The sequence below is a fragment of the Pseudophryne corroboree genome (assembly GCF_028390025.1).
Source record: "Pseudophryne corroboree isolate aPseCor3 chromosome 7 unlocalized genomic scaffold, aPseCor3.hap2 SUPER_7_unloc_5, whole genome shotgun sequence".
Lineage (NCBI taxonomy): Eukaryota > Metazoa > Chordata > Amphibia > Anura > Myobatrachidae > Pseudophryne > Pseudophryne corroboree.
This window is the reverse complement of record NW_026967614.1, coordinates 260,601-379,641: the sequence shown is the minus strand read 5'-3', so window position 1 is coordinate 379,641 and position 119,041 is coordinate 260,601. Positions and strand designations below refer to the sequence as shown.

Here is a 119,041-nt window from a genome sequence, read left to right as displayed (position 1 = left end):
CAATATTCTTTCAATTTTCTCAAGGCTATCAGCCTCCCATCCGCAGCCCTTGGATGGGGGGGACAGCCTCGGGCTTCACCCCTGGCCCTTGGGTGGCTGGGGGGGGACCCCTTGATTGAAGGGGTCCCCACTCCCCCAGGGTACCCCGGCCAGGGGTGACTAGTTGGATATTTAATGCCACGGCCGCAGGGCACTGTATAAAAGTGACCCCCGGCTGTGGCATTATCTGTCCAGCTAGTGGAGCCCGATGCTGGTGTAAAAATAATGGGGGACCCTACTCTTTGTCCCCCGTATTTTTTGCACCAGCACCAGGCGCAGAGCCCGGAGCTGGTTTTTTAAAAATACGGGGGATCCCCTGTCCGTTTTTCCCCCGGTTTTTTAGAACCAGGACCGGCTCGAAGAGCCCGAGGCTGGTTATGCTTTGGAGGGGGGACCCCACGCAATTTTTCTTTTCCGGGTTTTTCACATTCCATTTAAAAAAAATAATAATAATAATAATCTTTTAAAAAATATATAAATAATACTTGTGCCTCCAAAAAAGACAAACCAAGTACCTAATCCCTTCTAATATAAATAGATATGCTATTACCCCAAAAAAAACATGTTTTAAATTTTTTTTATTAGATTCCGCCTGCAAAGTGTGGCGGATTGAAAATGACGAATTTACTTTTTAAAAGCACTGTTGTCGAATTGACAAACTTCAATTGAATATACTTTTGTTGAATTGCCGCATTTGTACCATTGCAGAAAAGTCGAATTTGTCAAATGTCGAATTTTAAAAAGTCGAATTTTGAAAGGATGCAAGAATAGGCCCCGCCCCCTTCACATCAGCCGTCCCCTTCTACCCCTGTACCTTGCTCTCTCCTGTCTGTGCTCTCTCCCGTCTGTAGGACTAGGCCCCGCCCCCTTCTTACCCTCCAGTGACTGCTCTCTCTCACCCATGTAGTAGATAACATATTTATAAGTTGTTATATATTGGAATTCCTCAATATGCTGCCACTTGGCAAAGGAGATGATATTGTGCAAAATAACCGCTCCACACTGGAGCCTTACGTGTAGCTTGCACCAGTTGTTATATGGGGGACCCCTACATCTTTTGTCCCACGTATTTTTGGAACCTGGACCGTTCTAAGAGCCCGGTGCTGGTTGTCTAAATACGGGGAACCCCTGTCCAATTTTTCCCCCAGTATTTAAATAACCAGGACCGGCTCAAAGAGCCCGAGGCTGGTTATACTAAGGAGGGGGAACCTCACGCATTTTTTTTAACCCATTCAGACCCTTCTCCTTTAAGTTAATGGAAGCCCTGGACAACAAAATTGCATTCATGTCCTCCTCCCTCACCCTTCCCAGTCCCAAACACTCATTTTTTTTTCTTTAAAAATGTATAATATATAACAAGAACAATGAGCAGGCAGGCAGCGGGCATTGGCGGCATCGGACTGAGATAGAAATTAGTGGTGGAGGGCTGGGTCAGTTGATTGTGGGAGAGTTTGTAAGCCATTGGCGGTGGCAGCGGGTATCGGCTCAGAGGCAGTAGCGGGCATTGGCTAAGGGTCATCGGCAGGATTCGGCGGAAATTATGGCTGTAGTGCCTCACTAGCCACTGACCTCACCGCACGCCACTGTGGGACAGATGTAACATGCAGAGAGGGGTAGATTTGGGAGGGGGAATGTCCTAGCATAACTGTTAATTGCAGTGTAATACTGTAATTCAGCTGTGCAGCATTTGTGGCTAAATGTCAAAGAAGACAGTATTTACCCTGCATGCAAAACAATAAATGTATTTGAACATACCTCCCAACTATACCAATTTTTGCAGGACAGTCACTTTTTTTGGGAATGTCCAGCTAACCCAAACAACCCCCCCCCCCCTGTGGGGGCCGCAGTGTCCCATAGTCATGGGGAAGGGGGGGGGTGGAAGGCTCCCTGTAGCTTATGGTGTAGGGTACCTGGCCTTCTTTGATGTAATCAGAGTTAGATTTGATTCAGTGATTTTATAAAAACAGATAGGAAGCACAATTTAGCAGTGGGTTGCAGAGAAAAAGAAATATGCTGGCAAAAAAAATCCAATTGAGTGATTAAACAGCTCTTCATTTTCTGGCTTTATTTTTATGCTAACAAATTTGTTCTCTGAAAAGTGTCCACAAAGCCAAGTCTCTGATTAACACCTTTGTAGGGATGGTTTTTCACCTATTACTAAATTAAACTTGCTTCATTGGAAAGGCAGCAAGATGCATCCTCATTTCAATTTCTACTGAAATAATACAGGTTGACACCAGGAAACATTAACGCCACTGCATCCTTGCTGCTTTCTCATGTGGAAGTTTGTTTAATGTGAAAACAAGGTGATATCTAATTAGCACACAGGTAAGGAATTAAGAAAATCTTTATTTAATGGTGAAGATGTTTCTCACAAAATTGTTGCCCCAATGCATCATTGAAATTCAAGCTGGAAAGATGATTTTAATATATCACTTGTACATTTTGTATTGCTCTTCTGGTGACAATGTAGTTTGTTTTTGTCAATTACCATTTTAATAATAGGGTAAAGAAAATTAAGTGGATTTTTGAAAGAAAACAATACTGTCAATATACTATTAAAACAAATTAAGATGGTAAAAGTTATTGTACTTTAAGTAAAAATAAAAGAGCTAAAATATCAATCCCAGTTTTGGATTACTTTAATAAAAAAAAAATGCATATAGCAAAGGATAGTTTCAATCTGCCTACCTCTGGGTTATGGGCCCAGCATGCTTCCATTGCAGTACTCTGCTGCACATGTAAGTGCAAGAGATCCTGAAGCACTCACTCATCATGGGAAAGTACCAATGTGTTTCTTCGTTGGTTGTTGGAAGAAACATCTTACAAAAACTCTCCAGATTATTGACTTATTAAAGTTTTTCTAGGAAACGTTTTAGATGAATGCTTATTAGCCTTTGTCAGTATGGACTTTTGCAAAGTGTCTCTGTGGCGCAATCAGTTAGTGTGCACGGCTATTAGCTAAAAGGTTGGTGGTTCAATCCCACCCAGGGACGTAATTGACCTTGTTATCAGATTTTGGTGATCTTTAAGTAGACAAGTCAAAATTTCAAACCCCCTGTTATGGTGTAGGGTACCTGGCCTTCTCTGATGTAATCAGAGTTAGATTTGATTCAGTGATTTTATAAAAACAGCTAGGAAGCACAATTTAGCAGTGGGTTGCAGAGAAAAAGAAATATGCTGGCAAAAAAAAATCCAATTGAGTGATTAAACAGCTCTTAATTTTCTTGCTTTATTTTTATGCTAACAAATTTGTTCTCTGAAAAGTGTCCACAAAGCCAAGTCTCTGATTAACACCTTTGTAAGGATGGTTTTTCACCTATTACTAAATTAAACTTGCTTCATTGGAAAGGCAGCAAGATGCATCCTCATTTCAATGTCTACTGAAATAATACAGGTTGACACCAGGAAACATTAACGCCACTGCATCCTTGCTGCTTTCTCATGTGGAAGTCTGTTTAATGTGAAAACAAGGTGATATCTAATTAGCACACAGGTAAGGAATTAAGAAAATCTTTATTTAAGGGTGAAAATGTTTCTCACAAAATCGTTGCCCCAATGCATCATTGAAATTCAAGCTGGAAAGATGATTTTAATATATCACTTGTACATTTTGTATTGCTCTTCTGGTGACAATGTAGTTTGTTTTTGTCAATTACCATTTTAATAATAGGGTAAAGAAAATTAAGTGGATTTTTGAAAGAAAACAATACTGTCAATATACTATTAAAACAAATTAAGATGGTAAAAGTTATTGTACTTTAAGTAAAAATAAAAGAGCTAAAATATCAATCCCAGTTTTGGATTACTTTAATTAAAAAAAATGCATATAGCAGAGGATAGTTTCAATCTGCCTACCTCTGGGTTATAAGCCCAGCATGCTTCCATTGCAGTACTCTGCTGTACATGTTAGTGCAAGAGATCCTGAAGCACTCACTCATCATGGGAAAGTACCAATGTGTTTCTTCGTTGGTTGATCTAAGAAACATCTTACAAAAACTCTCCAGATTATTGACTTTTTAAAGTTTTTCTAGGAAACGTTCTAGATGAATGCTTATTAGCCTTTGTCAGTATGCATTTTTGCAAAGTGTCTCTGTGGTGCAATCAGTTAGTGTGTTTGGCTACTAACCAAAAGGTTGGTGGTTCAATCCCACCCAGGGATGTAATTGACCTTGTGGTCAGGTTTTGGTGATCTTTAAGTAGACAAGTCAAAATTTCAAACCCCCTCTTATGATGTAGGGTACCTGGCCTTCTCTGATGTAACCAGAGTTAGTTTTGATTAAGTGATTTTATAAAAAACAGCTAGGAAGCACAATTTAGCAGTGGGTTGCAGAGAAAAAAAAATATGCTGGCAGAAAAATCCAATTGAGTGATTGAACAGCTCTTCATTTTCTGGCTTTATTTTAATGCTAACAAATTTGTTCTCTGAAAAGTGTCCACAAAGCCAAGTCTCTGATGAACACCTTTGTAGGGATGGTTTTTCACCTATTACTAAATTAAACTTGCTTCATTGGAAAGGCAGCAAGATGCATCCTCATTTCAATGTCTACTGAAATAATACGGGTTGACACCAGGAAACATTAACGCCAATGCATCCTTCCTGCTTTCTCATGTGGAAGTCTGTTTAATGTGAAAACAAGGTGATATCTAAGTGGCACACAGGTAAGGAATTAAGAAAATCTTTATTTAATGGTGAAGATGTTTCTCACAAAATTGTTGCCCCAATGCATCATTGAAATTCAAGCTGGAAAGATGATTTTAATATATCACTTGTACATTTTGTATTGCTCTTCTGGTGACAATGTAGTTTGTTTTTGTCAATTACCATTTTAATAATAGGGTAAAGAAAATTAAGTGGATTTTTGAAAGAAAACAATACTGTCAATATACTATTAAAACAAATTAAGATGGTAAAAGTTATTGTACTTTAAGTAAAAATAAAAGAGCTAAAATATCAATCCCAGTTTTGGATTACTTTAATTAAAAAAAAATGCATATAGCAGAGGATAGTTTCAATCTGCCTACCTCTGGGTTATGGGCCCAGCATGCTTCCATTGCAGTACTCTGCTGCACATGTAAGTGCAAGAGATCCTGAAGCACTCACTCATCATGGGAAAGTACCAATGTGTTTCTTCGTTGGTTGTTGGAAGAAACATCTTACAAAAACTCTCCAGATTATTGACTTTTTAAAGTTTTTCTAGGAAACGTTTTAGATGAATGCTTATTAGCCTTTGTCAGGATGGACTTTTGCAAAGTGTCTCTGTGGCGCAATCAGTTAGTGTGCACGGCTATTAGCTAAAAGGTTGGTGGTTCAATCCCACCCAGGGACGTAATTGACCTTGTTATCAGATTTTGGTGATCTTTAAGTAGACAAGTCAAAATTTCAAACCCCCTGTTATGGTGTAGGGAACCTGGCCTTCTCTGATGTAATCAGAGTTAGATTTGAATCAGTGATTTTATAAAAACAGCTAGGAAGCACAATTTAGCAGTGGGTTGCAGAGAAAAAGAAATATGCTGGCAAAAAAAATCAAATTGAGTGATTAAACAGCTCTTAATTTTCTGGCTTTATTTTTATGCTAACAAATTTGTTCTCTGAAAAGTGTCCACAAAGCCAAGTCTCTGATTAACACCTTTGTAAGGATGGTTTTTCACCTATTACTAAATTAAACTTGCTTCATTGGAAAGGCAGCAAGATGCATCCTCATTTCAATGTCTACTGAAATAATACAGGTTGACACCAGGAAACATTAACGCCACTGCATCCTTGCTGCTTTCTCATGTGGAAGTCTGTTTAATGTGAAAACAAGGTGATATCTAATTAGCACACAGGTAAGGAATTAAGAAAATCTTTATTTAAGGGTGAAAATGTTTCTCACAAAATCGTTGCCCCAATGCATCATTGAAATTCAAGCTGGAAAGATGATTTTAATATATCACTTGTACATTTTGTATTGCTCTTCTGGTGACAATGTAGTTTGTTTTTGTCAATTACCATTTTAATAATAGGGTAAAGAAAATTAAGTGGATTTTTGAAAGAAAACAATACTGTCAATATACTATTAAAACAAATTAAGATGGTAAAAGTTATTGTACTTTAAGTAAAAATAAAAGAGCTAAAATATCAATCCCAGTTTTGGATTACTTTAATAAAAAAAAATGCATATAGCAGAGGATAGTTTTAAAATGCCTACCTCTGGGTTATAAGCCCAGCATGCTTCCATTGCAGTACTCTGCTGCACATGTAAGTGCAAGAGATCCTGAAGCACTCACTCATCATGGGAAAGTACCAATGTGTTTCTTCGTTGGTTGATCTAAGAAACATCTTACAAAAACTCTCCAGATTATTGACTTTTTAAAGTTTTTCTAGGAAACGTTCTAGATGAATGCTTATTAGCCTTTGTCAGTATGCATTTTTGCAAAGTGTCTCTGTGGTGCAATCAGTTAGTGTGTTTGGCTACTAACCAAAAGGTTGGTGGTTCAATCCCACCCAGGGATGTAATTGACCTTGTTATCAGATTTTGGTGATCTTTAAGTAGACAAGTCAAAATTTCAAACCCCCTGTTATGGTGTAGGGTACCTGGCCTTCTCTGATGTAATCAGAGTTAGATTTGATTCAGTGATTTTATAAAAACAGCTAGGAAGCACAATTTAGCAGTGGGTTGCAGAGAAAAAGAAATATGCTGGCAAAAAAAATCCAATTGAGTGATTAAACAGCTCTTCATTTTCTGGCTTTATTTTTATGCTAACAAATTTGTTCTCTGAAAAGTGTCCATAAAGCCAAGTCCTGATTAACACCTTTGTAGGGATGGTTTTTCACCTATTACTAAATTAAACTTGCTTCATTGGAAAGGCAGCAAGATGCATCCTCATTTCAATGTCTACTGAAATAATACAGGTTGACACCAGGAAACATTAACACCACTGTATCCTTGCTGCTTTCTCATGTGGAAGTCTGTTTAATGTGAAAACAAGGTGATATCTAATTAGCACACAGGTAAGGAATTAAGAAAATCTTTATTTAAGGGTGAAGATGTTTCTCACAAAATCGTTGCCCCAATGCATCATTGAAATTCAAGCTGGAAAGATGATTTTAATATATCACTTGTACATTTTGTATTGCTCTTCTGGTGACAATGTAGTTTGTTTTTGTCAATTACCATTTTAATAATAGGGTAAAAAAAATTAAGTGGATTTTTGAAAGAAAACAATACTGTCAATATACTATTAAAACAAATTAAAATGGTAAAAGTTATTGTACTTTAAGTAAACATAAAAGAGCTAACATATCAATCCCAGTTTTGGATTACTTTAATTAACAAAAAAAATGCATATAGCAGAGGATAGTTTCAATCTGCCTACCTCTGGGTAATGGGCCCAGCATGCTTCCATTGCAGTACTCTGCTGCACATGTAAGTGCAAGAGATCCTGAAGCACTCACTCATCATGGGAAAGTACCAATGTGTTTCTTCATTGGTTAATGGAAGAAACATCTTACAAAAACTCTCCAGATTATTGACTTTTTAAAGTTTTTCTAGGAAACGTTCTAGATATATGCTTATTAGACTTTGTCAGTATGTACTTTTTGCAAAGTGTCTCTGTGGCGCAATCGGTTAGTGTGTCCGGCTACTAACCAAAAGGTTGGTGGTTCAATCCCACCCAGGGACGTAATTGACCTTGTTATCAGATTTTGGTGATCTTTAAGTAGACAAGTCAAAATTTCAAACCCCCTGTTATGGTGTAGGGTACCTGGCCTTCTCTGATGTAATCAGAGTTAGATTTGATTCAGTGATTTTATAAAAACAGCTAGGAAGCACAATTTAGCAGTGGGTTGCAGAGAAAAAGAAATATGCTGGCAAAAAAAATCCAATTGAGTGATTAAACAGCTCTTCATTTTCTGGCTTTATTTTTATGCTAACAAATTTGTTCTCTGAAAAGTGTCCACAAAGCCAAGTCTCTGATTAACACCTTTGTAGGGATGGTTTTTCACCTATTACTAAATTAAACTTGCTTCATTGGAAAGGCAGCAAGATGCATCCTCATTTCAATGTCTACTGAAATAATACAGGTTGACACCAGGAAACATTAACACCACTGTATCCTTGCTGCTTTCTCATGTGGAAGTCTGTTTAATGTGAAAACAAGGTGATATCTAATTAGCACACAGGTAAGGAATTAAGAAAATCTTTATTTAAGGGTGAAGATGTTTCTCACAAAATCGTTGCCCCAATGCATCATTGAAATTCAAGCTGGAAAGATGATTTTAATATATCACTTGTACATTTTGTATTGCTCTTCTGGTGACAATGTAGTTTGTTTTTGTCAATTACCATTTTAATAATAGGGTAAAGAAAATTAAGTGGATTTTTGAAAGAAAACAATACTGTCAATATACTATTAAAACAAATTAAAATGGTAAAAGTTATTGTACTTTAAGTAAACATAAAAGAGCTAACATATCAATCCCAGTTTTGATTACTTAAATTAACAAAAAAAAATGCATATAGCAGAGGATAGTTTCAATCTGCCTATCGCTGGGTTATGGGCCCAGCATGCTTCCATTGCTGTACTCTGCTGCACATGTAAGTGCAAGAGATCCTGAAGCACTCACTCATCATGGGAAAGTACCAATGTGTTTCTTCGTTGGTTGATGGAAGAAACATCTTACAAAAACTCTCCAGATTATTGACTTTTTAAAGTTTTTCTAGGAAACGTTTTAGATGAATGCTTATTAGCCTTTGTCAGTATGGACTTTTGCAAAGTGTCTCTGTGGCGCAATCAGTTAGTGTGCACGGCTATTAACCAAAAAGTTGGTGGTTCAATCCCACCCAGGGACGTAATTGACCTTGTTATCAGATTTTGGTGATCTTTAAGTAGACAAGTCAAAATTTCAAAACCCCTGTTCTGGTGTAGGGTACCTGGCCTTCTCTGATGTAATCAGAGTTAGATTTGATTCAGTGATTTTATAAAAACAGCTAGGAAGCACAATTTAGCAGTGGGTTGCAGAGAAAAAGAAATATGCTGGCAAAAAAAATCCAATTGAGTGATTAAACAGCTCTTCATTTTCTGGCTTTATTTTTATACTAACAAATTTGTTCTCTGAAAAGTGTCCACAAAGCCAAGTCTCTGATTAACACCTTTGTAGGGATGGTTTTTCACCTATTACTAAATTAAACTTGCTTCATTGGAAAGGCAGCAAGATGCATCCTCATTTCAATGTCTACTGAAATAATACAGGTTGACACCAGGAAACATTAACACCACTGCATCCTTGCTGCTTTCTCATGTAGAAGTCTGTTTAATGTGAAAACAAGGTGATATCTAATAAGCACACAGGTAAGGAATTAAGAAAATCTTTATTTAAGGGTGAAGATGTTTCTCACAAAATCGTTGCCCCAATGCATCATTGAAATTCAAGCTGGAAAGATGATTTTAATATATCACTTGTACATTTTGTATTGCTCTTCTGGTGACAATGTAGTTTGTTTTTGTCAATTACCATTTTAATAATAGGGTAAAGAAAATTAAGTGGATTTTTGAAAGAAAACTATACTGTCAATATACTATTAAAACAAATTAAAATGGTAAAAGTTTTTGTACTTTAAGTAAAAATAAAAGAGCAAAAATATCAATCCCAGTTTTGATTACTTAAATTAACAAAAAAAAAATGCATATAGCAAAGGATAGTTTCAATCTGCCTACCTCTGGGTTATGGGCCCAGCATGCTTCCATTGCAGTACTCTGCTGCACATGTAAGTGCAAGAGATCCTGAAGCACTCACTCATCATGGGAAAGTACCAATGTGTTTCTTCGTTGGTTGATGGAAGAAACATCTTACAAAAACTCTCCAGATTATTGACTTTTTAAAGTTTTTCTAGGAAACGTTCTAGATGTATGCTTATTAGCCTTTGTCAGTATGTACTTTTTACAAAGTGTCTCTGTGGCGCAATCGGTTAGTGTGTCTGGCTACTAACCAAAAGGTTGGTGGCTTAATCCCACCCAGGGACGTAATTGACCTTGTTATCAGATTTTGGTGATCTTTAAGTAGACAAGTCAAAATTTCAAACCCCCTGTTATGGTGTAGGGTACCTGGCCTTCTCTGATGTAATCAGAGTTAGATTTGATTCAGTGATTTTATAAAAACAGATAGGAAGCACAATTTAGCAGTGGTTTGCAGAGAAAAAGAAATATGCTGGCAGAAAAATCCAATTGAGTGATTAAACAGCTCTTCATTTTCTGGCTTTATTTTTATGCTAACAAATTTGTTCTCTGAAAAGTGTCCACAAAGCCAAGTCTCTGATTAACACCTTTGTAGGGATGGTTTTTCACCTATTACTAAATTAAACTTGCTTCATTGGAAAGGCAGCAAGATGCATCTTCATTTCAATTTCTACTGAAATAATACAGGTTGACACCAGGAAACATTAACGCCACTGCATCCTTGCTGCTTTCTCATGTGGAAGTCTGTTTAATGTGAAAACAAGGTGATATCTAATTAGCACACAGGTAAGGAATTAAGAAAATCTTTATTTAAGGGTGAAGATGTTTCTCACAAAATCGTTGCCCCAATGCATCATTGAAATTCAAGCTGGAAAGATGATTTTAATATATCACGTGTACATTTTGTATTGCTCTTCTGGTGACAATGTAGTTTGTTTTTGTCAATTACCCTTTTAATAATAGGGTAAAGAAAATTAAGTGGATTTAAACAAATTAAAATGGTAAAAATTATTGTACTTCAAGTAAAAATAAAAGAGCAAAAATATCAATCCCAGTTTTGATTACTTAAATTAACAAAAAAAATGCATATAGCAAAGGATAGTTTCAATCTGCCTACCTCTGGGTTATGGGCCCTGTATGCTTCCATTGCAGTACTCTGCTGCACATGTAAGTGCAAGAGATCCTGAAGCACTCACTCATCATGGGAAAGTACCAATGTGTTTCTTTGTTGGTTGATGGAAGAAACATTTTACAAAAACTCTCCAGATTATTGACTTTTTAAAGTTTTTCTAGGAAACGTTCTAGATGTATGCTTATTAGCCTTTGTCAGTATGTACTTTTTGTGAAGTGTCTCTGTGGCGCAATCGGTTAGTGTGTCCGGCTACTAGCCAAAAGGTTGGTGGTTCAATCCCACCCAGGGACGTAATTGACCTTGTTATCAGATTTTGGTGATCTTTAAGTAGACAAGTCAAAATTTCAAACCCCCTGTTATGGTGTAGGGTACCTGGCCTTTTCTGATGTAATCAGAGTTAGATTTGATTCAGTGATTTAATAAAAACAGCTAGGAATCACAATTTAGCAGTGGGTTGCAGAGAAAAAGAAATATGCTGGCAGAAAAATCCAATTGAGTGATTAAACAGCTCTTCATTTTCTGGCTTTATTTTTATGCTAACAAATTTGTTCTCTGAAAAGTGTCCACAAAGCCAAGTCTCTGATTAACACTTTTGTAGGGATGGTTTTTCACCTATTACTAAATTAAACTTGCTTCATTGGAAAGGCAGCAAGATGCATCCTCATTTCAATTTCTACTGAAATAATACAGGTTGACACCAGGAAACATTAACGCCACTGCATCCTTGCTGCTTTCTCATGTGGAAGTCTGTTTAATGTGAAAACAAGGTGATATCTAATTAGCACACAGGTAAGGAATTAAGAAAATCTTTATTTAAGGGTGAAGATGTTTCTCACAAAATCGTTGCCCCAATGCATCATTGAAATTCAAGCTGGAAAGATGATTTTAATATATCACGTGTACATTTTGTATTGCTCTTCTGGTGACAATGTAGTTTGTTTTTGTCAATTACCCTTTTAATAATAGGGTAAAGAAAATTAAGTGGATTTAAACAAATTAAAATGGTAAAAATTATTGTACTTCAAGTAAAAATAAAAGAGCAAAAATATCAATCCCAGTTTTGATTACTTAAATTAACAAAAAAAATGCATATAGCAAAGGATAGTTTCAATCTGCCTACCGCTGGGTTATGGGCCCTGTATGCTTCCATTGCAGTACTCTGCTGCACATGTAAGTGCAAGAGATCCTGAAGCACTCACTCATCATGGGAAAGTACCAATGTGTTTCTTCGTTGGTTGATGGAAGAAACATTTTACAAAAACTCTCCAGATTATTGACTTTTTAAAGTTTTTCTAGGAAACGTTCTAGATGTATGCTTATTAGCCTTTGTCAGTATGTACTTTTCGTGAAGTGTCTCTGTGGCGCAATCGGTTAGTGTGTCCGGCTACTAACCAAAAGGTTGGTGGTTCAATCCCACCCAGGGACATAATTGACCTTGTTATCAGATTTTGGTGATCTTTAAGTAGACTAGTCAAAATTTCAAACCCCCTGTTATGGTGTAGGGTACCTGGCCTTTTCTGATGTAATCAGAGTTAGATTTGATTCAGTGATTTAATAAAAACAGCTAGGAAGCACAATTTAGCAGTGGGTTGCAGAGAAAAAGAAATATGCTGGCAAAAAAAATCCAATTGAGTGATTAAACAGCTCTTCATTTTCTGGCTTTATTTTTATGCTAACAAATTTGTTCTCTGAAAAGTGTCCACAAAGCCAAGTCTCTGATTAACACCTTTGTAGGGATGGTTTTTCACCTATTACTAAATTAAACGCTTCATTGGAAAGGCAGCAAGATGCATCCTCATTTCAATGTCTACTGAAATAATACAGGTTGACACCAGGAAACATTAACGCCACTGCATCCTTGCTGCTTTCTCATGTGGAAGTCTGTTTAATGTGAAAACAAGGTGATATCTAATTAGCACACAGGTAAGGAATTAAGAAAATCTTTATTTAAGGGTGAAAATGTTTCTCACAAAATCGTTGCCCCAATGCATCATTGAAATTCAAGCTGGAAAGATGATTTTAATATATCACTTGTACATTTTGTATTGCTCTTCTGGTGACAATGTAGTTTGTTTTTGTCAATTACCATTTTAATAATAGGGTAAAGAAAATTAAGTGGATTTTTGAAAGAAAACAATACTGTCAATATACTATTAAAACAAATTAAGATGGTAAAAGTTATTGTACTTTAAGTAAAAATAAAAGAGCTAAAATATCAATCCCAGTTTTGGATTACTTTAATTAAAAAAAATGCATATAGCAGAGGATAGTTTCAATCTGCCTACCTCTGGGTTATAAGCCCAGCATGCTTCCATTGCAGTACTCTGCTGTACATGTTAGTGCAAGAGATCCTGAAGCACTCACTCATCATGGGAAAGTACCAATGTGTTTCTTCGTTGGTTGATCTAAGAAACATCTTACAAAAACTCTAAAGATTATTGACTTTTTAAAGTTTTTCTAGGAAACGTTCTAGATGAATGCTTATTAGCCTTTGTCAGTATGCATTTTTGCAAAGTGTCTCTGTGGTGCAATCAGTTAGTGTGTTTGGCTACTAACCAAAAGGTTGGTGGTTCAATCCCACCCAGGGATGTAATTGACCTTGTGGTCAGGTTTTGGTGATCTTTAAGTAGACAAGTCAAAATTTCAAACCCCCTCTTATGATGTAGGGTACCTGGCCTTCTCTGATGTAACCAGAGTTAGTTTTGATTAAGTGATTTTATAAAAAACAGCTAGGAAGCACAATTTAGCAGTGGGTTGCAGAGAAAAAAAAAATATGCTGGCAGAAAAATCCAATTGAGTGATTGAACAGCTCTTCATTTTCTGGCTTTATTTTAATGCTAACAAATTTGTTCTCTGAAAAGTGTCCACAAAGCCAAGTCTCTGATGAACACCTTTGTAGGGATGGTTTTTCACCTATTACTAAATTAAACTTGCTTCATTGGAAAGGCAGCAAGATGCATCCTCATTTCAATGTCTACTGAAATAATACGGGTTGACACCAGGAAACATTAACGCCAATGCATCCTTCCTGCTTTCTCATGTGGAAGTCTGTTTAATGTGAAAACAAGGTGATATCTAAGTGGTACACAGGTAAGGAATTAAGAAAATCTTTATTTAATGGTGAAGATGTTTCTCACAAAATTGTTGCCCCAATGCATCATTGAAATTCAAGCTGGAAAGATGATTTTAATATATCACTTGTACATTTTGTATTGCTCTTCTGGTGACAATGTAGTTTGTTTTTGTCAATTACCATTTTAATAATAGGGTAAAGAAAATTAAGTGGATTTTTGAAAGAAAACAATACTGTCAATATACTATTAAAACAAATTAAGATGGTAAAAGTTATTGTACTTTAAGTAAAAATAAAAGAGCTAAAATATCAATCCCAGTTTTGGATTACTTTAATTAAAAAAAAATGCATATAGCAGAGGATAGTTTCAATCTGCCTACCTCTGGGTTATGGGCCCAGCATGCTTCCATTGCAGTACTCTGCTGCACATGTAAGTGTAAGAGATCCTGAAGCACTCACTCATCATGGGAAAGTACCAATGTGTTTCTTCGTTGGTTGTTGGAAGAAACATCTTACAAAAACTCTCCAGATTATTGACTTTTTAAAGTTTTTCTAGGAAACGTTTTAGATGAATGCTTATTAGCCTTTGTCAGGATGGACTTTTGCAAAGTGTCTCTGTGGCGCAATAAGTTAGTGTGCACGGCTATTAGCTAAAAGGTTGGTGGTTCAATCCCACCCAGGGACGTAATTGACCTTGTTATCAGATTTTGGTGATCTTTAAGTAGACAAGTCAAAATTTCAAACCCCCTGTTATGGTGTAGGGTACCTGGCCTTCTCTGATGTAATCAGAGTTAGATTTGAATCAGTGATTTTATAAAAACAGCTAGGAAGCACAATTTAGCAGTGGGTTGCAGAGAAAAAGAAATATGCTGGCAAAAAAAATCAAATTGAGTGATTAAACAGCTCTTAATTTTCTGGCTTTATTTTTATGCTAACAAATTTGTTCTCTGAAAAGTGTCCACAAAGCCAAGTCTCTGATTAACACCTTTGTAAGGATGGTTTTTCACCTATTACAAAATTAAACTTGCTTCATTGGAAAGGCAGCAAGATGCATCCTCATTTCAATGTCTACTGAAATAATACAGGTTGACACCAGGAAACATTAACGCCACTGCATCCTTGCTGCTTTCTCATGTGGAAGTCTGTTTAATGTGAAAACATGGTGATATCTAATTAGCACACAGGTAAGGAATTAAGAAAATCTTTATTTAAGGGTGAAAATGTTTCTCACAAAATCGTTGCCCCAATGCATCATTGAAATTCAAGCTGGAAAGATGATTTTAATATATCACTTGTACATTTTGTATTGCTCTTCTGGTGACAATGTAGTTTGTTTTTGTCAATTACCATTTTAATAATAGGGTAAAGAAAATTAAGTGGATTTTTGAAAGAAAACAATACTGTCAATATACTATTAAAACAAATTAAGATGGTAAAAGTTATTGTACTTTAAGTAAAAATAAAAGAGCTAAAATATCAATCCCAGTTTTGGATTACTTTAATAAAAAAAAATGCATATAGCAGAGGATAGTTTCAAAATGCCTACCTCTGGTTTATAAGCCCAGCATGCTTCCATTGCAGTACTCTGCTGCACATGTAAGTGCAAGAGATCCTGAAGCACTCACTCATCATGGGAAAGTACCAATGTGTTTCTTCGTTGGTTGATCTAAGAAACATCTTACAAAAACTCTCCAGATTATTGACTTTTTAAAGTTTTTCTAGGAAACGTTCTAGATGAATGCTTATTAGCCTTTGTCAGTATGCATTTTTGCAAAGTGTCTCTGTGGTGCAATCAGTTAGTGTGTTTGGCTACTAACCAAAAGGTTGGTGGTTCAATCCCACCCAGGGATGTAATTGACCTTGTTATCAGATTTTGGTGATCTTTAAGTAGACAAGTCAAAATTTCAAACCCCCTGTTATGGTGTAGGGTACCTGGCCTTCTCTGATGTAATCAGAGTTAGATTTGATTCAGTGATTTTATAAAAACAGCTAGGAAGCACAATTTAGCAGTGGGTTGCAGAGAAAAAGAAATATGCTGGCAAAAAAAATCCAATTGAGTGATTAAACAGCTCTTCATTTTCTGGCTTTATTTTTATGCTAACAAATTTGTTCTCTGAAAAGTGTCCATAAAGCCAAGTCCTGATTAACACCTTTGTAGGGATGGTTTTTCACCTATTACTAAATTAAACTTGCTTCATTGGAAAGGCAGCAAGATGCATCCTCATTTCAATGTCTACTGAAATAATACAGGTTGACACCAGGAAACATTAACACCACTGTATCCTTGCTGCTTTCTCATGTGGAAGTCTGTTTAATGTGAAAACAAGGTGATATCTAATTAGCACACAGGTAAGGAATTAAGAAAATCTTTATTTAAGGGTGAAGATGTTTCTCACAAAATCGTTGCCCCAATGCATCATTGAAATTCAAGCTGGAAAGATGATTTTAATATATCACTTGTACATTTTGTATTGCTCTTCTGGTGACAATGTAGTTTGTTTTTGTCAATTACCATTTTAATAATAGGGTAAAAAAAATTAAGTGGATTTTTGAAAGAAAACAATACTGTCAATATACTATTAAAACAAATTAAAATGGTAAAAGTTATTGTACTTTAAGTAAACATAAAAGAGCTAACATATCAATCCCAGTTTTGGATTACTTTAATTAACAAAAAAAATGCATATAGCAGAGGATAGTTTCAATCTGCCTACCTCTGGGTAATGGGCCCAGCATGCTTCCATTGCAGTACTCTGCTGCACATGTAAGTGCAAGAGATCCTGAAGCACTCACTCATCATGGGAAAGTACCAATGTGTTTCTTTATTGGTTAATGGAAGAAACATCTTACAAAAACTCTCCAGATTATTGACTTTTTAAAGTTTTTCTAGGAAACGTTCTAGATATATGCTTATTAGACTTTGTCAGTATGTACTTTTTGCAAAGTGTCTCTGTGGCACAATCGGTTAGTGTGTCCGGCTACTAACCAAAAGGTTGGTGGTTCAATCCCACCCAGGGACGTAATTGACCTTGTTATCAGATTTTGGTGATCTTTAAGTAGACAAGTCAAAATTTCAAACCCCCTGTTATGGTGTAGGGTACCTGGCCTTCTCTGATGTAATCAGAGTTAGATTTGATTCAGTGATTTTATAAAAACAGCTAGGAAGCACAATTTAGCAGTGGGTTGCAGAGAAAAAGAAATATGCTGGCAAAAAAAATCCAATTGAGTGATTAAACAGCTCTTCATTTTCTGGCTTTATTTTTATGCTAACAAATTTGTTCTCTGAAAAGTGTCCACAAAGCCAAGTCTCTGATTAACACCTTTGTAGGGATGGTTTTTCACCTATTACTAAATTAAACTTGCTTCATTGGAAAGGCAGCAAGGTGCATCCTCATTTCAATGTCTACTGAAATAATACAGGTTGACACCAGGAAACATTAACACCACTGTATCCTTGCTGCTTTCTCATGTGGAAGTCTGTTTAATGTGAAAACAAGGTGATATCTAATTAGCACACAGGTAAGGAATTAAGAAAATCTTTATTTAAGGGTGAAGATGTTTCTCACAAAATCGTTGCCCCAATGCATCATTGAAATTCAAGCTGGAAAGATGATTTTAATATATCACTTGTACATTTTGTATTGCTCTTCTGGTGACAATGTAGTTTGTTTTTGTCAATTACCATTTTAATAATAGGGTAAAGAAAATTAAGTGGATTTTTGAAAGAAAACAATACTGTCAATATACTATTAAAACAAATTAAAATGGTAAAAGTTATTGTACTTTAAGTAAACATAAAAGAGCTAACATATCAATCCCAGTTTTGATTACTTAAATTAACAAAAAAAAAATGCATATAGCAGAGGATAGTTTCAATCTACCTATCGCTGGGTTATGGGCCCAGCATGCTTCCATTGCTGTACTCTGCTGCACATGTAAGTGCAAGAGATCCTGAAGCACTCACTCATCATGGGAAAGTACCAATGTGTTTCTTCGTTGGTTGATGGAAGAAACATCTTACAAAAACTCTCCAGATTATTGACTTTTTAAAGTTTTTCTAGGAAACGTTTTAGATGAATGCTTATTAGCCTTTGTCAGTATGGACTTTTGCAAAGTGTCTCTGTGGCGCAATCAGTTAGTGTGCACGGCTATTAACCAAAAGGTTGGTGGTTCAATCCCACCCAGGGACGTAATTGACCTTGTTATCAGATTTTGGTGATCTTTAAGTAGACAAGTCAAAATTTCAAAACCCCTGTTCTGGTGTAGGGTACCTGGCCTTCTCTGATGTAATCAGAGTTAGATTTGATTCAGTGATTTTATAAAAACAGCTAGGAAGCACAATTTAGCAGTGGGTTGCAGAGAAAAAGAAATATGCTGGCAAAAAAAATCCAATTGAGTGATTAAACAGCTCTTCATTTTCTGGCTTTATTTTTATACTAACAAATTTGTTCTCTGAAAAGTGTCCACAAAGCCAAGTCTCTGATTAACACCTTTGTAGGGATGGTTTTTCACCTATTACTAAATTAAACTTGCTTCATTGGAAAGGCAGCAAGATGCATCCTCATTTCAATGTCTACTGAAATAATACAGGTTGACACCAGGAAACATTAACACCACTGCATCCTTGCTGCTTTCTCATGTAGAAGTCTGTTTAATGTGAAAACAAGGTGATATCTAATAAGCACACAGGTAAGGAATTAAGAAAATCTTTATTTAAGGGTGAAGATGTTTCTCACAAAATCGTTGCCCCAATGCATCATTGAAATTCAAGCTGGAAAGATGATTTTAATATATCACTTGTACATTTTGTATTGCTCTTCTGGTGACAATGTAGTTTGTTTTTGTCAATTACCATTTTAATAATAGGGTAAAGAAAATTAAGTGGATTTTTTAAAGAAAACTATACTGTCAATATACTATTAAAACAAATTAAAATGGTAAAAGTTTTTGTACTTTAAGTAAAAATAAAAGAGCAAAAATATCAATCCCAGTTTTGATTACTTAAATTAACAAAAAAAAAATGCATATAGCAAAGGATAGTTTCAATCTGCCTACCTCTGGGTTATGGGCCCAGCATGCTTCCATTGCAGTACTCTGCTGCACATGTAAGTGCAAGAGATCCTGAAGCACTCACTCATCATGGGAAAGTACCAATGTGTTTCTTCGTTTGTTGATGGAAGAAACATCTTACAAAAACTCTCCAGATTATTGACTTTTTAAAGTTTTTCTAGGAAACGTTCTAGATGTATGCTTATTAGCCTTTGTCAGTATGTACTTTTTACAAAGTGTCTCTGTGGCGCAATCGGTTAGTGTGTCTGGCTACTAACCAAAAGGTTGGTGGCTTAATCCCACCCAGGGACGTAATTGACCTTGTTATCAGATTTTGGTGATCTTTAAGTAGACAAGTCAAAATTTCAAACCCCCTGTTATGGTGTAGGGTACCTGGCCTTCTCTGATGTAATCAGAGTTAGATTTGATTCAGTGATTTTATAAAAACAGATAGGAAGCACAATTTAGCAGTGGTTTGCAGAGAAAAAGAAATATGCTGGCAGAAAAATCCAATTGAGTGATTAAACAGCTCTTCATTTTCTGGCTTTATTTTTATGCTAACAAATTTGTTCTCTGAAAAGTGTCCACAAAGCCAAGTCTCTGATTAACACCTTTGTAGGGATGGTTTTTCACCTATTACTAAATTAAACTTGCTTCATTGGAAAGGCAGCAAGATGCATCTTCATTTCAATTTCTACTGAAATAATACAGGTTGACACCAGGAAACATTAACGCCACTGCATCCTTGCTGCTTTCTCATGTGGAAGTCTGTTTAATGTGAAAACAAGGTGATATCTAATTAGCACACAGGTAAGGAATTAAGAAAATCTTTATTTAAGGGTGAAGATGTTTCTCACAAAATCGTTGCCCCAATGCATCATTGAAATTCAAGCTGGAAAGATGATTTTAATATATCACGTGTACATTTTGTATTGCTCTTCTGGTGACAATGTAGTTTGTTTTTGTCAATTACCCTTTTAATAATAGGGTAAAGAAAATTAAGTGGATTTAAACAAATTAAAATGGTAAAAATTATTGTACTTCAAGTAAAAATAAAAGAGCAAAAATATCAATCCCAGTTTTGATTACTTAAATTAACAAAAAAAATGCATATAGCAAAGGATAGTTTCAATCTGCCTACCGCTGGGTTATGGGCCCTGTATGCTTCCATTGCAGTACTCTGCTGCACATGTAAGTGCAAGAGATCCTGAAGCACTCACTCATCATGGGAAAGTACCAATGTGTTTCTTTGTTGGTTGATGGAAGAAACATTTTACAAAAACTCTCCAGATTATTGACTTTTTAAAGTTTTTCTAGGAAACGTTCTAGATGTATGCTTATTAGCCTTTGTCAGTATGTACTTTTTGTGAAGTGTCTCTGTGGCGCAATCGGTTAGTGTGTCCGGCTACTAGCCAAAAGGTTGGTGGTTCAATCCCACCCAGGGACGTAATTGACCTTGTTATCAGATTTTGGTGATCTTTAAGTAGACAAGTCAAAATTTCAAACCCCCTGTTATGGTGTAGGGTACCTGGCCTTTTCTGATGTAATCAGAGTTAGATTTGATTCAGTGATTTAATAAAAACAGCTAGGAATCACAATTTAGCAGTGGGTTGCAGAGAAAAAGAAATATGCTGGCAGAAAAATCCAATTGAGTGATTAAACAGCTCTTCATTTTCTGGCTTTATTTTTATGCTAACAAATTTGTTCTCTGAAAAGTGTCCACAAAGCCAAGTCTCTGATTAACACCTTTGTAGGGATGGTTTTTCACCTATTACTAAATTAAACTTGCTTCATTGGAAAGGCAGCAAGATGCATCCTCATTTCAATTTCTACTGAAATAATACAGGTTGACACCAGGAAACATTAACGCCACTGCATCCTTGCTGCTTTCTCATGTGGAAGTCTGTTTAATGTGAAAACAAGGTGATATCTAATTAGCACACAGGTAAGGAATTAAGAAAATCTTTATTTAAGGGTGAAGATGTTTCTCACAAAATCGTTGCCCCAATGCATCATTGAAATTCAAGCTGGAAAGATGATTTTAATATATCACGTGTACATTTTGTATTGCTCTTCTGGTGACAATGTAGTTTGTTTTTGTCAATTACCCTTTTAATAATAGGGTAAAGAAAATTAAGTGGATTTAAACAAATTAAAATGGTAAAAATTATTGTACTTCAAGTAAAAATAAAAGAGCAAAAATATCAATCCCAGTTTTGATTACTTAAATTAACAAAAAAAATGCATATAGCAAAGGATAGTTTCAATCTGCCTACCGCTGGGTTATGGGCCCTGTATGCTTCCATTGCAGTACTCTGCTGCACATGTAAGTGCAAGAGATCCTGAAGCACTCACTCATCATGGGAAAGTACCAATGTGTTTCTTCGTTGGTTGATGGAAGAAACATTTTACAAAAACTCTCCAGATTATTGACTTTTTAAAGTTTTTCTAGGAAACGTTCTAGATGTATGCTTATTAGCCTTTGTCAGTATGTACTTTTCGTGAAGTGTCTCTGTGGCGCAATTGGTTAGTGTGTCCGGCTACTAACCAAAAGGTTGGTGGTTCAATCCCACCCAGGGACATAATTGACCTTGTTATCAGATTTTGGTGATCTTTAAGTAGACAAGTCAAAATTTCAAACCCCCTGTTATGGTGTAGGGTACCTGGCCTTTTCTGATGTAATCAGAGTTAGATTTGATTCAGTGATTTAATAAAAACAGCTAGGAAGCACAATTTAGCAGTGGGTTGCAGAGAAAAAGAAATATGCTGGCAAAAAAAATCCAATTGAGTGATTAAACAGCTCTTCATTTTCTGGCTTTATTTTTATGCTAACAAATTTGTTCTCTGAAAAGTGTCCACAAAGCCAAGTCTCTGATTAACTCCTTTGTAGGGATGGTTTTTCACCTATTACTAAATTAAACGCTTCATTGGAAAGGCAGCAAGATGCATCCTCATTTCAATGTCTACTGAAATAATACAGGTTGACACCAGGAAACATTAACACCACTGCATCCTTGCTGCTTTCTCATGTGGAAGTCTGTTTAATGTGAAAACAAGGTGATATCTAATTAGCACACAGGTAAGGAATTAAGAAAATCTTTATTTAAGGGTGAAGATGTTTCTCACAAAATCGTTACCCCAATGCATCATTGAAATTCAAGCTGGAAAGATGATTTTAATATATCACTTGTACATTTTGTATTGCTCTTCTGGTGACAATGTAGTTTGTTTTTGTCAATTACCATTTTAATAATAGGGTTAAGAAAATTAAGTGGATTTTTGAAAGAAAACAATACTGTCAATATACTATTAAAACAAATTAAAATGGTAAAAGTTATTGTACTTTAAGTGAAAATAAAAGAGCCAAAATATCAATCCCAGTTTTGGATTACTTTAATTAACAAAAAAAAATGCATATAGCAGAGGATAGTTTCAATCTGCCTACCGCTGGGTTATGGGCCCTGTATGCTTCCATTGCAGTACTCTGCTGCACATGTAAGTGCAAGAGATCCTGAAGCACTCACTCATCATGGGAAAGTACCAATGTGTTTCTTCGTTGGTTGATGGAAGAAACATTTTACAAAAACTCTCCAGATTATTGACTTTTTAAAGTTTTTCTAGGAAACGTTCTAGATGTATGCTTATTAGCCTTTGTCAGTATGTACTTTTTGTGAAGTGTCTCTGTGGCGCAATCGGTTAGTGTGTCCGGCTACTAACCAAAAGGTTGGTGGTTCAATCCCACCCAGGGACGTAATTGACCTTGTTATCAGATTTTGGTGATCTTTAAGTAGACAAGTCAAAATTTCAAACCCCCTGTTATGGTGTAGGGTACCTGGCCTTTTCTGATGTAATCAGAGTTAGATTTGATTCAGTGATTTAATAAAAACAGCTAGGAAGCACAATTTAGCAGTGGGTTTCAGAGAAAAAGAAATATGCTGGCAAAAAAAATCCAATTGAGTGATTAAACAGCTCTTCATTTTCTGGCTTTATTTTTATGCTAACAAATTTGTTCTCTGAAAAGTGTCCACAAAGCCAAGTCTCTGATTAACACCTTTGTAGGGATGGTTTTTCACCTATTACTAAATTAAACGCTTCATTGGAAAGGCAGCAAGATGCATCCTCATTTCAATGTCTACTGAAATAATACAGGTTGACACCAGGAAACATTAACGCCACTGCATCCTTGCTGCTTTCTCATGTGGAAGTCTGTTTAATGTGAAAACAAGGTGATATCTAATTAGCACACAGGTAAGGAATTAAGAAAATCTTTATTTAAGGGTGAAGATGTTTCTCACAAAATCGTTGCCCCAATGCATCATTGAAATTCAAGCTGGAAAGATGATTTTAATATATCACTTGTACATTTTGTATTGCTCTTCTGGTGACAATGTAGTTTGTTTTTGTCAATTACCATTTTAATAATAGGGTTAAGAAAATTAAGTGGATTTTTGAAAGAAAACAATACTGTCAATATACTATTAAAACAAATTAAAATGGTAAAAGTTATTGTACTTTAAGTGAAAATAAAAGAGCCAAAATATCAATCTCAGTTTTGGATTACTTTAATTAACAAAAAAAAAAATGCATATAGCAGAGGATAGTTTCAATCTGCCTACCGCTGGGTTATGGGCCCAGCATGCTTCCATTGCTGTACTCTGCTGCACATGTAAGTGCAAGAGATCCTGAAGCACTCACTCATCATGGGAAAGTACCAATGTGTTTCTTCGTTGGTTGATGGAAGAAACATCTTACAAAAACTCTCCAGATTATTGACTTTTTAAAGTTTTTCTAGGAAACGTTTTAGATGAATGCTTATTAGCCTTTGTCAGTATGGACTTTTGCAAAGTGTCTCTGTGGCGCAATCATTTAGTGTGCACGGCGATTAACCAAAAGGTTGGTGGTTCAATCCCACAGAGGGACGTAATTGACCTTGTTATCAGATTTTGGTGATCTTTAAGTAGACAAGTCAAAATTTCAAATCCCCCTGTTCTGGTGTAGGGTACCTGGCCTTCTCTGATGTAATCAGAGTTAGATTTGATTCAGTGATTTTATAAAAACAGCTAGGAAGCACAATTTAGCAGTGGGTTGCAGAGAAAAAGAAATATGCTGGAAAAAAAAATCAAATTGAGTGATTAAACAGCTCTTAATTTTCTGGCTTTATTTTTATGCTAACAAATTTGTTCTCTGAAAAGTGTCCACAAAGCCAAGTCTCTGATTAACACCTTTGTAAGGATGGTTTTTAACCTATTACTAAATTAAACTTGCTTCATTGGAAAGGCAGCAAGATGCATCCTCATTTCAATGTCTACTGAAATAATACAGGTTGACACCAGGAAACATTAACGCCACTGCATCCTTGCTGCTTTCTCATGTGGAAGTCTGTTTAATGTGAAAACAAGGTGATATCTAATTAGCACACAGGTAAGGAATTAAGAAAATCTTTATTTAAGGGTGAAAATGTTTCTCACAAAATCGTTGCCCCAATGCATCATTGAAATTCAAGCTGGAAAGATGATTTTAATATATCACTTGTACATTTTGTATTGCTCTTCTGGTGACAATGTAGTTTGTTTTTGTCAATTACCATTTTAATAATAGGGTAATGAAAATTAAGAGGATTTTTGAAAGAAAACAATACTGTCAATATACTATTAAAACAAATTAAAATGGTAAAAGTTATTGTACTGTAAGTAAAAATAAAAGAGCCAACATATCAATCCCAGTTTTGGATTACTTTAACAAAAAAAAATGCATATAGCAGAGGATAGTTTCAATCTGCCTACCTCTGGGTTATGTGCCCAGCATGCTTCCATTGCTGTACTCTGCTGCACATGTAAGTGTAATAGATCCTGAAGCACTCACTCATCATGGGAAAGTACCAATGTGTTTCTTCATTGGTTGATGGAAGAAACATCTTACAAAAACTCTCCAGATTATTGACTTTTTAAAGTTTTTCTAGGAAACGTTTTAGATGAATGCTTATTAGCCTTTGCCAGTATGTACTTTTGCAAAGTGTCTCTGTGGCGCAATCAGTTAGTGTGTATGGCTATTAACCAAAAGGTTGGTGGTTCAATCCCACCCAGGGACGTAATTGACCTTGTTATCAGATTTTGGTGATCTTTAAGTAGACAAGTCAAAATTTCAAACCCTCTCTTATGGTGTAGGGTACCTGGCCTTCTCTGATGTAATCAGAGTTAGATTTGATTCAGTGATTTTATAAAAACAGCTAGGAAGCACAATTTAGCAGTGGGTTGCAGAGAAAAAGAAATATGCTGGCAAAAAAAATCCAATTGAGTGATTAAACAGCTCTTCATTTTCTGGCTTTATTTTTATGCTAACAAATTTGTTCTCTGAAAAGTGTCCACAAAGCCAAGTCTCTGATTAACACCTTTGTAAGGATGGTTTTTCACCTATTACTAAATTAAACTTGCTTCATTGGAAAGGCAGCAAGATGCATCCTCATTTCAATGTCTACTGAAATAATACAGGTTGACACCAGGAAACATTAACGCCACTGCATCCTTGCTGCTTTCTCATGTGGAAGTCTGTTTAATGTGAAAACAAGGTGATATCTAATTAGCACACAGGTAAGGAATTAAGAAAATCTTTATTTAAGGGTGAAAATGTTTCTCACAAAATCGTTGCCCCAATGCATCATTGAAATTCAAGCAGGAAAGATGATTTTAATATATCACTTGTACATTTTGTATTGCTCTTCTGGTGACAATGTAGTTTGTTTTTGTCAATTACCATTTTAATAATAGGGTAAAGAAAATTAAGTGGATTTTTAAAAGAAAACAATACTTTCAATATACTATTAAAACAAATTAAAATGGTAAAAGTTATTGTACTTTAATGAAAAATAAAAGAGCAAAAATATCAATCCCAGTTTTGGATTACTTTAACAAAAAAAATGCATATAGCAGAGGATAGTTTTAATCTGCCTACCTCTGGGTTATGGGCCCAGCATGCTTCCATTGCAGTACTCTGCTGCACATGTAAGTGCAAGAGATCCTGAAGCACTCACTCATCATGGGAAAGTACCAATGTGTTTCTTCGTTGGTTGATGGAAGAAACATCTTACAAAAACTCTCCAGATTATTGACTTTTTAAAGTTTTTCTAGGAAACGTTCCAGATGTATGCTTATTAGCCTTTGTCAGTATGTACTTTTTACAAAGTGTCTCTGTGGCGCAATCGGTTAGTGTGTCTGGCTACTAACCGAAAGGTTGGTGGTTCAATCCCACCCAGGGACGTAATTGACCTTGTTATCAGATTTTGGTGATCTTTAAGTAGACAAGTCAAAATTTCAAACCCCCCGTTATGGTGTAGGGTACCTGGCCTTCTCTGATGTAATCAGAGTTAGATTTGATTCAGTGATTTTATAAAAACAGATAGGAAGCACAATTTAGCAGTGGGTTGCAGAGAAAAAGAAATATGCTGGCAAAAAAAATCCAATTGAGTGATTAAACAGCTCTTCATTTTCCAGCTTTATTTTTATGCTAACAAATTTGTTCTCTGAAAAGTGTCCACAAAGCCAAGTCTCTGATTAACACCTTTGTAGGGATGGTTTTTCACCTATTACTAAATTAAACTTGCTTCATTGGAAAGGCAGCAAGATGCATCCTCATTTCAATGTCTACTGAAATAATACAGGTTGACACCAGGAAACATTAACGCCACTGCATCCTTGCTGCTTTCTCATGTAGAAGTCTGTTTAATGTGAAAACAAGGTGATATCTAATTAGCACACAGGTAAGGAATTAAGAAAATCTTTATTTAAGGGTGAAGATGTTTCTCACAAAATCGTTGCCCCAATGCATCATTGAAATTCAAGCTGGAAAGATGATTTTAATATATCACTTGTACATTTTGTATTGCTCTTCTGGTGACAATGTAGTTTGTTTTTGTCAATTACCCTTTTAATAATAGGGTAAAGAAAATTAAGTGGATTTTTTAAAGAAAACTATACTGTCAATATACTATTAAAACAAATTAAAATGGTAAAAGTTATTGTACTTTAAGTAAAAATAAAAGAGCAAAAATATCAATCCCAGTTTTGATTACTTAAATTAACAAAAAAAATGCATATAGCAAAGGATAGTTTCAATCTGCCTACCTCTGGGTTATGGGCATTGTATGCTTCCATTGCAGTACTCTGCTGCACATGTAAGTGCAAGAGATCCTGAAGCACTCACTCATCATGGGAAAGTACCAATGTGTTTCTTCATTGGTTGATGGAAGAAACATTTTACAAAAACTCTCCAGATTATTGACTTTTTAAAGTTTTTCTAGGAAACGTTCTAGATGTATGCTTATTAGACTTTGTCAGTATGTACTTTTTTCAAAGTGTCTCTGTGGCGCAATCGGTTAGTGTGTCCAGCTACTAACCAAAAGGTTGGTGGTTCAATCCCAACCAGGGACGTAATTGACATTGTTATCAGATTTTGGTGATCTTTAAGTAGACAAGTCAAAATTTCAAATCCCCTGTTATGGTGTAGGGTACCTGGCCTTCTCTGATGTAATCAGAGTTAGATTTGATTCAGTGATTTTATAAAAACAGCTAGGAAGCACAATTTAGCAGTGGGTTGCAGAGAAAAAGAAATATGCTGGCAAAAAAAATCCAATTGAGTGATTAAACAGCTCTTCATTTTCTGGCTTTATTTTTATGCTAACAAATTTGTTCTCTGAAAAGTGTCCACAAAGCCAAGTCTCTGATTAACACCTTTGTAGGGATGGTTTTTCACCTATTACTAAATTAAACTTGCTTCATTGGAAAGGCAGCAAGATGCATCCTCATTTCAATGTCTACTGAAATAATACAGGTTGACACCAGGAAACATTAACGCCACTGCATCCTTGCTGCTTTCTCATGTAGAAGTCTGTTTAATGTGAAAACAAGGTGATATCTAATTAGCACACAGTTTAGGAATTAAGAAAATATTTATTTAAGGGTGAAGATGTTTCTCACAAAATTGTTGCCCCAATGCATCATTGAAATTCAAGCTGGAAAGATGATTTTAATATATCACTTGTACATTTTGTATTGCTCTTCTGGTGACAATGTAGTTTGTTTTTGTCAATTACCCTTTTAATAATAGGGTAAAGAAAATTAAGTGGATTTTTTTAAGGAAAACTATACTGTCAATATACTATTAAAACAAATTAAAATGGTAAAAGTTATTGTACTTTAAGTAAAAATAAAAGAGCAAAAATATCAATCCCAGTTTTGATTACTTAAATTAACAAAAAAAAAATGCATATAGCCAAGGATAGTTTCAATCTGCCTACCTCTGGGTTATGGGCCCAGCATGCTTCCATTGCAGTACTCTGCTGCACATGTAAGTGCAAGAGATCCTGAAGCACTCACTCATCATGGGAAAGTACCAATGTGTTTCTTCGTTGGTTGATGGAAGAAACATCTTACAAAAACTCTCCAGATTATTGACTTTTTAAAGTTTTTCTAGGAAACGTTCCAGATGTATGCTTATTAGCCTTTGTCAGTAGATACTTTTTACAAAGTGTCTCTGTGGCGCAATCGGTTAGTGTGTCTGGCTACTAACCGAAAGGTTGGTGGTTCAATCCCACCCAGGGACGTAATTGACCTTGTTATCAGATTTTGGTGATCTTTAAGTAGACAAGTCAAAATTTCAAACCCCCCGTTATGGTGTAGGGTACCTGGCCTTCTCTGATGTAATCAGAGTTAGATTTGATTCAGTGATTTTATAAAAACAGATAGGAAGCACAATTTAGCAGTTGGTTGCAGAGAAAAAGAAATACGCTGGCAAAAAAAATCCAATTGAGTGATTAAACAGCTCTTAATTTTCTGGCTTTATTTTTATGCTAACAAATTTGTTCTCTGAAAAGTGTCCACAAAGCCAAGTCTCTGATTAACACCTTTGTAGGGATGGTTTTTCACCTATTACTAAATTAAACTTGCTTCATTGGAAAGGCAGCAAGATGCATCCTCATTTCAATTTCTACTGAAATAATACAGGTTGACACCAGGAAACATTAACGCCACTGCATCCTTGCTGCTTTCTCATGTGGAAGTCTGTTTAATGTGAAAACAAGGTGATATCTAATTAGCACACAGGTAAGGAATTAAGAAAATCTTTATTTAAGGGTGAAGATGTTTCTCACAAAATCGTTGCCCCAATGCATCATTGAAATTCAAGCTGGAAAGATGATTTTAATATATCACTTGTACATTTTGTATTGCTCTTCTGGTGACAATGTAGTTTGTTTTTGTCAATTACCCTTTTAATAATAGGGTAAAGAAAATTAAGTGGATTTTTTAAAGAAAACTATACTGTCAATATACTATTCAAACAAATTAAAATGGTAAAAGTTATTGTACTTCAAGTAAAAATAAAAGAGCAAAAATATCAATCCCAGTTTTGATTACTTAAATTAACAAAAAAAATGCATATAGCAAAGGATAGTTTCAATCTGCCTACCTCTGGGTTATGGGCCCAGCATGCTTCCATTGCAGTACTCTGCTGCACATGTAAGTGCAAGAGATCCTGAAGCACTCACTCATCATGGGAAAGTACCAATGTGTTTCTTCGTTGGTTGATGGAAGAAACATTTTACAAAAACTCTCCAGATTATCGACTTTTTAAAGTTTTTCTAGGAAACGTTCTAGATGTATGCTTATTAGCCTTTGTCAGAATGGATTTTTAGCGAAGTGTCTCTGTGGCGCAATTGGTTAGTGTATCCGGCTACTAACCAAAAGGTTGGTGGTTCAATCCCACCCAGGGACGTAATTGACCTTGTTATCAGATTTTGGTGATCTTTAAGTAGACATGTCAAAATTTCAAACCCCCTGTTATGGTGTAGGGTACCGGGCCTTTTCTGATGTAATCAGAGTTAGATTTGATTCAGTGATTTAATAAAAACAGCTAGGAAGCACAATTTAGCAGTGGGTTGCAGAGAAAAAGAAATATGCTGGCAAAAAAAATCCAATTGAGTGATTAAACAGCTCTTCATTTTCTGGCTTTATTTTTATGCTAACAAATTTGTTCTCTGAAAAGTGTCCACAAAGCCAAGTCTCTGATTAACACCTTTGTAGGGATGGTTTTTCACCTATTACTAAATTAAACTTGCTTCATTGGAAAGGCAGCAAGATGCATCCTCATTTCAATGTCTACTGAAATAATACAGGTTGACACCAGGAAACATTAACGCCACTGCATCCTTGCTGCTTTCTCATGTAGAAGTCTGTTTAATGTGAAAACAAGGTGATATCTAATTAGCACACAGGTAAGGAATTAAGAAAATCTTTATTTAAGGGTGAAGATGTTTCTCACAAAATCGTTGCCCCAATGCATCATTGAAATTCAAGCTGGAAAGATGATTTTAATATATCACTTGTACATTTTGTATTGCTCTTCTGGTGACAATGTAGTTTGTTTTTGTCAATTACCCTTTTAATAATAGGGTAAAGAAAATTAAGTGGATTTTTTAAAGAAAACTATACTGTCAATATACTATTAAAACAAATTAAAATGGTAAAAGTTATTGTACTTTAAGTAAAAATAAAAGAGCAAAAATATCAATCCCAGTTTTGATTACTTAAATTAACAAAAAAAATGCATATAGCAAAGGATAGTTTCAATCTGCCTACCTCTGGGTTATGGGCCCTGTATGCTTCCATTGCAGTACTCTGCTGCACATGTAAGTGCAAGAGATCCTGAAGCACTCACTCATCATGGGAAAGTACCAATGTGTTTCTTCATTGGTTGATGGAAGAAACATTTTACAAAAACTCTCCAGATTATTGACTTTTTAAAGTTTTTCTAGGAAACGTTCTAGATGTATGCTTATTAGACTTTGTCAGTATGTACTTTTTGCAAAGTGTCTCTGTGGCGCAATCGGTTAGTGTGTCCGGCTACTAACCAAAAGGTTGGTGGTTCAATCCCAACCAGGGACGTAATTGACATTGTTATCAGATTTTGGTGATCTTTAAGTAGACAAGTCAAAATTTCAAACCCCCTGTTATGGTGTAGGGTACCTGGCCTTCTCTGATGTAATCAGAGTTAGATTTGATTCAGTGATTTTATAAAAACAGCTAGGAAGCACAATTTAGCAGTGGGTTGCAGAGAAAAAGAAATATGCTGGCAAAAAAAATCCAATTGAGTGATTAAACAGCTCTTCATTTTCTGGCTTTATTTTTATGCTAACAAATTTGTTCTTTGAAAAGTGTCCACAAAGCCAAGTCTCTGATTAACACCTTTGTAGGGATGGTTTTTCACCTATTACTAAATTAAACTTGCTTCATTGGAAAGGCAGCAAGATGCATCCTCATTTCAATGTCTACTGAAATAATACAGGTTGACACCAGGAAACATTAACGCCACTGCATCCTTGCTGCTTTCTCATGTAGAAGTCTGTTTAATGTGAAAACAAGGTGATATCTAATTAGCACACAGGTTAGGAATTAAGAAAATCTTTATTTAAGGGTGAAGATGTTTCTCACAAAATTGTTGCCCCAATGCATCATTGAAATTCAAGCTGGAAAGATGATTTTAATATATCACTTGTACATTTTGTATTGCTCTTCTGGTGACAATGTAGTTTGTTTTTGTCAATTACCCTTTTAATAATAGGGTAAAGAAAATTAAGTGGATTTTTTAAAGAAAACTATACTGTCAATATACTATTAAAACAAATTAAAATGGTAAAAGTTATTGTACTTTAAGTAAAAATAAAAGAGCAAAAATATCAATCCCAGTTTTGATTACTTAAATTAACAAAAAAAATGCATATAGCAAAGGATAGTTTCAATCTGCCTACCTCTGGGTTATGGGCCCAGCATGCTTCCATTGCAGTACTCTGCTGCACATGTAAGTGCAAGAGATCCTGAAGCACTCACTCATCATGGGAAAGTACCAATGTGTTTCTTCGTTGGTTGATGGAAGAAACATCTTACAAAAACTCTCCAGATTATTGACTTTTTAAAGTTTTTCTAGGAAACGTTCTAGATGTATGCTTATTAGCCTTTGTCAGTATGTACTTTTTGCAAAGTGTCTCTGTGGCGCAATCGGTTAGTGTGTCTGGCTACTAACCAAAAGGTTGATGGTTCAATCCCACCCAGGGATGTAATTGACCTTGTTGTCAGATTTTGGTGATCTTTAAGTAGACAAGTCAAAATTTCAAACCCCCTGTTATGGTGTAGGGTACCTGGCCTTCTCTGATGTAATCAGAGTTAGATTTGATTCATTGATTTTATAAAAACAGCTAGGAAGCACAATTTAGCAGTGGGTTGCAGAGAAAAAGAAATATGCTGGCAAAAAAAATCCAATTGAGTGATGAAACAGCTCTTCATTTTCTGGCTTTATTTTTATGCTAACAAATTTGTTCTCTGAAAAGTGTCCACAAAGCCAAGTCTCTGATTAACACCTTTGTAGGGATGGTTTTTCACCTATTACTAAATTAAACTTGCTTCATTGGAAAGGCAGCAAGATGCATCCTCATTTCAATGTCTACTGAAATAATACAGGTTGACACCAGGAAACATTAACGCCACTGCATCCTTGCTGCTTTCTCATGTAGAAGTCTGTTTAATGTGAAAACAAGGTGATATCTAATTAGCACACAGGTAAGGAATTAAGAAAATCTTTATTTAAGGGTGAAGATGTTTCTCACAAAATCGTTGCCCCAATGCATCATTGAAATTCAAGCTGGAAAGATGATTTTAATATATCACTTGTACATTTTGTATTGCTCTTCTGGTGACAATGTAGTTTGTTTTTGTCAATTACCCTTTTAATAATAGGGTAAAGAAAATTAAGTGGATTTTTTTAAGGAAAACTATACTGTCAGTATACTATTAAAACAAATTAAAATGGTAAAAGTTATTGTACTTTAGTAAAAATAAAAGAGCAAAAATATCAATCCCAGTTTTGATTACTTAAATTAACAAAAAAAAATGCATATAGCAAAGGATAGTTTCAATCTGCCTACCTCTGGGTTATGGGCCCAGCATGCTTCCATTGCAGTACTCTGCTGCACATGTAAGTGCAAGAGATCCTGAAGCACTCACTCATCATGGGAAAGTACCAATGTGTTTCTTCGTTGGTTGATGGAAGAAACATCTTACAAAAACTCTCCAGATTATTGACTTTTTAAAGTTTTTCTAGGAAACGTTCCAGATGTATGCTTATTAGCCTTTGTCAGTATGTACTTTTTACAAAGTGTCTCTGTGGCGCAATCGGTTAGTGTGTCTGGCTACTAACCGAATGGTTGGTGGATCAATCCCACCCAGGGACGTAATTGACCTTGTTATCAGATTTTGGTGATCTTTAAGTAGACAAGTCAAAATTTCAAAACCCCCGTTATGGTGTAGGGTACCTGGCCTTCTCTGATGTAATCAGAGTTAGATTTGATTCAGTGATTTTATAAAAACAGATAGGAAGCACAATTTAGCAGTGGGTTGCAGAGAAAAAGAAATATGCTGGCAAAAAAAATCCAATTGAGTGATTAAACAGCTCTTCATTTTCTGGCTTTATTTTTATGCTAACAAATTTGTTCTCTGAAAAGTGTCCACAAAGCCAAGTCTCTGATTAACACCTTTGTAGGGATGGTTTTTCACCTATTACTAAATTAAACTTGCTTCATTGGAAAGGCAGCAAGATGCATCCTCATTTCAATTTCTACTGAAATAATACAGGTTGACACCAGGAAACATTAACGCCACTGCATCCTTGCTGCTTTCTCATGTGGAAGTCTGTTTAATGTGAAAACAAGGTGATATCTAATTAGCACACAGGTAAGGAATTAAGAAAATCTTTATTTAAGGGTGAAGATGTTTCTCACAAAATCGTTGCCGCAATGCATCATTGAAATTCAAGCTGGAAAGATGATTTTAATATATCACTTGTACATTTTGTATTGCTCTTCTGGTGACAATGTAGTTTGTTTTTGTCAATTACCCTTTTAATAATAGGGTAAAGAAAATTAAGTGGATTTTTTAAAGAAAACTATACTGTCAATATACTATTCAAACAAATTAAAATGGTAAAAGTTATTGTACTTTAAGTAAAAATAAAAGAGCAAAAATATCAATCCCAGTTTTGATTACTTAAATTAACAAAAAAAATGCATATAGCAAAGGATAGTTTCAATCTGCCTACCTCTGGGTTATGGGCCCTGTATGCTTCCATTGCAGTACTCTGCTGCACATGTAAGTGCAAGAGATCCTGAAGCACTCACTCATCATGGGAAAGTACCAATGTGTTTCTTCATTGGTTGATGGAAGAAACATCTTACAAAAACTCTCCAGATTATTAATCGTTGCCCCAATGCATCATTGAAATTCAAGCTGGAAAGATGATTTTAATATATCACTTGTACATTTTGTATTGCTCTTCTGGTGACAATGTAGTTTGTTTTTGTCAATTACCATTTTAATAATAGGGTAAAGAAAATTAAGTGGATTTTTAAAAGAAAACAATACTTTCAATATACTATTAAAACAAATTAAAATGGTAAAAATTATTGTACTTTAATGAAAAATAAAAGAGCAAAAATATCAATCCCAGTTTTGGATTACTTTAATTAACAAAAAAAATGCATATAGCAGAGGATAGTTTTAATCTGCCTACCTCTGGGTTATGGGCCCAGCATGCTTCCATTGCAGTACTTTGCTGCACATGTAAGTGCAAGAGATCCTGAAGCACTCAGTCATCAATGGAAAGTACCAATGTGTTTCTTCGTTGGTTGATGGAAGAAACATCTTACAAAAACTCTCCAGATTATTGACTTTTTAAAGTTTTTCTAGGAAACGTTCTAGATGTATGCTTATTAGCCTTTGTCAGTATGTACTTTTTGCAAAGTGTCTCTGTGGCGCAATCGGTTAGTGTGTCCGGCTACTAATCAAAAGGTTGGTGGTTCAATCCCACCCAGGGACGTAATTGACCTTGTTATCAGATTTTGGTGATCTTTAAGTAGACAAGTCAAAATTTAAAACCCCCTGTTATGGTGTAGGGTACCTGGCCTTCTCTGATGTAATCAGAGTTAGATTTGATTCATTGATTTTATAAAAACAGCTAGGAAGCACAATTTAGCAGTGGGTTGCAGAGATAAAGAAATATGCTGGCAAAAAAAATCCAATTGAGTGATTAAACAGCTCTTCATTTTCTGGCTTTATTTTTATGCTAACAAATTTGTTCTCTGAAAAGTGTCCACAAAGCCAAGTCTCTGATTAACACCTTTGTAGGGATGGTTTTTCACCTATTACTAAATTAAACTTGCTTCATTGGAAAGGCAGCAAGATGCATCCTCATTTCAATGTCTACTGAAATAATACAGGTTGACACCAGGAAACATTAACGCCACTGCATCCTTGCTGCTTTCTCATGTAGAAGTCTGTTTAATGTGAAAACAAGGTGATATCTAATTAGCACACAGGTAAGGAATTAAGAAAATCTTTATTTAAGGGTGAAGATGTTTCTCACAAAATCGTTGCCCCAATGCATCATTGAAATTCAAGCTGGAAAGATGATTTTAATATATCACTTGTACATTTTGTATTGCTCTTCTGGTGACAATGTAGTTTGTTTTTGTCAATTACCCTTTTAATAATAGGGTAAAGAAAATTAAGTGGATTTTTTAAAGAAAACTATACTGTCAATATACTATTAAAACAAATTAAAATGGTAAAAGTTATTGTACTTTAAGTAAAAATAAAAAAGCAAAAATATCAATCCCAGTTTTGATTACTAAAATTAACAAAAAAAAAATGCATATAGCAGAGGATAGTTTCAATCTGCCTACCTCTGGGTTATGTGCCCAGCATGCTTCCATTGCTGTACTCTGCTGCACATGTAAGTGCAATAGATCCTAAAGCACTCACTCATCATGGGAAAGTACCAATGTGTTTCTTCGTTGGTTGATGGAAGAAACATCTTACAAAAACTCTCCAGATTATTGACTTTTTAAAGTTTTTCTAGGAAAAGTTTTAGATGAATGCTTATTAGCCTTTGTCAGTATGTACTTTTGCAAAGTGTCTCTGTGGCGCAATCAGTTAGTGTGCACGGCTATTAACCAAAAGGTTGGTGGTTCAATCCCACCCAGGGACGTAATTGACCTTGTTATCAGATTTTGGTGATCTTTAAGTAGACAAGTCAAAATTTCAAATCCCCCTGTTCTGGTGTAGGGTACCTGGCCTTCTCTGATGTAATCAGAGTTAGATTTGATTCAGTGATTTTATAAAAACAGCTAGGAAGCACAATTTAGCAGTGGGTTGCAGAGAAAAAGAAATATGCTGGCAAAAAAAATCCAATTGAGTGATTAAACAGCTCTTAATTTTCTGGCTTTATTTTTATGCTAACAAATTTGTTCTCTGAAAAGTGTCCACAAAGCCAAGTATCTGATTAACACCTTTGTAAGGATGGTTTTTAACCTATTACTAAATTAAACTTGCTTCATTGGAAAGGCAGCAAGATGCATCCTCATTTCAATGTCTACTGAAATAATACAGGTTGACACCAGGAAACATTAACGCCACTGCATCCTTGCTGCTTTCTCATGTGGAAGTCTGTTTAATGTGAAAACAAGGTGATATCTAATTAGCACACAGGTAAGGAATTAAGAAAATCTTTATTTAAGGGTGAAAATGTTTCTCACAAAATCGTTGCCCCAATGCATCATTGAAATTCAAGCTGGAAAGATGATTTTAATATATCACTTGTACATTTTGTATTGCTCTTCTGGTGACAATGTAGTTTGTTTTTGTCAATTACCCTTTTAATAATAGGGTAAAGAAAATTAAGTGGATTTTTTAAAGAAAACTATACTGTCAATATACTATTAAAACAAATTATAATGGTAAAAGTTATTGTACTTTAAGTAAAAATAAAAGAACAAAAATATCAATCCCAGTTTTGATTACTTAAATTAACAAAAAAAAAATGTATATAGCAAAGGATAGTTTCAATCTGCCTACCTCTGGGTTATGGGCCCAGCATGCTTCCATTGCAGTACTTTGCTGCACATGTAAGTGCAAGAGATCCTGAAGCACTCAGTCATCATGGGAAAGTACCAATGTGTTTCTTCGTTGGTTGATGGAAGAAACATCTTACAAAAACTCTCCAGATTATTGACTTTTTAAAGTTTTTCTAGGAAACGTTCTAGATGTATGCTTATTAGCCTTTGTCAGTATGTACTTTTTGCAAAGTGTCTCTGTGGCGCAATCGGTTAGTGAGTCCGGCTACTAACCAAAAGGTTGGTGGTTCAATCCCACCCAGGGACGTAATTGACCTTGTTATCAGATTTTGGTGATCTTTAAGTAGACAAGTCAAAATTTCAAACCCCCTCTTATGGTGTAGGGTACCTGGCCTTCTCTGATGTAATCAGAGTTAGATTTGATTCATTGATTTTATAAAAACAGCTAGGAAGCACAATTTAGCAGTCGGTTGCAGAGAAAAAGAAATATGCTGGCAAAAAAAATCAAATTGAGTGATTAAACAGCTCTTCATTTTCTGGCTTTATTTTTATGCTAACAAATTTGTTCTCTGAAAAGTGTCCACAAAGCCAAGTCTCTGATTAACACCTTTGTAGGGATGGTTTTTCACCTATTACTAAATTAAACTTGCTTCATTGGAAAGGCAGCAAGATGCATCCTCATTTCAATGTCTACTGAAATAATACAGGTTGACACCAGGAAACATTAACGCCACTGCATCCTTGCTGCTTTCTCATGTAGAAGTCTGTTTAATGTGAAAACAAGGTGATATCTAATTAGCACACAGGTAAGGAATTAAGAAAATCTTTATTTAAGGGTGAAGATGTTTCTCACAAAATCGTTGCCCCAATGCATCATTGAAATTCAAGCTGGAAAGATGATTTTAATATATCACTTGTACATTTTGTATTGCTCTTCTGGTGACAATGTAGTTTGTTTTTGTCAATTACCCTTTTAATAATAGGGTAAAGAAAATTAAGTGGATTTTTTTAAGGAAAACTATACTGTCAGTATACTATTAAAACAAATTAAAATGGTAAAAGTTATTGTACTTTAGTAAAAATAAAAGAGCAAAAATATCAATCCCAGTTTTGATTACTTAAATTAACAAAAAAAAATGCATATAGCAAAGGATAGTTTCAATCTGCCTACCTCTGGGTTATGGGCCCAGCATGCTTCCATTGCAGTACTCTGCTGCACATGTAAGTGCAAGAGATCCTGAAGCACTCACTCATCATGGGAAAGTACCAATGTGTTTCTTCGTTGGTTGATGGAAGAAACATCTTACAAAAACTCTCCAGATTATTGACTTTTTAAAGTTTTTCTAGGAAACGTTCCAGATGTATGCTTATTAGCCTTTGTCAGTATGTACTTTTTACAAAGTGTCTCTGTGGCGCAATCGGTTAGTGTGTCTGGCTACTAACCGAATGGTTGGTGGATCAATCCCACCCAGGGACGTAATTGACCTTGTTATCAGATTTTGGTGATCTTTAAGTAGACAAGTCAAAATTTCAAAACCCCCGTTATGGTGTAGGGTACCTGGCCTTCTCTGATGTAATCAGAGTTAGATTTGATTCAGTGATTTTATAAAAACAGATAGGAAGCACAATTTAGCAGTGGGTTGCAGAGAAAAAGAAATATGCTGGCAAAAAAAATCCAATTGAGTGATTAAACAGCTCTTCATTTTCTGGCTTTATTTTTATGCTAACAAATTTGTTCTCTGAAAAGTGTCCACAAAGCCAAGTCTCTGATTAACACCTTTGTAGGGATGGTTTTTCACCTATTACTAAATTAAACTTGCTTCATTGGAAAGGCAGCAAGATGCATCCTCATTTCAATTTCTACTGAAATAATACAGGTTGACACCAGGAAACATTAACGCCACTGCATCCTTGCTGCTTTCTCATGTGGAAGTCTGTTTAATGTGAAAACAAGGTGATATCTAATTAGCACACAGGTAAGGAATTAAGAAAATCTTTATTTAAGGGTGAAGATGTTTCTCACAAAATCGTTGCCGCAATGCATCATTGAAATTCAAGCTGGAAAGATGATTTTAATATATCACTTGTACATTTTGTATTGCTCTTCTGGTGACAATGTAGTTTGTTTTTGTCAATTACCCTTTTAATAATAGGGTAAAGAAAATTAAGTGGATTTTTTAAAGAAAACTATACTGTCAATATACTATTCAAACAAATTAAAATGGTAAAAGTTATTGTACTTTAAGTAAAAATAAAAGAGCAAAAATATCAATCCCAGTTTTGATTACTTAAATTAACAAAAAAAATGCATATAGCAAAGGATAGTTTCAATCTGCCTACCTCTGGGTTATGGGCCCTGTATGCTTCCATTGCAGTACTCTGCTGCACATGTAAGTGCAAGAGATCCTGAAGCACTCACTCATCATGGGAAAGTACCAATGTGTTTCTTCATTGGTTGATGGAAGAAACATCTTACAAAAACTCTCCAGATTATTAATCGTTGCCCCAATGCATCATTGAAATTCAAGCTGGAAAGATGATTTTAATATATCACTTGTACATTTTGTATTGCTCTTCTGGTGACAATGTAGTTTGTTTTTGTCAATTACCATTTTAATAATAGGGTAAAGAAAATTAAGTGGATTTTTAAAAGAAAACAATACTTTCAATATACTATTAAAACAAATTAAAATGGTAAAAATTATTGTACTTTAATGAAAAATAAAAGAGCAAAAATATCAATCCCAGTTTTGGATTACTTTAATTAACAAAAAAAATGCATATAGCAGAGGATAGTTTTAATCTGCCTACCTCTGGGTTATGGGCCCAGCATGCTTCCATTGCAGTACTTTGCTGCACATGTAAGTGCAAGAGATCCTGAAGCACTCAGTCATCAATGGAAAGTACCAATGTGTTTCTTCGTTGGTTGATGGAAGAAACATCTTACAAAAACTCTCCAGATTATTGACTTTTTAAAGTTTTTCTAGGAAACGTTCTAGATGTATGCTTATTAGCCTTTGTCAGTATGTACTTTTTGCAAAGTGTCTCTGTGGCGCAATCGGTTAGTGTGTCCGGCTACTAATCAAAAGGTTGGTGGTTCAATCCCACCCAGGGACGTAATTGACCTTGTTATCAGATTTTGGTGATCTTTAAGTAGACAAGTCAAAATTTAAAACCCCCTGTTATGGTGTAGGGTACCTGGCCTTCTCTGATGTAATCAGAGTTAGATTTGATTCATTGATTTTATAAAAACAGCTAGGAAGCACAATTTAGCAGTGGGTTGCAGAGATAAAGAAATATGCTGGCAAAAAAAATCCAATTGAGTGATTAAACAGCTCTTCATTTTCTGGCTTTATTTTTATGCTAACAAATTTGTTCTCTGAAAAGTGTCCACAAAGCCAAGTCTCTGATTAACACCTTTGTAGGGATGGTTTTTCACCTATTACTAAATTAAACTTGCTTCATTGGAAAGGCAGCAAGATGCATCCTCATTTCAATGTCTACTGAAATAATACAGGTTGACACCAGGAAACATTAACGCCACTGCATCCTTGCTGCTTTCTCATGTAGAAGTCTGTTTAATGTGAAAACAAGGTGATATCTAATTAGCACACAGGTAAGGAATTAAGAAAATCTTTATTTAAGGGTGAAGATGTTTCTCACAAAATCGTTGCCCCAATGCATCATTGAAATTCAAGCTGGAAAGATGATTTTAATATATCACTTGTACATTTTGTATTGCTCTTCTGGTGACAATGTAGTTTGTTTTTGTCAATTACCCTTTTAATAATAGGGTAAAGAAAATTAAGTGGATTTTTTAAAGAAAACTATACTGTCAATATACTATTAAAACAAATTAAAATGGTAAAAGTTATTGTACTTTAAGTAAAAATAAAAAAGCAAAAATATCAATCCCAGTTTTGATTACTAAAATTAACAAAAAAAAAATGCATATAGCAGAGGATAGTTTCAATCTGCCTACCTCTGGGTTATGTGCCCAGCATGCTTCCATTGCTGTACTCTGCTGCACATGTAAGTGCAATAGATCCTAAAGCACTCACTCATCATGGGAAAGTACCAATGTGTTTCTTCGTTGGTTGATGGAAGAAACATCTTACAAAAACTCTCCAGATTATTGACTTTTTAAAGTTTTTCTAGGAAAAGTTTTAGATGAATGCTTATTAGCCTTTGTCAGTATGTACTTTTGCAAAGTGTCTCTGTGGCGCAATCAGTTAGTGTGCACGGCTATTAACCAAAAGGTTGGTGGTTCAATCCCACCCAGGGACGTAATTGACCTTGTTATCAGATTTTGGTGATCTTTAAGTAGACAAGTCAAAATTTCAAATCCCCCTGTTCTGGTGTAGGGTACCTGGCCTTCTCTGATGTAATCAGAGTTAGATTTGATTCAGTGATTTTATAAAAACAGCTAGGAAGCACAATTTAGCAGTGGGTTGCAGAGAAAAAGAAATATGCTGGCAAAAAAAATCCAATTGAGTGATTAAACAGCTCTTAATTTTCTGGCTTTATTTTTATGCTAACAAATTTGTTCTCTGAAAAGTGTCCACAAAGCCAAGTATCTGATTAACACCTTTGTAAGGATGGTTTTTAACCTATTACTAAATTAAACTTGCTTCATTGGAAAGGCAGCAAGATGCATCCTCATTTCAATGTCTACTGAAATAATACAGGTTGACACCAGGAAACATTAACGCCACTGCATCCTTGCTGCTTTCTCATGTGGAAGTCTGTTTAATGTGAAAACAAGGTGATATCTAATTAGCACACAGGTAAGGAATTAAGAAAATCTTTATTTAAGGGTGAAAATGTTTCTCACAAAATCGTTGCCCCAATGCATCATTGAAATTCAAGCTGGAAAGATGATTTTAATATATCACTTGTACATTTTGTATTGCTCTTCTGGTGACAATGTAGTTTGTTTTTGTCAATTACCCTTTTAATAATAGGGTAAAGAAAATTAAGTGGATTTTTTAAAGAAAACTATACTGTCAATATACTATTAAAACAAATTATAATGGTAAAAGTTATTGTACTTTAAGTAAAAATAAAAGAACAAAAATATCAATCCCAGTTTTGATTACTTAAATTAACAAAAAAAAAATGTATATAGCAAAGGATAGTTTCAATCTGCCTACCTCTGGGTTATGGGCCCAGCATGCTTCCATTGCAGTACTTTGCTGCACATGTAAGTGCAAGAGATCCTGAAGCACTCAGTCATCATGGGAAAGTACCAATGTGTTTCTTCGTTGGTTGATGGAAGAAACATCTTACAAAAACTCTCCAGATTATTGACTTTTTAAAGTTTTTCTAGGAAACGTTCTAGATGTATGCTTATTAGCCTTTGTCAGTATGTACTTTTTGCAAAGTGTCTCTGTGGCGCAATCGGTTAGTGAGTCCGGCTACTAACCAAAAGGTTGGTGGTTCAATCCCACCCAGGGACGTAATTGACCTTGTTATCAGATTTTGGTGATCTTTAAGTAGACAAGTCAAAATTTCAAACCCCCTCTTATGGTGTAGGGTACCTGGCCTTCTCTGATGTAATCAGAGTTAGATTTGATTCATTGATTTTATAAAAACAGCTAGGAAGCACAATTTAGCAGTCGGTTGCAGAGAAAAAGAAATATGCTGGCAAAAAAAATCAAATTGAGTGATTAAACAGCTCTTCATTTTCTGGCTTTATTTTTATGCTAACAAATTTGTTCTCTGAAAAGTGTCCACAAAGCCAAGTCTCTGATTAACACCTTTGTAGGGATGGTTTTTCACCTATTGCTAAATTAAACTTGCTTCATTGGAAAGGCAGCAAGATGCATCCTCATTTCAATGTCTACTGAAATAATACAGGTTGACACCAGGAAACATTAACGCCACTGCATCCTTGCTGCTTTCTCATGTAGAAGTCTGTTTAATGTGAAAACAAGGTGATATCTAATTAGCACACAGGTAAGGAATTAAGAAAATCTTTATTTAAGGGTGAAGATGTTTCTCACAAAATCGTTGCCCCAATGCATCATTGAAATTCAAGCTGGAAAGATGATTGTAATATATCACTTGTACATTTTGTATTGCTCTTCTGGTGACAATGTAGTTTGTTTTTGTCAATTACCCTTTTAATAATAGGGTAAAGAAAATTAAGTGGATTTTTTAAAGAAAACTATACTGTCAATTTACTATTAAAACAAATTAAAATGGTAAAAGTTATTGTACTTTAAGTAAAAATAAAAGAGCAAAAATATCAATCCCAGTTTTGATTACTTAAATTAACAAAAAAAAATGCATATAGCAAAGGATAGTTTCAATCTGCCTACCTCTGGGTTATGGGCCCAGCATGCTTCCATTGCAGTACTCTGCTGCACATGTAAGTGCAAGAGATCCTGAAGCACTCAGTCATCATGGGAAAGTACCAATGTGTTTCTTCTTTGGTTGATGGAAGAAACATCTTACAAAAACTCTCCAGATTATTGACTTTTTAAAGTTTTTCTAGGAAACGTTCTAGATGTATGCTTATTAGCCTTTGTCAGTATGTACTTTTTGTGAAGTATCTCTGTGGCGCAATCGGTTAGTGTATCCGGCTACTAGCTGAAAGGTTGGTGGTTCAATCCCACCCAGGGACGTAATTGACCTTGTTATCAGATTTTGGTGATCTTTAAGTAGACAAGTCAAAATTTCAAACCCCTTGTTATGGTGTAGGGTACCTGGCCTTTTCTGATGTAATCAGAGTTAGATTTGATTCAGTGATTTAATAAAAACAGCTAGGAAGCACAATTTAGCAGTGGGTTGCAGAGAAAAAGAAATATGCTGGCAAAAAAAATCCAATTGAGTGATTAAACAGCTCTTCATTTTCTGGCTTTATTTTTATGCTAACAAATTTGTTCTCTGAAAAGTGTCCACAAAGCCAAGTCTCTGATTAACACCTTTGTAGGGATGGTTTTTCACCTATTACTAAATTAAACTTGCTTCATTGGAAAGGCAGCAAGATGCATCCTCATTTCAATGTCTACTGAAATAATACAGGTTGACACCAGGAAACATTAATGCCACTGTATCCTTGCTGCTTTCTCATGTGGAAGTCTGTTTAATGTGAAAACAAGGTGATATCTAATTAGCACACAGGTAAGGAATTAAGAAAATCTTTATTTAAGGGTGAAGATGTTTCTCACAAAATTGTTGCCCCAATGCATCATTGAAATTCAAGCTGGAAAGATGATTTTAATATATCACTTGTATATTTTGTATTGCTCTTCTGGTGACAATGTAGTTTGTTTTTGTCAATTACCATTTTAATAATAGGGTAAAGAAAATTAAGTGGATTTTTAAAAGAAAACAATACTGTCAATATACTATTAAAACAAATTAAAATGGTAAAAGTTATTGTACTTTAAGTAAAAATAAAAGAGCCAAAATATCAATCCCAGTTTTGGATTACTTTAATTAACAAAAAAAAATGCATATAGCAGAGGATAGTTTCAATCTGCCTACCGCTGGGTTATGGGCCCAGCATGCTTCCATTGCTGTACTCTGCTGCACATGTAAGTGCAAGAGATCCTGAAGCACTCACTCATCATGGGAAAGTACCAATGTGTTTCTTCGTTGGTTGATGGAAGAAACATCTTACAAAAACTCTCCAGATTATTGACTTTTTAAAGTTTTTCTAGGAAACGTTTTAGATGAATGCTTATTAGCCTTTGTCAGTATGGACTTTTGCAAAGTGTCTCTGTGGCGCAATCAGTTAGTGTGCACGGCTATTAACCAAAAGGTTGGTGGTTCAATCCCACCCAGGGACGTAATTGACCTTGTTATCAGATTTTGGTGATCTTTAAGTAGACAAGTCAAAATTTCAAATCCCCCTGTTCTGGTGTAGGGTACCTGGCCTTCTCTGATGTAATCAGAGTTAGATTTGATTCAGTGATTTTATAAAATCAGTTAGGAAGCACAATTTAGCAGTGGGTGGCAGAGAAAAAGAAATATGCTGGCAAAAAAAATCCAATTGAGTGATTAAACAGCTCTTAATTTTCTGGCTTTATTTTTATGCTAACAAATTTGTTCTCTGAAAAGTGTCCACAAAGCCAAGTCTCTGATTAACACCTTTGTAAGGATGGTTTTTAACCTATTACTAAATTAAACTTGCTTCATTGGAAAGGCAGCAAGATGCATCCTCATTTCAATGTCTACTGAAATAATACAGGTTGACACCAGGAAACATTAACGCCACTGCATCCTTGCTGCTTTCTCATGTGGAAGTCTGTTTAATGTGAAAACAAGGTGATATCTAATTAGCACACAGGTAAGGAATTAAGAAAATCTTTATTTAAGGGTGAAAATGTTTCTCACAAAATCGTTGCCCCAATGCATCATTGAAATTCAAGCTGGAAATATGATTTTAATATATCACTTGTACATTTTGTATTGCTCTTCTGGTGACAATCTAGTTTGTTTTTGTCAATTACCATTTTAATAATAGGGTAAAGAAAATTAAGTGGATTTTTGTAAGAAAACAATACTGTCAATATACTATTAAAACAAATTAAAATGGTAAAAGTTATTGTACTGTAAGTAAAAATAAAAGAGCCAACATATCAATCCCAGTTTTGGAATACTTTAATTAACAAAAACAAATGCATATAGCAGAGGATAGTTTCAATCTGCCTACCTCTGGGTTATGTGCTCAGCATGCTTCCATTGCTGTACTCTGCTGCACATGTAAGTGCAATAGATCCTGAAGCACTCACTCATCATGGGAAAGTACCAATGTGTTTCTTCGTTGGTTGATGGAAGAAACATCTTACAAAAACTCTCCAGATTATTGACTTTTTAAAGTTTTTCTAGGAAACGTTTTAGATGAATGCTTATTAGCCTTTGTCAGTATGTACTTTTGCAAAGTGTCTCTGTGGCGCAATCAGTTAGTGTGTATGGCTATTAACCAAAAGGTTGGTGGTTCAATCCCACCCAGGGACGTAATTGACCTTGTTATCAGATTTTGGTGATCTTTAAGTAGACAAGTCAAAATTTCAAACCCCCTCTTATGGTGTAGGGTACCTGGCCTTCTCTGATGTAATCAGAGTTAGATTTGATTCAGTGATTTTATAAAAAACAGCTAGGAAGCACAATTTAGCAGTGGGTTGCAGAGAAAAAGAAATATGCTGGCAAAAAAATCCAATTGAGCGATTAAACAGCTCTTCATTTTCTGGCTTTATTTTTATGCTAACAAATTTGTTCTCTGAAAAGTGTCCACAAAGCCAAGTCTCTGATTAACACCTTTGTAAGGATGGTTTTTCACCTATTACTAAATTAAACTTGCTTCATTGGAAAGGCAGCAAGATGCATCCTCATTTCAATGTCTACTGAAATAATACAGGTTGACACCAGGAAACATTAACGCCACTGCATCCTTGCTGCTTTCTCATGTAAAAGTCTGTTTAATGTGAAAACAAGGTGATATCTAATTAGCACACAGGTAAGGAATTAAGAAAATCTTTATTTAAGGGTGAAGATGTTTCTCACAAAATCGTTGCCCCAATGCATCATTGAAATTCAAGCTGGAAAGATGATTTTAATATATCACTTGTACATTTTGTATTGCTCTTCTGGTGACAATGTAGTTTGTTTTTGTCAATTACCATTTTAATAATAGGGTAAAGAAAATTAAGTGGATTTTTAAAAGAAAACAATACTGTCAATATACTATTAAAACAAATTAAAATGGTAAAAGTTATTGTACTTTAAGTAAAAATAAAAGAGCCAAAATATCAATCCCAGTTTTGGATTACTTTAATTAACAAAAAAAAATGCATATAGCAGAGAATAGTTTCAATCTGCCTACCGCTGGGTTATGGGCCCAGCATGCTTCCATTGCTGTACTCTGCTGCACATGTAAGTGCAAGAGATCCTGAAGCACTCACTCATCATGGGAAAGTACCAATGTGTTTCTTCGTTGGTTGATGGAAGAAACATCTTACAAAAACTCTCCAGATTATTGACTTTTTAAAGTTTTTCTAGGAAACGTTTTAGATGAATGCTTATTAGCCTTTGTCAGTATGGACTTTTGCAAAGTGTCTCTGTGGCGCAATCAGTTAGTGTGCACGGCTATTAACCAAAAGGTTGGTGGTTCAATCCCACCCAGGGACGTAATTGACCTTGTTATCAGATTTTGGTGATCTTTAAGTAGACAAGTCAAAATTTCAAATCCCCCTGTTCTGGTGTAGGGTACCTGGCCTTCTCTGATGTAATCAGAGTTAGATTTGATTCAGTGATTTTATAAAAACAGCTAGGAAGCACAATTTAGCAGTGGGTTGCAGAGAAAAAGAAATATGCTGGCAAAAAAAATCCAATTGAGTGATTAAACAGCTCTTAATTTTCTGGCTTTATTTTTATGCTAACAAATTTGTTCTCTGAAAAGTGTCCACAAAGCCAAGTATCTGATTAACACCTTTGTAAGGATGGTTTTTAACCTATTACTAAATTAAACTTGCTTCATTGGAAAGGCAGCAAGATGCATCCTCATTTCAATGTCTACTGAAATAATACAGGTTGACACCAGGAAACATTAACGCCACTGCATCCTTGCTGCTTTCTCATGTGGAAGTCTGTTTAATGTGAAAACAAGGTGATATCTAATTAGCACACAGGTAAGGAATTAAGAAAATCTTTATTTAAGGGTGAAAATGTTTCTCACAAAATCGTTGCCCCAATGCATCATTGAAATTCAAGCTGGAAAGATGATTTTAATATATCACTTGTACATTTTGTATTGCTCTTCTGGTGACAATGTAGTTTGTTTTTGTCAATTACCCTTTTAATAATAGGGTAAAGAAAATTAAGTGGATTTTTTAAAGAAAACTATACTGTCAATATACTATTAAAACAAATTATAATGGTAAAAGTTATTGTACTTTAAGTAAAAATAAAAGAACAAAAATATCAATCCCAGTTTTGATTACTTAAATTAACAAAAAAAAATGTATATAGCAAAGGATAGCTTCAATCTGCCTACCTCTGGGTTATGGGCCCAGCATGCTTCCATTGCAGTACTTTGCTGCACATGTAAGTGCAAGAGATCCTGAAGCACTCAGTCATCATGGGAAAGTACCAATGTGTTTCTTCGTTGGTTGATGGAAGAAACATCTTACAAAAACTCTCCAGATTATTGACTTTTTAAAGTTTTTCTAGGAAACGTTCTAGATGTATGCTTATTAGCCTTTGTCAGTATGTACTTTTTGCAAAGTGTCTCTGTGGCGCAATCGGTTAGTGAGTCCGGCTACTAACCGAAAGGTTGGTGGTTCAATCCCACCCAGGGACGTAATTGACCTTGTTATCAGATTTTGATGATCTTTAAGTAGACAAGTCAAAATTTCAAACCCCCTCTTATGGTGTAGGGTACCTGGCCTTCTCTGATGTAATCAGAGTTAGATTTGATTCATTGATTTTATAAAAACAGCTAGGAAGCACAATTTAGCAGTCGGTTGCAGAGAAAAAGAAATATGCTGGCAAAAAAAATCAAATTGAGTGATTAAACAGCTCTTCATTTTCTGGCTTTATTTTTATGCTAACAAATTTGTTCTCTGAAAAGTGTACACAAAGCCAAGTCTCTGATTAACACCTTTGTAGGGATGGTTTTTCACCTATTGCTAAATTAAACTTGCTTCATTGGAAAGGCAGCAAGATGCATCCTCATTTCAATGTCTACTGAAATAATACAGGTTGACACCAGGAAACATTAACGCCACTGCATCCTTGCTGCTTTCTCATGTAGAAGTCTGTTTAATGTGAAAACAAGGTGATATCTAATTAGCACACAGGTAAGGAATTAAGAAAATCTTTATTTAAGGGTGAAGATGTTTCTCACAAAATCGTTGCCCCAATGCATCATTGAAATTCAAGCTGGAAAGATGATTTTAATATATCACTTGTACATTTTGTATTGCTCTTCTGGTGACAATGTAGTTTGTTTTTGTCAATTACCCTTTTAATAATAGGGTAAAGAAAATTAAGTGGATTTTTTAAAAAAAACTATACTGTCAATTTACTATTAAAACAAATTAAAATGGTAAAAGTTATTGTACTTTAAGTAAAAATAAAAGAGCAAAAATATCAATCCCAGTTTTGATTACTTAAATTAACAAAAAAAAATGCATATAGCAAAGGATAGTTTCAATCTGCCTACCTCTGGGTTATGGGCCCAGCATGCTTCCATTGCAGTACTCTGCTGCACATGTAAGTGCAAGAGATCCTGAAGCACTCAGTCATCATGGGAAAGTACCAATGTGTTTCTTCTTTGGTTGATGGAAGAAACATCTTACAAAAACTCTCCAGATTATTGACTTTTTAAAGTTTTTCTAGGAAACGTTCTAGATGTATGCTTATTAGCCTTTGTCAGTATGTACTTTTTGTGAAGTATCTCTGTGGCGCAATCGGTTAGTGTATCCGGCTACTAGCTAAAAGGTTGGTGGTTCAATCCCACCCAGGGACGTAATTGACCTTGTTATCAGATTTTGGTGATCTTTAAGTAGACAAGTCAAAATTTCAAACCCCTTGTTATGGTGTAGGGTACCTGGCCTTTTCTGATGTAATCAGAGTTAGATTTGATTCAGTGATTTAATAAAAACAGCTAGGAAGCACAATTTAGCAGTGGGTTGCAGAGAAAAAGAAATATGCTGGCAAAAAAAATCCAATTGAGTGATTAAACAGCTCTTCATTTTCTGGCTTTATTTTTATGCTAACAAATTTGTTCTCTGAAAAGTGTCCACAAAGCCAAGTCTCTGATTAACACCTTTGTAGGGATGGTTTTTCACCTATTACTAAATTAAACTTGCTTCATTGGAAAGGCAGCAAGATGCATCCTCATTTCAATGTCTACTGAAATAATACAGGTTGACACCAGGAAACATTAATGCCACTGTATCCTTGCTGCTTTCTCATGTGGAAGTCTGTTTAATGTGAAAACAAGGTGATATCTAATTAGCACACAGGTAAGGAATTAAGAAAATCTTTATTTAAGGGTGAAGATGTTTCTCACAAAATTGTTGCCCCAATGCATCATTGAAATTCAAGCTGGAAAGATGATTTTAATATATCACTTGTATATTTTGTATTGCTCTTCTGGTGACAATGTAGTTTATTTTTGTCAATTACCATTTTAATAATAGGGTAAAGAAAATTAAGTGGATTTTTAAAAGAAAACAATACTGTCAATATACTATTAAAACAAATTAAAATGGTAAAAGTTATTGTACTTTAAGTAAAAATAAAAGAGCCAAAATATCAATCCCAGTTTTGGATTACTTTAATTAACAAAAAAAAAATGCATATAGCAGAGGATAGTTTCAATCTGCCTACCGCTGGGTTATGGGCCCAGCATGCTTCCATTGCTGTACTCTGCTGCACATGTAAGTGCAAGAGATCCTGAAGCACTCACTCATCATGGGAAAGTACCAATGTGTTTCTTCGTTGGTTGATGGAAGAAACATCTTACAAAAACTCTCCAGATTATTGACTTTTTAAAGTTTTTCTAGGAAACGTTTTAGATGAATGCTTATTAGCCTTTGTCAGTATGGACTTTTGCAAAGTGTCTCTGTGGCGCCATCAGTTAGTGTGCATGGCTATTAACCAAAAGGTTGGTGGTTCAATCCCACCCAGGGACGTAATTGACCTTGTTATCAGATTTTGGTGATCTTTAAGTAGACAAGTCAAAATTTCAAATCCCCCTGTTCTGGTGTAGGGTACCTGGCCTTCTCTGATGTAATCAGAGTTAGATTTGATTCAGTGATTTTATAAAATCAGTTAGGAAGCACAATTTAGCAGTGGGTTGCAGAGAAAAAGAAATATGCTGGCAAAAAAAATCCAATTGAGTGATTAAACAGCTCTTAATTTTCTGGCTTTATTTTTATGCTAACAAATTTGTTCTCTGAAAAGTGTCCACAAAGCCAAGTCTCTGATTAACACCTTTGTAAGGATGGTTTTTAACCTATTACTAAATTAAACTTGCTTCATTGGAAAGGCAGCAAGATGCATCCTCATTTCAATGTCTACTGAAATAATACAGGTTGACACCAGGAAACATTAACGCCACTGCATCCTTGCTGCTTTCTCATGTGGAAGTCTGTTTAATGTGAAAACAAGGTGATATCTAATTAGCACACAGGTAAGGAATTAAGAAAATCTTTATTTAAGGGTGAAAATGTTTCTCACAAAATCGTTGCCCCAATGCATCATTGAAATTCAAGCTGGAAATATGATTTTAATATATCACTTGTACATTTTGTATTGCTCTTCTGGTGACAATGTAGTTTGTTTTTGTCAATTACCATTTTAATAATAGGGTAAAGAAAATTAAGTGGATTTTTGAAAGAAAACAATACTGTCAATATACTATTAAAACAAATTAAAATGGTAAAAGTTATTGTACTGTAAGTAAAAATAAAAGAGCCAACATATCAATCCCAGTTTTGGAATACTTTAATTAACAAAAACAAATGCATATAGCAGAGGATAGTTTCAATCTGCCTACCTCTGGGTTATGTGCTCAGCATGCTTCCATTGCTGTACTCTGCTGCACATGTAAGTGCAATAGATCCTGAAGCACTCACTCATCATGGGAAAGTACCAATGTGTTTCTTCGTTGGTTGATGGAAGAAACATCTTACAAAAACTCTCCAGATTATTGACTTTTTAAAGTTTTTCTAGGAAACATTTTAGATGAATGCTTATTAGCCTTTGTCAGTATGTACTTTTGCAAAGTGTCTCTGTGGCGCAATCAGTTAGTGTGTATGGCTATTAACCAAAAGGTTGGTGGTTCAATCCCACCCAGGGACATAATTGACCTTGTTATCAGATTTTGGTGATCTTTAAGTAGACAAGTCAAAATTTCAAACCCCCTCTTATGGTGTAGGGTACCTGGCCTTCTCTGATGTAATCAGAGTTAGATTTGATTCAGTGATTTTATAAAAACAGCTAGGAAGCACAATTTAGCAGTGGGTTGCAGAGAAAAAGAAATATGCTGGCAAAAAAATCCAATTGAGCGATTAAACAGCTCTTCATTTTCAGGCTTTATTTTTATGCTAACAAATTTGTTCTCTGAAAAGTGTCCACAAAGCCAAGTCTCTGATTAACACCTTTGTAAGGATGGTTTTTCACCTATTACTAAATTAAACTTGCTTCATTGGAAAGGCAGCAAGATGCATCCTCATTTCAATGTCTACTGAAATAATACAGGTTGACACCAGGAAACATTAACGCCACTGCATCCTTGCTGCTTTCTCATGTAAAAGTCTGTTTAATGTGAAAACAAGGTGATATCTAATTAGCACACAGGTAAGGAATTAAGAAAATCTTTATTTAAGGGTGAAGATGTTTCTCACAAAATCGTTGCCCCAATGCATCATTGAAATTCAAGCTGGAAAGATGATTTTAATATATCACTTGTACATTTTGTATTGCTCTTCTGGTGACAATGTAGTTTGTTTTTGTCAATTACCATTTTAATAATAGGGTAAAGAAAATTAAGTGGATTTTTAAAAGAAAACAATACTGTCAATATACTATTAAAACAAATTAAAATGGTAAAAGTTATTGTACTTTAAGTAAAAATAAAAGAGCCAAAATATCAATCCCAGTTTTGGATTACTTTAATTAACAAAAAAAAATGCATATAGCAGAGGATAGTTTCAATCTGCCTACCGCTGGGTTAAGGGCCCAGCATGCTTCCATTGCTGTACTCTGCTGCACATGTAAGTGCAAGAGATCCTGAAGCACTCACTCATCATGGGAAAGTACCAATGTGTTTCTTCGTTGGTTGATGGAAGAAACATCTTACAAAAACTCTCCAGATTATTGACTTTTTAAAGTTTTTCTAGGAAACGTTTTAGATGAATGCTTATTAGCCTTTGTCAGTATGGACTTTTGCAAAGTGTCTCTGTGGCGCAATCAGTTAGTGTGCACGGCTATTAACCAAAAGGTTGGTGGTTCAATCCCACCGAGGGACGTAATTGACCTTGTTATCAGATTTTGGTGATCTTTAAGTAGACAAGTCAAAATTTCAAATCCCCCTGTTCTGGTGTAGGGTACCTGGCCTTCTCTGATGTAATCAGAGTTAGATTTGATTCAGTGATTTTATAAAAACAGCTAGGAAGCACAATTTAGCAGTGGGTTGCAGAGAAAAAGAAATATTCTGGCAAAAAAAATCCAATTGAGTGATTAAACAGCTCTTAATTTTCTGGCTTTATTTTTATGCTAACAAATTTGTTCTCTGAAAAGTGTCCACAAAGCCAAGTATCTGATTAACACCTTTGTAAGGATGGTTTTTAACCTATTACTAAATTAAACTTGCTTCATTGGAAAGGCAGCAAGATGCATCCTCATTTCAATGTCTACTGAAATAATACAGGTTGACACCAGGAAACATTAACGCCACTGCATCCTTGCTGCTTTCTCATGTGGAAGTCTGTTTAATGTGAAAACAAGGTGATATCTAATTAGCACACAGGTAAGGAATTAAGAAAATCTTTATTTAAGGGTGAAAATGTTTCTCACAAAATCGTTGCCCCAATGCATCATTGAAATTCAAGCTGGAAATATGATTTTAATATATCACTTGTACATTTTGTATTGCTCTTCTGGTGACAATGTAGTTTGTTTTTGTCAATTACCATTTTAATAATAGGGTAAAGAAAATTAAGTGGATTTTTGAAAGAAAACAATACTGTCAATATACTATTAAAACAAATTAAAATGGTAAAAGTTATTGTACTGTAAGTAAAAATAAAAGAGCCAACATATCAATCCCAGTTTTGGAATACTTTAATTAACAAAAACAAATGCATATAGCAGAGGATAGTTTCAATCTGCCTACCTCTGGGTTATGTGCTCAGCATGCTTCCATTGCTGTACTCTGCTGCACATGTAAGTGCAATAGATCCTGAAGCACTCACTCATCATGGGAAAGTACCAATGTGTTTCTTCGTTGGTTGATGGAAGAAACATCTTACAAAAACTCTCCAGATTATTGACTTTTTAAAGTTTTTCTAGGAAACGTTTTAGATGAATGCTTATTAGCCTTTGTCAGTATGCACTTTTGCAAAGTGTCTCTGTGGCGCAATCAGTTAGTGTGTATGGCTATTAACCAAAAGGTTGGTGGTTCAATCCCACCCAGGGACATGATTGACCTTGTTATCAGATTTTGGTGATCTTTAAGTAGACAAGTCAAAATTTCAAACCCCCTCTTATGGTGTAGGGTACCTGGCCTTCTCTGATGTAATCAGAGTTAGATTTGATTCAGTGATTTTATAAAAACAGCTAGGAAGCACAATTTAGCAGTGGGTTGCAGAGAAAAAGAAATATGCTGGCAAAAAAATCCAATTGAGTGATTAAACAGCTCTTCATTTTCTGGCTTTATTTTTATGCTAACAAATTTGTTCTCTGAAAAGTGTCCACAAAGCCAAGTCTCTGATTAACACCTTTGTAAGGATGGTTTTTCACCTATTACTAAATTAAACTTGCTTCATTGGAAAGGCAGCAAGATGCATCCTCATTTCAATGTCTACTGAAATAATACAGGTTGACACCAGGAAACATTAACGCCACTGCATCCTTGCTGCTTTCTCATGTAAAAGTCTGTTTAATGTGAAAACAAGGTGATATCTAATTAGCACACAGGTAAGGAATTAAGAAAATCTTTATTTAAGGGTGAAAATGTTTCTCACAAAATCGTTGCCCCAATGCATCATTGAAATTCAAGCTGGAAAGATGATTTTAATATATCACTTGTACATTTTGTATTGCTCTTCTGCTGACAATGTAGTTTGTTTTTGTCAATTACCATTTTAATAATAGGGTAAAGAAAATTAAGTGGATTTTTAAAAGAAAACAATACTTTCAATATACTATTAAAACAAATTAAAATGGTAAAAGTTATTGTACTTTAATGAAAAATAAAAGAGCAAAAATATCAATCCCAGTTTTGGATTACTTTAATTAACAAAAAAAATGCATATAGCAGAGGATAGTTTTAATCTGCCTACCTCTGGGTTATGGGCCCAGCATGCTTCCATTGCAGTACTCTGCTGCACAAGTAAGTGCAAGAGATCCTGAAGCACTCACTCATCATGGGAAAGTACCAATGTGTTTCTTCGTTGGTGGATGGAAGAAACATCTTACAAAAACTCTCCAGATTATTGACTTTTTAAAGTTTTTCTAGGAAACATTTTAGATGAATGCTTATTAGTCTTTGTCAGTATGTACTTTTTGCAAAGTGTCTCTGTGGCACAATCGGTTAGTGTGTCCGGCTACTAACCAAAAGGTTGGTGGTTCAATCCCACCCAGGGACGTAATTGACCTTGTTATCAGATTTTGGTGATCTTTAAGTAGACAAGTCAAAATTTCAAATCCCCTCTTATGGTGTAGGGTACCTGGCCTTCTCTGATGTAATCAGAGTTAGATTTGATAAAGTGATTTTATAAAAACAGCTAGGAAGCACAATTTAGCAGTGGGTTGCAGAGAAAAAGAAATATGCTGGCAAAAAAATCCAATTGAGTGATTAAACAGCTCTTCATTTTCTGGCTTTATTTTTATGCTAACAAATTTGTTCTCTGAAAAGTGTCCACAAAGCCAAGTCTCTGATGAACACCTTTGTAAGGATGGTTTTTCACCTATTACTAAATTAAACTTGCTTCATTGGAAAGGCAGCAAGATGCATCCTCATTTCAATGTCTACTGAAATAATACAGGTTGACACCAGGAAACATTAACGCCAATGCATCCTTGCTGCTTTCTCATGTGGAAGTCTGTTTAATGTGAAAACAAGGTGATATCTAATTAGCACACAGGTAAGGAATTAAGAAAATCTTTATTTAAGGGTGAAGATGTTTCTCACAAAATCGTTGCCCCAATGCATCATTGAAATTCAAGCTGGAAAGATGATTTTAATATATCACTTGTACATTTTGTATTGCTCTTCTGGTGACAATGTAGTTTGTTTTTGTCAATTACCATTTTAATAATAGGGTAAAGAAAATTAAGTGGATTTTTGAAAGAAAACAATACTGTCAATATACTATTAAAAAAAATTAAAATGGTAAAAGTTATTGTACTTTAAGTAAAACATAAAATAGCTAACATATCAATCCCAGTTTTGGATTACTTTAATTAACAAAAAAAATGCATATAGCAGAGGATAGTTTCAATCTGCCTACCTCTGGGTAATGGGCCCAGCATGCTTCCATTGCAGTACTCTGCTGCACATGTAAGTGCAAGAGATCCTGAAGCACTCACTCATCATGGGAAAGTACCAATGTGTTTCTTCGTTGGTTGATTTAAGAAAATTCTTACAAAAACTCTCCAGATTATTGACTTTTTAAAGTTTTTCTATGAAACGTTCTAGATGAATGCTTATTAGCCTTTGTCAGTATGTACTTTTTGCAAATTGTCTCTGTGGCGCAATCGGTTAGTGTGTCTGGCTACTAACCAAAAGGTTGGTGGTTCAATCCCACCCAGGGACGTAATTGACCTTGTGATCAGATTTTGGTGATCTTTAAGTAGACAAGTCAAAATTTCAAAGCCCCTCTTATGGTGTAGGGTACCTGGCCTTCTCTGATGTAATCAGAGTTAGATTTGATTCATTGATTTTATAAAAACAGCTAGGAAGCACAATTTAGCAGTGGGTTGCAGAGAAAAAGAAATATGCTGGCAAAAAAAATCCAATTGAGTGATTAAACAGCTCTTCATTTTCTGGCTTTATTTTTATGCTAACAAATTTGTTCTCTGAAAAGTGTCCACAAAGCCAAGTCTCTGATTAACACCTTTGTAGGGATGGTTTTTCACCTATTACTAAATTAAACTTGCTTCATTGGAAAGGCAGCAAGATGCATCCTCATTTCAATGTCTTCTGAAATAATACAGGTTGACACCAGGAAACATTAACGCCACTGCATCCTTGCTGCTTTCTCATGTAGAAGTCTGTTTAATGTGAAAACAAGGTGATATCTAATTAGCACACAGGTAAGGAATTAAGAAAATCTTTATTTAAGGGTGAAAATGTTTCTCACAAAATCGTTGCCCCCAATGCATCATTGAAATTCAAGCTGGAAAGATGATTTTAATATATCACTTGTACATTTTGTATTGCTCTTCTGGTGACAATGTAGTTTGTTTTTGTCAATTACCATTTTAATGATAGGGTAAAGAAAATTAAGTGGATTTTTAAAAGAAAACAATACTTTCAATATACTATTAAAACAAATTAAAATGGTAAAAGTTATTGTACTTTAATGAAAAATAAAGAGCAAAAATATCAATCCCAGTTTTGGATTACTTTAATTAACAAAAAAAATGCATATAGCAGAGGATAGTTTTAATCTGCCTACCTCTGGGTTATGGGCCCAGCATGCTTCCATTGCAGTACTCTGCTGCACAAGTAAGTGCAAGAGATCCTGAAGCACTCACTCATCATGGGAAAGTACCAATGTGTTTCTTCGTTGGTGGATGGAAGAAACATCTTACAAAAACTCTCCAGATTATTGACTTTTTAAAGTTTTTCTAGGAAACATTTTAGATGAATGCTTATTAGTCTTTGTCAGTATGTACTTTTTGCAAAGTGTCTCTGTGGCACAATCGGTTAGTGTATCCGGCTACTAACCAAAAGGTTGGTGGTTCAATCCCACCCAGGGACGTAATTGACCTTGTTATCAGATTTTGGTGATCTTTAAGTAGACAAGTCAAAATTTCAAATCCCCTCTTATGGTGTAGGGTACCTGGCCTTCTCTGATGTAATCAGAGTTAGATTTGATAAAGTGATTTTATAAAAACAGCTAGGAAGCACAATTTAGCAGTGGGTTGCAGAGAAAAAGAAATATGCTGGCAAAAAAATCCAATTGAGTGATTAAACAGCTCTTCATTTTCTGGCTTTATTTTTATGCTAACAAATTTGTTCTCTGAAAAGTGTCCACAAAGCCAAGTCTCTGATGAACACCTTTGTAAGGATGGTTTTTCACCTATTACTAAATTAAACTTGCTTCATTGGAAAGGCAGCAAGATGCATCCTCATTTCAATGTCTACTGAAATAATACAGGTTGACACCAGGAAACATTAACGCCAATGCATCCTTGCTGCTTTCTCATGTGGAAGTCTGTTTAATGTGAAAACAAGGTGATATCTAATTAGCACACAGGTAAGGAATTAAGAAAATCTTTATTTAAGGGTGAAGATGTTTCTCACAAAATCGTTGCCCCAATGCATCATTGAAATTCAAGCTGGAAAGATGATTTTAATATATCACTTGTACATTTTGTATTGCTCTTCTGGTGACAATGTAGTTTGTTTTTGTCAATTACCATTTTAATAATAGGGTAAAGAAAATTAAGTGGATTTTTGAAAGAAAACAATACTGTCAATATACTATTAAAAAAAATTAAAATGGTAAAAGTTATTGTACTTTAAGTAAAACATAAAATAGCTAACATATCAATCCCAGTTTTGGATTACTTTAATTAACAAAAAAAATGCATATAGCAGAGGATAGTTTCAATCTGCCTACCTCTGGGTAATGGGCCCAGCATGCTTCCATTGCAGTACTCTGCTGCACATGTAAGTGCAAGAGATCCTGAAGCACTCACTCATCATGGGAAAGTACCAATGTGTTTCTTCGTTGGTTGATTTAAGAAAATTCTTACAAAAACTCTCCAGATTATTGACTTTTTAAAGTTTTTCTATGAAACGTTCTAGATGAATGCTTATTAGCCTTTGTCAGTATGTACTTTTTGCAAATTGTCTCTGTGGCGCAATCGGTTAGTGTGTCTGGCTACTAACCAAAAGGTTGGTGGTTCAATCCCACCCAGGGACGTAATTGACCTTGTGATCAGATTTTGGTGATCTTTAAGTAGACAAGTCAAAATTTCAAAGCCCCTCTTATGGTGTAGGGTACCTGGCCTTCTCTGATGTAATCAGAGTTAGATTTGATTCATTGATTTTATAAAAACAGCTAGGAAGCACAATTTAGCAGTGGGTTGCAGAGAAAAAGAAATATGCTGGCAAAAAAAATCCAATTGAGTGATTAAACAGCTCTTCATTTTCTGGCTTTATTTTTATGCTAACAAATTTGTTCTCTGAAAAGTGTCCACAAAGCCAAGTCTCTGATTAACACCTTTGTAGGGATGGTTTTTCACCTATTACTAAATTAAACTTGCTTCATTGGAAAGGCAGCAAGATGCATCCTCATTTCAATGTCTTCTGAAATAATACAGGTTGACACCAGGAAACATTAACGCCACTGCATCCTTGCTGCTTTCTCATGTAGAAGTCTGTTTAATGTGAAAACAAGGTGATATCTAATTAGCACACAGGTAAGGAATTAAGAAAATCTTTATTTAAGGGTGAAAATGTTTCTCACAAAATCGTTGCCCCCAATGCATCATTGAAATTCAAGCTGGAAAGATGATTTTAATATATCACTTGTACATTTTGTATTGCTCTTCTGGTGACAATGTAGTTTGTTTTTGTCAATTACCATTTTAATGATAGGGTAAAGAAAATTAAGTGGATTTTTAAAAGAAAACAATACTTTCAATATACTATTAAAACAAATTAAAATGGTAAAAGTTATTGTACTTTAATGAAAAATAAAGAGCAAAAATATCAATCCCAGTTTTGGATTACTTTAATTAACAAAAAAAATGCATATAGCAGAGGATAGTTTTAATCTGCCTACCTCTGGGTTATGGGCCCAGCATGCTTCCATTGCAGTACTCTGCTGCACATGTAAGTGCAAGAGATCCTGAAGCACTCACTCATCATGGGAAAGTACCAATGTGTTTTTTCGTTGGTGGATGGAAGAAACATCTTACAAAAACTCTCCAGATTATTGACTTTTTAAAGTTTTTCTAGGAAACGTTTTAGATGAATGCTTATTAGCCTTTGTCAGTATGGACTTTCGCAAAGTGTCTCTGTGGCGCAATCAGTTAGTGTGTACTGCTATAAACCAAAAGGTTGGTGGTTCAATCCCACCCATTGACGTAATTGACCTTGTTATCAGATTTTGGTGATCTTTAAGTAGACAAGTCAAAATTTCAAATCCCCTCTTATGGTGTAGGGTACCTGGCCTTCTCTGATGTAATCAGAGTTAGATTTGATTCAGTGATTTTATAAAAACAGATAGGAAGCACAATTTAGCAGTGGGTTGCAGAGAAAAAGAAATATGCTGGCAAAAAAATCCAATTGAGTGATTAAACAGCTCTTAATTTTCTGGCTTTATTTTTATGCTAACAAATTTGTTCTCTGAAAAGTGTCCACAAAGCCAAGTCTCTGATGAACACCTTTGTAAGGATGGTTTTTCACCTATTACTAAATTAAACTTGCTTCATTGGAAAGGCAGCAAGATGCATCCTCATTTCAATGTCTACTGAAATAAAACAGGTTGACACCAGGAAACATTAACGCCAATGCATCCTTGCTGCTTTCTCATGTGGAAGTCTGTTTAATGTGAAAACATGGTGATATCTAATTAGCACACAGGTAAGGAATTAAGAAAATCTTTATTTAAGGGTGAAGATGTTTCTCACAAAATCGTTGCCCCAATGCATCATTGAAATTCAAGCTGGAAAGATGATTTTAATATATCACTTGTACATTTTGTATTGCTCTTCTGGTGACAATGTAGTTTGTTTTTGTCAATTACCATTTTAATAATAGGGTAAAGAAAATTAAGTGGATTTTTGAAAGAAAACAATACTGTCAATAAACTATTAAAACAAATTAAAATGGTAAAAGTTATTGTACTTTAAGTAAACATAAAATAGCTAACATATCAATCCCAGTTTTGGATTACTTTAATTAACAAAAAAAATGCATATAGCAAAGGATAGTTTCAATCTGCCTACCTCTGGGTTATGGGCCCAGCATGCTTCAATTGCAGTACTCTGCTGCACATGTAAGTGCAAGAGATCCTGAAGCACTCACTCATCATGGGAAAGTACCAATGTGTTTCTTCGTTGGTTGATTTAAGAAAATTCTTACAAAAACTCTCCAGATTATTGACTTTTTAAAGTTTTTCTAGGAAACGTTCTAGATGAATGCTTATTAGCCTTTGTCAGTATGTACTTTTTGCAAATTGTCTCTGTGGCGCAATCGGTTAGTGTGTCTGGCTACTAACCAAAATGTTGGTGGTTCAATCCCACCCAGGGACATAATTGACCTTGTGATCAGGTTTTGGTGATATTTAAGTAGACAAGTCAAAATTTCAAACCCCCTCTTATGGTGTAGGGTACCTGGCCTTCTCTGATGTAATCAGAGTTAGATTTGATTCAGTGATTTTATAAAAAACAGCTAGGAAGCACAATTTAGCAATGGGTTGCAGAGAAAAAAAATATGCTGGCAGAAAAATCCAATTGAGTGATTAAACAGCTCTTCATTTTCTGCCTTTATTTTTATGCTAACAAATTTGTTCTCTAAAAAGTGTCCACAAAGCCAAGTCTCTGATTAACACCTTTGTAGGGATGGTTTTTCACCTATAACTAAATTAAACTTGCTTCATTGGAAAGGCAGCAAGATGCATCCTCATTTCAATGTCTACTGAAATAATACAGGTTGACACCAGGAAACATTAACGCCACTGCATCCTTGCTGCTTTCTCATGTAGAAGTCTGTTTAATGTGAAAACAAGGTGATATCTAATTAGCACACAGGTAAGGAATTAAGAAAATCTTTATTTAAGGGTGAAGATGTTTCTCACAAAATCGTTGCCCCAATGCCTCATTGAAATTCAAGCTGGAAAGATCACTTGTACATTTTGTATTGCTCTTCTGGTGACAATGTAGTTTGTTTTTGTCAATTACCCTTTTAATAATAGGGTAAAGAAAATTAAGTGGATTTTTTAAAGAAAACTATATTGTCAATATACTATTAAAACAAATTAAAATGGTAAAAGTTATTGTACTTTAAGTAAAAATAAAAGAGCAAAAATATCAATCCCAGTTTTGATTACTTAAATTAACAAAAAAAAAATGCATATAGCAAAGGATAGTTTCAATCTGCCTACCTCTGGGTTAGGGGCCCAGCATGCTTCCATTGCAGTACTCTGCTGCACATGTAAGTGCAAGAGATCCTGAAGCACTCACTCATCATGGGAAAGTACCAATGTGTTTCTTCGTTGGTTGATGGAAGAAACATTTTACAAAAACTCTCCAGATTATTGACTTTCTAAAGTTTTTCTAGGAAACGTTCTAGATGTTTGCTTATTAGCCTTTGTCAGTATGTACTTTTTTGCAAAGTGTCTCTGTGGCGCAATCGGTTAGTGTGTCCGGTTACTAACCAAAAGGTTGGTGGTTCAATCCCACCCAGGGACGTAATTGACCTTGTTATCAGATTTTGGTGATCTTTAAGTAGACAAGTCAAAATTTCAAACCCCCTGTTATAGTGTAGGGTACCTGGCCTTCTCTGATGTAATCAGAGTTAGATTTGATTCATTGATTTTATAAAAACAGCTAGGAAGCACAATTTAGCAGTGGGTTGCAGAGAAAAAGAAATATGCTGGCAAAAAAAATCCAATTGAGTGATTAAACAGCTCTTCATTTTCTGGCTTTATTTTTATGCTAACAAATTTGTTCTCTGAAAAGTGTCCACAAAGCCAAGTCTCTGATTAACACCTTTGTAGGGATGGTTTTTCACCTATTACTAAATTAAACTTGCTTCATTGGAAAGGCAGCAAGATGCATCCTCATTTCAATGTCTACTGAAATAATACAGGTTGACACCAGGAAACATTAACACCACTGCATCCTTGCTGCTTTCTCATGTAGAAGTCTGTTTAATGTGAAAACAAGGTGATATCTAATTAGCACACAGGTAAGGAATTAAGAAAATCTTTATTTAAGGGTGAAAATGTTTCTCACAAAATCGTTGCCCCCAATGCATCATTGAAATTCAAGCTGGAAAGATGATTTTAATATATCACTTGTACATTTTGTATTGCTCTTCTGGTGACAATGTAGTTTGTTTTTGTCAATTACCATTTTAATAATAGGGTAAAGAAAATTAAGTGGATTTTTAAAAGAAAACAATACTTTCAATATACTATTAAAACAAATTAAAATGGTAAAAGTTATTGTACTTTAATGAAAAATAAAGAGCAAAAATATCAATCCCAGTTTTGGATTACTTTAATTAACAAAAAAAATGCATATAGCAGAGGAAAGTTTTAATCTGCCTACCTCTGGGTTATGGGCCCAGCATGCTTCCATTGCAGTACTCTGCTGCACATGTAAGTGCAAGAGATCCTGAAGCACTCACTCATCATGGGAAAGTACCAATGTGTTTCTTCGTTGGTGGATGGAAGAAACATCTTACAAAAACTCTCCAGATTATTGACTTTTTAAAGTTTTTCTAGGAAACGTTTTAGATGAATGCTTATTAGCCTTTGTCAGTATGGACTTTTGCAAAGTGTCTCTGTGGCGCAATCAGTTAGTGTGTACGGCTATAAACCAAAAGGTTGGTGGTTCAATCCCACCCATTGACGTAATTGACCTTGTTATCAGGTTTTGGTGATATTTAAGTAGACAAGTCAAAATTTCAAACCCCCTCTTATGGTGTAGGGTACCTGGCCTTCTCTGATGTAATCAGAGTTAGATTTGATTCAGTGATTTTATAAAAAAACAGCTAGGAAGCACAATTTAGCAATGGGTTGCAGAGAAAAAAAATATGCTGGCAGAAAAATCCAATTGAGTGATTAAACAGCTCTTCATTTTCTGCCTTTATTTTTATGCTAACAAATTTGTTCTCTAAAAAGTGTCCACAAAGCCAAGTCTCTGATTAACACCTTTGTAGGGATGGTTTTTCACCTATAACTAAATTAAACTTGCTTCATTGGAAAGGCAGCAAGATGCATCCTCATTTCAATGTCTACTGAAATAATACAGGTTGACACCAGGAAACATTAACGCCACTGCATCCTTGCTGCTTTCTCATGTAGAAGTCTGTTTAATGTGAAAACAAGGTGATATCTAATTAGCACACAGGTAAGGAATTAAGAAAATCTTTATTTAAGGGTGAAGATGTTTCTCACAAAATCGTTGCCCCAATGCATCATTGAAATTCAAGCTGGAAAGATCACTTGTACATTTTGTATTGCTCTTCTGGTGACAATGTAGTTTGTTTTTGTCAATTACCCTTTTAATAATAGGGTAAAGAAAATTAAGTGGATTTTTTAAAGAAAACTATATTGTCAATATACTATTAAAACAGAGGGTTTGAGTTTGCCTGCACTGCTACAGTTGATTTCATTAAATCATGTTGAGCCAACAGTATCAGAGTGTCATGAATTTATTACAATGAAACAAGAGATTTCTATATATGTTGGCGGTGCGACCCCAGAGGTATTAAATATGTTTGTAGAAAAGGGAATTGGTCCCTCCAAAGAAATGGGGAACCAAAGAGAAAAAGCCTCTTTGTGGGTGCACTCTTTCAAAAACAATATATATATATATTATCTTTCAATATTTATTGTGTAAAAAATTATACTTTATTTCGACAATTAAAAATGATGTGTATAGAAAAAAGGGCAAAAATACCTATTGGTATACCCTATAGAACAGATAAATAAGGTACAAAGGTGATTATGTCTCATATAATAAGCTCCTCCAAAATAACAATGTATCTCAAAAGATTCTTTGTAATAGTTTGTAGCAACCCCTGTATATAGTGGTGTGTTTTAGAGTGAGGGCAATAATACCAAAACTCTTAACACGGGATGCGATTTAATAAAATCTGAAATGGAGGAGAGTTGATTAATTACATGCTAGGCGAAAATTTATATGCTGATAACTTAAGTAGGCAAAAAAGGATTATATAGCACTAATATGCTTATTACTGTACTTGTAAAGTATTACACAGTGATATTAAATGTTACACAATAAATGTCAGAAGTAACAAGTCCCACAGTAGGAAGCCGTAACTGACAATCGTTGAATTAGATACTATATTTGTATCAATTTGTCTCGCTAATGCGTACAACGAATACTGTCTGCTAAAACAGCTGTAACAAATATTGATTTTCACTGCAAGGATGATTATGCTAAAAAACCAGAACTGGTATATTAATTGGTTAACATTGACCTTGTAATAATAAAGGTGAGTATTGGAAAGTACCCGTGCCGTTGATCCACTGACTTCTGCTGCCTTCCCATGTGTGAAAAAGGTGTCACAGTGAATGGGAGGTGAGAGAGTCAGCGGCCGGAGCGGGTATGAAGAAAGACAGTGGCGTTACTTGCTGTTGTCGGGAAACGGAGAGGGGTTATCCTGATAACAATATTGTCATTGCAGGAAGAAACCCACTCCCGTCCCGCAATGAGTGCGCGCCGAAATACCTCTGATTAAGAGAGGGTCCTGCTGTTGTAGCCCCCGTGGATATCCTTGCTTGAGAAGCGTGAAAGGAGTTTTGCCTACGAATCCGGGTCCGTGAACGTTACACGGGATTCCCGGAAAGACGTCAGAATGACGTCAGAGTGTTTGAGAAGCGGACGTACGTTTCACCCTAGCCGGGTAATTCAACGATTGTCAGTTACGGCTTCCTACTGTGGGACTTGTTACTTCTGACATTTATTGTGTAACATTTAATATCACTGTGTAATACTTTACAAGTACAGTAATAAGCATATTAGTGCTATATAATCCTTTTTTGCCTACTTAAGTTATCAGCATATAAATTTTCGCCTAGCATGTAATTAATCAACTCTCCTCCATTTCAGATTTTATTAAATCGCATCCCGTGTTAAGAGTTTTGGTATTATTGCCCTCACTCTAAAACACAGCACTATATACAGGGGTTGCTACAAACTATTACAAAGAATCTTTTGAGATACATTGTTATTTTGGAGGAGCTTATTATATGAGACATAATCACCTTTGTACCTTATTTATCTGTTCTATAGGGTATACCAATAGGTATTTTTGCCCTTTTTTCTATACACATCATTTTTAATTGTCGAAATAAAGTATAATTTTTTACACAATAAATATTGAAAGATAACATATATATATATTGTTTTTGAAAGAGTGCACCCACAAAGAGGCTTTTTCTCTTTGGTTCCCCATTTCTTTGGAGGGACCAATTCCCTTTTCTACAATATACTATTAAAACAAATTAAAATGGTAAAAGTTATTGTACTTTAAGTAAAAATAAAAGAGCAAAAACATCAATCCCAGTTTTGATTACTTAAATTAACAAAAAAAAATGCATATAGCAAAGGATAGTTTCAATCTGCCTACCTCTGGGTTATGGGCCCAGCATGCTTCCATTGCAGTACTCTGCTGCACATGTAAGTGCAAGAGATCCTGAAGCACTCACTCATCATGGGAAAGTACCAATGTGTTTCTTCGTTGGTTGATGGAAGAAACATCTTACAAAAACTCTCCAGATTATTGACTTTTTAAAGTTTTTCTAGGAAAAGTTTTATATGAATGCTTATTAGCCTTTGTCAGTATGGACTTTTGCAAAGTGTCTCTGTGGCGCAATCAGTTAGTGTGCATGTCTATTAACCAAAAGGTTGGTGGTTCAATCCCACCCAGGGACGTAATTGACCTTGTTATCAGATTTTGGTGATCTTTAAGTAGACAAGTCAAAATTTCAAACCCCCTGTTCTGGTGTAGGGTACCTGGCCTTCTCTGATGTAATCAGAGTTAGATTTGATTCAGTGATTTTATAAAAACAGCTAGGAAGCACAATTTAGCAGTGGGTTGCAGAGAAAAAGAAATATGCTGGCAAAAAAAATCCAATTGAGTGATTAAACAGCTCTTCATTTTCTGGCTTTATTTTTATGCTAACAAATTTGTTCTCTGAAAAGTGTCCACAAAGCCAAGTCTCTGATTAACACCTTTGTAAAGATGGTTTTTAACCTATTACTAAATTAAACTTGCTTCATTGGAAAGGCAGCAAGATGCATCCTCATTTCAATGTCTACTGAAATAATACAGGTTGACACCAGGAAACATTAACGCCACTGCATCCTTGCGGCTTTCTCATGTGGAAGTCTGTTTAATGTGAAAACAAGGTGATATCTAATTAGCACACAGGTAAGGAATTAAGAAAATCTTTATTTAAGGGTGAAAATGTTTCTCACAAAATCGTTGCCCCAATGCATCATTGAAATTCAAGCTGGAAAGATGATTTTAATATATCACTTGTACATTTTGTATTACTCTTCTGGTGACAATGTAGTTTGTTTTTGTCAATTACCATTTTAATAATAGGGTAAAGAAAATTAAGTGGATTTTTGAAAGAAAACAATACTTTTAATATACTATTAAAACAAATTAATATGGTAAAAGTTATTGTACTGTAAGTAAAAATAAAAGAGCCAACATATCAATCCCAGTTTTGGATTACTTTAATAAATCTAAAAAAAAAATGCATATAGCAGAGGATAGTTTCAATCTGCCTACCTCTGGGTTATGTGCCCAGCATGCTTCCATTGCTGTACTCTGCTGCACATGTAAGTGCAATAGATCCTGAAGCACTCACTCATCATGGGAAAGTACCAATGTGTTTCTTCGTTGGTTGATGGAAGAAACATCTTACAAAAACTCTCCAGATTATTGACTTTTTAAAGTTTTTCTAGGAAACGTTTTAGATGAATGCTTATTAGCCTTTGTCAGTATGTACTTTTGCAAAGTGTCTCTGTGGCGCAATCAGTTAGTGTGTATGGCTATTAACCAAAAGGTTGGTGGTTCAATCCCACCCAGGGACGTAATTGACCTTGCTATCAGATTTTGGTGATCTTTAAGTAGACAAGTCAAAATTTCAAACCCACTCTTATGGTGTAGGGTACCTGGCCTTCTCTGATGTAATCAGAGTTAGATTTGATTAAGTGATTTTATAAAAACAGCTAGGAAGCACAATTTAGCAGTGGGTTGCAGAGAAAAAGAAATATGCTGGCAAAAAAAATCCAATTGAGTGATTAAACAGCTCTTCATTTTCTGGCTTTATTTTTATGCTAACAAATTTGTTCTCTGAAAAGTGTCCACAAAGCCAAGTCTCTGATTAACACCTTTGTAAGGATGGTTTTTCACCTATTACTAAATTAAACTTGCTTCATTGGAAAGGCAGCAAGATGCATCCTCATTTCAATGTCTACTGAAATAATACAGGTTGACACCAGGAAACATTAACGCCACTGCATCCTTGCTGCTTTCTCATGTGGAAGTCTGTTTAATGTGAAAACAAGGTGATATCTAATTAGCACACAGGTAAGGAATTAAGAAAATCTTTATTTAAGGGTGAAAATGTTTCTCACAAAATCGTTGCCCCAATGCATCATTGAAATTCAAGCTGGAAAGATGATTTTAATATATCACTTGTACATTTTGTATTGCTCTTCTGGTGACAATGTAGTTTGTTTTTGTCAATTACCATTTTAATAATAGGGTAAAGAAAATTAAGTGGATTTTTAAAAGAAAACAATACTTTCAATATACTATTAAAACAAATTAAAATGGTAAAAGTTATTGTACTTTAATGAAAAATAAAAGAGCAAAAATATCAATCACAGTTTTGGATTACTTTAATTAACAAAAAAAATGCATATAGCAGAGGATAGTTTTAATCTGCCTACCTCTGGGTTATGGGCCCAGCATGCTTCCATTGCAGTACTCTGCTGCACATGTAAGTGCAAGAGATCCTGAAGCACTCACTCATCATGGGAAAGTACCAATGTGTTTCTTCGTTGGTGGATGGAAGAAACATCTTACAAAAACTCTCCAGATTATTGACTTTTTAAAGTTTTTCTAGGAAACGTTTTAGATGAATGCTTATTAGCCTTTGTCAGTATGTACTTTTGCAAAGTGTCTCTGTGGCGCAATCAGTTAGTGTGTACGGCTATAAACCAAAAGGTTGGTGGTTCAATCCCACCCAGGGACGTAATTGACCTTGTTATCAGATTTTGGTGATCTTTAAGTAGACAAGTCAAAATTTCAAACCCCCTGTTCTGGTGTAGGGTACCTGGCCTTCTCTGATGTAATCAGAGTTAGATTTGATTCAGTGATTTTATAAAAACAGATAGGAAGCACAATTTAGCAGTGGTTTGCAGAGAAAAAGAAATATGCTGGCAGAAAAAATCAATTGAGTGATTAAACAGCTCTTCATTTTCTGGCTTTATTTTTATGCTAACAAATTTGTTCTTTGAAAAGTGTCCACAAAGCCAAGTCTCTGATTAACACCTTTGTAGGGATGGTTTTTCACCTATTACTAAATTAAACTTGCTTCATTGGAAAGGCAGCAAGATGCATCCTCATTTCAATGTCTACTGAAATAATACAGGTTGACACCAGGAAACATTAACGCCACTGCATCCTTGCTGCTTTCTCATGTAGAAGTCTGTTTAATGTGAAAACAAGGTGATATCTAATTAGCACACAGGTTAGGAATTAAGAAAATCTTTATTTAAGGGTGAAGATGTTTCTCACAAAATTGTTGCCCCAATGCATCATTGAAATTCAAGCTGGAAAGATGATTTTAATATATCACTTGTACATTTTGTATTGCTCTTCTGGTGACAATGTAGTTTGTTTTTGTCAATTACCCTTTTAATAATAGGGTAAAGAAAATTAAGTGGATTTTTTAAAGAAAACTATACTGTCAATATACTATTAAAACAAATTAAAATGGTAAAAGTTATTGTACTTTAAGTAAAAATAAAAGAGCAAAAATATCAATCCCAGTTTTGATTACTTAAATTAACAAAAAAAATGCATATAGCAAAGGATAGTTTCAATCTGCCTACCTCTGGGTTATGGGCCCAGCATGCTTCCATTGCAGTACTCTGCTGCACATGTAAGTGCAAGAGATCCTGAAGCACTCACTCATCATGGGAAAGTACCAATGTGTTTCTTCGTTGGTTGATGGAAGAAACATCTTACAAAAACTCTCCAGATTATTGACTTTTTAAAGTTTTTCTAGGAAACGTTCTAGATGTATGCTTATTAGCCTTTGTCAGTATGTACTTTTTGCAAAGTGTCTCTGTGGCGCAATCGGTTAGTGAGTCTGGCTACTAACCAAAAGGTTGATGGTTCAATCCCACCCAGGGATGTAATTGACCTTGTTATCAGATTTTGGTGATCTTTAAGTAGACAAGTCAAAATTTCAAACCCCCTGTTATGGTGTAGGGTACCTGGCCTTCTCTGATGTAATCAGAGTTAGATTTGATTCATTGATTTTATAAAAACAGCTAGGAAGCACAATTTAGCAGTGGGTTGCAGAGAAAAAGAAATATGCTGGCAAAAAAAATCCAATTGAGTGATGAAACAGCTCTTCATTTTCTGGCTTTATTTTTATGCTAACAAATTTGTTCTCTGAAAAGTGTCCACAAAGCCAAGTCTCTGATTAACACCTTTGTAGGGATGGTTTTTCACCTATTACTAAATTAAACTTGCTTCATTGGAAAGGCAGCAAGATGCATCCTCATTTCAATTTCTACTGAAATAATACAGGTTGACACCAGGAAACATTAACGCCACTGCATCCTTGCTGCTTTCTCATGTGGAAGTCTGTTTAATGTGAAAACAAGGTGATATCTAATTAGCACACAGGTAAGGAATTAAGAAAATCTTTATTTAAGGGTGAAGATGTTTCTCACAAAATCGTTGCCCCAATGCATCATTGAAATTCAAGCTGGAAAGATGATTTTAATATATCACTTGTACATTTTGTATTGCTCTTCTGGTGACAATGTAGTTTGTTTTTGTCAATTACCCTTTTAATAATAGGGTAAAGAAAATTAAGTGGATTTTTTAAAGAAAACTATACTGTCAATATACTATTCAAACAAATTAAAATGGTAAAAGTTATTGTACTTCAAGTAAAAATAAAAGAGCAAAAATATCAATCCCAGTTTTGATTACTTAAATTAACAAAAAAAAATGCATATAGCAAAGGATAGTTTCAATCTGCCTACCTCTGGGTTATGGGCCCAGCATGCTTCCATTGCAGTACTCTGCTGCACATGTAAGTGCAAGAGATCCTGAAGCACTCACTCATCATGGGAAAGTACCAATGTGTTTCTTCGTTGGTTGATGGAAGAAACATTTTACAAAAACTCTCCAGATTATTGACTTTTTAAAGTTTTTCTAGGAAACGTTCTAGATGTATGCTTATTAGCCTTTGTCAGAATGTATTTTTAGCGAAGTGTCTCTGTGGCGCAATCGGTTAGTGTATCCGGCTACTAACCAAAAGGTTGGTGGTTCAATCCCACCCAGGGACGTAATTGACCTTGTTATCAGATTTTGGTGATCTTTAAGTAGACAAGTCAAAATTTCAAACCCCCTGTTATGGTGTAGGGTACCTGGCCTTTTCTGATGTAATCAGAGTTAGATTTGATTCAGTGATTTAATAAAAACAGCTAGGAAGCACAATTTAGCAGTGGGTTGCAGAGAAAAAGAAATATGCTGGCAAAAAAAATCCAATTGAGTGATTAAACAGCTCTTCATTTTCTGGCTTTATTTTTATGCTAACAAATTTGTTCTCTGAAAAGTGTCCACAAAGCCAAGTCTCTGATTAACACCTTTGTAGGGATGGTTTTTCACCTATTACTAAATTAAACTTGCTTCATTGGAAAGGCAGCAAGATGCATCCTCATTTCAATGTCTACTGAAATAATACAGGTTGACACCAGGAAACATTAACGCCACTGCATCCTTGCTGCTTTCTCATGTAGAAGTCTGTTTATTGTGAAAACAAGGTGATATCTAATTAGCACACAGGTAAGGAATTAAGTAAATCTTTATTTAAGGGTGAAGATGTTTCTCACAAAATCGTTGCCCAAATGCATAATTGAAATTCAAGCTGGAAAGATGATTTTAATATATCACTTGTACATTTTGTATTGCTCTTCTGGTGACAATGTAGTTTGTTTTTGTCAATTACCCTTTTAATAATAGGGTAAAGAAAATTAAGTGGATTTTTTAAAGAAAACTATACTGTCAATATACTATTAAAACAAATTAAAATGGTAAAAGTTATTGTACTTTAAGTAAAAATAAAAGAGCAAAAATATCAATCCCAGTTTTGATTACTTAAATTAACAAAAAAAATGCATATAGCAAAGGATAGTTTCAATCTGCCTACCTCTGGGTTATGGGCCCTGTATGCTTCCACTGCAGTACTCTGCTGCACATGTAAGTGCAAGAGATCCTGAAGCACTCACTCATCATGGGAAAGTACCAATGTGTTTCTTCATTGGTTGATGGAAGAAACATCTTACAAAAACTCTCCAGATTATTAATCGTTGCCCCAATGCATCATTGAAATTCAAGCTGGAAAGATGATTTTAATATATCACTTGTACATTTTGTATTGCTCTTCTGGTGACAATGTAGTTTGTTTTTGTCAATTACCATTTTAATAATAGGGTAAAGAAAATTAAGTGGATTTTTAAAAGAAAACAATACTTTCAATATACTATTAAAACAAATTAAAATGGTAAAAGTTATTGTACTTTAATGAAAAATAAAAGAGCAAAAATATCAATCCCAGTTTTGGATTACTTTAATTAACAAAAAAAATGCATATAGCAGAGGATAGTTTTAATCTGCCTACCTCTGGGTTATGGGCCCAGCATGCTTCCATTGCAGTACTTTGCTGCACATGTAAGTGCAAGAGATCCTGAAGCACTCAGTCATCAATGGAAAGTACCAATGTGTTTCTTCGTTGGTTGATGGAAGAAACATTTTACAAAAACTCTCCAGATTATTGACTTTTTAAAGTTTTTCTAGGAAACGTTCTAGATGTATGCTTATTAGCCTTTGTCAGTATGTACTTTTTGCAAAGTGTCTCTGTGGCGCAATCGGTTAGTGTGTCCGGCTACTAATCAAAAGGTTGGTGGTTCAATCCCACCCAGGGACGTAATTGACCTTGTTATCAGATTTTGGTGATCTTTAAGTAGACAAGTCAAAATTTAAAACCCCCTGTTATGGTGTAGGGTACCTGGCCTTCTCTGATGTAATCAGAGTTAGATTTGATTCATTGATTTTATAAAAACAGCTAGGAAGCACAATTTAGCAGTGGGTTGCAGAGATAAAGAAATATGCTGGCAAAAAAAATCCAATTGAGTGATTAAACAGCTCTTCATTTTCTGGCTTTATTTTTATGCTAACAAATTTGTTCTCTGAAAAGTGTCCACAAAGCCAAGTCTCTGATTAACACCTTTGTAAAGATGGTTTTTAACCTATTACTAAATTAAACTTGCTTCATTGGAAAGGCAGCAAGATGCATCCTCATTTCAATGTCTACTGAAATAATACAGGTTGACACCAGGAAACATTAACGCCACTGCATCCTTGCTGCCCTCTCATGTGGAAGTCTGTTTAATGTGAAAACAAGGTGATATCTAATTAGCACACAGGTAAGGAATTAAGAAAATCTTTATTTAAGGGTGAAGATGTTTCTCACAAAATCGTTGCCCCAATGCATCATTGAAATTCAAGCTGGAAAGATGATTTTAATATATCACTTGTACATTTTGTATTGCTCTTCTGGTGACAATGTAGTTTGTTTTTGTCAATTACCCTTTTAATAATAGGGTAAAGAAAATTAAGTGGATTTTTTAAAGAAAACTATACTGTCAATATACTATTAAAACAAATTAAAATGGTAAAAGTTATTGTACTTTAAGTAAAAATAAAAAAGCAAAAATATCAATCCCAGTTTTGATTACTAAAATTAACAAAAAAAAAATGCATATAGCAGAGGATAGTTTCAATCTGCCTACCTCTGGGTTATGTGCCCAGAATGCTTCCATTGCTGTACTCTGCTGCACATGTAAGTGCAATAGATCCTAAAGCACTCACTCATCATGGGAAAGTACCAATGTGTTTCTTCGTTGGTTGATGGAAGAAACATCTTACAAAAACTCTCCAGATTATTGACTTTTTAAAGTTTTTCTAGGAAAAGTTTTAGATGAATGCTTATTAGCCTTTGTCAGTATGTACTTTTGCAAAGTGTCTCTGTGGCGCAATCAGTTAGTGTGTATGGCTATTAACCAAAAGGTTGGTGGTTCAATCCCACCCAGGGACGTAATTGACCTTGTTATCAGATTTTGGTGATCTTTAAGTAGACAAGTCAAAATTTCAAACCCCCTCTTATGGTGTAGGGTACCTGGCCTTCTCTGATGTAATCAGAGTTAGATTTGATTCAGTGATTTTATAAAAACAGCTAGGAAGCACAATTTAGCAGTGGGTTGCAGAGAAAAAGAAATATGCTGGCAAAAAAATCCAATTGAGTGATTAAACAGCTCTTCATTTTCTGGCTTTATTTTTATGCTAACAAATTTGTTCTCAGAAAAGTGTCCACAAAGCCAAGTCTCTGATTAACACCTTTGTAAGGATGGTTTTTCACCTATTACTAAATTAAACTTGCTTCATTGGAAAGGCAGCAAGATGCATCCTCATTTCAATGTCTACTGAAATAATACAGGTTGACACCAGGAAACATTAACGCCACTGCATCCTTGCTGCTTTCTCATGTGGAAGTCTGTTTAATGTGAAAACAAGGTGATATCTAATTAGCACACAGGTAAGGAATTAAGAAAATCTTTATTTAAGGGTGAAAATGTTTCTCACAAAATCGTTGCCCCAATGCATAATTGAAATTCAAGCTGGAAAGATGATTTTAATATATCACTTGTACATTTTGTATTGCTCTTCTGGTGACAATGTAGTTTGTTTTTGTCAATTACCCTTTTAATAATAGGGTAAAGAAAATTAAGTGGATTTTTTTAAAGAAAACTATACTGTCAATATACTATTAAAACAAATTATAATGGTAAAAGTTATTGTACTTTAAGTAAAAATAAAAGAGCCAAAATATCAATCCCAGTTTTGGATTACTTTAATTAACAAAAAAAAATGCATATAGCAGAGGATAGTTTCAATCTGCCTACCGCTGGGTTATGGGCCCAGCATGCTTCCATTGCTGTACTCTGCTGCACATGTAAGTGCAAGAGATCCTGAAGCACTCACTCATCATGGGAAAGTACCAATGTGTTTCTTCGTTGGTTGATGGAAGAAACATCTTACAAAAACTCTCCAGATTATTGACTTTTTAAAGTTTTTCTAGGAAACATTTTAGATGAATGCTTATTAGCCTTTGTCAGTATGGACTTTTGCAAAGTGTCTCTGTGGCGCAATCAGTTAGTGTGCACGGCTATTAACCAAAAGGTTGGTGGTTCAATCCCACCCAGGGACGTAATTGACCTTGTTATCAGATTTTGGTGATCTTTAAGTAGACAAGTCAAAATTTCAAATCCCCCTGTTCTGGTGTAGGGTACCTGGCCTTCTCTGATGTAATCAGAGTTAGATTTGATTCAGTGATTTTATAAAAACAGATAGGAAGCACAATTTAGCAGTGGTTTGCAGAGAAAAAGAAATATGCTGGCAGAAAAAATCAATTGAGTGATTAAACAGCTCTTCATTTTCTGGCTTTAATTTTATGCTAACAAATTTGTTCTTTGAAAAGTGTCCACAAAGCCAAGTCTCTGATTAACACCTTTGTAGGGATGGTTTTTCACCTATTACTAAATTAAACTTGCTTCATTGGAAAGGCAGCAAGATGCATCCTCATTTCAATGTCTACTGAAATAATACAGGTTGACACCAGGAAACATTAATGCCACTGCATCCTTGCTGCTTTCTCATGTAGAAGTCTGTTTAATGTGAAAACAAGGTGATATCTAATTAGCACACAGGTTAGGAATTAAGAAAATCCTTATTTAAGGGTGAAGATGTTTCTCACAAAATTGTTGCCCCAATGCATCATTGAAATTCAAGCTGGAAAGATGATTTTAATATATCACTTGTACATTTTGTATTGCTCTTCTGGTGACAATGTAGTTTGTTTTTGTCAATTACCCTTTTAATAATAGGGTAAAGAAAATTAAGTGGATTTTTTAAAGAAAACTATACTGTCAATATACTATTAAAACAAATTAAAATGGTAAAAGTTATTGTACTTTAAGTAAAAATAAAAGAGCAAAAATATCAATCCCAGTTTTGATTACTTAAATTAACAAAAAAAATGCATATAGCAAAGGATAGTTTCAATCTGCCTACCTCTGGGTTATGGGCCCAGCATGCTTCCATTGCAGTACTCTGCTGCACATGTAAGTGCAAGAGATCCTGAAGCACTCACTCATCATGGGAAAGTACCAATGTGTTTCTTCGTTGGTTGATGGAAGAAACATCTTACAAAAACTCTCCAGATTATTGACTTTTTAAAGTTTTTCTAGGAAACGTTCTAGATGTATGCTTATTAGCCTTTGTCAGTATGTACTTTTTGCAAAGTGTCTCTGTGGCGCAATCGGTTAGTGAGTCTGGCTACTAACCAAAAGGTTGATGGTTCAATCCCACCCAGGGATGTAATTGACCTTGTTATCAGATTTTGGTGATCTTTAAGTAGACAAGTCAAAATTTCAAACCCCCTGTTATGGTGTAGGGTACCTGGCCTTCTCTGATGTAATCAGAGTTAGATTTGATTCATTGATTTTATAAAAACAGCTAGGAAGCACAATTTAGCAGTGGGTTGCAGAGAAAAAGAAATATGCTGGCAAAAAAAATCCAATTGAGTGATGAAACAGCTCTTCATTTTCTGGCTTTATTTTTATGCTAACAAATTTGTTCTCTGAAAAGTGTCCACAAAGCCAAGTCTCTGATTAACACCTTTGTAGGGATGGTTTTTCACCTATTACTAAATTAAACTTGCTTCATTGGAAAGGCAGCAAGATGCATCCTCATTTCAATTTCTACTGAAATAATACAGGTTGACACCAGGAAACATTAACGCCACTGCATCCTTGCTGCTTTCTCATGTGGAAGTCTGTTTAATGTGAAAACAAGGTGATATCTAATTAGCACACAGGTAAGGAATTAAGAAAATCTTTATTTAAGGGTGAAGATGTTTCTCACAAAATCGTTGCCCCAATGCATCATTGAAATTCAAGCTGGAAAGATGATTTTAATATATCACTTGTACATTTTGTATTGCTCTTCTGGTGACAATGTAGTTTGTTTTTGTCAATTACCCTTTTAATAATAGGGTAAAGAAAATTAAGTGGATTTTTTAAAGAAAACTATACTGTCAATATACTATTAAAACAAATTAAAATGGTAAAAGTTATTGTACTTTAAGTAAAAATAAAAAAGCAAAAATATCAATCCCAGTTTTGATTACTAAAATTAACAAAAAAAAATGCATATAGCAGAGGATAGTTTCAATCTGCCTACCTCTGGGTTATGTGCCCAGCATGCTTCCATTGCTGTACTCTGCTGCACATGTAAGTGCAATAGATCCTAAAGCACTCACTCATCATGGGAAAGTACCAATGTGTTTCTTCGTTGGTTGATGGAAGAAACATCTTACAAAAACTCTCCAGATTATTGACTTTTTAAAGTTTTTCTAGGAAAAGTTTTAGATGAATGCTTATTAGCCTTTGTCAGTATGTACTTTTGCAAAGTGTCTCTGTGGCGCAATCAGTTAGTGTGTATGGCTATTAACCAAAAGGTTGGTGGTTCAATCCCACCCAGGGACGTAATTGACCTTGTTATCAGATTTTGGTGATCTTTAAGTAGACAAGTCAAAATTTCAAACCCCCTCTTATGGTGTAGGGTACCTGGCCTTCTCTGATGTAATCAGAGTTAGATTTGATTCAGTGATTTTATAAAAACAGCTAGGAAGCACAATTTAGCAGTGGGTTGCAGAGAAAAAGAAATATGCTGGCAAAAAAATCCAATTGAGTGATTAAACAGCTCTTCATTTTCTGGCTTTATTTTTATGCTAACAAATTTGTTCTCAGAAAAGTGTCCACAAAGCCAAGTCTCTGATTAACACCTTTGTAAGGATGGTTTTTCACCTATTACTAAATTAAACTTGCTTCATTGGAAAGGCAGCAAGATGCATCCTCATTTCAATGTCTACTGAAATAATACAGGTTGACACCAGGAAACATTAACGCCACTGCATCCTTGCTGCTTTCTCATGTGGAAGTCTGTTTAATGTGAAAACAAGGTGATATCTAATTAGCACACAGGTAAGGAATTAAGAAAATCTTTATTTAAGGGTGAAAATGTTTCTCACAAAATCGTTGCCCCAATGCATCATTGAAATTCAAGCTGGAAAGATGATTTTAATATATCACTTGTACATTTTGTATTGCTCTTCTGGTGACAATGTAGTTTGTTTTTGTCAATTACCCTTTTAATAATAGGGTAAAGAAAATTAAGTGGATTTTTTTAAAGAAAACTATACTGTCAATATACTATTAAAACAAATTATAATGGTAAAAGTTATTGTACTTTAAGTAAAAATAAAAGAGCCAAAATATCAATCCCAGTTTTGGATTACTTTAATTAACAAAAAAAAATGCATATAGCAGAGGATAGTTTCAATCTGCCTACCGCTGGGTTATGGGCCCAGCATGCTTCCATTGCTGTACTCTGCTGCACATGTAAGTGCAAGAGATCCTGAAGCACTCACTCATCATGGGAAAGTACCAATGTGTTTCTTCGTTGGTTGATGGAAGAAACATCTTACAAAAACTCTCCAGATTATTGACTTTTTAAAGTTTTTCTAGGAAACATTTTAGATGAATGCTTATTAGCCTTTGTCAGTATGGACTTTTGCAAAGTGTCTCTGTGGCGCAATCAGTTAGTGTGCACGGCTATTAACCAAAAGGTTGGTGGTTCAATCCCACCCAGGGACGTAATTGACCTTGTTATCAGATTTTGGTGATCTTTAAGTAGACAAGTCAAAATTTCAAATCCCCCTGTTCTGGTGTAGGGTACCTGGCCTTCTCTGATGTAATCAGAGTTAGATTTGATTCAGTGATTTTATAAAATCAGCTAGGAAGCACAATTTAGCAGTGGGTTGCAGAGAAAAAGAAATATGCTGGCAAAAAAAATCCTATTGAGTGATTAAACAGCTCTTAATTTTCTGGCTTTATTTTTATGCTAACAAATTTGTTCTCTGAAAAGTGTCCACAAAGCCAAGTCTCTGATTAACACCTTTGTAAGGATGGTTTTTAACCTATTACTAAATTAAACTGGCTTCATTGGAAAGGCAGCAAGATGCATCCTCATTTCAATGTCTACTGAAATAATACAGGTTGACACCAGGAAACATTAACGCCACTGCATCCTTGCTGCTTTCTCATGTGGAAGTCTGTTTAATGTGAAAACAAGGTGATATCTAATTAGCACACAGGTAAGGAATTAAGAAAATCTTTATTTAAGGGTGAAAATGTTTCTCACAAAATCGTTGCCCCAATGCATCATTGAAATTCAAGCTGGAAATATGATTTTAATATATCACTTGTACATTTTGTATTGCTCTTCTGGTGACAATGTAGTTTGTTTTTGTCAATTACCATTTTAATAATAGGGTAAAGAAAATTAAGTGGATTTTTGAAAGAAAACAATACTGTCAATATACTATTAAAACAAATTAAAATGGTAAAAGTTATTGTACTGTAAGTAAAAATAAAAGAGCCAACATATCAATCCCAGTTTTGGAATACTTTAATTAACAAAAACAAATGCATATAGCAGAGGATAGTTTCAATCTGCCTACCTCTGGGTTATGTGCTCAGCATGCTTCCATTGCTGTACTCTGCTGCACATGTAAGTGCAATAGATCCTGAAGCACTCACTCATCATGGGAAAGTACCAATGTGTTTCTTCGTTGGTTGATGGAAGAAACATCTTACAAAAACTCTCCAGATTATTGACTTTTTAAAGTTTTTCTAGGAAACGTTTTAGATGAATGCTTATTAGCCTTTGTCAGTATGTACTTTTGCAAAGTGTCTCTGTGGCGCAATCAGTTAGTGTGTATGGCTATTAACCAAAAGGTTGGTGGTTCAATCCCACCCAGGGACGTAATTGACCTTGTTATCAGATTTTGGTGATCTTTAAGTAGACAAGTCAAAATTTCAAATCCCCTCTTATGGTGTAGGGTACCTGGCCTTCTCTGATGTAATCAGAGTTAGATTTGATTCAGTGATTTTATAAAAACAGCTAGGAAGCACAATTTAGCAGTGGGTTGCAGAGAAAAAGAAATATGCTGGCAAAAAAATCCAATAGAGTGATTAAACAGCTCTTCATTTTCTGGCTTTATTTTTATGCTAACAAATTTGTTCTCTGAAAAGTGTCCACAAAGCCAAGTCTCTGATTAACACCTTTGTAAGGATGGTTTTTCACCTATTACTAAATTAAACTTGCTTCATTGGAAAGGCAGCAAGATGCATCCTCATTTCAATGTCTACTGAAATAATACAGGTTGACACCAGGAAACATTAACGCCACTGCATCCTTGCTGCTTTCTCATGTAAAAGTCTATTTAATGTGAAAACAAGGTGATATCTAATTAGCACACAGGTAAGGAATTAAGAAAATCTTTATTTAAGGGTGAAAATGTTTCTCACAAAATCGTTGCCCCAATGCATCATTGAAATTCAAGCTGGAAAGATGATTTTAATATATCACTTGTACATTTTGTATTGCTCTTCTGCTGACAATGTAGTTTGTTTTTGTCAATTACCATTTTAATAATAGGGTAAAGAAAATTAAGTGGATTTTTAAAAGAAAACAATACTTTCAATATACTATTAAAACAAATTAAAATGGTAAAAGTTATTGTACTTTAATGAAAAATAAAAGAGCAAAAATATCAATCCCAGTTTTGGATTACTTTAATTAACAAAAAAAATGCATATAGCAGAGGATAGTTTTAATCTGCCTACCTCTGGGTTATGGGCCCAGCATGCTTCCATTGCAGTACTCTGCTGCACATGTAAGTGCAAGAGATCCTGAAGCACTCACTCATCATGGGAAAGTACCAATGTGTTTCTTCGTTGGTGGATGGAAGAAACATCTTACAAAAACTCTCCAGATTATTGACTTTTTAAAGTTTTTCTAGGAAACATTTTAGATGAATGCTTATTAGTCTTTGTCAGTATGTACTTTTTGCAAAGTGTCTCTGTGGCGCAATCGGTTAGTGTGTCCGGCTACTAACCAAAAGGTTGGTGGTTCAATCCCACCCAGGGACGTAATTGACCTTGTTATCAGATTTTGGTGATCTTTAAGTAGACAAGTCAAAATTTCAAATCCCCTCTTATGGTGTAGGGTACCTTGCCTTCTCTGATGTAATCAGAGTTAGATTTGATTCAGTGATTTTATAAAAACAGCTAGGAAGCACAATTTAGCAGTGGGTTGCAGAGAAAAAGAAATATGCTGGCAAAAAAATCCAATTGAGTGATTAAACAGCTCTTCATTTTCTGGCTTTATTTTTATGCTAACAAATTTGTTCTCTGAAAAGTGTCCACAAAGCCAAGTCTCTGATGAACACCTTTGTAAGGATGGTTTTTCACCTATTACTAAATTAAACTTGCTTCATTGGAAAGGCAGCAAGATGCATCCTCATTTCAATGTCTACTGAAATAATACAGGTTGACACCAGGAAACATTAACGCCAATGCATCCTTGCTGCTTTCTCATGTGGAAGTCTGTTTAATGTGAAAACAAGGTGATATCTAATTAGCACACAGGTAAGGAATTAAGAAAATCTTTATTTAAGGGTGAAGATGTTTCTCACAAAATCGTTGCCCCAATGCATCATTGAAATTCAAGCTGGAAAGATGATTTTAATATATCACTTGTACATTTTGTATTGCTCTTCTGGTGACAATGTAGTTTGTTTTTGTCAATTACCATTTTAATAATAGGGTAAAGAAAATTAAGTGGATTTTTAAAAGAAAACAATACTGTCAATATACTATTAAAACAAATTAAAATGGTAAAAGTTATTGTACTTTAAGTAAAAATAAAAGAGCCAAAATATCAATCCCAGTTTTGGATTACTTTAACAAAAAAAATGCATATAGCAGAGGATAGTTTCAATCTGCCTACCGCTGGGTTATGGGCCCAGCATGCTTCCATTGCTGTACTCTGCTGCACATGTAAGTGCAAGAGATCCTGAAGCACTCACTCATCATGGGAAAGTACCAATGTGTTTCTTCGTTGGTTGATGGAAGAAACATCTTACAAAAACTCTCCAGATTATTGACTTTTTAAAGTTTTTCTAGGAAACGTTTTAGATGAATGCTTATTAGCCTTTGTCAGTAAGGACTTTCGCAAAGTGTCTCTGTGGCGCAATCAGTTAGTGTGCACGGCTATTAACCAAAAGGTTGGTGGTTCAATCCCACCCAGGGACGTAATTGACCTTGTTATCAGATTTTGGTGATCTTTAAGTAGACAAGTCAAAATTTCAAATCCCCCTGTACTGGTGTAGGGTACCTGGCCTTCTCTGATGTAATCAGAGTTAGATTTGATTCAGTGATTTTATAAAAACAGCTAGGAAGCACAATTTAGCAGTGGGTTGCAGAGAAAAAGAAATATGCTGGCAAAAAAAATCCAATTGAGTGATTAAACAGCTCTTAATTTTCTGGCTTTATTTTTATGCTAACAAATTTGTTCTCTGAAAAGTGTCCACAAAGCCAAGTCTCTGATTAACCCCTTTGTAAGGATGGTTTTTAACCTATTACTAAATTAAACTTGCTTCATTGGAAAGGCAGCAAGATGCATCCTCATTTCAATGTCTACTGAAATAATACAGGTTGACACCAGGAAACATTAACGCCACTGCATCCTTGCTGCTTTCTCATGTGGAAGTCTGTTTAATGTGAAAACAAGGTGATATCTAATTATCACACAGGTAAGGAATTAAGAAAATCTTTATTTAAGGGTGAAAATGTTTCTCACAAAATCGTTGCCCCAATGCATCATTGAAATTCAAGCTGGAAATATGATTTTAATATATCACTTGTACATTTTGTATTGCTCTTCTGGTGACAATGTAGTTTGTTTTTGTCAATTACCATTTTAATAATAGGGTAAAGAAAATTAAGTGGATTTTTGAAAGAAAACAATACTGTCAACATACTATTAAAACAAATTAAAATGGTAAAAGTTATTGTACTGTAAGTAAAAATAAAAGAGCCAACATATCAATCCCAGTTTTGGAATACTTTAATTAACAAAAACAAATGCATATAGCAGAGGATAGTTTCAAGCTGCCTACCTCTGGGTTATGTGCTCAGCATGCTTCCATTGCTGTACTCTGCTGCACATGTAGGTACAAGACAGCTTTTCCTTGCCAATATCTCTCTTTTGCAAAGAGCTGCGCATTGGAAAATTCAGGGCTATGCCGTGTAGATGATGGCCTAACAGGAGGCTTTAAAATTTTCTTTCTAGTGTCCTTCGTTTGGGAGAAAAATGCAAAGGTACAAGACAGCTTTTCCTTGCCAATATCTCTCTTTTGCAAAGAGCTGCGCATTGGAAAATTCAGGGCTATGCCGTGTAGATGATGGCCTAACAGGAGGCTTTAAAAAAATGTTCTAGTGTCCTTCGTTTGGGAGAAAAATGCAAAGGTACAAGACAGCTTTTCCTTGCCTATATCTCTCTTTTGCAAAGAGCTGTGCATTGGAAAATTCAGGGCTATGCCGTGTAGATGATGGCCTAACAGGAGGCTTTAAAATTTTCTTTCTAGTGTCCTTCGTTTGGGAGAAAAATGCAAAGGTACAAGACAGTTTTTCCTTGCCAATATCTCTCTTTTGCAAAGAGCTGCGCATTGGAAAATTCAGGGCTATGCCGTGTAGATGATGGCCTAACAGGAGGCTTTAAAATTTTCTTTCTAGTGTCCTTCGTTTGGGAGAAAAATGCAAAGGTACAAGACAGCTTTTCCTTGCCAATATCTCTCTTTTGCAAAGAGCTGCGCATTGGAAAATTCAGGGCTATGCCGTGTAGATGATGGCCTAACAGGAGGCTTTAAAATTTTCTTTCTAGTGTCCTTCGTTTGGGAGAAAAATGCAAAGGTACAAGACAGCTTATCCTTGCCAATATCTCTCTTTTGCAAAGAGCTGCGCATTGGAAAATTCAGGGCTATGCCGTGTAGATGATGGCCTAACAGGAGGCTTTAAAAATTTTTTTCTAGTGTCCTTCGTTTGGGAGAAAAATGCAAAGGTACAAGACAGCTTTTCCTTGCCAATATCTCTCTTTTGCAAAGAGCTGCGCATTGGAAAATTCAGGGCTATGCCGTGTAGATGATGGCCTAACAGGAGGCTTTAAAATTTTCTTTCTAGTGTCCTTCGTTTGGGAGAAAAATGCAAAGGTACAAGACAGCTTTTCCTTGCCAATATCTCTCTTTTGCAAAGAGCTGCGCATTGGAAAATTATGGGCTATGCCGTGTAGATGATGGCCTAACAGGAGGCTTTAAAATTTTCTTTCTAGTGTCCTTCGTTTGGGAGAAAAATGCAAAGGTACATGACAGCTTTTCCTTGCCAATATCTCTCTTTTGCAAAGAGCTGCGCATTGGAAAATTCAGGGCTATGCCGTGTAGATGATGGCCTAACAGGAGGCTTTAAAATTTTCTTTCTAGTGTCCTTCGTTTGGGAGAAAAATGCAAAGGTACAAGACAGTTTTTCCTTGCCAATATCTCTCTTTTGCAAAGAGCTGCGCATTGGAAAATTCAGGGCTATGCCGTGTAGATGATGGCCTAACAGGAGGCTTTAAAATTTTCTTTCTAGTGTCCTTCGTTTGGGAGAAAAATGCAAAGGTACAAGACAGCTTTTCCTTGCCAATATCTCTCTTTTGCAAAGAGCTGCGCATTGGAAAATTCAGGGCTATGCCGTGTAGATGATGGCCTAACAGGAGGCTTTAAAATTTTCTTTCTAGTGTCCTTCGTTTGGGAGAAAACTGCAAAGGTACAAGACAGCTTATCCTTGCCAATATCTCTCTTTTGCAAAGAGCTGCGCATTGGAAAATTCAGGGCTATGCCGTGTAGATGATGGCCTAACAGGAGGCTTTAAAAAAAAAATTCTAGTGTCCTTCGTTTGGGAGAAAAATGCAAAGGTACAAGACAGCTTTTCCTTGCCAATATCTCTCTTTTGCAAAGAGCTGCGCATTGGAAAATTCAGGGCTATGCCGTGTAGATGATGGCCTAACAGGAGGCTTTAAAATTTTCTTTCTAGTGTCCTTCGTTTGGGAGAAAAATGCAAAGGTACAAGACAGCTTTTCCTTGCCAATATCTCTCTTTTGCAAAGAGCTGCGCATTGGAAAATTCAGGGCTATGCCGTGTAGATGATGGCCTAACAGGAGGCTTTAAAATTTTCTTTCTAGTGTCCTTCGTTTGGGAGAAAAACGCAAAGGTACAAGACAGCTTTTCCTTGCCAATATCGCTCTTTTGCAAAGAGCTGCGCATTGGAAAATTCAGGGCTATGCCGTGTAGATGATGGCCTAACAGGAGGCTTTACAATTTTATTTCTAGTGTCCTTCGTTTGGGAGAAAAATGCAAAGGTACAAGACAGCTTATCCTTGCCAATATCTCTCTTTTGCAAAGAGCTGCGCATTGGAAAATTCAGGGCTATGCCGTGTAGATGATGGCCTAACAGGAGGCTTTAAAATTTTCTTTCTAGTGTCCTTCGTTTGGGAGAAAAATGCAAAGGTACAAGACAGCTTATCCTTGCCAATATCTCTCTTTTGCAAAGAGCTGCGCATTGGAAAATTCAGGGCTATGCCGTGTAGATGATGGCCTAACAGGAGGCTTTAAAATTTTCTTTCTAGTGTCCTGCGTTTGGGAGAAAAATGCAAAGGTACAAGACAGCTTTTCCTTGCCAATATCTCTCTTTTGCAAAGAGCTGCGCATTGGAAAATTCAGGGCTATGCCGTGTAGATGATGGCCTAACAGGAGGCTTTAAAATTTTCTTTCTAGTGTCCTTCGTTTGGGAGAAAAATGCAAAGGTACAAGACAGCTTATCCTTGCCAATATCTCTCTTTTGCAAAGAGCTGCGCATTGGAAAATTCAGGGATATGCCGTGTAGATGATGGCCTAACAGGAGGCTTTAAAAAAAAAATTCTAGTGTCCTTCGTTTGGGAGAAAAATGCAAAGGTACAAGACAGCTTTTCCTTGCCAATATCTCTCTTTTGCAAAGAGCTGCGCATTGGAAAATTCAGGGCTATGCCGTGTAGATGATGGCCTAACAGGAGGCTTTAAAATTTTCTTTCTAGTGTCCTTCGTTTGGGAGAAAAATGCAAAGGTACAAGACAGCTTATCCTTGCCAATATCTCTCTTTTGCAAAGAGCTGCGCATTGGAAAATTCAGGGCTATGCCGTGTAGATGATGGCCTAACAGGAGGCTTTAAAATTTTCTTTCTAGTGTCCTTCGTTTGGGAGAAAAATGCAAAGGTACAAGACAGTATTTCCTTGCTAATATCTCTCTTTTGCAAAGAGCTGCGCATTGGAAAATTCAGGGCTATGCCGTGTAGATGATGGCCTAACAGGAGGCTTTAAAATTTTCTTTCTAGTGTCCTTCGTTTGGGAGAAAAATGCAAAGGTACAAGACAGCTTTTCCTTGCCAATATCTCTCTTTTGCAAAGAGCTGCGCATTGGAAAATTCAGGGCTATGCCGTGTAGATGATGGCCTAACAGGAGGCTTTAAAATTTTCTTTCTAGTGTCCTTCGTTTGGGAGAAAAATGCAAAGGTACAAGACAGCTTTTCCTTGCCAATATCTCTCTTTTGCAAAGAGCTGCGCATTGGAAAATTCAGGGCTATGCCGTGTAGATGATGGCCTAACAGGAGGCTTTAAAATTTTCTTTCTAGTGTCCTTCGTTTGGGAGAAAAATGCAAAGGTACAAGACAGTTTTTCCTTGCCAATATCTCTCTTTTGCAAAGAGCTGCGCATTGGAAAATTCAGGGCTATGCCGTGTAGATGATGGCCTAACAGGAGGCTTTAAAATTTTCTTTCTAGTGTCCTTCGTTTGGGAGAAAAATGCAAAGGTACAAGACAGCTTTTCCTTGCCAATATCTCTCTTTTGCAAAGAGCTGCGCATTGGAAAATTCAGGGCTATGCCGTGTAGATGATGGCCTAACAGGAGGCTTTAAAATTTTCTTTCTAGTGTCCTTCGTTTGGGAGAAAAATGCAAAGGTACAAGACAGCTTATCCTTGCCAATATCTCTCTTTTGCAAAGAGCTGCGCATTGGAAAATTCAGGGCTATGCCGTGTAGATGATGGCCTAACAGGAGGCTTTAAAAATTTTTTTCTAGTGTCCTTCGTTTGGGAGAAAAATGCAAAGGTACAAGACAGCTTTTCCTTGCCAATATCTCTCTTTTGCAAAGAGCTGCGCATTGGAAAATTCAGGGCTATGCCGTGTAGATGATGGCCTAACAGGAGGCTTTAAAATTTTCTTTCTAGTGTCCTTCGTTTGGGAGAAAAATGCAAAGGTACAAGACAGCTTTTCCTTGCCAATATCTCTCTTTTGCAAAGAGCTGCGCATTGGAAAATTATGGGCTATGCCGTGTAGATGATGGCCTAACAGGAGGCTTTAAAATTTTCTTTCTAGTGTCCTTCGTTTGGGAGAAAAATGCAAAGGTACATGACAGCTTTTCCTTGCCAATATCTCTCTTTTGCAAAGAGCTGCGCATTGGAAAATTCAGGGCTATGCCGTGTAGATGATGGCCTAACAGGAGGCTTTAAAATTTTCTTTCTAGTGTCCTTCGTTTGGGAGAAAAATGCAAAGGTACAAGACAGTTTTTCCTTGCCAATATCTCTCTTTTGCAAAGAGCTGCGCATTGGAAAATTCAGGGCTATGCCGTGTAGATGATGGCCTAACAGGAGGCTTTAAAATTTTCTTTCTAGTGTCCTTCGTTTGGGAGAAAAATGCAAAGGTACAAGACAGCTTTTCCTTGCCAATATCTCTCTTTTGCAAAGAGCTGCGCATTGGAAAATTCAGGGCTATGCCGTGTAGATGATGGCCTAACAGGAGGCTTTAAAATTTTCTTTCTAGTGTCCTTCGTTTGGGAGAAAACTGCAAAGGTACAAGACAGCTTATCCTTGCCAATATCTCTCTTTTGCAAAGAGCTGCGCATTGGAAAATTCAGGGCTATGCCGTGTAGATGATGGCCTAACAGGAGGCTTTAAAAAAAAAATTCTAGTGTCCTTCGTTTGGGAGAAAAATGCAAAGGTACAAGACAGCTTTTCCTTGCCAATATCTCTCTTTTGCAAAGAGCTGCGCATTGGAAAATTCAGGGCTATGCCGTGTAGATGATGGCCTAACAGGAGGCTTTAAAATTTTCTTTCTAGTGTCCTTCGTTTGGGAGAAAAATGCAAAGGTACAAGACAGCTTTTCCTTGCCAATATCTCTCTTTTGCAAAGAGCTGCGCATTGGAAAATTCAGGGCTATGCCGTGTAGATGATGGCCTAACAGGAGGCTTTAAAATTTTCTTTCTAGTGTCCTTCGTTTGGGAGAAAAACGCAAAGGTACAAGACAGCTTTTCCTTGCCAATATCGCTCTTTTGCAAAGAGCTGCGCATTGGAAAATTCAGGGCTATGCCGTGTAGATGATGGCCTAACAGGAGGCTTTACAATTTTATTTCTAGTGTCCTTCGTTTGGGAGAAAAATGCAAAGGTACAAGACAGCTTATCCTTGCCAATATCTCTCTTTTGCAAAGAGCTGCGCATTGGAAAATTCAGGGCTATGCCGTGTAGATGATGGCCTAACAGGAGGCTTTAAAATTTTCTTTCTAGTGTCCTTCGTTTGGGAGAAAAATGCAAAGGTACAAGACAGCTTATCCTTGCCAATATCTCTCTTTTGCAAAGAGCTGCGCATTGGAAAATTCAGGGCTATGCCGTGTAGATGATGGCCTAACAGGAGGCTTTAAAATTTTCTTTCTAGTGTCCTGCGTTTGGGAGAAAAATGCAAAGGTACAAGACAGCTTTTCCTTGCCAATATCTCTCTTTTGCAAAGAGCTGCGCATTGGAAAATTCAGGGCTATGCCGTGTAGATGATGGCCTAACAGGAGGCTTTAAAATTTTCTTTCTAGTGTCCTTCGTTTGGGAGAAAAATGCAAAGGTACAAGACAGCTTATCCTTGCCAATATCTCTCTTTTGCAAAGAGCTGCGCATTGGAAAATTCAGGGATATGCCGTGTAGATGATGGCCTAACAGGAGGCTTTAAAAAAAAAATTCTAGTGTCCTTCGTTTGGGAGAAAAATGCAAAGGTACAAGACAGCTTTTCCTTGCCAATATCTCTCTTTTGCAAAGAGCTGCGCATTGGAAAATTCAGGGCTATGCCGTGTAGATGATGGCCTAACAGGAGGCTTTAAAATTTTCTTTCTAGTGTCCTTCGTTTGGGAGAAAAATGCAAAGGTACAAGACAGCTTATCCTTGCCAATATCTCTCTTTTGCAAAGAGCTGCGCATTGGAAAATTCAGGGCTATGCCGTGTAGATGATGGCCTAACAGGAGGCTTTAAAATTTTCTTTCTAGTGTCCTTCGTTTGGGAGAAAAATGCAAAGGTACAAGACAGTTTTTCCTTGCTAATATCTCTCTTTTGCAAAGAGCTGCGCATTGGAAAATTCAGGGCTATGCCGTGTAGATGATGGCCTAACAGGAGGCTTTAAAATTTTCTTTCTAGTGTCCTTCGTTTGGGAGAAAAATGCAAAGGTACAAGACAGCTTTTCCTTGCCAATATCTCTCTTTTGCAAAGAGCTGCGCATTGGAAAATTCAGGGCTATGCCGTGTAGATGATGGCCTAACAGGAGGCTTTAAAATTTTCTTTCTAGTGTCCTTCGTTTGGGAGAAAAATGCAAAGGTACAAGACAGCTTTTCCTTGCCAATATCTCTCTTTTGCAAAGAGCTGCGCATTGGAAAATTCAGGGCTATGCCGTGTAGATGATGGCCTAACAGGAGGCTTTAAAATTTTCTTTCTAGTGTCCTTCGTTTGGGAGAAAAATGCAAAGGTACAAGACAGCTTTTCCTTGCCAATATCTCTCTTTTGCAAAGAGCTGCGCATTGGAAAATTCAGGGCTATGCCGTGTAGATGATGGCCTAACAGGAGGCTTTAAAATTTTCTTTCTAGTGTCCTTCGTTTGGGAGAAAAATGCAAAGGTACAAGACAGCTTTTCCTTGCCAATATCTCTCTTTTGCAAAGAGCTGCGCATTGGAAAATTCAGGGCTATGCCGTGTAGATGATGGCCTAACAGGAGGCTTTAAAATTTTCTTTCTAGTGTCCTTCGTTTGGGAGAAAAACGCAAAGGTACAAGACAGCTTTTCCTTGCCAATATCTCTCTTTTGCAAAGAGCTGCGCATTGGAAAATTCAGGGCTATGCCGTGTAGATGATGGCCTAACAGGAGGCTTTAAAATTTTCTTTCTAGTGTCCTTCGTTTAGGAGAAAAATGCAAAGGTACAAGACAGCTTTTCCTTGCCAATATCTCTCTTTTGCAAAGAGCTGCGCATTGGAAAATTCAGGGCTATGCCGTGTAGATGATGGCCTAACAGGAGGCTTTAAAATTTTCTTTCTAGTGTCCTTCGTTTGGGAGAAAAATGCAAAGGTACAAGACAGCTTTTCCTTGCCAATATCTCTCTTTTGCAAAGAGCTGCTCATTGGAAAATTCAGGGCTATGCCGTGTAGATGATGGCCTAACAGGAGGCTTTAAAAAAAATGTTCTAGTGTCCTTCGTTTGGGAGAAAAATGCAAAGGTACAAGACAGCTTTTCCTTGCCAATATCTCTCTTTTGCAAAGAGCTGTGCATTGGAAAATTCAGGGCTATGCCGTGTAGATGATGGCCTAACAGGAGGCTTTAAAATTTTCTTTCTAGTGTCCTTCGTTTGGGAGAAAAATGCAAAGGTACAAGACAGCTTATCCTTGCCAATATCTCTCTTTTGCAAAGAGCTGCGCATTGGAAAATTCAGGGCTATGCCGTGTAGATGATGGCCTAACAGGAGGCTTTAAAATTTTCTTTCTAGTGTCCTTCGTTTAGGAGAAAAATGCAAAGGTACAAGACAGTTTTTCCTTGCTAATATCTCTCTTTTGCAAAGAGCTGCGCATTGGAAAATTCAGGGCTATGCCGTGTAGATGATGGCCTAACAGGAGGCTTTAAAATTTTCTTTCTAGTGTCCTTCGTTTGGGAGAAAAATGCAAAGGTACAAGACAGCTTTTCCTTGCCAATATCTCTCTTTTGCAAAGAGCTGCGCATTGGAAAATTCAAGGCTATGCCGTGTAGATGATGGCCTAACAGGAGGCTTTAAAATTTTCTTTCTAGTGTCCTTCGTTTGGGAGAAAAATGCAAAGGTACAAGACAGCTTTTCCTTGCCAATATCTCTCTTTTGCAAAGAGCTGCGCATTGGAAAATTCAGGGCTATGCCGTGTAGATGATGGCCTAACAGGAGGCTTTAAAATTTTCTTTCTAGTGTCCTTCGTTTGGGAGAAAAATGCAAAGGTACAAGACAGCTTTTCCTTGCCAATATCTCTCTTTTGCAAAGAGCTGCGCATTGGAAAATTCAGGGCTATGCCGTGTAGATGATGGCCTAACAGGAGGCTTTAAAATTTTCTTTCTAGTGTCCTTCGTTTGGGAGAAAAATGCAAAGGTACAAGACAGCTTTTCATTGCCAATATCTCTCTTTTGCAAAGAGCTACGCATTGGAAAATTCAGGGCTATACCATGTAGATGAAGCACTAACAGGAGGCTTTAAAATTTTCATTCTAGTGTCCTTCGTTTGGGAGAAAAATCCAATGGTACAAGACAGTTTTTCCTTGCCAATATCTCTCTTTTACAAAGAGCTGCGCATTGGAAAATTCAGGGCTATGCCGTGTAGATGATGGCCTAACAGGAGGCTTTAAAATTTTCTTTCTAGTTTCCTTCGTTTGGGAGAAAAATGCAAAGGTACAAGACAGCTTTTCCTTGCCAATATCTCTCTTTTGCAAAGAGCTGCGCATTGGAAAATTCAGGGCTATGCCGTGTAGATGATGGCCTAACAGGAGGCTTTAAAATTTTCTTTCTAGTGTCCTTCGTTTGGGAGAAAAATGCAAAGGTACAAGACAGCTTTTCCTTGCCAATATCTCTCTTTTGCAAAGAGCTGCGCATTGGAAAATTCAGGGCTATGCCGTGTAGATGATGGCCTAACAGGAGGCTTTAAAATTTTCTTTCTAGTGTCCTTCGTTTGGGAGAAAAATGCAAAGGTACAAGACAGCTTTTCCTTGCCAATATCTCTCTTTTGCAAAGAGCTGCGCATTGGAAAATTCAGGGCTATGCCGTGTAGATGATGGCCTAACAGGAGGCTTTAAAAAAAATGTTCTAGTGTCCTTTGTTTGGGAGAAAAATGCAAAGGTACAAGACAGCTTTTCCTTGCCAATATCTCTCTTTTGCAAAGAGCTGCGCATTGGAAAATTCAGGGCTATGCCGTGTAGATGATGGCCTAACAGGAGGCTTTAAAATTTTCTTTCTAGTGTCCTTCGTTTGGGAGAAAAATGCAAAGGTACAAGACAGCTTTTCCTTGCCAATATCTCTCTTTTGCAAAGAGCTGCGCATTGGAAAATTCAGGGCTATGCCGTGTAGATGATGGCCTAACAGGAGGCTTTAAAATTTTCTTTCTAGTGTCCTTCGTTTGGGAGAAAAATGCAAAGGTACAAGACAGCTTTTCCTTGCCAATATCTCTCTTTTGCAAAGAGCTGCGCATTGGAAAATTCAGGGCTATGCCGTGTAGATGATGGCCTAACAGGAGGCTTTAAAATTTTCTTTCTAGTGTCCTTCGTTTGGGAGAAAAATGCAAAGGTACAAGACAGCTTATCCTTGCCAATATCTCTCTTTTGCAAAGAGCTGCGCATTGGAAAATTCAGGGCTATGCCGTGTAGATGATGGCCTAACAGGAGGCTTTAAAATTTTCTTTCTAGTGTCCTTCGTTTGGGAGAAAAATGCAAAGGTACAAGACAGTTTTTCCTTGCTAATATCTCTCTTTTGCAAAGAGCTGCGCATTGGAAAATTCAGGGCTATGCCGTGTAGATGATGGCCTAACAGGAGGCTTTAAAATTTTCTTTCTAGTGTCCTTCGTTTGGGAGAAAAATGCAAAGGTACAAGACAGCTTTTCCTTGCCAATATCTCTCTTTTGCAAAGAGCTGCGCATTGGAAAATTCAGGGCTATGCCGTGTAGATGATGGCCTAACAGGAGGCTTTAAAATTTTCTTTCTAGTGTCCTTCGTTTGGGAGAAAAATGCAAAGGTACAAGACAGCTTTTCCTTGCCAATATCTCTCTTTTGCAAAGAGCTGCGCATTGGAAAATTCAGGGCTATGCCGTGTAGATGATGGCCTAACAGGAGGCTTTAAAATTTTCTTTCTAGTGTCCTTCGTTTGGGAGAAAAATGCAAAGGTACAAGACAGCTTTTCCTTGCCAATATCTATCTTTTGCAAAGAGCTGCGCATTGGAAAATTCAGGGCTATGCCGTGTAGATGATGGCCTAACAGGAGGCTTTAAAATTTTCTTTCTAGTGTCCTTCGTTTGGGAGAAAAATGCAAAGGTACAAGACAGCTTTTCATTGCCAATATCTCTCTTTTGCAAAGAGCTACGCATTGGAAAATTCAGGGCTATACCATGTAGATGAAGCACTAACAGGAGGCTTTAAAATTTTCATTCTAGTGTCCTTCGTTTGGGAGAAAAATCCAATGGTACAAGACAGTTTTTCCTTGCCAATATCTCTCTTTTACAAAGAGCTGCGCATTGGAAAATTCAGGGCTATGCCGTGTAGATGATGGCCTAACAGGAGGCTTTAAAATTTTCTTTCTAGTTTCCTTCGTTTGGGAGAAAAATGCAAAGGTACAAGACAGCTTTTCCTTGCCAATATCTCTCTTTTGCAAAGAGCTGCGCATTGGAAAATTCAGGGCTATGCCGTGTAGATGATGGCCTAACAGGAGGCTTTAAAATTTTATTTCTAGTGTCCTTCGTTTGGGAGAAAAATGCAAAGGTACAAGACAGCTTTTCCTTGCCAATATCTCTCTTTTGCAAAGAGCTGCGCATTGGAAAATTCAGGGCTATGCCGTGTAGATGATGGCCTAACAGGAGGCTTTAAAATTTTCTTTCTAGTGTCCTTCGTTTGGGAGAAAAATGCAAAGGTACAAGACAGCTTTTCCTTGCCAATATCTCTCTTTTGCAAAGAGCTGCGCATTGGAAAATTCAGGGCTATGCCGTGTAGATGATGGCCTAACAGGAGGCTTTAAAAAAAATGTTCTAGTGTCCTTCGTTTGGGAGAAAAATGCAAAGGTACAAGACAGCTTTTCCTTGCCAATATCTCTCTTTTGCAAAGAGCTGTGCATTGGAAAATTCAGGGCTATGCCGTGTAGATGATGGCCTAACAGGAGGCTTTAAAATTTTCTTTCTAGTGTCCTTCGTTTGGGAGAAAAATGCAAAGGTACAAGACAGTTTTTCCTTGCCAATATCTCTCTTTTGCAAAGAGCTGCGCATTGGAAAATTCAGGGCTATGCCGTGTAGATGATGGCCTAACAGGAGGCTTTAAAATTTTCTTTCTAGTGTCCTTCGTTTGGGAGAAAAATGCAAAGGTACAAGACAGCTTTTCCTTGCCAATATCTCTCTTTTGCAAAGAGCTGCGCATTGGAAAATTCAGGTCTATGCCGTGTAGATGATGGCCTAACAGGAGGCTTTAAATTTTTCTTTCTAGTGTCCTTCGTTTGGGAGAAAAATGCAAAGGTACAAGACAGTTTTTCCTTGCCAATATCTCTCTTTTGCAAAGAGCTGCGCATTGGAAAATTCAGGGCTATGCCGTGTAGATGATGGCCTAACAGGAGGCTTTAAAATTTTCTTTCTAGTGTCCTTCGTTTGGGAGAAAAATGCAAAGGTACAAGACAGCTTTTCCTTGCCAATATCTCTCTTTTGCAAAGAGCTGCGCATTGGAAAATTCAGGGCTATGCCGTGTAGATGATGGCCTAACAGGAGGCTTTAAAATTTTCTTTCTAGTGTCCTTCGTTTGGGAGAAAAATGCAAAGGTACAAGACAGCTTATCCTTGCCAATATCTCTCTTTTGCAAAGAGCTGCGCATTGGAAAATTCAGGGCTATGCCGTGTAGATGATGGCCTAACAGGAGGCTTTAAAAAAAAAATTCTAGTGTCCTTCGTTTGGGAGAAAAATGCAAAGGTACAAGACAGCTTTTCCTTGCCAATATCTCTCTTTTGCAAAGAGCTGCGCATTGGAAAATTCAGGGCTATGCCGTGTAGATGATGGCCTAACAGGAGGCTTTAAAATTTTCTTTCTAGTGTCCTTCGTTTGGGAGAAAAATGCAAAGGTACAAGACAGCTTTTCCTTGCCAATATCTCTCTTTTGCAAAGAGCTGCGCATTGGAAAATGCAGGGCTATGCCGTGTAGATGATGGCCTAACAGGAGGCTTTAAAATTTTCTTTCTAGTGTCCTTCGTTTGGGAGAAAAACGCAAAGGTACAAGACAGCTTTTCCTTGCCAATATCTCTCTTTTGCAAAGAGCTGCGCATTGGAAAATTCAGGGCTATGCCGTGTAGATGATGGCCTAACAGGAGGCTTTACAATTTTATTTCTAGTGTCCTTCGTTTGGGAGAAAAATGCAAAGGTACAAGACAGCTTATCCTTGCCAATATCTCTCTTTTGCAAAGAGCTGCGCATTGGAAAATTCAGGGCTATGCCGTGTAGATGATGGCCTAACAGGAGGCTTTAAAAAATTTTTTCTAGTGTCCTTCGTTTGGGAGAAAAATGCAAAGGTACAAGACAGCTTTTCCTTGCCAATATCTCTCTTTTGCAAAGAGCTGCGCATTGGAAAATTCAGGGCTATGCCGTGTAGATGATGGCCTAACAGGAGGCTTTAAAATTTTCTTTCTAGTGTCCTTCGTTTGGGAGAAAAATGCAAAGGTACAAGACAGCTTTTCCTTGCCAATATCTCTCTTTTGCAAAGAGCTGCGCATTGGAAAATTATGGGCTATACCGTGTAGATGATGGCCTAACAGGAGGCTTTAAAATTTTCTTTCTAGTGTCCTTCGTTTGGGAGAAAAATGCAAAGGTACATGACAGCTTTTCCTTGCCAATATCTCTCTTTTGCAAAGAGCTGCGCATTGGAAAATTCAGGGCTATGCCGTGTAGATGATGGCCTAACAGGAGGCTTTAAAATTTTATTTCTAGTGTCCTTCGTTTGGGAGAAAAATGCAAAGGTACAAGACAGCTTTTCCTTGCCAATATATCTCTTTTGCAAAGAGCTGCGCATTGGAAAATTCAGGGCTATGCCGTGTAGATGATGGCCTAACAGGAGGCTTTAAAATTTTCTTTCTAGTGTCCTTCGTTTGGGAGAAAAATGCAAAGGTACAAGACAGCTTATCCTTGCCAATATCTCTCTTTTGCAAAGAGCTGCGCATTGGAAAATTCAGGGCTATGCCGTGTAGATGATGGCCTAACAGGAGGCTTTAAAATTTTCTTTCTAGTGTCCTTCGTTTGGGAGAAAAATGCAAAGGTACAAGACAGTTTTTCCTTGCCAATATCTCTCTTTTGCAAAGAGCTGCGCATTGGAAAATTCAGGGCTATGCCGTGTAGATGATGGCCTAACAGGAGGCTTTAAAATTTTCTTTCTAGTGTCCTTCGTTTGGGAGAAAAATGCAAAGGTACAAGACAGCTTTTCCTTGCCAATATCTCTCTTTTGCAAAGAGCTGCGCATTGGAAAATTCAGGGCTATGCCGTGTAGATGATGGCCTAACAGGAGGCTTTAAAATTTTCTTTCTAGTGTCCTTCGTTTGGGAGAAAACTGCAAAGGTACAAGACAGCTTATCCTTGCCAATATCTCTCTTTTGCAAAGAGCTGCGCATTGGAAAATTCAGGGCTATGCCGTGTAGATGATGGCCTAACAGGAGGCTTTAAAAAAAAAATTCTAGTGTCCTTCGTTTGGGAGAAAAATGCAAAGGTACAAGACAGCTTTTCCTTGCCAATATCTCTCTTTTGCAAAGAGCTGCGCATTGGAAAATTCAGGGCTATGCCGTGTAGATGATGGCCTAACAGGAGGCTTTAAAATTTTCTTTCTAGTGTCCTTCGTTTGGGAGAAAAATGCAAAGGTACAAGACAGCTTTTCCTTGCCAATATCTCTCTTTTGCAAAGAGCTGCGCATTGGAAAATTCAGGGCTATGCCGTGTAGATGATGGCCTAACAGGAGGCTTTAAAATTTTCTTTCTAGTGTCCTTCGTTTGGGAGAAAAACGCAAAGGTACAAGACAGCTTTTCCTTGCCAATATCGCTCTTTTGCAAAGAGCTGCGCATTGGAAAATTCAGGGCTATGCCGTGTAGATGATGGCCTAACAGGAGGCTTTACAATTTTATTTCTAGTGTCCTTCGTTTGGGAGAAAAATGCAAAGGTACAAGACAGCTTATCCTTGCCAATATCTCTCTTTTGCAAAGAGCTGCGCATTGGAAAATTCAGGGCTATGCCGTGTAGATGATGGCCTAACAGGAGGCTTTAAAATTTTCTTTCTAGTGTCCTTCGTTTGGGAGAAAAATGCAAAGGTACAAGACAGCTTATCCTTGCCAATATCTCTCTTTTGCAAAGAGCTGCGCATTGGAAAATTCAGGGCTATGCCGTGTAGATGATGGCCTAACAGGAGGCTTTAAAATTTTCTTTCTAGTGTCCTGCGTTTGGGAGAAAAATGCAAAGGTACAAGACAGCTTTTCCTTGCCAATATCTCTCTTTTGCAAAGAGCTGCGCATTGGAAAATTCAGGGCTATGCCGTGTAGATGATGGCCTAACAGGAGGCTTTAAAATTTTCTTTCTAGTGTCCTTCGTTTGGGAGAAAAATGCAAAGGTACAAGACAGCTTATCCTTGCCAATATCTCTCTTTTGCAAAGAGCTGCGCATTGGAAAATTCAGGGATATGCCGTGTAGATGATGGCCTAACAGGAGGCTTTAAAAAAAAAATTCTAGTGTCCTTCGTTTGGGAGAAAAATGCAAAGGTACAAGACAGCTTTTCCTTGCCAATATCTCTCTTTTGCAAAGAGCTGCGCATTGGAAAATTCAGGGCTATGCCGTGTAGATGATGGCCTAACAGGAGGCTTTAAAATTTTCTTTCTAGTGTCCTTCGTTTGGGAGAAAAATGCAAAGGTACAAGACAGCTTATCCTTGCCAATATCTCTCTTTTGCAAAGAGCTGCGCATTGGAAAATTCAGGGCTATGCCGTGTAGATGATGGCCTAACAGGAGGCTTTAAAATTTTCTTTCTAGTGTCCTTCGTTTGGGAGAAAAATGCAAAGGTACAAGACAGTTTTTCCTTGCTAATATCTCTCTTTTGCAAAGAGCTGCGCATTGGAAAATTCAGGGCTATGCCGTGTAGATGATGGCCTAACAGGAGGCTTTAAAATTTTCTTTCTAGTGTCCTTCGTTTGGGAGAAAAATGCAAAGGTACAAGACAGCTTTTCCTTGCCAATATCTCTCTTTTGCAAAGAGCTGCGCATTGGAAAATTCAGGGCTATGCCGTGTAGATGATGGCCTAACAGGAGGCTTTAAAATTTTCTTTCTAGTGTCCTTCGTTTGGGAGAAAAATGCAAAGGTACAAGACAGCTTTTCCTTGCCAATATCTCTCTTTTGCAAAGAGCTGCGCATTGGAAAATTCAGGGCTATGCCGTGTAGATGATGGCCTAACAGGAGGCTTTAAAATTTTCTTTCTAGTGTCCTTCGTTTGGGAGAAAAATGCAAAGGTACAAGACAGCTTTTCCTTGCCAATATCTCTCTTTTGCAAAGAGCTGCGCATTGGAAAATTCAGGGCTATGCCGTGTAGATGATGGCCTAACAGGAGGCTTTAAAATTTTCTTTCTAGTGTCCTTCGTTTGGGAGAAAAATGCAAAGGTACAAGACAGCTTTTCCTTGCCAATATCTCTCTTTTGCAAAGAGCTGCGCATTGGAAAATTCAGGGCTATGCCGTGTAGATGATGGCCTAACAGGAGGCTTTAAAATTTTCTTTCTAGTGTCCTTCGTTTGGGAGAAAAACGCAAAGGTACAAGACAGCTTTTCCTTGCCAATATCTCTCTTTTGCAAAGAGCTGCGCATTGGAAAATTCAGGGCTATGCCGTGTAGATGATGGCCTAACAGGAGGCTTTAAAATTTTCTTTCTAGTGTCCTTCGTTTAGGAGAAAAATGCAAAGGTACAAGACAGCTTTTCCTTGCCAATATCTCTCTTTTGCAAAGAGCTGCGCATTGGAAAATTCAGGGCTATGCCGTGTAGATGATGGCCTAACAGGAGGCTTTAAAATTTTCTTTCTAGTGTCCTTCGTTTGGGAGAAAAATGCAAAGGTACAAGACAGCTTTTCCTTGCCAATATCTCTCTTTTGCAAAGAGCTGCTCATTGGAAAATTCAGGGCTATGCCGTGTAGATGATGGCCTAACAGGAGGCTTTAAAAAAAATGTTCTAGTGTCCTTCGTTTGGGAGAAAAATGCAAAGGTACAAGACAGCTTTTCCTTGCCAATATCTCTCTTTTGCAAAGAGCTGTGCATTGGAAAATTCAGGGCTATGCCGTGTAGATGATGGCCTAACAGGAGGCTTTAAAATTTTCTTTCTAGTGTCCTTCGTTTGGGAGAAAAATGCAAAGGTACAAGACAGCTTATCCTTGCCAATATCTCTCTTTTGCAAAGAGCTGCGCATTGGAAAATTCAGGGCTATGCCGTGTAGATGATGGCCTAACAGGAGGCTTTAAAATTTTCTTTCTAGTGTCCTTCGTTTAGGAGAAAAATGCAAAGGTACAAGACAGTTTTTCCTTGCTAATATCTCTCTTTTGCAAAGAGCTGCGCATTGGAAAATTCAGGGCTATGCCGTGTAGATGATGGCCTAACAGGAGGCTTTAAAATTTTCTTTCTAGTGTCCTTCGTTTGGGAGAAAAATGCAAAGGTACAAGACAGCTTTTCCTTGCCAATATCTCTCTTTTGCAAAGAGCTGCGCATTGGAAAATTCAAGGCTATGCCGTGTAGATGATGGCCTAACAGGAGGCTTTAAAATTTTCTTTCTAGTGTCCTTCGTTTGGGAGAAAAATGCAAAGGTACAAGACAGCTTTTCCTTGCCAATATCTCTCTTTTGCAAAGAGCTGCGCATTGGAAAATTCAGGGCTATGCCGTGTAGATGATGGCCTAACAGGAGGCTTTAAAATTTTCTTTCTAGTGTCCTTCGTTTGGGAGAAAAATGCAAAGGTACAAGACAGCTTTTCCTTGCCAATATCTCTCTTTTGCAAAGAGCTGCGCATTGGAAAATTCAGGGCTATGCCGTGTAGATGATGGCCTAACAGGAGGCTTTAAAATTTTCTTTCTAGTGTCCTTCGTTTGGGAGAAAAATGCAAAGGTACAAGACAGCTTTTCATTGCCAATATCTCTCTTTTGCAAAGAGCTACGCATTGGAAAATTCAGGGCTATACCATGTAGATGAAGCACTAACAGGAGGCTTTAAAATTTTCATTCTAGTGTCCTTCGTTTGGGAGAAAAATCCAATGGTACAAGACAGTTTTTCCTTGCCAATATCTCTCTTTTACAAAGAGCTGCGCATTGGAAAATTCAGGGCTATGCCGTGTAGATGATGGCCTAACAGGAGGCTTTAAAATTTTCTTTCTAGTTTCCTTCGTTTGGGAGAAAAATGCAAAGGTACAAGACAGCTTTTCCTTGCCAATATCTCTCTTTTGCAAAGAGCTGCGCATTGGAAAATTCAGGGCTATGCCGTGTAGATGATGGCCTAACAGGAGGCTTTAAAATTTTCTTTCTAGTGTCCTTCGTTTGGGAGAAAAATGCAAAGGTACAAGACAGCTTTTCCTTGCCAATATCTCTCTTTTGCAAAGAGCTGCGCATTGGAAAATTCAGGGCTATGCCGTGTAGATGATGGCCTAACAGGAGGCTTTAAAATTTTCTTTCTAGTGTCCTTCGTTTGGGAGAAAAATGCAAAGGTACAAGACAGCTTTTCCTTGCCAATATCTCTCTTTTGCAAAGAGCTGCGCATTGGAAAATTCAGGGCTATGCCGTGTAGATGATGGCCTAACAGGAGGCTTTAAAAAAAATGTTCTAGTGTCCTTTGTTTGGGAGAAAAATGCAAAGGTACAAGACAGCTTTTCCTTGCCAATATCTCTCTTTTGCAAAGAGCTGCGCATTGGAAAATTCAGGGCTATGCCGTGTAGATGATGGCCTAACAGGAGGCTTTAAAATTTTCTTTCTAGTGTCCTTCGTTTGGGAGAAAAATGCAAAGGTACAAGACAGCTTTTCCTTGCCAATATCTCTCTTTTGCAAAGAGCTGCGCATTGGAAAATTCAGGGCTATGCCGTGTAGATGATGGCCTAACAGGAGGCTTTAAAATTTTCTTTCTAGTGTCCTTCGTTTGGGAGAAAAATGCAAAGGTACAAGACAGCTTTTCCTTGCCAATATCTCTCTTTTGCAAAGAGCTGCGCATTGGAAAATTCAGGGCTATGCCGTGTAGATGATGGCCTAACAGGAGGCTTTAAAATTTTCTTTCTAGTGTCCTTCGTTTGGGAGAAAAATGCAAAGGTACAAGACAGCTTATCCTTGCCAATATCTCTCTTTTGCAAAGAGCTGCGCATTGGAAAATTCAGGGCTATGCCGTGTAGATGATGGCCTAACAGGAGGCTTTAAAATTTTCTTTCTAGTGTCCTTCGTTTGGGAGAAAAATGCAAAGGTACAAGACAGTTTTTCCTTGCTAATATCTCTCTTTTGCAAAGAGCTGCGCATTGGAAAATTCAGGGCTATGCCGTGTAGATGATGGCCTAACAGGAGGCTTTAAAATTTTCTTTCTAGTGTCCTTCGTTTGGGAGAAAAATGCAAAGGTACAAGACAGCTTTTCCTTGCCAATATCTCTCTTTTGCAAAGAGCTGCGCATTGGAAAATTCAGGGCTATGCCGTGTAGATGATGGCCTAACAGGAGGCTTTAAAATTTTCTTTCTAGTGTCCTTCGTTTGGGAGAAAAATGCAAAGGTACAAGACAGCTTTTCCTTGCCAATATCTCTCTTTTGCAAAGAGCTGCGCATTGGAAAATTCAGGGCTATGCCGTGTAGATGATGGCCTAACAGGAGGCTTTAAAATTTTCTTTCTAGTGTCCTTCGTTTGGGAGAAAAATGCAAAGGTACAAGACAGCTTTTCCTTGCCAATATCTATCTTTTGCAAAGAGCTGCGCATTGGAAAATTCAGGGCTATGCCGTGTAGATGATGGCCTAACAGGAGGCTTTAAAATTTTCTTTCTAGTTTCCTTCGTTTGGGAGAAAAATGCAAAGGTACAAGACAGCTTTTCCTTGCCAATATCTCTCTTTTGCAAAGAGCTGCGCATTGGAAAATTCAGGGCTATGCCGTGTAGATGATGGCCTAACAGGAGGCTTTAAAATTTTATTTCTAGTGTCCTTCGTTTGGGAGAAAAATGCAAAGGTACAAGACAGCTTTTCCTTGCCAATATCTCTCTTTTGCAAAGAGCTGCGCATTGGAAAATTCAGGGCTATGCCGTGTAGATGATGGCCTAACAGGAGGCTTTAAAATTTTCTTTCTAGTGTCCTTCGTTTGGGAGAAAAATGCAAAGGTACAAGACAGCTTTTCCTTGCCAATATCTCTCTTTTGCAAAGAGCTGCGCATTGGAAAATTCAGGGCTATGCCGTGTAGATGATGGCCTAACAGGAGGCTTTAAAAAAAATGTTCTAGTGTCCTTCGTTTGGGAGAAAAATGCAAAGGTACAAGACAGTTTTTCCTTGCCAATATCTCTCTTTTGCAAAGAGCTGCGCATTGGAAAATTCAGGGCTATGCCGTGTAGATGATGGCCTAACAGGAGGCTTTAAAATTTTCTTTCTAGTGTCCTTCGTTTGGGAGAAAAATGCAAAGGTACAAGACAGCTTTTCCTTGCCAATATCTCTCTTTTGCAAAGAGCTGCGCATTGGAAAATTCAGGGCTATGCCGTGTAGATGATGGCCTAACAGGAGGCTTTAAAATTTTCTTTCTAGTGTCCTTCGTTTGGGAGAAAAATGCAAAGGTACAAGACAGCTTATCCTTGCCAATATCTCTCTTTTGCAAAGAGCTGCGCATTGGAAAATTCAGGGCTATGCCGTGTAGATGATGGCCTAACAGGAGGCTTTAAAAAAAAAATTCTAGTGTCCTTCGTTTGGGAGAAAAATGCAAAGGTACAAGACAGCTTTTCCTTGCCAATATCTCTCTTTTGCAAAGAGCTGCGCATTGGAAAATTCAGGGCTATGCCGTGTAGATGATGGCCTAACAGGAGGCTTTAAAATTTTCTTTCTAGTGTCCTTCGTTTGGGAGAAAAATGCAAAGGTACAAGACAGCTTTTCCTTGCCAATATCTCTCTTTTGCAAAGAGCTGCGCATTGGAAAATTCAGGGCTATGCCGTGTAGATGATGGCCTAACAGGAGGCTTTAAAATTTTCTTTCTAGTGTCCTTCGTTTGGGAGAAAAACGCAAAGGTACAAGACAGCTTTTCCTTGCCAATATCTCTCTTTTGCAAAGAGCTGCGCATTGGAAAATTCAGGGCTATGCCGTGTAGATGATGGCCTAACAGGAGGCTTTACAATTTTATTTCTAGTGTCCTTCGTTTGGGAGAAAAATGCAAAGGTACAAGACAGCTTATCCTTGCCAATATCTCTCTTTTGCAAAGAGCTGCGCATTGGAAAATTCAGGGCTATGCCGTGTAGATGATGGCCTAACAGGAGGCTTTAAAAAAATTTTTCTAGTGTCCTTCGTTTGGGAGAAAAATGCAAAGGTACAAGACAGCTTTTCCTTGCCAATATCTCTCTTTTGCAAAGAGCTGCGCATTGGAAAATTCAGGGCTATGCCGTGTAGATGATGGCCTAACAGGAGGCTTTAAAATTTTCTTTCTAGTGTCCTTCGTTTGGGAGAAAAATGCAAAGGTACAAGACAGCTTTTCCTTGCCAATATCTCTCTTTTGCAAAGAGCTGCGCATTGGAAAATTATGGGCTATGCCGTGTAGATGATGGCCTAACAGGAGGCTTTAAAATTTTCTTTCTAGTGTCCTTCGTTTGGGAGAAAAATGCAAAGGTACATGACAGCTTTTCCTTGCCAATATCTCTCTTTTGCAAAGAGCTGCGCATTGGAAAATTCAGGGCTATGCCGTGTAGATGATGGCCTAACAGGAGGCTTTAAAATTTTCTTTCTAGTGTCCTTCGTTTAGGAGAAAAATGCAAAGGTACAAGACAGCTTTTCCTTGCCAATATCTCTCTTTTGCAAAGAGCTGCGCATTGGAAAATTCAGGGCTATGCCGTGTAGATGATGGCCTAACAGGAGGCTTTAAAATTTTCTTTCTAGTGTCCTTCGTTTGGGAGAAAAATGCAAAGGTACAAGACAGCTTTTCCTTGCCAATATCTCTCTTTTGCAAAGAGCTGCGCATTGGAAAATTCAGGGCTATGCCGTGTAGATGATGGCCTAACAGGAGGCTTTAAAAAAAATGTTCTAGTGTCCTTCGTTTGGGAGAAAAATGCAAAGGTACAAGACAGCTTTTCCTTGCCAATATCTCTCTTTTGCAAAGAGCTGTGCATTGGAAAATTCAGGGCTATGCCGTGTAGATGATGGCCTAACAGGAGGCTTTAAAATTTTCTTTCTAGTGTCCTTCGTTTGGGAGAAAAATGCAAAGGTACAAGACAGCTTATCCTTGCCAATATCTCTCTTTTGCAAAGAGCTGCGCATTGGAAAATTCAGGGCTATGCCGTGTAGATGATGGCCTAACAGGAGGCTTTAAAATTTTCTTTCTAGTGTCCTTCGTTTAGGAGAAAAATGCAAAGGTACAAGACAGTTTTTCCTTGCTAATATCTCTCTTTTGCAAAGAGCTGCGCATTGGAAAATTCAGGGCTATGCCGTGTAGATGATGGCCTAACAGGAGGCTTTAAAATTTTCTTTCTAGTGTCCTTCGTTTGGGAGAAAAATGCAAAGGTACAAGACAGCTTTTCCTTGCCAATATCTCTCTTTTGCAAAGAGCTGCGCATTGGAAAATTCAAGGCTATGCCGTGTAGATGATGGCCTAACAGGAGGCTTTAAAATTTTCTTTCTAGTGTCCTTCGTTTGGGAGAAAAATGCAAAGGTACAAGACAGCTTTTCCTTGCCAATATCTCTCTTTTGCAAAGAGCTGCGCATTGGAAAATTCAGGGCTATGCCGTGTAGATGATGGCCTAACAGGAGGCTTTAAAATTTTCTTTCTAGTGTCCTTCGTTTGGGAGAAAAATGCAAAGGTACAAGACAGCTTTTCCTTGCCAATACCTCTCTTTTGCAAAGAGCTGCGCATTGGAAAATTCAGGGCTATGCCGTGTAGATGATGGCCTAACAGGAGGCTTTAAAATTTTCTTTCTAGTGTCCTTCGTTTGGGAGAAAAATGCAAAGGTACAAGACAGCTTTTCATTGCCAATATCTCTCTTTTGCAAAGAGCTACGCATTGGAAAATTCAGGGCTATACCATGTAGATGAAGCACTAACAGGAGGCTTTAAAATTTTCATTCTAGTGTCCTTCGTTTGGGAGAAAAATCCAATGGTACAAGACAGTTTTTCCTTGCCAATATCTCTCTTTTACAAAGAGCTGCGCATTGGAAAATTCAGGGCTATGCCGTGTAGATGATGGCCTAACAGGAGGCTTTAAAATTTTCTTTCTAGTTTCCTTCGTTTGGGAGAAAAATGCAAAGGTACAAGACAGCTTGTCTATAGTGAACACAGGGCAGGGCAATAGCCCTGCGCATTGGAAAATTCAGGGCTATGCCGTGTAGATGATGGCCTAACAGGAGGCTTTAAAATTTTCTTTCTAGTGTCCTTCGTTTGGGAGAAAAATGCAAAGGTACAAGACAGCTTTTCCTTGCCAATATCTCTCTTTTGCAAAGAGCTGCGCATTGGAAAATTCAGGGCTATGCCGTGTAGATGATGGCCTAACAGGAGGCTTTAAAATTTTCTTTCTAGTGTCCTTCGTTTGGGAGAAAAATGCAAAGGTACAAGACAGCTTTTCCTTGCCAATATCTCTCTTTTGCAAAGAGCTGCGCATTGGAAAATTCAGGGCTATGCCGTGTAGATGATGGCCTAACAGGAGGCTTTAAAAAAAATGTTCTAGTGTCCTTCGTTTGGGAGAAAAATGCAAAGGTACAAGACAGCTTTTCCTTGCCAATATCTCTCTTTTGCAAAGAGCTGTGCATTGGAAAATTCAGGGCTATGCCGTGTAGATGATGGCCTAACAGGAGGCTTTAAAATTTTCTTTCTAGTGTCCTTCGTTTGGGAGAAAAATGCAAAGGTACAAGACAGTTTTTCCTTGCCAATATCTCTCTTTTGCAAAGAGCTGCGCATTGGAAAATTCAGGGCTATGCCGTGTAGATGATGGCCTAACAGGAGGCTTTAAAATTTTCTTTCTAGTATCCTTCGTTTGGGAGAAAAATGCAAAGGTACAAGACAGCTTTTCCTTGCCAATATCTCTCTTTTGCAAAGAGCTGCGCATTGGAAAATTCAGGGCTATGCCGTGTAGATGATGGCCTAACAGGAGGCTTTAAAATTTTCTTTCTAGTGTCCTTCGTTTGGGAGAAAAATGCAAAGGTACAAGACAGCTTTTCCTTGCCAATATCTCTCTTTTGCAAAGAGCTGCGCATTGGAAAATTCAGGGCTATGCCGTGTAGATGATGGCCTAACAGGAGGCTTTAAAATTTTCTTTCTAGTGTCCTTCGTTTGGGAGAAAAATGCAAAGGTACAAGACAGCTTATCCTTGCCAATATCTCTCTTTTGCAAAGAGCTGCGCATTGGAAAATTCAGGGCTATGCCGTGTAGATGATGGCCTAACAGGAGGCTTTAAAAAAAAATTCTAGTGTCCTTCGTTTGGGAGAAAAATGCAAAGGTACAAGACAGCTTTTCCTTGCCAATATCTCTCTTTTGCAAAGAGCTGCGCATTGGAAAATTCAGGGCTATGCCGTGTAGATGATGGCCTAACAGGAGGCTTTAAAATTTTCTTTCTAGTGTCCTTCGTTTGGGAGAAAAATGCAAAGGTACAAGACAGCTTTTCCTTGCCAATATCTCTCTTTTGCAAAGAGCTGCGCATTGGAAAATTCAGGGCTATGCCGTGTAGATGATGGCCTAACAGGAGGCTTTAAAATTTTCTTTCTAGTGTCCTTCGTTTGGGAGAAAAACGCAAAGGTACAAGACAGCTTTTCCTTGCCAATATCTCTCTTTTGCAAAGAGCTGCGCATTGGAAAATTCAGGGCTATGCCGTGTAGATGATGGCCTAACAGGAGGCTTTACAATTTTATTTCTAGTGTCCTTCGTTTGGGAGAAAAATGCAAAGGTACAAGACAGCTTATCCTTGCCAATATCTCTCTTTTGCAAAGAGCTGCGCATTGGAAAATTCAGGGCTATGCCGTGTAGATGATGGCCTAACAGGAGGCTTTAAAAAAAATGTTCTAGTGTCCTTCGTTTGGGAGAAAAATGCAAAGGTACAAGACAGCTTTTCCTTGCCAATATCTCTCTTTTGCAAAGAGCTGCGCATTGAAAAATTCAGGGCTATGCCGTGTAGATGATGGCCTAACAGGAGGCTTTAAAATTTTCTTTCTAGTGTCCTTCGTTTGGGAGAAAAATGCAAAGGTACAAGACAGCTTTTCCTTGCCAATATCTCTCTTTTGCAAAGAGCTGCGCATTGGAAAATTATGGGCTATGCCGTGTAGATGATGGCCTAACAGGAGGCTTTAAAATTTTCTTTCTAGTGTCCTTCGTTTGGGAGAAAAATGCAAAGGTACATGACAGCTTTTCCTTGCCAATATCTCTCTTTTGCAAAGAGCTGCGCATTGGAAAATTCAGGGCTATGCCGTGTAGATGATGGCCTAACAGGAGGCTTTAAAATTTTCTTTCTAGTGTCCTTCGTTTAGGAGAACAATGCAAAGGTACAAGACAGCTTTTCCTTGCCAATATCTCTCTTTTGCAAAGAGCTGCGCATTGGAAAATTCAGGGCTATGCCGTGTAGATGATGGCCTAACAGGAGGCTTTAAAATTTTCTTTCAAGTGTCCTTCGTTTGGGAGAAAAATGCAAAGGTACAAGACAGCTTTTCCTTGCCAATATCTCTCTTTTGCAAAGAGCTGCGCATTGGAAAATTCAGGGCTATGCCGTGTAGATGATGGCCTAACAGGAGGCTTTAAAAAAAATGTTCTAGTGTCCTTCGTTTGGGAGAAAAATGCAAAGGTACAAGACAGCTTTTCCTTGCCAATATCTCTCTTTTGCAAAGAGCTGTGCATTGGAAAATTCAGGGCTATGCCGTGTAGATGATGGCCTAACAGGAGGCTTTAAAATTTTCTTTCTAGTGTCCTTCGTTTGGGAGAAAAATGCAAAGGTACAAGACAGCTTATCCTTGCCAATATCTCTCTTTTGCAAAGAGCTGCGCATTGGAAAATTCAGGGCTATGCCGTGTAGATGATGGCCTAACAGGAGGCTTTAAAATTTTCTTTCTAGTGTCCTTCGTTTAGGAGAAAAATGCAAAGGTACAAGACAGTTTTTCCTTGCTAATATCTCTCTTTTGCAAAGAGCTGCGCATTGGAAAATTCAGGGCTATGCCGTGTAGATGATGGCCTAACAGGAGGCTTTAAAATTTTCTTTCTAGTGTCCTTCGTTTGGGAGAAAAATGCAAAGGTACAAGACAGCTTTTCCTTGCCAATATCTCTCTTTTGCAAAGAGCTGCGCATTGGAAAATTCAAGGCTATGCCGTGTAGATGATGGCCTAACAGGAGGATTTAAAATTTTCTTTCTAGTGTCCTTCGTTTGGGAGAAAAATGCAAAGGTACAAGACAGCTTTTCCTTGCCAATATCTCTCTTTTGCAAAGAGCTGCGCATTGGAAAATTCAGGGCTATGCCGTGTAGATGATGGCCTAACAGGAGGCTTTAAAATTTTCTTTCTAGTGTCCTTCGTTTGGGAGAAACATGCAAAGGTACAAGACAGCTTATCCTTGCCAATATCTCTCTTTTGCAAAGAGCTGCGCATTGGAAAATTCAGGGCTATGCCGTGTAGATGATGGCCTAACAGGAGGCTTTAAAAAAAAATTCTAGTGTCCTTCGTTTGGGAGAAAAATGCAAAGGTACAAGACAGCTTTTCCTTGCCAATATCTCTCTTTTGCAAAGAGCTGCGCATTGGAAAATTCAGGGCTATGCCGTGTAGATGATGGCCTAACAGGAGGCTTTAAAATTTTCTTTCTAGTGTCCTTCGTTTGGGAGAAAAATGCAAAGGTACAAGACAGCTTTTCCTTGCCAATATCTCTCTTTTGCAAAGAGCTGCGCATTGGAAAATTCAGGGCTATGCCGTGTAGATGATGGCCTAACAGGAGGCTTTAAAATTTTCTTTCTAGTGTCCTTCGTTTGGGAGAAAAACGCAAAGGTACAAGACAGCTTTTCCTTGCCAATATCTCTCTTTTGCAAAGAGCTGCGCATTGGAAAATTCAGGGCTATGCCGTGTAGATGATGGCCTAACAGGAGGCTTTACAATTTTATTTCTAGTGTCCTTCGTTTGGGAGAAAAATGCAAAGGTACAAGACAGCTTATCCTTGCCAATATCTCTCTTTTGCAAAGAGCTGCGCATTGGAAAATTCAGGGCTATGCCGTGTAGATGATGGCCTAACAGGAGGCTTTAAAAAAAATGTTCTAGTGTCCTTCGTTTGGGAGAAAAATGCAAAGGTACAAGACAGCTTTTCCTTGCCAATATCTCTCTTTTGCAAAGAGCTGCGCATTGGAAAATTCAGGGCTATGCCGTGTAGATGATGGCCTAACAGGAGGCTTTAAAATTTTCTTTCTAGTGTCCTTCGTTTGGGAGAAAAATGCAAAGGTACAAGACAGCTTTTCCTTGCCAATATCTCTCTTTTGCAAAGAGCTGCGCATTGGAAAATTCAGGGCTATGCCGTGTAGATGATGGCCTAACAGGAGGCTTTAAAATTTTCTTTCTAGTGTCCTTCGTTTGGGAGAAAAATGCAAAGGTACAAGACAGCTTTTCCTTGCCAATATCTCTCTTTTGCAAAGAGCTGCGCATTGGAAAATTCAAGGCTATGCCGTGTAGATGATGGCCTAACAGGAGGCTTTAAAATTTTCTTTCTAGTGTCCTTCGTTTGGGAGAAAAATGCAAAGGTACAAGACAGCTTTTCCTTGCCAATATCTCTCTTTTGCAAAGAGCTGCGCATTGGAAAATTCAGGGCTATGCCGTGTAGATGATGGCCTAACAGGAGGCTTTAAAATTTTCTTTCTAGTGTCCTTCGTTTGGGAGAAAAATGCAAAGGTACAAGACAGCTTTTCCTTGCCAATATCTCTCTTTTGCAAAGAGCTGCGCATTGGAAAATTCAGGGCTATGCCGTGTAGATGATGGCCTAACAGGAGGCTTTAAAATTTTCTTTCTAGTGTCCTTCGTTTGGGAGAAAAATGCAAAGGTACAAGACAGCTTTTCATTGCCAATATCTCTCTTTTGCAAAGAGCTACGCATTGGAAAATTCAGGGCTATACCATGTAGATGAAGCACTAACAGGAGGCTTTAAAATTTTCATTCTAGTGTCCTTCGTTTGGGATAAAAATCCAATGGTACAAGACAGTTTTTCCTTGCCAATATCTCTCTTTTACAAAGAGCTGCGCATTGGAAAATTCAGGGCTATGCCGTGTAGATGATGGCCTAACAGGAGGCTTTAAAATTTTCTTTCTAGTTTCCTTCGTTTGGGAGAAAAATGCAAAGGTACAAGACAGCTTTTCCTTGCCAATATCTCTCTTTTGCAAAGAGCTGCGCATTGGAAAATTCAGGGCTATGCCGTGTAGATGATGGCCTAACAGGAGGCTTTAAAATTTTCTTTCTAGTGTCCTTCGTTTGGGAGAAAAATGCAAAGGTACAAGACAGCTTTTCCTTGCCAATATCTCTCTTTTGCAAAGAGCTGCGCATTGGAAAATTCAGGGCTATGCCGTGTAGATGATGGCCTAACAGGAGGCTTTAAAATTTTCTTTCTAGTGTCCTTCGTTTGGGAGAAAAATGCAAAGGTACAAGACAGCTTTTCCTTGCCAATATCTCTCTTTTGCAAAGAGCTGCGCATTGGAAAATTCAGGGCTATGCCGTGTAGATGATGGCCTAACAGGAGGCTTTAAAAAAAATGTTCTAGTGTCCTTCGTTTGGGAGAAAAATGCAAAGGTACAAGACAGCTTTTCCTTGCCAATATCTCTCTTTTGCAAAGAGCTGTGCATTGGAAAATTCAGGGCTATGCCGTGTAGATGATGGCCTAACAGGAGGCTTTAAAATTTTCTTTCTAGTGTCCTTCGTTTGGGAGAAAAATGCAAAGGTACAAGACAGTTTTTCCTTGCCAATATCTCTCTTTTGCAAAGAGCTGCGCATTGGAAAATTCAGGGCTATGCCGTGTAGATGATGGCCTAACAGGAGGCTTTAAAATTTTCTTTCTAGTGTCCTTCGTTTGGGAGAAAAATGCAAAGGTACAAGACAGCTTTTCCTTGCCAATATCTCTCTTTTGCAAAGAGCTGCGCATTGGAAAATTCAGGGCTATGCCGTGTAGATGATGGCCTAACAGGAGGCTTTAAAATTTTCTTTCTAGTGTCCTTCGTTTGGGAGAAAAATGCAAAGGTACAAGACAGCTTATCCTTGTCAATATCTCTCTTTTGCAAAGAGCTGCGCATTGGAAAATTCAGGGCTATGCCGTGTAGATGATGGCCTAACAGGAGGCTTTAAAAAATTTTTTCTAGTGTCCTTCGTTTGGGAGAAAAATGCAAAGGTACAAGACAGCTTTTCCTTGCCAATATCTCTCTTTTGCAAAGAGCTGCGCATTGGAAAATTCAGGGCTATGCCGTGTAGATGATGGCCTAACAGGAGGCTTTAAAATTTTCTTTCTAGTGTCCTTCGTTTGGGAGAAAAATGCAAAGGTACAAGACAGATTTTCCTTGCCAATATCTCTCTTTTGCAAAGAGCTGCGCATTGGAAAATTATGGGCTATGCCGTGTAGATGATGGCCTAACAGGAGGCTTTAAAATTTTCTTTCTAGTGTCCTTCGTTTGGGAGAAAAATGCAAAGGTACATGACAGCTTTTCCTTGCCAATATCTCTCTTTTGCAAAGAGCTGCGCATTGGAAAATTCAGGGCTATGCCGTGTAGATGATGGCCTAACAGGAGGCTTTAAAATTTTCTTTCTAGTGTCCTTCGTTTGGGAGAAAAATGCAAAGGTACAAGACAGTTTTTCCTTGCCAATATCTCTCTTTTGCAAAGAGCTGCGCATTGGAAAATTCAGGGCTATGCCGTGTAGATGATGGCCTAACAGGAGGCTTTAAAATTTTCTTTCTAGTGTCCTTCGTTTGGGAGAAAAATGCAAAGGTACAAGACAGCTTTTCCTTGCCAATATCTCTCTTTTGCAAAGAGCTGCGCATTGGAAAATTATGGGCTATGCCGTGTAGATGATGGCCTAACAGGAGGCTTTAAAATTTTCTTTCTAGTGTCCTTCGTTTGGGAGAAAAATGCAAAGGTACAAGACAGCTTATCCTTGCCAATATCTCTCTTTTGCAAAGAGCTGCGCATTGGAAAATTCAGGGCTATGCCGTGTAGATGATGGCCTAACAGGAGGCTTTAAAAAAAAAATTCTAGTGTCCTTCGTTTGGGAGAAAAATGCAAAGGTACAAGACAGCTTTTCCTTGCCAATATCTCTCTTTTGCAAAGAGCTGCGCATTGGAAAATTCAGGGCTATGCCGTGTAGATGATGGCCTAACAGGAGGCTTTAAAATTTTCTTTCTAGTGTCCTTCGTTTGGGAGAAAAACGCAAAGGTACAAGACAGCTTTTCCTTGCCAATATCTCTCTTTTGCAAAGAGCTGCGCATTGGAAAATTCAGGGCTATGCCGTGTAGATGATGGCCTAACAGGAGGCTTTACAATTTTATTTCTAGTGTCCTTCGTTTGGGAGAAAAATGCAAAGGTACAAGACAGCTTTTCCTTGCCAATATCTCTCTTTTGCAAAGAGCTGCGCATTGGAAAATTCAGGGCTATGCCGTGTAGATGATGGCCTAACAGGAGGCTTTAAAATTTTCTTTCTAGTGTCCTTCGTTTGGGAGAAAAATGCAAAGGTACAAGACAGCTTATCCTTGCCAATATCTCTCTTTTGCAAAGAGCTGCGCATTGGAAAATTCAGGGCTATGCCGTGTAGATGATGGCCTAACAGGAGGCTTTAAAATTTTCTTTCTAGTGTCCTTCGTTTGGGAGAAAAATGCAAAGGTACAAGACAGCTTTTCCTTGCCAATATCTCTCTTTTGCAAAGAGCTGCGCATTGGAAAATTCAGGGCTATGCCGTGTAGATGATGGCCTAACAGGAGGCTTTAAAATTTTCTTTCTAGTGTCCTTCGTTTGGGAGAAAAATGCAAAGGTACAAGACAGCTTATCCTTGCCAATATCTCTCTTTTGCAAAGAGCTGCGCATTGGAAAATTCAGGGCTATGCCGTGTAGATGATGGCCTAACAGGATGCTTTAAAATTTTCTTTCTAGTGTCCTTCGTTTAGGAGAAAAATGCAAAGGTACAAGACAGTTTTTCCTTGCTAATATCTCTCTTTTGCAAAGAGCTGCGCATTGGAAAATTCAGGGCTATGCCGTGTAGATGATGGCCTAACAGGAGGCTTTAAAATTTTCTTTCTAGTGTCCTTCGTTTGGGAGAAAAATGCAAAGGTACAAGACAGCTTTTCCTTGCCAATATCTCTCTTTTGCAAAGAGCTGCGCATTGGAAAATTCAAGGCTATGCCGTGTAGATGATGGCCTAACAGGAGGCTTTAAAATTTTCTTTCTAGTGTCCTTCGTTTGGGAGAAAAATGCAAAGGTACAAGACAGCTTTTCCTTGCCAATATCTCTCTTTTGCAAAGAGCTGCGCATTGGAAAATTCAGGGCTATGCCGTGTAGATGATGGCCTAACAGGAGGCTTTAAAATTTTCTTTCTAGTGTCCTTCGTTTGGGAGAAAAATGCAAAGGTACAAGACAGCTTTTCCTTGCCAATATCTCTCTTTTGCAAAGAGCTGCGCATTGGAAAATTCAGGGCTATGCCGTGTAGATGATGGCCTAACAGGAGGCTTTAAAATTTTCTTTCTAGTGTCCTTCGTTTGGGAGAAAAATGCAAAGGTACAAGACAGCTTTTCATTGCCAATATCTCTCTTTTGCAAAGAGCTACGCATTGGAAAATTCAGGGCTATACCATGTAGATGAAGCACTAACAGGAGGCTTTAAAATTTTCATTCTAGTGTCCTTCGTTTGGGAGAAAAATCCAATGGTACAAGACAGTTTTTCCTTGCCAATATCTCTCTTTTACAAAGAGCTGCGCATTGGAAAATTCAGGGCTATGCCGTGTAGATGATGGCCTAACAGGAGGCTTTAAAATTTTCTTTCTAGTTTCCTTCGTTTGGGAGAAAAATGCAAAGGTACAAGACAGCTTTTCCTTGCCAATATCTCTCTTTTGCAAAGAGCTGCGCATTGGAAAATTCAGGGCTATGCCGTGTAGATGATGGCCTAACAGGAGGCTTTAAAATTTTCTTTCTAGTGTCCTTCGTTTGGGAGAAAAATGCAAAGGTACAAGACAGCTTTTCCTTGCCAATATCTCTCTTTTGCAAAGAGCTGCGCATTGGAAAATTCAGGGCTATGCCGTGTAGATGATGGCCTAACAGGAGGCTTTAAAATTTTCTTTCTAGTGTCCTTCGTTTGGGAGAAAAATGCAAAGGTACAAGACAGCTTTTCCTTGCCAATATCTCTCTTTTGCAAAGAGCTGCGCATTGGAAAATTCAGGGCTATGCCGTGTAGATGATGGCCTAACAGGAGGCTTTAAAAAAAATGTTCTAGTGTCCTTCGTTTGGGAGAAAAATGCAAAGGTACAAGACAGCTTTTCCTTGCCAATATCTCTCTTTTGCAAAGAGCTGTGCATTGGAAAATTCAGGGCTATGCCGTGTAGATGATGGCCTAACAGGAGGCTTTAAAATTTTCTTTCTAGTGTCCTTCGTTTGGGAGAAAAATGCAAAGGTACAATACAGTTTTTCCTTGCCAATATCTCTCTTTTGCAAAGAGCTGCGCATTGGAAAATTCAGGGCTATGCCGTGTAGATGATGGCCTAACAGGAGGCTTTAAAATTTTCTTTCTAGTGTCCTTCGTTTGGGAGAAAAATGCAAAGGTACAAGACAGCTTTTCCTTGCCAATATCTCTCTTTTGCAAAGAGCTGCGCATTGGAAAATTCAGGGCTATGCCGTGTAGATGATGGCCTAACAGGAGGCTTTAAAATTTTCTTTCTAGTGTCCTTCGTTTGGGAGAAAAATGCAAAGGTACAAGACAGCTTATCCTTGTCAATATCTCTCTTTTGCAAAGAGCTGCGCATTGGAAAATTCAGGGCTATGCCGTGTAGATGATGGCCTAACAGGAGGCTTTAAAAAAAATTTTCTAGTGTCCTTCGTTTGGGAGAAAAATGCAAAGGTACAAGACAGCTTTTCCTTGCCAATATCTCTCTTTTGCAAAGAGCTGCGCATTGGAAAATTCAGGGCTATGCCGTGTAGATGATGGCCTAACAGGAGGCTTTAAAATTTTCTTTCTAGTGTCCTTCGTTTGGGAGAAAAATGCAAAGGTACAAGACAGCTTTTCCTTGCCAATATCTCTCTTTTGCAAAGAGCTGCGCATTGGAAAATTATGGGCTATGCCGTGTAGATGATGGCCTAACAGGAGGCTTTAAAATTTTCTTTCTAGTGTCCTTCGTTTGGGAGAAAAATGCAAAGGTACATGACAGCTTTTCCTTGCCAATATCTCTCTTTTGCAAAGAGCTGCGCATTGGAAAATTCAGGGCTATGCCGTGTAGATGATGTCCTAACAGGAGGCTTTAAAATTTTCTTTCTAGTGTCCTTCGTTTGGGAGAAAAATGCAAAGGTACAAGACAGTTTTTCCTTGCCAATATCTCTCTTTTGCAAAGAGCTGCGCATTGGAAAATTCAGGGCTATGCCGTGTAGATGATGGCCTAACAGGAGGCTTTAAAATTTTCTTTCTAGTGTCCTTCGTTTGGGAGAAAAATGCAAAGGTACAAGACAGCTTTTCCTTGCCAATATCTCTCTTTTGCAAAGAGCTGCGCATTGGAAAATTATGGGCTATGCCGTGTAGATGATGGCCTAACAGGAGGCTTTAAAATTTTCTTTCTAGTGTCCTTCGTTTGGGAGAAAAATGCAAAGGTACAAGACAGCTTATCCTTGCCAATATCTCTCTTTTGCAAAGAGCTGCGCATTGGAAAATTCAGGGCTATGCCGTGTAGATGATGGCCTAACAGGAGGCTTTAAAATTTTCTTTCTAGTGTCCTTCGTTTGGGAGAAAAATGCAAAGGTACAAGACAGCTTTTCCTTGCCAATATCTCTCTTTTGCAAAGAGCTGCGCATTGGAAAATTCAGGGCTATGCCGTGTAGATGATGGCCTAACAGGAGGCTTTAAAATTTTCTTTCTAGTATCCTTCGTTTGGGAGAAAAATGCAAAGGTACAAGACAGCTTATCCTTGCCAATATCTCTCTTTTGCAAAGAGCTGCGCATTGGAAAATTCAGGGCTATGCCGTGTAGATGATGGCCTAACAGGAGGCTTTAAAAAAAATTTTCTAGTGTCCTTCGTTTTGGGAGAAAAATGCAAAGGTACAAGACAGCTTTTCCTTGCCAATATCTCTCTTTTGCAAAGAGCTGCGCATTGGAAAATTCAGGGCTATGCCGTGTAGATGATGGCCTAACAGGAGGCTTTAAAATTTTCTTTCTAGTGTCCTTCGTTTGGGAGAAAAATGCAAAGGTACAAGACAGCTTTTCCTTGCCAATATCTCTCTTTTGCAAAGAGCTGCGCATTGGAAAATTATGGGCTATGCCGTGTAGATGATGGCCTAACAGGAGGCTTTAAAATTTTCTTTCTAGTGTCCTTCGTTTGGGAGAAAAATGCAAAGGTACATGACAGCTTTTCCTTGCCAATATCTCTCTTTTGCAAAGAGCTGCGCATTGGAAAATTCAGGGCTATGCCGTGTAGATGATGGCCTAACAGGAGGCTTTAAAATTTTCTTTCTAGTGTCCTTCGTTTGGGAGAAAAATGCAAAGGTACAAGACAGTTTTTCCTTGCCAATATCTCTCTTTTGCAAAGAGCTGCGCATTGGAAAATTCAGGGCTATGCCGTGTAGATGATGGCCTAACAGGAGGCTTTAAAATTTTCTTTCTAGTGTCCTTCGTTTGGGAGACAAATGCAAAGGTACAAGACAGCTTTTCCTTGCCAATATCTCTCTTTTGCAAAGAGCTGCGCATTGGAAAATTCAGGGCTATGCCGTGTAGATGATGGCCTAACAGGAGGCTTTAAAATTTTCTTTCTAGTGTCCTTCGTTTGGGAGAAAAATGCAAAGGTACAAGACAGCTTATCCTTGCCAATATCTCTCTTTTGCAATGAGCTGCGCATTGGAAAATTCAGGGCTATGCCGTGTAGATGATGGCCTAACAGGAGGCTTTAAAAAAAAAATTCTAGTGTCCTTCGTTTGGGAGAAAAATGCAAAGGTACAAGACAGCTTTTCCTTGCCAATATCTCTCTTTTGCAAAGAGCTGCGCATTGGAAAATTCAGGGCTATGCCGTGTAGATGATGGCCTAACAGGAGGCTTTAAAATTTTCTTTCTAGTGTCCTTCGTTTGGGAGAAAAATGCAAAGGTACAAGACAGCTTTTCCTTGCCAATATCTCTCTTTTGCAAAGAGCTGCGCATTGGAAAATTCAGGGCTATGCCGTGTAGATGATGGCCTAACAGGAGCCTTTAAAATTTTCTTTCTAGTGTCCTTCGTTTGGGAGAAAAACGCAAAGGTACAAGACAGCTTTTCCTTGCCAATATCTCTCTTTTGCAAAGAGCTGCGCATTGGAAAAATTCAGGGCTATGCCGTGTAGATGATGGCCTAACAGGAGGCTTTAAAATTTTCTTTCTAGTGTCCTTCGTTTGGGAGAAAAATGCAAAGGTACAAGACAGCTTTTCCTTGCCAATATCTCTCTTTTGCAAAGAGCTGCGCATTGGAAAATTCAGGGCTATGCCGTGTAGATGATGGCCTAACAGGAGGCTTTAAAATTTTCTTTCTAGTGTCCTTCGTTTGGGAGAAAAATGCAAAGGAACAAGACAGCTTTTCATTGCCAATATCTCTCTTTTGCAAAGAGCTACGCATTGGAAAATTCAGGGCTATACCATGTAGATGAAGCACTAACAGGAGGCTTTAAAATTTTCATTCTAGTGTCCTTCGTTTGGGAGAAAAATCCAATGGTACAAGACAGTTTTTCCTTGCCAATATCTCTCTTTTACAAAGAGCTGCGCATTGGAAAATTCAGGGCTATGCCGTGTAGATGATGGCCTAACAGGAGGCTTTAAAATTTTCTTTCTAGTTTCCTTCGTTTGGGAGAAAAATGCAAAGGTACAAGACAGCTTTTCCTTGCCAATATCTCTCTTTTGCAAAGAGCTGCGCATTGGAAAATTCAGGGCTATGCCGTGTAGATGATGGCCTAACAGGAGGCTTTAAAATTTTCTTTCTAGTGTCCTTCGTTTGGGAGAAAAATGCAAAGGTACAAGACAGCTTTTCCTTGCCAATATCTCTCTTTTGCAAAGAGCTGCGCATTGGAAAATTCAGGGCTATGCCGTGTAGATGATGGCCTAACAGGAGGCTTTAAAATTTTCTTTCTAGTGTCCTTCGTTTGGGAGAAAAATGCAAAGGTACATGACAGCTTTTCCTTGCCAATATCTCTCTTTTGCAAAGAGCTGCGCATTGGAAAATTCAGGGCTATGCCGTGTAGATGATGGCCTAACAGGAGGCTTTAAAATTTTCTTTCTAGTGTCCTTCGTTTGGGAGAAAAATGCAAAGGTACAAGACAGTTTTTCCTTGCCAATATCTCTCTTTTGCAAAGAGCTGCGCATTGGAAAATTCAGGGCTATGCCGTGTAGATGATGGCCTAACAGGAGGCTTTAAAATTTTCTTTCTAGTGTCCTTCGTTTGGGAGAAAAATGCAAAGGTACAAGACAGCTTTTCCTTGCCAATATCTCTCTTTTGCAAAGAGCTGCGCATTGGAAAATTCAGGGCTATGCCGTGTAGATGATGGCCTAACAGGAGGCTTTAAAATTTTCTTTCTAGTGTCCTTCGTTTGGGAGAAAAATGCAAAGGTACAAGACAGCTTTTCCTTGCCAATATCTCTCTTTTGCAAAGAGCTGCGCATTGGAAAATTCAGGGCTATGCCGTGTAGATGATGGCCTAACAGGAGGCTTTAAAAAAATTTTTCT

The 119,041-nt window shown here is 36.9% G+C and overlaps 13 non-coding genes across 13 annotated transcripts; all 13 read left to right on the top strand.

Moving 5' to 3' along the window:
• The first annotated feature begins 7,630 nt into the window (after positions 1-7,630).
• TRNAS-ACU (transfer RNA serine (anticodon ACU)) lies at positions 7,631-7,704 on the top strand. Its single transcript has one exon. It is a non-coding gene; the product is annotated as a tRNA-Ser (tRNA).
• Positions 7,705-12,240: 4,536 nt separating this feature from the next.
• Positions 12,241-12,314, top strand: TRNAS-ACU (transfer RNA serine (anticodon ACU)). The gene has a single exon. It is a non-coding gene; the product is annotated as a tRNA-Ser (tRNA).
• Positions 12,315-16,907: 4,593 nt separating this feature from the next.
• Positions 16,908-16,981, top strand: TRNAS-ACU (transfer RNA serine (anticodon ACU)). Its single transcript has one exon. It is a non-coding gene; the product is annotated as a tRNA-Ser (tRNA).
• Positions 16,982-21,518: 4,537 nt separating this feature from the next.
• Positions 21,519-21,592, top strand: TRNAS-ACU (transfer RNA serine (anticodon ACU)). Its single transcript has one exon. It is a non-coding gene; the product is annotated as a tRNA-Ser (tRNA).
• Positions 21,593-22,687: 1,095 nt separating this feature from the next.
• Positions 22,688-22,761, top strand: TRNAS-ACU (transfer RNA serine (anticodon ACU)). Its single transcript has one exon. It is a non-coding gene; the product is annotated as a tRNA-Ser (tRNA).
• Positions 22,762-26,190: 3,429 nt separating this feature from the next.
• TRNAS-ACU (transfer RNA serine (anticodon ACU)) lies at positions 26,191-26,264 on the top strand. The gene has a single exon. It is a non-coding gene; the product is annotated as a tRNA-Ser (tRNA).
• Positions 26,265-28,531: 2,267 nt separating this feature from the next.
• Positions 28,532-28,605, top strand: TRNAS-ACU (transfer RNA serine (anticodon ACU)). The gene has a single exon. It is a non-coding gene; the product is annotated as a tRNA-Ser (tRNA).
• A 26,610-nt stretch (positions 28,606-55,215) lies between these two features.
• Positions 55,216-55,289, top strand: TRNAS-ACU (transfer RNA serine (anticodon ACU)). The gene has a single exon. It is a non-coding gene; the product is annotated as a tRNA-Ser (tRNA).
• Positions 55,290-56,385: 1,096 nt separating this feature from the next.
• TRNAS-ACU (transfer RNA serine (anticodon ACU)) lies at positions 56,386-56,459 on the top strand. Its single transcript has one exon. It is a non-coding gene; the product is annotated as a tRNA-Ser (tRNA).
• A 1,096-nt stretch (positions 56,460-57,555) lies between these two features.
• TRNAS-ACU (transfer RNA serine (anticodon ACU)) lies at positions 57,556-57,629 on the top strand. The gene has a single exon. It is a non-coding gene; the product is annotated as a tRNA-Ser (tRNA).
• Positions 57,630-58,725: 1,096 nt separating this feature from the next.
• On the top strand, positions 58,726-58,799 carry TRNAS-ACU (transfer RNA serine (anticodon ACU)). The gene has a single exon. It is a non-coding gene; the product is annotated as a tRNA-Ser (tRNA).
• Positions 58,800-61,063: 2,264 nt separating this feature from the next.
• TRNAS-ACU (transfer RNA serine (anticodon ACU)) lies at positions 61,064-61,137 on the top strand. Its single transcript has one exon. It is a non-coding gene; the product is annotated as a tRNA-Ser (tRNA).
• Positions 61,138-80,950: 19,813 nt separating this feature from the next.
• On the top strand, positions 80,951-81,024 carry TRNAS-ACU (transfer RNA serine (anticodon ACU)). Its single transcript has one exon. It is a non-coding gene; the product is annotated as a tRNA-Ser (tRNA).
• Positions 81,025-119,041: the final 38,017 nt, after the last annotated feature.